The following is a 106,241-nucleotide window of genomic DNA, read 5'->3' as shown; positions in this document are numbered from 1 at the left end:
TAGCAAATTAATATGTAAGCCTTTTGAAAGAACATCCTGGAGCTTCTTCTTACTGAGAAGATTTCTAACATGTAAATGTTGCCAGGATTAGTATTACAGTATAGGTCATTTTGTTCTTTGTCATCATTTATGTTAAAATGTCATTGAAAATATGCTGATGTGAAGTGTGAATGTATTGTTTTAATTAAATTCTAAGTGAAACCGCTGCTGATTCCACGTGTGGATTTTCTGCTGCAGTTCAGTTTTAATAGCCAAACAAGCAAAAGTGGTGAAAGAAATTGATTAATTTTGGAAATGTGGAATATTCCTCTGTTACAGCTGTCCCATGTTGTAATACCTGTGTTCACAGTTGAACCTGTAGCTGGGATTTTATTATGGTCTGTAAGCGTAACCAACAGCAACAACAGACGGAGAGCTCATGGGGCTGGCAGGTCTTCCCATCAGTCGTGCCAGAACACTGATCACACCTGATGAGCAGGTGATATGAGACTGATTCATCATTTTCAGCCTGAGATGAATTGTTGCTTCCCAATGGCAAAAATGAAAGAAAGGAAAGGAAAAAAACAAAACACAACAATATTCATCTGTCACATTGTAATTCCCTGCAGTTTTAATCAAACGATACCCCAACTGGATCCATGGACTGAGCCCTCAGCCAGCATGCTGGGCTCAGGTCACAGGGCAATCTCTCTGTCAGATACTGATATATGAAGAATGCGCACAATCACGTTACATGAGCTGTCAGAGAAATGTGTTCATAACCTTTGCGACAAATGTTGTGTCCCACAATGCATTTTTTTCCTCCAATGACAGTAATAGCCATGACTTCAATAAACAAGATCTTGAACGTAGAAATCAACAGTTTGGACACAACATTAAACATTAGGATGAATCACCAAAAGCTGGTCCTGGTAAATACTGTATTTTAGCAACTGTCACATGTTTCACAGTGTTGTATTTTTAAGAGGATCTTAATGAGTTTTCCAAAGAAGCATGACCATTGAAAAGGGCTCCTCTCTGAGAAAAATAGCCAAACTACTGGGTTTTTACCAGGCTGCTCGAAAGGCTCTTTTTTATTTAAAAAAGAGAGAGAGAGAGAAAAAAAAGAAAGAAATTTAATTAAGAAAAAAAGCCAAAAAGTACAGTTTTGAACATATACGTTAGACGGTCACATGACACAAAACCCACACGTCACATGATGTTTCCTGAAAAGGGGTGTGGAAATGTAACTTGTCGCAACAGGTGAGCGCAACCAGGAAGTAAACAAACATGGAGACGTGAGGCCACAGTCGGACAGAAAACAATTGCATGTAATGATTGTAATTTCCCCGCTAATACGGGGCTTAATTCTAATTAAATAGGTGATAATATAGCGGAGAGTTATTGTTCCGTAATGAAAATAGATTAACCAGGCGCTGAACTTCACTGTAAAGATGTCAGCGCAACAGGTAAATATGTGAAGACAAACGGCGGTCAGATCCATTAAGCTGCTGCTGTAATGCGCCTCGGTTTGCACACGTGCTGTTGAATATACAAACGCGTCATTATCATGGTCGGGAGAGTTGCATGTTATTAAATCCGCAGGTGCAGGCCGCAGCGGACTGCGGCTGTCCCGTCAGATGCGAGGCTGCTTACACTTCCTGACATACACAACGTGGAAGTAGAGAGATGGATTAGTTATTTAGTTCTTGGAGGAGTTGCACACGGGCTGACATCTTGTAATGGGATTATTAAGACTGATGCACTTTGCAGTAAAAGCTTCACTTTTACTTCTTGGGGGTAAAAGCTGCTTCCTTGTCGCAGTGGATGCGCTTGCAGTTATGAGGCGCGATCACCTTTTTAGTGCACAAAACTCATTATTTTACAGAGTGATTCGTGATGCCAAATTCACTGCACTTTCACGGTCATACTGCACAGAAATGGAACCGTGTGTAAGTTCACACAGTACAGAAGCACTGCAGTGATAATGGGTGTAACTAACGCTGGGTTCATGTGTGCTTCTCAGTTCACCGCACAGGCTGCATATCCCTGGTTAATTGCAGGAAGCTACAAATCTGACATTATCTGGAGCTGCAAACGAGGCAAGATGCACTGATCCACTTTATTTCAGTTTCTATCCGATTCCAATAACCTGAATTCGAACACCAGTGTGTGTGTATATATATATGTAAATATATATCTATATATAGGTGAAGACATTTAATGAATTGGTATTTATTACTGAAATAATAATAAGTGATTGTGCAGAGCAGGTATTACAATTGAAGTGTAAACATTGTAAATGCAGCAACAAATTGGTCAGGAATTGTAGAAAACAAAGCAACTTGGATGCACGATGGATGCACACAGGTGGTATGAAGCAAGAATCAGAGCGCAAACAGACACGTAGACCTGAGAGGTGATCCGAATCGATCAGTGTCAACATCGGCCCTACTGCCACGATACTGATCAGCCATTTCAGTCTCGATATCCGATATCAGTATCAGATCGGTGCGTCCGTACTCAGAGCCTGACAATGATTAGAATCATTTCCCCACATTTCCGGACAGATTTCAACTGGTCTTAATTTTGATGTGTCGTTAAATAAAAAAGTTTCATCTGTGTTTCAATAATTATCAAGTTTCTTAATCAAAGAATCAATGCAGATGTGTGACACGTGCGATCAGAGAACCCGTGCCGCTGCACCGTGTGAGTGATCGTTCCTGTTGGATTTTTTATTTTCTGGCCGCTCTCCATGTCCTAATTATCACTACAAAGATAATGTTCCCACACTTGACTCCTACCATTACCTGTGATGTTACGCATAGCTCTGACTTTAAAGATATTGATCACAGTTCTGATACGAGTGATCGTTTATTGTCAAACCTGCATCAGTTTCCCTGCCTGGCCCGGCTGGCACACCCCTGCTGTTGAGCTTTTGGGTCGTCCTCCATGGCTGTTCAGCTGTCATAGCTCCTGCCCGTATTTCCCTTTTATCTGCGCCACACATCATGAATTGAGCTGTTAGGTTTATGGGCTCTTTAACTACCCCACTGTTAGATCTCATTGGATTCATTTGTCTTTTTAGGCCGGGTTGAGGCTTCACCCTGGGATTATTGCATCTGTGATCTTCGTCGCTGTGGCAGCGATCGTTGCAGCTGTATTGATCGTCCGAAAATACTGCTTCCCAGTCAAGTAAGCACACTTTATTAATGAGCCTTAATGAGATAATTTAATATTCTAAGTGCAGTAAAAACACAGCACCCCAGCCTGTCACATCCCTTTATTTCAGTGAGGCAACATACAGATATTCACTGCTGAAGCGGATGGAGGATCAGGGTTCAGCGGTGACAGAGGAAGATGGCGACAGGGGGCCATGCACAGTGGGAGAGGAGTCAGATGAGGTCAGTGCATCATGGCTTCCCTGATAGTACCTTTCACAGCCATCCGTCCTGCAGTACAAGCTGACACAGCTGTAACCTTCCTCATCACATCGCATGTCATTTGTAACTTCCATTTTCTTCCTCTTGACAGGATCTTCTGGAATAAATCTCAACCGGGATGCTGCTGGACTGACTGCAAAGCAGTTCACTGTGGATGAAGTGTGTGGTTTTAGGGCACAACAGATGATTATTTGCATTGTCGAGTAATGTTTAAAATATTTTTTGGATTATCGAGGAATCATTTGATCCACACAACATGCAAAAATGGTAAAAAATAAAAATGATAATAGTAAAAATAGCCCTCAAAATATCCACTGAAACTTAAGATGAGGAAAAAAACATAAATTCTCACATTTAAGAAGCTTGAACGATCAAATCTTTTACATTTTTGCTTGAACAAGAACCTAATCGATTAATCAGCTATCAAAATAGTTTCAGATTAATTTGCGGCCTAATCTATTAATCAGTGTGTTGCAGCTGAAGTGTGGTTTATGTTCCTGTATTTGCATTCATCAGCGGGCTCGAATTCTTATCAGAGTTATTCCTCGATGCTTAATGTGAAATATTGAGCCTTAATCTGTATTAACACTGACACTCACTTTTTAGCGAAGATGTGCATGAAATGTTTATTTATCATATCAACAAAACTAAATGTGATTTTTAAGCAGGGCTCGTGTATTAAAAATGCAGCAGTTTACGGAGCATTTCTGCTTTGTTTGTTCCACTATCATTAATTTGGAAAGCGTGATACGACAGATTTTATAATAACTTGTTAATTTCTCCACTGATGAAATATTCAGACCTATACCACTGATCAAATGACTTATAGTTATGTGAAAAGGAGGGTAGTGCTGCTGGGAATCAACACTTGCTGCACAAAATGCTCAGTCAGTTCATTTGAGTATAAAAATGTACGATAAATCCTGGCATGGTAAAACTCCCTGAATGCAGTTAAAAAAAAACCTGACAAATCAAAATGTAAACAGTCTGCTGTTATTGGCACTTTAATGCATATGAGATTAAGGAATGACGAGATTTAAAAAACCTGTGCAAACAAATAAAGTTGCCGCCAGATGATCATGGAACCACAACAAGATAATCACTTGCTTACACGTGGTTAAATATACCTCCAACCAATGTGAAAAAACACGTTATTGTAGCACTGGCAATGTAAGACATTGTTAATTGGGGGTTGCTGCCTTATGAAGAATGAATACATTTTTACTCCTTTGGTATCAGTATGTCAGAAAACTCGCCACATTATCCAGCTGTTATGAAAGAAGCAGTTTCTACGAAGCATCACATGGAGATTTGACATTTCAGATGATTTCAAATACCCTAATTGACTTGCAGCTAAAAATAGTCACACTAAGACTGCAGCTATCTAGCAGTTGGCCAGTTCCCTTTGAAATATATTTCCCTTTCCATGCTAACATCAACCCACTTAAAGTAAATTTGCTGTAGAGTTCAGAGTCCACTGGCTCGTTAATGGACTTCCAGGCTGTGTGATGTTGCATGATATCTTTTGACAGCTACATTTGCCACGAAGAAGAAAAAAAATAATACTCCACCTGCGAGGAAACATAATTATAGGAACGTCAATGTGAGGGGATGCCTGTGACCGCTTTCACTGTGCTTTCTCTATGAATTAATGTTTTTATGCTCAAAAAATGAACCAGTCGATCCAATCTGTTGTCGTTCGTCCCTCCTATGCGTTTAAAATTCAAGTATTATTGCAGATTTTTGGGCTTTGCTCTACATGCAGTTATTGATGATGTATGAACGATTTTAATGACTGCTGTGTATTCTGGTGTATATTTGAGAAATGCGTGTTTGGTATTAAATATATCCATCCTGTGTGTTGGCTGGCTGGTTTGCCTCCTGCATAATCCTCTCGTCTTATCTGAGGAGCTTCTTTGTTTTATTATAAAAGGAAATATTTTATTATTTGCATTACTCTTTTCCTGAAGACGCACATTTAAAACTACTCCGGCTCAAGTGGAAAGGCGTATTGTTTACCATGAAAAGGAACCAAACATTTTATGTGCTACAATGTGATCCAGCGTATTGATTCTCTGAAAGCATAATGTTCCCTCTGATCAGTAGAATATAGTACACATGTCCCCTCTGCTGGTTCTCTTTGGTACTGCAGCGTTTTAGGACTTTGCAGATGAGCTGCTCTAAACATAAATCCCTTCATATGCAACAACATATATGTACCATTACTCAAACAAACTCTGCAGTGTCCAGCGCTGCAGAGGAAAATAAACTAGAAGATCACTAAAAACATGCAGCCAGTGTCAAGCTTCGGGTAAAGACGAGGGAAAGATTCAGCTCAGACAGTAAAAAACAACAGCACTATGATTCACCTTTATTCACTGAGTGCATTTTGACGTTTCTTGGTGCGATTTTAGGTGTCAGACAGGAAAACATTTCATGGCATTTACTTTATCCAAGCAACATCTTATGTTAGTGCACAGACTGTAAATGTTAAACCTGCTTTCAACCTTTGGCCTTTAATTCTCACTGTTCATAATTTCTTATTGTCAGAGGCGGATTATTATCGAGCAGACAAAGCGTGCAGCTGTCATAGGGCCCCAGACCTGTGGGGGCCCAAAGGTCCTTATGTTCATTGTGTGGCAGTTAGTTGGCAGTGATTTGATTAATATAAATTGAAATGTAAAGCTGTTTAAGGTGCTTCCTGCATCTTAAGCCCCTGTCTCACAGGGGAGCCCTGTATCAAACTCTGCTTTTAATATTCTTATTGTTCCAGCTTGCTTTATGCTAAAGTGGCACGTATTCTGAAATAACATTCAGTAGCACTGAAGCTGTTGTTTTTTCCCTGTAATTTGGCACCCATCTTTGTACAACCTGTGCACAAACATGTGTTTTTTCAGCCTTCCACATCTATCCCAGTCTTTTGTCGTTCTGTCCCAACTTGTTTGAAACATGTTGCTGCATCAGATTCAGAATAAGCAGATATTTACAAAAATCAATGAAGCTGATGAGGTAAAACATAAAATATATTGCATTTGTGCTGTTTTTAATTGAGCATATGTCCAAAAGGATTAGCAAATGATCTCATTATGTTATTTTTTTTGGATCATGCTTGTAGACTGCTTTCTAACTTTGAATCACCATAACTGATTACGTCTGCTGAGTCGAGCTGACCAACTGAGATGAAAATTGGATGATGCGTTTTGGTTTTCCCTGAAGTGGCTGCTCATTTTTATGGATATTGTTTACTGTTGCCTTGTTACAGATTGTTGTGGGTCCTACTAGCACACTGTCAGTGTCCAAGGAGAGCTATGTAACTCTGTATGTGTGTGTGTGTGTGTGTGTGTGTGTGTGTGTGTGTGTGTGTGTGTGTGTGTGTGTGTGTGTGTGTGTGTGTGTGTGTGTGTGTGTGTGTGTGTGTGTAGGAGGATATTTATGAAGAAACAACTGACTCGTGGGTCTTCTGAATGCAGTTTGGGGGCACTATGGGAATATCAGTGAAGTTGATGAGGTACTACATTTAATGTATTGTCTTTGCCCTGTTTCTGTTGAGTACATGCCAAACAAAATGTTTGTTTTACACAAACGGAATCAGAGCTGTCTGTGTGCAAGCTTAATTGTCAATATGTGACCATGCATTAGGAGCTTTAACTCATTAATCAGCTCCTCAACTCTTTCTTGATGGATGAGTTATGTTTATGGCTTTATCATCTTTAATAACCGTCATAACATCAGCTCATTTCTGCCTGGAGGGACCCGTCCAGGCAGGTGAGCTCAGAGACTGTTCAGGGATCAGCAGGGCAGACGCTCTCTGACACGAGGGCTTGACCTGGTTTCCTTTGAAAGAACGCTTTTTAATACTTGTGACCTTTCCCTGTGTGGACACAGGGAAAGTAAGGGTAAAATGTTCTGTAAATTGATTCCTCATATGATGCTGTTGCACTTTTGGTTTCTTTTTCGTGGTTATTTATTTGCTGTCAGCGAGGGTTGGAATGAGATCATTTTTATTATTCTATAGTCTCTTTTTTTCTAAGACTTTGTTATTTGTCTGTAGCAATTTTTTGTATCTCAGCAGTTTTATGCAGATAAGTCCCCACATCAAATGGGATTTACTGAAATTTACATACAAATAGAAAACTCTGATAAATGACACAGTGCCTCTTTAAACATCTCTCTTTTTTCCATTTACTCATCCAGTTTTGCAATATGAAGGTCGTGGCCCTTTTTTCTCCTCCTTGTGTCATTCACTCTGCAGGTCTCAAATGCTTGTTTGCACACCAGTTAAGGACAGTCTTGTTTGCAAAGCACATTGTTCCCCTCAAACAAAAGACTATCTGTTTCTGGTTGACTCCCATAGTTGACACTGTGAGAGAGAGAAACTTGATGATCTAGTTCACATTGGGTGTGTGTATTTGTATATAATGCTACATCCTGTTTTGATAGGATATGAGGAGGAGATTGAGAGGCTGACACATTTTCTTTGCATATGCTAACACCTCTCCCTCAAGGAATGGTTGTAGGAATTATCAGGTAGTGTTCACAGTCGAGGTGACACCAAATCTCTGCTCTACCTACAAGATCTCTGATTGAGAGGAAACACTTGAGGTGCATTTCAAAGGTCTCGGCGCTTCGCTCTTGGAAAAGAAGCTCGCTGACTTGTGGCAGATATGAGATATCGAGGTGAGATTTTCACTTTGTTTAAAACACTGGTAGATTCGGTTGGATGTCTGAAAATCATTGTCTGTCTATTCTTTCTGGTTGACAGTCGTTTTGCACCTTCCTGCTGTAATCGTTGTTTTCCTAATAACATGGGCAATCTTCATCAATTCCTATGATGTCCAGGAGAAAGCGAGGAATATTCTTGGTGAGCTCATTTCCACTCCTCGCATCTTAAATCCGAAGCTACTTCTTTTCATTCAGAGTGATTTGCTGTGTGTCCACAACACTCTCTGCTCTCTTATTTCAGGGTTAAGTCTCCCTGATAAAATCACAACAAAATACGAAACAGGTAAATCATGGTAGAACACATCTTTCAGTCTTTACATGACCCTAATTGACTTTATGTATGACCATCATCTAGCTGCGACACTCTCTCTTGGTTCCTTCAGCCACAGCAGCACCTCAGCCAAAGTGCAGCCTCTCCAGAGTCTGTCCCCCCGACCGATTCGCTTTACACATCAGGAGTGGAGCAGCTAATGTTGTTGGACCAAAGATCTGTTTCGAGGGTAAAATGTACGTTTAATACGGAAGAACCTGAACGAACTGTGGATGAAAATAATGACTCTGCGGTGAAACTCAACTTTATTGGTATCTCAACAGAATTATGAGCCATGTGTTGAATAACGTGGCACCAGGACTGAACATCGTGGTGGTTAATGGTGAGTGAAATGCTCAGATCCTGTAAAGCAGCACTGTATACAGTAGGATTTGTGAACTGAACTGGTTTGGGTATACTTTATATTTAGGTACACATTCACCATTAACTAGCTGCTTATTTGCATGCATATTAGTAGCTGTTGGCTGCTAAATAGTTATTATAAAGCGCTTAGTAAAGTCTTATTCTGCGTGACCATATTCTACAATTGCGTTTTCCCTCAGCAACCTCCTAATTACTGATTACTGATCGTAAGTAAGGAAGTTGATCCACATGAATTGTGATCTTAATAGCCCAAACCTTCAGAATAAAGCATTAATAAGTGCATTATAATGGCTAATATGCATGCCAGTGAGCAGCTAGTTAATGGTGAGTATGTGTACATTAATAGACCGTGTTACCAATGATTTCAGCTGGTAATTCCCTTGCTTAAAAAGATGAACACTTTTAATTTGTTTGAGCTTCAGAGTTGATTTTTGAACTTGGAAACAGCAGTTGATAAAACTTGCCTAAAGGTCTGTTGATTACAGATAGTATAGCATATTATGGTATAATGTCAAAGTGTCTATAAGATGAGGAAAAAGAACATTTTAGCACCCGCAATGTGCAACAAACTGAATGAAGCTCATGTGATACGATCAAAAGCTCAAGAACAAATATCATATGGACCTTGAAGTTTTTTTTTTCTTCCTCTGGGCCAGTCATTAATGTGTTTTTTTCCCATCTCAGGTGAAAGTGGAGTTGTGGAAAAACATGACAGTCTTAACATGGCAAGTGGAAGTAAGAGCTGTATTTTATTTTTAATCCTTTCAATCCTGTTTTGAAACCAAAGTCCTGAAGCCTTAAAATGACGCGTTTTCTTTAAATGACACTAACAAAAGACCCAGATGACATCCTGGCATACCTGAAGGAGATCAAACCCGGAATGATTGTTTTGGTTGCCTCGTTTGATGATGTGACAGAAAAGTAAGTCTAAATCTCAGTGATTCAAAAGCTAAAACGATTTCCTGACTCGCAGTATGACCCCTTTCTTCTACTTGGCGGCAGGATGACAAACGAAATGAGGGAGGTATTTGCTGGAATGGGAAGCACTTTGATCAACTCTTTGAAATACAGAGACAGCTGGGTGTTTGCTGGAAGAGCGGGGACACAAAACAAAAGCCCCTATGAGATGGTTAGTTCACTTCAGTTTCTTCTCTGTCTGTCAGAAAAGACCAAATATTTCAAAATACATGCATGATAATTGATGGCAAAACAATTGTCTTCCTCCCTGTTCACCTCTCAGCAAGCTGTTAATGATGAAAAAACCAACATCTATGAAGAATGGCCGGATTTGGTGGAGGTTGCAGGCTGTTTCCCAAGGACCCAAACTGCTGACCATAAACCTTAACAGGTGGAGAGGATTTGGACCACACTGTAAAAATGCACCACTGCAAGTAAAAGTCCTGCTTTCAAAACCTTACTTAAGTTAAAGTATGTGCTCTAAGTATTATAAGAAAAATCTATTTAAAGTATCAAAAGAATTAGTATTTATAGTATTAGTAGAATCAGTATTTATGATGTTTTTACAGCTGCATAAGTGTGTGTTTCATTTTACTGCTGTAAATATTCAAGCTCATTTTCACTACTTTATATATAAACTGTTGGGTAGTTTCATCCACAGCGATGCCTTATGTTCTGTAAGCCTGTCATGTGTTTGTAGTGCTGCTTGACTGCGAGAACCACATATATCTAACAAGTGAGGGATATCCATAAGAATGATGCATTTTCAGCTAATCCAAGAGGGTTTAAAAATAGGTTGTTTAACTTAAGAAGTAGGAGAATTTTTCTCAAACCGTAAAGGAACACTTAATCTTCCAGTTTATCACAGAATGTGGAGATGCATGGTTTTCACTGGACATTAGGGCATGAAAAAAAAGTCATCTGTATGTAAGGGAGTAAAAAGTACAACGGTTACCTCTGAGATGTTCTGGAGGAGAAGTATCAAGTTGCACAAAATGGATTTACTCATGAAGTGTAAAAGTACTTCAAATTTGTCCTTGAGTACTTGAGTAAATGTACTGTAGCAGTATTCACAGCACAGTCGGTGTTGTGTTCTGTACACACTGTAAAGCTGTCTGAGGCGAGTTTGTCATCTGTGATTCTGGGCTTCTTTGTATGAATAAAATTGACAACCCTTCACTAGTGTATCTTAATATGGCAGCAGTTTTGTCCCAATGGGATAAATGTACAATATCTTTCAGATTCCTGGATGTAGAGACTAAATTTATTATTTATCTGTCGATGACAAACAGGCTCTGGGGTGTTTGTGATCTGCAGTGTCCTCTTCAATATCACGTCTCACTTTTTTCCTATCTTTTTAATGGAAGCACTTTTTCTTTCCTTCTCACATCACATCACATTATTTTTTTCATATTTGCTGCGTTTCCTGCTGTTGACAGAGAAAGTACTTCACATAAGTAAAAATACCAGTACCGCAGTACTCAGTATTACTGTTGGCGGAGCTCGTTCTTACTGCTTTTTATACAGTTTGCTAGTTTAGTTTCCAGGTTCCCAGCTTGGGGTTGGGTTAACATAAAGAAGTGAAAGCGCAGTGCATGTACTTTGTTACTTTCCACCACCGCTGCAGACAGAATATTCCTCCAGCACGTCTTTCTCCGGGGTTTGTCTTCCACTGGGCTGCTGCTTGCTTCCCCGGGAGCTTCATCATTGGTCCAAACACAGAGAAGCTTCCCCTCTCTGACATTCTTGGCTGCTGGAGTAGAGAGAGAGAGGATCCTCAAATTATTACTGAAAGTCTGTCCACTGCGAGCCCAGGAGGTGTCTGGACTCTGACAGTGAGGACATGGGAGTCACCCATGGAAAGAAGGTCAGTTTGTCAGTTTTATTCCTCCTTTACTTTCCATTACTGACGTCATGTTAAGATAATCCAGCAGACGGATCCATGTGGCACGAATGCTCTATTGGCATTCAGTGTGTGTTTGAGGAGATAAAGAGACTGAAAGCTGATGAAAACCCTCGTGCGACTGTATGCTCTCTTACTTGTGTGTCACAGCAAATGATATATACAGTGCTAATGTGTCATCTTTTTCACAATTAAAACTTTATAGCATTTCTGTGGGAGGTTCATCTGTTATTACTGTCTCCTAAAGACAAGCGAGTGCCTGGACCAAATGCAGTATCCAATATAAAAGAGCCTTGCCAGCACTGGAGAGTGGGCCTTGGAGAGTGTTTATCCCGTCATGTCCTATTAATTCTTCTCCACACAATACCCACTGTTGGAGATTTAGCCAAACAGCATGACTCCTCCATCATCAACCAAACAACAGCCAGCAACAGAGCTGTCATCGAAATGCTTCATTTAGGCTGCACTGTTCACTCATTCTGACCATTTACTGTCATCTTGGTTAAACTGTACTTTATCTGAACACTGGCTGCAGGTGTCTGAACACCAAGCCAAGGCTACTGCAGGCATTATGCAACACATCCCTAAATCGATAATGTAAAAATCCCAGATCAACATTCAAACTTCAGCAAATATTTCATCACTCTTTCCGGCTGTCCAGTCTGAATCCCACAGGGGGATAACTCTGGTCTCAACTATTAATTCTGCTCAAACTGCAGCAAACGAGTAACTCAGTGGGAATCAAACAGTGTTTTGTTTGATCCTGTCATTAATGAGGTGGCAGCCCTCCACCTCGCCAGTGAGGGCCCTCGCTTCACTGAGCACGTGGAACTAGAGCGCTTCATTTGTCTGTCAGCATCATAATACAGCTTTGTGCCGCTCTCGCTGTGTTGACCTGCCCAGCTCAGCCTGTTTGGAGTGTCATCATGTGTCATAGCACTTTGTTTTTAAGTTCACACACTTGTATTTTGATTTTTTTAAAAAAAAAAACACTCTATCCCAGGGATAAGATGGTAATAACTGTGAGTTATATTCTTGTTATGTGTGACATGTCATTGATTTTTTCTGTTGGCAGCGAGATCTGCAACATTGTCCAGGTCGAAATGAGACACACCTGAACGGGTCTGGTGAGAAATCTATTATTGTTCATGCTAATTTTGGAACCACCCTGCAGTTATTTGTCTTATTTTCAGCAGTAGCAAGGTGTACTACACACAGTATTACAGAAGATCTGATGGAGCAACTGTTCCAAATGAGTGTCTATATTTATTCTGTGAGCCAGAGCAGAGCTGATCAGTGAGCCATGCATAAAGTTTATTCTTACCAACTTTATCACGAAGAGGTGGGGGCGTGGTGTTTGCCGTTTTTGCTCTGTTTGTGTTAAGGGGAGAAACTCCAGAAGATATATGTGTGGATATGTGTGATAAAAAGCAGTTGGTCACTGTGGCACTTGCTGCAGAAGCATTTTTATTGATTCTAACTGTCATTAAAGAGGAGCGTTGAGCCACAAGTTGTTAAGTCAACAAAACGCTGTGGCTGTCAATAGACCATATGCCTGGTGGCATTTAAGGCTTTTAAAGAGAGGCTTTGTCACTCTGAAAGAAGTGGTATAATCATCCGTTCACGAAAGAAAAATGAATCATATACAAAGAAACACACCCTTGCTTGGGTGTGTTGGTTTGGTTGCTACACCCTTTGCTTGTCTGATATAGCCAGTTGCTACTGCTGCATGGCTGTTGCTCATGGTAGCAAACTTCTGACAAGGTGTTGTTTCAGCCTGTGTGTCAGCATTTACCATCATCCGTTACAGCTCGCTTCAGTAGTCTTGAGTCAAGACTGTTGGATAACCGGCTCGGATAGAAACAGCCTTTAATTCAACTGACCGATAAAGTGAATTCTCCAGAAGTCTTTTTGCTAGCATACTCATAAGATAACAGGCATATACTCAGCTTGGCAGTGAAATGACTTTGTTCAGTGCACGTTTCTGTATTTAAATCTAGTTTTCCAATCCTTTGGCTTGATCAATTCTAGCTGAAACAGGGCTCAGCATCACAATAGCACCTTCAATTACCTTTGTTTCTCTTTTCATAAGCCTGTCATTACCTCCAGTTAACATATTGACTCTTGCAAACACATTTCAGAGCAAAGTACAAATAAACATATGTAGAGCAATGCATGAAAGTAGATTTTTCATCAACGAGCTCCCCGACCTCAGGACACGACATCTTTCTTGAAATTAGACATTTTTTTCCACTGCGTACTTTGCAATGATGAAACAATTATGTTTTTTTTAGACAGAATTAAAGTAGCTAAAGTGACTTTGCTCAGCCCTGTGAAGCCTGAAACTAGCTCACTGCTGCTTGGAGGTTTAATTAAGGTCATTAGAGCTCCAGTGTTTGTCATAGTGCTTGATCTCCTGCTAACTGTGTCACTAAAAGCCGCTGTAGTGTGTGTTTATAATACTAAAACTTACTTGTGCAACATTGGCCACTACAGCTGGTACAATGAGTACTGGAAAAGTTGCACACACAAGTGATTTTGGCAGGGAAACATTTAGAGCGTGTTGGTATGTTTCTCTTTTTCAGCCTCAGTAATGCAGACACACCAAATTGAACAGCATGACCGATGCTCAGAGCTTCAGGCTCCTCCGTTACAGAGCGAGGAGGAGAGCAGTAATTTCATCAGACCCCAAAAACCTCTCAATCCTTTAACAGCCTCCAGGAGCCACCAGGAGCTCCACAAAGAACTGCAGATGACCCACAAGAGGTTGGACAGACACACGGACAGTCGTAAACACTCACACTTCAGTTTCACTGTTCGTATAAATCTCAAAGTCTTCCTGTATTTCTGTCAGGAGGGTGTCGCAAGAAGGAAAGAGCGAACTCCAGAGAGCCTTAGAAAAAAGGAAATGGGAACAAAGGATGAAGGCGAGCAGGGATCAGGAGGAGGCAACAAAGAACAGATCTCCATTTCATCAAGAGCTGTTGAAAAGACATCAGAGGCTGGAAAAGGTGTGCATCGGTCGGGCTCTGTTTTTCCACAACAAATCACACAAACCACCACAGGGCAGAAAGTATTACAGCAGGTAAAAATGGTCAGTATTGTCATATGGAGGGTTGACATTGGTAGGAGGAGGCTGCTCACATGTTTGTGGAGCATCAAGGTGTTCTGCAGTCAGCCACTGGAGGGCAGTGTAGACAATGCTTTAGACACTGCACAGGTCCAGTCTGGCCTCTGGCAGGAAAACCAAACAATCAATCACTCGGACTTTACTTGAACAACACTTTTCATACCTACAAAATGTAACACAAAGGTAGTTTTTAACTGTTCCATAGTAATAACCGTAGTAATAAAAGCAAGCCTCGCCACGGGTTTTTGTTCTGACTCTAGGCATAATTAAACCTCTAAACCTAGACATTTGTAAAGTGTCTTCTTGTGGCTTCGCATATGACCAGCACATTTTTCATTTTAGCATGTTTCCATTGCTCCCCAGTTGGAGAGAGACGAAGGACAACAGCGAGAGGGGCCAGAGTTCCTCCGAGTCAAAGAGAGACTGAGACGAACTGCAGTGATGGATGCAGCAGAAAAAGAAGTGTGACAGTTGTGATTTGTGACTCTGTAATTTTGCATGTTTTCTGTTGACAGTCAAGCAATAGATTGTTGGGGAAATCAACAGGGAATATAAACTCACTACTGGAGCTGACGTGCTTTTTTTCTGCTTAGTATTAAAGACAAATTAAGTCAGTCGAATGAGGTGAAATAAGACATTTGGCAGCAAATCGTCCTGGTGATTAACTGCCCGAATGGGTAGAGGAGCAGTTTTTCTGTTTGGATCAATGGAAATCAAAGTGTGCACAGACAGAATAATGATTGCGCTTGAATAACATCATTAAGTCTGTTTGGCTGAATTAGACTGCTGGGTGTCGTGTGTACAGTAGCTGTAACATATCATTACCACCGTAATATGTGAATGTCTATGCTACCACTGTGTAACATGTTTTTCTTTGTGTCTGCAGTTGGTCTTGCTGTTTCCATAATACTCAACAAAATGAAGATCCTGTCAGTATAATGAAGAGTGTCACTGTTTGACTGCACAGTTTTATAGTATACCGTATACTGGTATATTCAGGTCTGTGGTATCAAGAGGACACAAATGATATGACTGATGTCAACACTGAGAATTATTCTAATTCTGTTGTCTCTTTTGTGCACCCTTTAGTAATATTTACCTTAAAAAATATATTTAGCTATGTGTTCCCACAAATTAAACCTGCAGACAAAGTGAAAAAGTTCATGTCAACATTCGTTCGATTATGAAGGACGTGTGTTATCTGAGGAGAAGACTTCTTCTGGAAAACAATAGAACAAATAAATCTTATGAAATGATAATGATTCGTTTGCATGTGTACCAGAAAAATTAAGATAATATTTACCTTTAAGAATTCTGTAAATAGACTGATGCCAACAGCTATATCTCATAATATAATCCATAACAGTGACATATATGACATAACAGTTCAGTGTGGTAATGTTTGAGGCTGTAGTTTACAGTGGTGTTATTTGGGCTGCACTACCTTATGTTCATTGTTTCCATTGTATCTTTGAAATCACTGGTTTTGCATGTTACTCACTGGGTATGACAATAGAGGGAACAAGAAGCCTAGTTAATAAAGTAGTAAAGAGGTCAAATAAATCGAGTACACATGCTTAAAAATCAGCAAGCTGTCAGCGCACGTGTAAAAATAGAGCTATTGTATGACGACAGAACACACAATGCATAGACAAGGAAGTTTTATTTCATTTCCTGCAATCTTATCTCAGTGGGTACAAATCAATGTATTGTCTTACATCTTGTTCAATAACCCATGATGCATTGCATCCATACATTTGTAGCTCAAAACAGCTTTTACAAAAAAAGGATATACAATATATACTTATATTTATATATATATAATATACACGTGTTTCTTTATGCATTTAGATGTGTTTGTAATGGGTAAAATAAGCTTTAAAAAAACACAGCCAAGTGGAAACAAATCCCAGGAAAGGTTCAACATAAGATCATTACCAAACAAAGAATAGCCAGATTATCAAAGTCATCAACATTGGCTATCTTACAGTTAACATGAAGCCCTTCACACACAGTTTGCATATTTTCCACGATTACAGTCATGTAAATCCAGAGTGATGGCCTTATTTTACTGCACTATGGACCTGAAAGTATCAATGACAGAACGAGGAACCACTTTTATGCAGCCAATTTTTTTTATGAGTCAGTTAGCTATCTCTACAGCTAACGACTGTTAACATGGCATTATGTCATGGCATACCTTAAATTAATAATGGTATGGTATGATTAATATCAGAATTAAAGTGTTTTCAGCCTATTGTCGCAGAAAGAGTCTAATTTTTGCCAAAACATTGCCGGCCTTCATCTGAGTCGCAACAAATCTGAATCTACAGTAAAATATTCCCTCCTACTGTATGGCTTTAGCACTGCAGTTCATCTCCTCAGGGGGGCAAGAGTCGAGCTTGCACACTGAAGGCTGTTCCCTTGGCAGACAGGTGACGTTTCAAACCCAGTGAAATATATATATATATTTTTATTTATTTATTTATTTATTTTTTCCATGTTTTGCACCGTGGCTGGCACCTGTGTAAAATGAAGTATATTTTTTTCAGCCTGTGTCTGGGGATCAGATGGGGATAAACAGCTTCTACAATAAGCGACGGCAAGAAAACAGACCGGAAAAAAAAAAATGTTTGAGTTGAAACTGAACGTAGTACAGGAGAAATGTCACTCAGGTAGACTTGGCCTTCATAGTCAATGCAAATGATAAGTCCACTGTGCTGTGTTGTACTTTGTCAACATTACTTCTGGTGTTACTCACTTCACATTATATAGCTCAAAATTACAGTATTACATCATTTTTCAATACAACAGAGTAATAATAATCATGTGTGTTTATACTAATTGATCATCATTCATGTAAACATATTTAACCAGGTCATGCAAACAGTAGACCAAAACTTCTTCCACTAGAGGTGCACAGCACAGAGCAGGCGGAGCGCCCAGACTGAGATCCCTCCAACTCAGCGTGAGACCCAGAGACTGACAGCAGGCGGGTATTTCGACACTTGCTCGAAACAGAACAGGGCGGATGAGCGTGACGGAGGATTCTCAACATAATTTTCACCATCAAAATAACTCCTCCTAACATGACGGTCAGTAATTCAGGGACTTGCGGGGATCTCAGTTTGAGCCTCGGATAACAGAACAGCCATAAAACAAACAAAAAAAAAAGTGTCTCCTTTTGATATTCATACATTGTCGATGTTTTCCCCAACAGAAGCATGCAGACACTCCAGGTCAGAACCACTCTTCACAAACCCAGTCTGAGCCAGAATATAGAGTCCATAGCCCCCAGAATCACCTTCCAAAAAAAGGCTTTAAACAAAAGCAGTAAATACTTAGAAAAGGACAGAAACACTTCATATGAGAAATAAGACAGAGTGATCGAACTGAACAAATGGGCAGGTGGCATCGGCAGTGTGAAGACAAGCCATGAGATTAACTCTAGTCAACTAACTGGCTACTTGGTCAGTGACTGGACTGAGTCACATCGATGGGGAAAGAGTGTAAAGACATGCAGGAGTAGCTTTCGGTAGTCTCCCCCTCGAGAAAGCTTTTTCTTTGTGCCCTGTCTGGCCAGATTTTTGGAGAAAGCTGCCAGTAATGTAGCGCGTGTGAGCCAGATGGATGTAGACAGACAGTAACTGCGGTTAGAGGTAGATGTGAGAGATAATGTGAGAACAAAAAGAATGGAGAGGACTGCCTTTAGGCCGCTGGCTCATCTTTGATTGAGACTCAAGAGGCTTGGCTCTTTCCTGAAGCCAACATCCAGAACCACTTCCTGTAATGCACACACTGCCGGATGACCACTGTCTGCTACAGCTGCACAAAGGACAACTACGTGTTAGGTTGCTTGGGGGTTTATTTCAGGATGATCAGGCCCTTCCTTTAATCCACTGTGACTAGGAGCAGCCTTGCTTTCTGTTCTGCAACAAAGTTAAAAAAGTGTGGGGGTTTTTTTGTTTTTGTTTTTTTTTCGGACAAAGACTTACAGGATGTTTCTCCACACTGTGACAGTGACCTGCTCGCTGTGGATGTACTCTGGTGGACACTGCCTGATAACTACTCTGCATTCCTGGCCAGACTGGGCGGGCGGGCTCTGGGCGCTCCATGACAATGGGAGGTTGTGCTCAGACGCGACTGGCTGGCCTGCAGCAGTAGGTGCAGCTTCTCAGGCTGTCCCGATCCGTGCTGCCCTCAGTGCTTCCACGACGGCCGTCCTCGTAGTGGGACACTGGAGAGAAGAGCAAAACAGAAAACGTGTGAAGTTAAATGGGAAATTCTGGTATCAACTATTGACTATGGGTTATGACTTGCACACACCACCTCCTTTTCAGAGATACAGGAACTCTAACAGCAAGTCAAAGCTTTCCTAAAGCTTTCCTAATAAACACAGAAGTCATTCCAAACGCTTATTTAGTTTCGCCAAAAGTAAACGGCTCCCTGGATTCGATACTGTTTCTAACTGCATAGGGATCTACTACTGGGGTGACCAGCCGGCAAACCAAACAGCTGCCTTGTCATCTGCACACTCTGGTTTGTTTGCAAGTGCCAGGCTGTGAGTCAAAGTCAATTTAGCGCGTCTGCATACTAGAGAAGTAGTAGCAAACAAGAGAAGATTGAAGAGGGGAGAAGACTGTCATCTTCTAAAGAAATTCAAGAAAACTAAGTGCAAATGCTGGGCAGCAGACTACTACGAGGACGGTTAAGAGTGTCCTCACAGGTCTGATTGCCATTGCTTCACCACCTCAAAATCAACTGGAAAAAAAGCCTTGAAGTGGATCAAATGGTCAGCTGTCTGCATGCTAAGCAACAGTAATACATTTCTAAACATTAAAAGATCATTTGCAAGATGGCTAACCATGCTGCTAGCTTGGTTAGCCAGCTGGATGTCCTGAGTTAATCACCATGAAGTTCATCAAAAATAGCCAAACCTTGGTGCTAATTTATGTTTTTACATTCAGTAACCAGAGTTTGAAACGATTCATGTAAAACGTGTTTATTCGAAAGCTTTAGGAGGCGTGCACTGCTTGTCCTGATAGGCCTATACTCTTTTTTTGCTGGGAGTCCCATTTCCCAAATCTCTGACTTGGCAAAGTGTAAAGTTGGCAAGTTAAAACTGCCAGAATTATGAAAATAAGACCCAGGTTGGAAAATAACAACTTAACTGAGGATTCAGGAGCAACGTCGTGTCTCAGCTTAGCCTCTAATCACCTGTCAGTCCTACTTAGTGTATACCTAGTTGACCCATCTTTTCTTATTTGTCTCAGTTTTCTCTTCTCTTGCCATCATCCGCTCACTTCCCTCCTTTCATCCCTGCCATTTTTACATTCATACTCCTCCCATCTTCTCCTTCTCTGGGTGCCGTCTGAGGCTCAAACTTGGACGACATTGCCTGAGGCTGATGCACGCTCACTCAGTCTTCTCCTTTTCCGCCTTCTACACATTTGTCTGAGACAAGGCTAAGCCCGAGTCCATTCATGCCACATGGGATATATGGTGAGACAAGGAGAGTCCTCACTATTTGCAAGCTTTCATGTCGCAGGACAGCTCAAAACAACGGCACAAGAGGGTTACAATACTGTGATTTACAATGTAGCACTAGGTTTGTCAAATTTTTCATTTGACTTTACTGGCGGACATGAATGCTATGTACAAGTTTAGAAATCATAATTAAATTAACGGCATAAGTTCATCCCCTTTCACACATAAATCCATCCTCTATATCTATTACTACTATCATACATCACTGAATCCATACTGTGGCATAAGTGAAGTGAGACACAGGTCTGACAGAGAGCGTTCATTCGTTCACTGTGAACTGATGACTTACAGCTCTCCTCCTCCCCATTCCCCAAATCGTCTTCCTCTTCCTCCTCCTCCTCATCCTCCTCTGGTAGCAGATGTCCATGGCAGGGACTGGTGGGAGTAATCTGACTGGGTCCCTCGAGACTGGTGCCCAGCTGCAACTTCCGCATGTGGCGCACCACCGCTGTGGCATTAAATGCTTGCTACGTGGAGAGAGAGAGAGAGAGAGAGAGAGAGAGAGAGAGAGAGAGAGAGAGAGAGAGAGAGAGAGAGAGAGAGAGAGAGAGAAGATAAAGGGTGTGTGTCTGACAGCTACTGAGGGAGAAAAACAGCAAAGGCGAACCAAATGTACTCTGCCAGTCTTAATACTGTTGATTCAGCCAAGACACTGACCTTCCATTTACTTTTGGCAAAGTTCTTCTTGATCTGGGCGCTGACAGATTCGTGGATATTCTTGTCCAAAGCTGTGTCTCCACAGATCCTGCAAAGTCAACAGGAATTAGACAACAATTAGACAGGCAGTTGAGGAGCCTGAGGAGTGCATATTCATTAGTGTCATTGGTTGATTAGTACATGAAACAAAAATAATTGGCAGCAGTTTTGATAATTGATGAATTCCAATCATTTTTCAAGTAAAAATGCCAAATATAAGACGGTTCCAGCTTCTCAAACATGAAGATCTGATACATGTCTGTGTGATATGAATGTTTTTGAATGTGTCACCTTCGTCTCTGGGAAATTCAAATATGCATTTTTCATTACTTTCCGACATTAATCGTTTAATCACTTAAAAATTCATCAACAAATTAATAAATAGTGAAAACAGTTGGTAGCTGCAGCACTACAGTCGATTATTTTGAGGAGTTAATACATTTTTTATGCAAAGATGTAAAAAAAACATCTTTAAATTGCTTTTTTTGGTTGACTGACTGTCCACATCCCAAAAATGATTAATTTACCAAAATATGAAACAAGTAAAAGCTGCACATCCTCGCCTGGAGCGTCAGAACGTTTGGTGCTTTTTCTTGATAAATGTCTTAAAAAAATGATTATATGATCAAAGTTGTTGGTGGTTAAAAGAAGAGAAACAGTTTGCAAAGAGTGCTTTTCAGTTTGGGGATCCAAATAGTTTAGAACTGGTGAAGAAGTCGGAGGCACTCAAGAAGGTAGTGAACTAAAAAGCCTTTGATAACACGTGGCCATTAATTAAAATACAGGTTAGCACGTCTACATGTTTCAGCCATTAAGTTCTACGTCAGGGAAAGTTACTGTTGGATAATTTGAGTTCAAATGAAATGACATTGTTAAATTCTTCAGCTCCTTCAATCAACTCACTGACAAACAGTCAGAATACCATCAATAAATACTGACAGAGATGAGCATGAATGTATTTCTTCAGAGCAGTCTTTTGGTTTTCTTACCATGGATGCTGGAGCGCCTGCTCACACGTATATCTCTTCAGAGGCTCTTTCTCCATCAGGTGACAGATGAAGTCTTTGGCTGCAAACAGAAATGTAGCTCATGTTGTAACAGTTTGATCAGTTTTCACTGCTGCAGATACTTTTAGTAACAGGGAGTACCTGAATCTGAGATGTCATCCCAGTACGGAGAGTCAAATTCATACTCTGCTTTCAGAATCTGCTCAAATAACTTGGCATCGTTTTCATCGTAAAACGGAGGATATCCACATAACCTGAGGGATGTGGGAACACATTCAGTACTAGAAAACAGGCGCGTCACATACTCGTCAGTGATGAATGAGGTCGGACTTACAGAATATAAGAAATAACTCCTATGGACCAGCAGTCCACGGCTTTGCTGTACGGCTTCTGAGCGAGCACCTCAGGAGCTGCGGAACGCACCCATTGAGGAAAACCGGAAAACACACGACAGGGCAGTGAGAACGAATTCAAGTGATCTTGACCTTTCAGCGATAGCATGTGATCTGGCAGGTCGCGTTAAACAGGTAGAGAGCACTTCTGAAACACTTGTAGTTGCCTCAGTAGTGGATGAAAGAGCCTCTTGTAACGCAGTGAATGAAGAGGGGATATCAGCTGAAACAGTGCTCGCATGAAAGAGAGGGGGGAGATGAGGAGAAACTGGCTGACCAGAGAAATAAATGCCTCACCCACATATCCAGGGGTACCGCAGGCGGTGGACATGACGCTGCCCGCTCCCTCGATCTTTGACAGGCCGAAGTCACTGATCATAATCTTGGAGTCCTCGTCCATACTGTAATACAGCAAATTCTCCGGCTGCAGAGAACAAGACGAAAGATTGAATTTTGCAAATGAGGGAAAGGGCCGATATTTCTGCTGTCCCTGAGCAATAATACCTTCAAGTCTCTGTGGACGATCCCCATGTCGTGGAGGTATTTGACAGCATCCAAGATCTGGTGGATGAGCTGGCTGGCATCTCTCTCTGTGTAGAAACCTTTCTCCACAATCCTGTCGAACAACTCACCTCCAGATACCCTGAAAGGTGAAAATCGTGGAAAGAAAGGTTAAAGAGTCTTTTAAAGAGGCTTTGTGAAGACATGAATAATAGAAGGTTTGTATTGAGTTCAGCCTGCAGCTTTTATCGTTATTGTAATAAAAACATTAAAACCTCATGTTGTGCAGCCTAATACTGGTCAAAACACAGACCTTTGTTCTTTGAATGAATATTAATTCCTTTAAATCATTAAAAAAATACAAATTATACATAATACATCTAGAATATTTGGTTCAGTTCTAAGATAATAAAAGTCTTGATTATGCTCAATCTTTCAGTTGATACAGACCATATATGATGTACATATATGTGATATATATGAATATATGAGGCTAGAATGTGGAATAAGATGATTTTACATGTTTAAAGCTATTTGAGGGGAAAACTGTGTGTTAACTTAAAGCTAATGAATAAAATGACACTTAAAAAAAGTTCCCAGATCCTATGGTGACATTCTGAAATGTTTTATTTTGTTGCCCAAAACCTAAATTAATTCATTTTACATTTATGTTAAACAGAGAAAAACAGAAAATAAGCCCATCTGATATCCTGAACTAGAGGACGTTTGGCATTTTTGCTTCAGAAAGTGCTGATTAATTTTCTGTGAATCAGCAAACCGATGAAGCTGATCATTGTTTCACAGTAAAAACTACCTGCTAAATGCTTTCTGTCATTTAACTGTGTGAGATAAAGAGGAAGGAGAACTCACAGCTGCATGACCAGATATAGATGGGATGTACTTTCAAAGATGTCCTCCAGGGAAACGATGTTGGGGTGCTTGATTCTGAGGAAGATAAACGGACAGAAATCATCAGATAGGATGCAGCATGCATTTTCAGTTCAGCCACATTTCTCTAACACTTCCCGTCAATTGGTCACCAGATGGCATTCTTGCTGCATAATTGAAATTTAGGGCGATCTGCTGTCTCTTTGCATCAGGCAGCGCTACAGTAAACTGGCATCAAACCTGTGTGTTTGCCCTGAAAGACAAATTGGGAAAGCCGCTCAGATCAAACACATGATGCCGTACAAATGACAACGACATGCGTCTGCAGCTTCAAGCTTTAACGAGGAACAGCTGTGGAGAGTACAGGGTGTGACACAGTGACTATAACAAATGTTAGTCTCTCTCTCTCTCTCTCTCTCTCTCTCTCACACACACACACACACACAGACACACAGTGAACTGCATCATTTATTGTTATGAACCAGCAGACAGTCGAGCATCTCTCTTGGCTTTCAAGGAGAGTCGAGAGCTCGTCGCTGTAACACATCGGCAGCTGAGAGGAGCTAATGTGACTTTCAGCAGAAACAGAGACCCCCTCTGCGTTTTTTCAGCCTTTTTGAAACTTTCTCTCTCATTTATCCGATGGTGACTTGAAGTATTTGGCCAAACTCCACTCCTCCCATTTTTCCGTGTTTCCCTCCTATCATACCCTACCCCCTCTCTGCACGTCTCCACCCTCCATGTCTCTTTCTCTTTCTTCAGTACACGGCTGCGGGGAACTCCACACCATCTCCGCCTCTGTGTGCTGTTGCCCTGGCAACAGGGACACTAAAAATAGGTCTATCTTCTTTACTCCTGACATTTCCGGTGCACAATCCTACTGTTTCTACTGACACCATGCATTTAGTCACCCATTCAATTGACCCCTTGCATATAATCTGCATCTGCACATAGATTGCTGTAAGATGCTGCTCTGGCTAATTCCTGGCACCGGACACCAAACCGCCGCTGACACATCACGAGGAACTTGACCTCACCTGTGTAGTACCGCAATCTCATTTTCAATGTTGTTCTCTTTCCCTTCCAACGCTTTCTTGGGGATGCACTTGATGGCCACCAGCCTCTGAGTCCTCTTCTCCTCTGCTAGAACCACCTCGGAGAAAGCTCCCCTAAAACAGAAGCACGCAAATGTATGCACGCATTAGAGAAAGAAAGAGAAATGTGTGGGAGTGTGAGGTGAAGTGGACAAGATCGGAGAGCTGAAGTAGGATTCAGTCTTCTTACGCTATGGGCCATAATGGATGGAAGGTGGTGCACAAAAGATGGTACTAACGAGACAGTATTCAGAGTATTCAGAGCTTTTAATGCAGATCGTTTTTTAAATCAGTGCAAAAGTGCGTTTTTGGTTGATTCCCCCACTAAAATAAAGCCCAGTTATAAGATCTAGTTGTGGCCTCCTAAAAACTGTCTCTGGACTAACCACAACACCAGAGCCTTTTAGAAAGATCTCAAAATACCCCACATTCAGTCATGTGTGTGTGTGTGTGTGTGTGTGTGTGTGTGTGTGTGTGTGTGTGTGTGTGTGTGTGTGTGTGTGTGTGTGTGTGTGTGTGTTAGATGAATAATTCAAAACAGTGACATTGCCGAGAGGTTTTGGGGCTGAGCTCAGGAGGCGAGGTGAACAGTCACATACAGACATTTATAGTAATATCAGTTGCTTTTAGAAAAGAGAAACTATTTTTAATCCGTTCAATAATAGATACAGTAAATGTAGTGCGGCTGTTTCTGAGGGAGACTAGACTGCATTATGGATTATGGTGATGGTGAGAAAGAGAATAGTGTGTATTTACACAGTCTCCCCACAGGAGCGTGGGAGGGAGCTCAGGAGGCCTGAACGCACCAACATTGTTAGCAACCGCAGGGATCCTTTACATGCGTGTGAAACAGTACTGTCATGCAATACACAATGGAAGTTCACTGTTCATGCTTTAGCAAATACTCCCTCTGCTTTCCCGGCTGTCACACTGTGGAGCACACGAGGAGCCACTTAAGTCTGCAACCTTGAATAAAAGGGTGCAGACTTCACAGTGGTGATGCAGCAAAAGAAACCATGTAATACACTTTCTGTTTATTCTGCATCTAATGCTTATTCATAGTTAATTACAGAGCCAAAGAGTTATTGTGCAAGCTGACCTTCTCTCAGTAACCCGCCCTCCCAATGTTATCATGTCATAATAAATACTCAGTGTGGACCTGCAGTAATCCTTGAGATGGCTTTGCACCGTGGCCATCTTGTGCTCAACGAACCAGCGCGGCAGAAACGTTTGCATAGTGAAGCCGACGCACACGAGGAGGCGCGATCCTCACACACATCTCCGGTTTCATTTTCATTTTCAAAAGTCCTTAAAATAATCTCAAAGTGAAATCACATAAAGCTCAAATTCTCATCGACCCATAAAAGCATTTTAATGTGTTTAAGTCTGCAGCTTTTCCAGCCAGGCTTTCCTCAGAGGGTCCAGAGCGTTAAACTTCTATGAACGGTGAGTAATAATCTATTTAACCTTACTGGATGTTTAAAATAGAAGGGTCAAAGAGTCAAGACAGGGAGACAGATGGGGATGACTCTAAAAAGCTTTGTTTGTTAAAGGGCTGCAACTAATGATTATTTTAGCAATGCAGAATTTTTGTCTATTAAATATTAGAAAATAGTAAAAAATGCCTGTCATTGTTTCCCAGAACCCAAGGTGGGGGTCTTCAAAATGTCTCGTTTTGTCAGACCAACAATGTAAAATCCAAAGATATTCAGCTCACAATGACAGAAAACAGAGAAAAGCAGCAATTAATCACACTTGAGAAGATGGAAGTAGAGAATATTTGGCTTTTTTTTTTTAATTCAGTCACATTTGATTATCAAAATAGTTGCCAGTTGACTATTCAATTACTCACCTAATCATTTTCGCTCTAGCTGGTTAGCTTCATCAATCAATCTAAGACAAGGAAACACGGCCTCAACCAGTTATTATAAAAATAGTGCTGAGCAGCAACGTGGCGCAATGAGAGCAATGCAATCCTCAAAACTAAGGAACCAGAACATTGTTTTTTCTATGTAACAGATCCCACCCACACAGCGAAATAATAACGGTAGCAGCAGTGTCAGTAAAGTAACAGGATCTGTTATTTTCACCGCTCCTATTGTCAGATTTGTCAGCTGGCGAGATGAGTTTGACGCTGTTTCTCCCGAGACAAGAAACAATATTATTAGATTGAAAGATGCCATTTAGTGTAATTTATGATCTACTCATATTAAGTTAAATTCAAACTCTTTGTGACCTAATCCATGATTTATCTGCTGCTCCCAAAAAGAAAAAAAATGCTTGCACACACAGTTTTCTGCTGTCGCCGCGAGACACTTTGTAATTAACCATCCAGTTGCTAATTTCTACTTGGAGACATAGTAGGGGTGGGCTCTCAGGGGGTTTGGGAAGAGGAACAGTAGAGAGAAGAAGGGAGGGAGCTACTGTAGCTGTTTTTCTGAACCGATAGCGAATGTGTAAGTTTTAACATTAGACAGCTGTGAAATGAGATGGAAGAAAAATCTAGTTTATTGTCCAGCGTAATAAATTTCAGTTTGTTCACTCTCAGATTACGGAACAGTTTCTTTATTCCACCAGCAGCTAGCAACAGACCACTGAAATCTTGACACATCATTTTATCTATTTTATGCCAGTAAATAAGCCTGGCATGCACATTAACTTGTGGCTGACAAATTGAAATAATTAAGTTTCATATGAGTCATTAGTCTCTGGACTCATAGATGACGCTCGGCTGTTTTTGTGCACATGAAGAAGACCATCATAGCATATTTTTAGACATTTGTGCAGATAAACTACGCCTCAGATAGATAGATAGATAGATAGATAGATAGATAGATAGATAGATAGATAGATAGATAGATAGATAGATAGATAGATAGATAGATAGATAGATAGATAGATAGATAGATAGATAGATAGATGAAGCGTGACATTAAAGCTCATGTCTGGCGATCATGAATCTGTAGCAGAGTGATGGTGTCTGCCCCAAAGCCATCAACACAACATGAACACCACAGCATGGGTCACACATACGCAAACACACATGCACACACACACACACACACACACACACACACACACACACACACACACACACACACACACACACACACACACACACACACGAGTTCTTGAAGACACTGTAAGCCCAGCTGTCCATGAGGGAAAATATTGATTCACACATTCTCATATCACTGTCAGCGTCTCGCAGTGCTTTCCCTATGATAAGTGTGCCCTTACTGCCGTCTTCCATGTCCTTGCAGCTCCACCTGACAATTTACCATGATGAATTTTAATGACAGGCTGTTGGTTAACTAAGCAAAAAGACAGCTCCACTGTAAGGTGCAGATGCAACCTCTTTGAGCTGCAATATGTGAATATTATATTGCATTTCTGCCATGAAATTCCCCTAAAACCTATACATTGGTCTTTTAACTGCAAATCCTTTGTAAATGTAGGTATGCCTTAATTTCTTTAATTGCTTTAAGTAACCAACGAGTAAATATCCACATAATGAAAACTGACATTATAACTAGTCTTGAGCTTATGAAGAGAAGGTGAAACCAGGACTGGGACTGTAAAGCCCAGTGATTACTAGCAAGTTTCACCATGTTGCACCAGTCAAACATAAAAGATGTCTCAGCTGGTAAATCCTGTAGCAATGGTCATCAAGCAGCATCCGTGGCAGCGTCCAATCAGAGAGCATCGGACAGTGTAGGCAAGGAAGTCCACTACTGCATGGAGCCAGTGGCAAGACACATAATAATGTAGACTTGTATTCTTGGTAAAAGTGCACCATTACAATCTATTTGGTGTGCAAGGTGTACTAAATATCCACATCATAAGTTCAATTAGCTCGTCTAGTCCCTCCAAGCAGGCCTAACATTGTGTTTTTATTGTTGCAGCAGACAAACTGTTGTGTCAGCCATCAGCTTTGCTCCGGTTTGACAGTAACTAACTACACGATCGAGAGTGTGATATAATTAAAGCCCTCTGCGCTCAAAATGATGGATGTGTGATGGATGTTTGCTGCAATGGCAAACGTTTTTTCCTGTTGTTTTAAAGATGCACCATCAATCAGGCGAGTCAGACCTGTTGCAGCTATGAGCATCCAGCAGTCTATCGATCTCACCTGATGCAAGCGCTGCCTTCCGGCCCAACATGCCTCCAAGTCCCAAAAAAAGCTTTCTCTTTTTAGCCTAATCCATTTTGTGCGTGTGCTGGTTGGATGTTTGTGTGTGTTTGAGACAAAAAGAGACAAGCAGATATATGAGGACATGGGCCTGTAGTACAATCCCAAACAATCTCCACGCTGATTCTTCCATCACTATGATGGAACTTTCTTCACATGAACGAGGCTTGGGACTGAGCCATTCACTAACAATTGTACAACTGTATATTTTCCATCTACTCTGCTAAAGTCATGTTTATGTCAAACCTCTTAACTCCTCTGCTCTTCTTTATAAACAAAGCAACCAGTGCAAGTACTTTCAAACAGTGTTTAGTGCTGCATAGTCACAGTATTTATACTCCTACACATTATCCCCCTGGACTGCACAAGTAATTCTTAAACTGGCCTGCCGCATATCTAGTATCTTTGTCTCTTCTTCAAGGGCATATGACATTTAAAGTTCATGTTATTGTTATCCTTTGTTGTATCACATGCCAAATATGCCATGCCAATATATGGATTTCAGAGTCTTCTATAAATGGCATTTATATACAACTCATTAGCAACAGCAAATCCATTTTGAGGGAAACATAATGGCATCTGAATTACATTTTCTATAACCACAATAGGGAATCATTGTTAAATAAAATACTTTGCAAGTCACAAAGATGTTGATATTGAACATATGTTTAATGACCATGTAATGCACTATTCGCTCAAAGTGAGAACAGCATTATTCAACTTTTTATGGTTTCATCTAGGACTTGCTCATGGTCTGTTTCAATACAGGAAAAGTCAGCAGGCATCAGAATCTATCCCTAACCTTAACCAGAGTGCTTTGGTTGCCAAACCAAACAACAGACTGGAGGCAAAACTTGGATTCTGGTGTCACTGTCCTGCACTTTGTACGTCCTCCATCCACCCTGACCATCCCCCAGCGACTCCACCACATTATATAATGTGTTATTTTTCATTCGCTGAAATAAACGTTGATTCTGAACATAATCTGGGTCGTGATTATGTTCGTCAGCACAATGTTAATTATGCATGCAAATTATTCGTATATAAACATAAATTCTAGGAGACAGGGTTGATGTTTCAACAATGAATCATTATGAAAGGGGTGTTGTACTGCTGCTCCAACTGAGAATCAACACCAAATTCTGCAGCTCTTTGCAGGTTTCCATCATCATGCATGCATCGTGTTAATATTTTGTTACGTGAATGGTTGTGTGGTGGAGTGATGTAGAAAGGTAGTACTCCGCTGCGGATGCTTGGCACTGTTTACTGCTGTGTTGTTGTCTGAAATCATTCTGTTAACGGGCCCCATGCTCTTCATTTCTGTCAGATAAGCTGCCAGCTTGCAGGGCTGTCTCTGTCCACAGGACTCATAAACTCAACTTACTGTATACTTCAGTATCACTGCTCGTAAGCCTGTAAGTCTCGCCCCAACATCCTATTTCATACACACATCAAACTCAATCAAGCAGATCTCCAACTATGAGACATTTAATCAAACTGTAAAAGAAAAGACGTCCATGAAAGTCAGACTTGACACAGACGCTGCTTCTAGTAATTACACTGATTACAACAATATCCTATGACAACTACAGTGATGGGTGAGCTGCTCTACTCTCTCCCCCGCCATCTACAGTCTCTGGCAAAAACTATGTAAAGACGTCTTCCAGATCTCATTCAGCTCATCCTCTGTAAATGACATTATTATATGTTAATGAGTATAACAAAAGTCAAAACACATACGAACAAACAGTTGACAGACACGATAGCTGCCGAGTGGGTGGATTTTTTTCATCTGCCACCTTGAGGACAGCTTGTCCTGAAGTGGACTTCAAACAGAGGTAGAACTGTGAGGATTAGCAGGATCTGAATATAATATTTCAACATAAATCAATTAACTTCACACACCGAATTCCTGGATAAAGCTCCTCTGTAATCTTCTCTCCAAGCATAAGGAGCTTTCCGTCAACACATTAATTCTGCCCTCTGCCAGGTCCAGCTATAATGACAGGAGGGAAAGGATATTACAGCCCCCCGCCTTCCCATTTTTTTCTGAAATATGGGAACATGCTATCCTGGCGATTCACTCTTTCAATCCTTGTTACATAACCCTTAATATCATACTTGAAATTACAATCACTGTTTTAAGTTCCTTGCGAGTCTTAGTGGAATCATAACAGAAGCTATCAGCATTTAGCAGCAGTCATGAATTCTCAAATGTACAAACTGCCAGTCAAAGTGCGTTTCATACAGCACGCAGAGCTTTGAGACACAGTCTGGTGGAGACTTATTTGACGTCCTCCTACAGCACTCGACGCAACCAGACAGCCTTATCATCTTCCCACTGCTATTTCACTTTTTTGGATGTGAACCAGAGTTGCGCAGTCATTAAAATCTGATTCCGTGCAGCCTTTCTGGGGAAGCAGGTGTGATTCCAAGAAGAAGGAAAACAACCACACTCCATATGGCACGCTCGTGTCATCACAGGTGGACGTGAGCTAGGTCACTTGTACTTAGTTTGGGGGGGGGGGGGGAGAGGTGCCGCCCGACCATCTGGGCTCGATCCGGTCCCCCTGGAGAGTGCAGACACAGGTCTGTGTGAGTCCAGCCCTCACCATTACCAACTGCAAGGCAACCCTTACCCCACAGGTGGAAGATAAATTCAGCAGATTATTGCAAAATGAGGCATTAAATCAAAACGTAAACATAATCTGTTTGGGATTTCAGAGTATCCAGCAATAAGCAAACGCAATCAGGGTTAATGTAAAGGAAGCTGCCACCAGATTATTCAATATTCCTTTATTAGTCCCGTAAGGGGAAATTCCATCATATTACATCATATGCATTGGTAAGATGAGCTTGAACTTGACTTTTTCAGACAAATCAAGCTGCAGGAACAGGTTTATGTGATCTGCCATAAGCACAGGCGTGCTCTTGACTGCTTAAGAAATGGAGAGAAATAAATAAGCTGTTCTACTGTCTCTCACATCCCTGCGGACAGTCATCACATGAGCAGAGGAAGGTGCAGCTGATTCTGACACATTCAGAGAGAGACGGGTATTATTAAAAGATTACAGGTATCATCGGGTTTTGTCTTGTAATGTGTACGAACAAGTGGTGGGCAATAAAAGAAGCATTGAATTTAATTAGACTTTAGTTTCAGGGAAAGCAGAAGCTTTCACTGCTTTCATACAAAGAGAAAACTGCTTGTGCACTGTAAACGGCCTTGCATCCATTCAGGACTCTTCCCTCTCTCCTCACAACAAGAGAAGCCAGTCAGAGCTAACATGAAGGCCAAGCTGCCTTAATATCATTAGTCCTGTCATATCAGTCATGTGCATTCCACATTATGCACATATCTGTTATCTCTATGCTGGCCTGGCAGGATTGGCTGAGGGATTGTTGCTGTACAGTAAAGATAATTTGTGTGTAATGGTTAAAATAAAGTCCTCAGTGTGAATCTGCCATTAGCTGTCCAAGTCATATTGCTTGGACTCCATAAATCAGTGTTAAATTTGAAATGCACTAACTCACGTGCACAAATACTGACGTAAAGTCCACGGCAGGAAGAATAATGATGCTACTTTAGTAACAAACACACTCATATGCAACCATACACACATACCTGCACAGGCTTATTTACATGTGCAAATAAAACCCATGCATGTCAAACATGTAGACTGATTGCAGCTCTGGCTTTAACAGTGTCATTTTAAACTCATGGTCACCAACAGTCATGAAGACCAACTGCGAAAAATGTAAACTGTTTCCAAAATTAGATTCAGTTAAGTCTTTCATTATTTTATTTTCATATATTCTGCTGATTATCTTGCACTGACATTGAGCAGTCATACACATAAAACTTAACTGTAATCCATTTAACATGTTTTTGTGCTGCTCAGACGGAAGTCAGATGGGCCAGGGACATAATGTATCTTTGGATACTTTCAGGCGAGTGGGAAACAGTTGAGTCAGCGTCCAACGGTGGCCAACAACAACACAAGTTTGGGTCAAAATGGACATAAGTGTTAGGCACGTCCAAAATGTCAGTCAAGTTTCTTTGGAGACTCCAGGGTCAAGACTCAAACAGTGCAGCCCTGACAGCATGGACAGATGGAGGGAAAATGAGCGGTGGGTGACTTTTGACCCTTCTGTTTCTCCAACTCTCTGTACATTGTGTTACTTGCAAGTACCCATCAATCACAGCAGCCTACACAATGCAGCTTCATTTCATTTTGCCTCAAACTCTGGAAAGCTACTGCACTGCAAGATCTCAGTATTCAAAACAAGAAAAAAAAACAATAAAATAAACTAAATTATCTGTCAGCAGTACAGGAAAATTTCACTTACCACGATTTTTAAAACAAATGAAAAGAACTTATCTCAAAGACCCATAGTTATCTTAAAAGTAATGTGGCTGGACTAAAAATACATTCATGTCTGCACACAAACAAGTCTGACTTCATTAAAGCAGCTTTGTACTTGTCAGTGTTGATCAATCAGCTTTATAATTCTGGAAATTCTAGTTTCAAGCATTAAGTTACTCCAGAAATAATCACAGTAATAATCTCAGTAAGACAAGTGAAACTGTAGCTGCCCAGTAAGAATATAAATCTGGTCAGACAAAAAACACTAACATATATTACCTTTATTGAGCATATTTTTTGCCTGGCCCCATGCTTAATGCTTGAGAAGGTTTTTTTTTTGGGGGGGGGGGGGGGGTAATTTGATTTAAACACAATGTGATCCCTTTAAGAAAAGGAAAATCTCTGATACTAAAGACCAGTTTTGACAAAGGGCACACTCTAAGATAAGGCCTCTGGAGGAACCCTCATTTCATCCAAATCACCCAAAAACAAGCAAACGCAAAAGTTGCAGTATCCTGCAGGATACATGCTGAGGTGTTCAGGACCCTTGAGGGTCTGAGGCCATCGGTGCAGTTGCCCTTTTTGCCCCTTTGGTAATCCAGCCTCGCCCTGATAACAGCACAAAACTCTCAGTGCAACTCACGTTCCCAGCACTTCTTTGAAGTCATAATGTTCTTTGATGTCTGATGTCTTCTTTTTCCATCCATTTCCATCCTCTCCAAGAGGCATCCTACAACGCTGATCGGATTCGCCACACTACAGCTACAGGGCAGAAAGAACAGAGTAATAATAATAATAATAATAATAATAATAATAATAATAATAATAATAATAATAAAAAAACAGTGAATAGACTCAGAGTACATGCACCGTTAAGCTTTGCTGCACAGCATGTGGAATCAAACGGATGATCAGGACGACTGAGGTGAAGTGAACCAATGATACAATATATTGATGAGACCAGTGACTTTAAAAGAAAATAAGCTTTTAAGACAAAAAATCCATCACAGGCGACATGGTTTTTCACCGTGTTACGGTGAGTTTTTACTCTATTCCAAGCATCATTCCAGCAAACTGTGTGGAAATAATGGACAAGTCTTGAAATATTACACGACAATCAATAGGCATCCTCGCGCTGTTTGGTGTAGCTGATTATGAACTGAGTACTGAGACTGTGAGCGATATTCTGCCATCACTGTAACAGAATGTCCATTACAGTTTGTCTGACTGATGTGATTGCTGCATAAAGCCAATGAACAAACCACTGATTTTCCTGATTAAGTGTTGGGGTTACTGCAGCCCTTGCTTGCATTTTTAACACCACAAAGTTTGATTGGACTGAATGACAAGAAGGCGAGTTAGTGGCATGTTTCCTCTAATATGCATGAAGACTAATTAATAAGCTGAAGAAGTGCAATCAGAGTAAAAGACAGCACTGAAGCTGTAGGCCTGGCCTGCACTGCAGTGTCTTATATTTTAAATCTTTGCTCTTGTGTCATTCTTGATTTCACAAGGGAGAATAAATGAGACAGAAAACTTTTACAAGGCTGAAAGTGTTAATAGCAAATGAATAAGAACAAACACATCCACATAAATCAAGACAAAAATAAAGATGTGCCCGATGTGCCACAATAACTCCAGACTTCTTTGCTGACAACCGGCCAGACCACAATAAATAGCAACAAATAACAGCTTGAAAGTAGGACAAACAGTGCAGCAGAGACAATCGCAAGAAAGGGACCATCTAAGAAAACAAACGCATGGTTAATCGAGGCCGATACCAGCTGGGGGACCTGAGCTATATTTAACATCTGAGGCTATAAACAATTAGGTTGCTCTGAATTTTGTTAAGAAAAGATCCACAAATACAAGAGCTCTGGTCAAACTGTATTCCACCGAGAAACAATTGGCAACCTGCTCTGCATTAAGGCTGTAGGGCGTGAATGACAAGCGGGCGGATGAATGGGAATTTAAAAAACACAAATAAATAAACCGTTTTGCCGGTGCAATATGTCTGCAATACCGAATCCGAGTGTCGTGTTTGAGATCATGCATGTAGGCTGCAGAGAGAAAAGGCGATGTGGGTGTGCGAGCCGTGCTGCAGCGCTCAAGGGTACGGCAGTCAAAGGAAGGCAGCATCTTTGGGTGAAATCGGGAGGCTGCAGACATGCGACACGGAGGCGCACCGAAAGCTTTACAAGTTTTACTGCCGATGGAAAAACAAAAACCTGCACGGTTGATGAAGCGTTTCGGTGAACATGTAAGTGGGAAGAAAACACACACACACACACACATACCTAAATGGCGATCTGTGTTGCGCTGATGCGTTCTCCTTCCCTCTGGGAGCGATGTGGTTGCTGTGCTTGTGCGCAGCGCCGGGTCCGCTCAGACTTCTCCTGACGTCAAGAAAACCAGACGTCTGTGGACGTAGTGCAGCACAAAATCACTCACTGTTCTCTTAACAACGCGATCTGCGATTCACCTCATGATAGTCGAGCCGCCGTCTGTTCCATGCGAGCAGCTTGTCGGTGCATCTGCTTGTCATTTTCTGCGAGCTTCCCGCAGCGCACTTGGGAGCGCTCTCGCTGTGGAAGAGTATGCAGGCAATTTTAGATGCTTTTCAACGGAGGCATAACGTGTCACTGTGAATAATTTAGCATACAGCGCTGACGAGGCACACACATGTATAAAATAAAAGTTCAGAGTGAAAATATGCTGCAGAATGATGGAGGGCCAGTGCGCTTTTAAGTCGGTGAGCCTAATGTACACTTGCAGGGAACAGACGCCCTGATTTTCCTTAATCTTGAGGCAACGCCCTGCTTCTCTCTCACACATACCACCAACAATGTCACACTCAAGGGACCCTCCCTACAGTCCACCTGGACACCGGCTGTCAAGGGGCCCATCAGAGCTGTGGGGGCCCGGTCATCCTCTGTTGCAGAGTAGAGACAAATAAGAAAATACAGGAACACTTAGAACCAAACAGTGTACTCACTGTCTCTCTGATAGTCTCATCAAAAGTATAACAATCAGCTCAAGCCAAATTTCAATGCTGTGCTACTTGTTTCCACACTGTGTGTTCCTGCTTTGTGTACTCCCTCTTGTCAATCAGATGTTGTTAATGGAAGGGCTTTGATGGAGGAACTTCTTTTCACGTGAGTCCTGTATAACAACTAACTTGAACATACCACATGTTGAAGCTAAAGCTATTTCATCATGATGCAAACACAGATTATTTCTTCTTTCCCATCACTGAACCATCTAACCCCCATCTCACTCTCCAGTAATGGATTGAAGTGCACTTTTTCAAGACAAGCACAATAAAATTCACTGCCCTTTGCTGTGAAATAGGCAAACTAGTCTTCAGCAATAAGCCTACACCTCAACTAGGCGTCCACAGTGTTTGTCCAGTGATTCATTTGGATTACTTACTGGAGAGTGGGATAGGGGGTTCGTGTTACATGTGAATGAGCATGTTTTTATATGATGCTGGAGCTTAACTTGATTGAATACAAACAGGATCTACACTTCAGAGGTGATCTGTGTTAACATGTTCGGTGACTAATCTGCATACTCTAAGTAACACGGCTGTTTGATCATTAGTTTTGGATTATGCTCAAACCCATGAATTAGTTAGTTTGTTAGTTAGTACTCAACATTTAACTCATTTACCTCCCCTAGCTCCAGTCATCTGAAGTTTTTCTTTGTTCACTTTTGATAAATGATATATTAATATGACTATTACTGATCTGGTCAGGTGTTTTGTTTTACTGCATGTTTTTAGGCCAACATAGACCTTGTTTCATCCTAGGTCCTCACTCTATACACTGGTATACACAGGTTATCATTATTGTTGTGTAGCCAATTGTAAAATCTGACCCCAACAAATTTACACTGCTGTATAAAAATTAGGAGCACTCTTGTAGACTTGTGGGCCTATTAATATTACAAGAAATGATAATAGAAAGCTGTAATTATGTAGCACTTTTCAACACAGCTGCTTTACTTGGCTGAACAGGATTAAAACGAACTAAAATAAAACATTTATTAATATTGTTTGCTGTCTGTGTGGCTTGTCTAGCGCGTTCTATTGCCTGCGTTACTATTCCTATACTGGAGGGGGCAGCACCGCCTCAGGTGGCGCTTTCCTTATCTACACACAAACACAATACAACCTCAACTTCCGGGCAGGAGTTTTCAAACAGTACTAGCTAGCCAGCTAGCCTTTAAACATTTTTGCTCAGGGAATTACGGCAAACTTTGCTGAGTTTTGGGTAAGCTTCATCTTCAGATGTCAGTTTATTTCTGTGTTTATTTGATTGAGTTTGTGTGCGTTTCCTGATGACTTAGATATAAATAATTGGCTTGACTGTTTTGGTAGGGAAGCGGAAAGACAGCTAGGATAACATGCTAACAGCCGATCGTCTGTTTGCTTTGTTTCATACATCCAAACGGTGCTAAAGCTAACCCGTTGAGTTTGCTCTTGTTTTGTTGTGAATTGCGCGATGCGCCACCGATATCCACTGTAACTTAAGATAACTGCGTGTAAATTAAGCCCAAAGCCACCGCAAGTTTTTAGCCTCTTTTCTGTTTTTTTGCAGCTAGCGGGCTAGCCTGTTGTTAAACCAACCAGCGATGTCTGCGAGCTCCAAGAGGAGAAGAGCCACTTCACCCTCCAGCAGTGTGAGCGGAGGGGGTGATCTCGATGATACCTCCTCCTCCACTCCTGGAAGTGGCAGAAAAAGAAGAAGAATCTCTAATGTTCCTCCTGTTGACACGGTAACGTCAAATGTACCTGTTGTATTGGATGCTTTATTTGCGTCAGCACGTGTATGTTTCTGCCGTGTTTTTATGTGATGTGTGTGTATTACTAGACACTTCAACAGATATTATGAATTTGATTAACGTGAATTGTTCCTTCCAGATTGCTGTATGCCATGAGCTATTCAATGCTGTCAGGGACCACAAAGATGAACAAGGGAGGCAACTTTGTGAAGTTTTCCTAAGGGTACCAAAGAGAAGGTATTGTTACACAAAGACCAGAGTAAATATTAAAATTGGTAGTAATTTGTGGATGGACCTGTCCGAGATTCCTTTTGCAGTTAACGTGAATACCATACATTATAAAATGTACACATCTTATTGAGACTTGACGGTCTGAATGGTATGTGGGTCTTGCTGGGCATCTCATTCAGACATAAGGAGATAACAGTGATGTCTGATCTCTTGTTCTTTTTCAGGAATCAGCCTGACTACTATGAAGTGGTGTCCCAGCCAATTGATATGACAAAAATTCAGTATAAACTGAAATCAGAAGATTATACTGAAGTGGAGCAGCTTACTGCAGACTTCCAGCTCATGTTCAACAATGCCAAATCGTTCTACAAGGTAGGGAGGAAAAAGTACTGCTACAGTATCTCAGTGTGGTTTCCATGTTCCCATAATAATTCCATGTTCATTTTCATGTTCAACACTTCAGAGTGACAGTGAGGAGTATCAAGCTGCATGCAGGTTGTGGCAGGTGTATTTGCAAACAAGGACTGAGTTTGTGCAACCTGGGGATGGAGATGAGGATGAAGAAGATGCCGATGATATGATGGATAATCCAGGAATGTCAACTGAGGATGAGGTAAGATCTTTTCCTCATTAAATGTGCCATTGAGGTGCCTCCCCTGCTTGCATGACTGCCACCTATGAGAATCACATATGGGGGTAGCATTGTTAAAAATAAGGGTAGTGTCTTATTTAATGCAACACACAGGAGAATTAATTCATGCATGTTTATCTTTTAGACCTCAACTGGCAGTTTGAAGGAGGTGTTGGAGCAACTCTTGGAGGCCGTGGTGTCACACGCTGATCCCTCAGGGCGTCTGGTCAGTGAGCTGTTCCAGAAATTGCCTTCCAAAGTGGTAAGTCCTTGAACAGCTTTTTGGATTTCAAATAGTTATGGTCGTCAAAATTGTTGCACACGTGTGACGTTTCCTGGCCTGTCTGTCTTTCCTAGCATTACCCAGACTACTATGCCATTATAAAGGAGCCAATAGATCTGAGAACGATCGCTCAGAGAATACAGGTAGTGATGATATGCTTTATTGTGCATCCATTTCTTTAAAATTAACTGATTTCTGAACTTCATAATGTTTTATTATAACAAGCACAAATTCGCCTTACTTTCATAGATTGGATACTACAAAAGTGTCAATGCTATGGCTAAGGACATTGACCTGATGGCCAAAAATGCCAAAACATACAATGAACCAGGATCTCAGGTTTTCAAGGTAACTTACGTTTCTTACTTACTATTTATTTTTTGGTAAGATGCACCTTCCCAAATCTTAACAGTCGTTCTCTTGTTGTACAGGATGCAAACACCATAAAGAAAGTCTTCATCCAGCGGAAGACTGAACTTGAACATGCTGAACCCACTAAATCTAGTCTTCGCATCAGGTATTAAATGACATGTTGTTTAGTTTTTAGTGTGTTGTTTTTGTTTCAAATGCAATCAGCAAATTACTCCCTGTCAGAAAACCAGTCTACATGGTGTATATCTTGTGTCTTTTACTATTCAGAAATCGCAGGTCTGGCCAGGGGGATCGACTCTCTGGCGTCAGCGTAGCTCTTCAGTATGGCTCAGAGAGTGAGGATGACCCTGTGCTCTCTGGTAAGCATCAGCCCTTTAGGCAGAAGAGAAATTAACCTTGTTTTTGTGCTGATAAAAATAACTTTTTGCCATGTTATTGTTTTCAGGGTCTGTGTGCTATGACGAGGGAGAGTCAGAGGCTGAGAGTCAGAGTTCTAGCATGGAAATGAGCAACCCAATCTTCCAGCTGTATGAAGCCGTGAGGGGGGCCAGGAACAACCAGGGCCAGGTCTTCTCTGAGCCATTCCAGCACCTGCCCTCCCGCAGGGAATATCCAGACTATTATCAGCAGATCAAACAGCCCATCGCTCTGCAGCAGATCAGGTAAGGAGTGATCAATCGGTTGGATTAGATTAAATAGTTAGCGATAGGCTTCATTGGTTAACATTTTTAACTGCACCCTCTGGTGTGGTAGATTGACAGTTTCTAAGAGAAATTGAAGTCCTTGATAATCTGTTTATTTTCCAGAGCAAAGATGAAGAATGGCGAGTATGAAAGTGTGGAACAGATGGATGCCGACCTCACTCTGATGTTTGAGAATGCAAAGCGCTACAACATGCCTAACTCAAGCATTTACAAACGGGCCTTTAGGCTTCAGCAGATTATGCAGGTGAGGACCTCTGCTTGTTTTTGTTTTTTTTATGCCAGGTTATGCTGCAGGATGTCTTCACTCTAGTTAGGCCACAAATGAAAGAAACCAGCTGTAATTTGAAACCGATCATGAAGCATCTTGCAGAAATAACCCTGTGAGTGGAATTGTGAACTGAGGTATCCTCCAGTCAGTTGATCCATCTGTTTGAATAGGCAAAAAAGAGGGAACTTCTGAGGAGAGACGATGAGGATGGAGACAGCATTCTATCATCTGATGCAGGGAGCATCAAGAGGAAAAGGTACGTGTTTTTCTCATGACACTGTATATCCATTGCTCTTTCTCTTAAACATGAAGAATTTGTAGTTTGCTTGTTAACAACACAACAAAATACACGATTCCTGAAGCCTTGTTTGGTGTCCTGGTGTTGCCACCGGAACTCATTCATATTCTGCTTTGATTCTTTTCAAGCCACAAGAAAAATGTCAAAAAGAACCGAATGAAAGCCTTATACGCTGCAGTGACTGAGGCCAGGGAGGCAGGCACCAGCCGCCGTCTGTGTGATCTGTTCATGGTCAAACCATCCAAGAAGGACTACCCTGACTACTATAAAGTCATCCTGGAACCGATGGACCTAAAGACCATTGAGCACAACATCCGCAATGAACGCTATGCCACAGAGGAAGCTCTGATGGACGAAATGAAGTTGATGTTCCGTAACGCCCGGCATTACAATGAGGAGGGATCTCAGGTAGACAGAACATTAATTGTAAAATATGTGATGTTCGTCTTTGCTGTTACAGAATTCAAAACAGTCTTGGCTTGGGTTCTATTTTTCTGATGCGACCATTTTTTTGGGGGGGTGGCTTAACATAGGTGTATAATGATGCTGATATTCTGGAGAAGATCCTGAAGGACAAACGTAAGGAGTTGGGACCGCCGCCTGAAGAGGAAGATGTGGGATCTCCCAAACTGAAACCAAGTAAGTTTGACCTTAACTGTGTTTTATCCCATTTTAGTTTTAGAATTCTGTCTCAAAGGTACATTTATTTCTTCATCTAGGAAAGAGTGGTGTTTCTCCAAAGAAGTCTAAATACCTCACGCCTCTCCAGCAGAGGTTAAACGAGCTGTATGATGCTGTGCGAAACTTCACTGACCGTCGAGGTCGGCGCCTAAGCACAATCTTCCTCCGCCTACCGTCTCGTGCCGAGTTACCTGACTACTATGCCACTATCAAGAAACCCATCGACATGGAGCGCCTGCGAAGCCATATGGCGGCCAGCCGTTACCAAGACGTTGAAGCTCTGGTGGAAGACTTTGCTCTCATGTTCAACAACGCCTGCATGTACAATGAGCCAGAGTCTCTGATCTATCGAGACGCTCTGGTGCTGCACCGCGTGCTGCTGGAGACACGCAAGCAGCAGGAAGGAGGCGAGGACTCCGGACCTCCTGCCGTGGGACCTCTGGTGCGAGAGCTGATCAGGAACCTGTTTGTGTCCGTGCTGGGCCACCAGGATGAAGAGGGCCGATGCTACAGTGACTCACTGGCTGAGATTCCTGCTGTGGATCCGACCGACCCCGAGAAGCCACCGCTTAACTTTGATGTCATCAGGATGAACGTGGACCGTGGCCGTTACAGGAGACTGGACGTCTTCCAGGAGCACATGTTCGAAGTGCTGGAGAAGGCGAGGAGGCTAAACAGGTATATCAGCTGAAGCTATGAAGTGAAGTATTTGCATTGATCAGTGTAGTGACAAAAAAACATTGAAATGGCCTATTGACCTTTTACACTGGATGCATGATATTGACATTTTTTTGTATAAGATTAAAAAAAACGTTTTGACCCTTGAAACATTCTCTGTAAAGGCCTGACATGCTGTTTCCCAAATGATGACAATAATATTGGTATGTGAAATGGGGAAATGTTACCTTAATCCAGACATGTCCAAACTATTCCACAAAGGAATTTTTGTTTTCTTTCCAACCAAGCAGCAGCACACCAGACTTGACTCATTTCATCAGCTGATCTCAGTCTTCAGACAGCTAATTGGTCAGACTGCATTTTCTTGATTGGTTGGAGGAAAAACCTGCAGCCACACGGCCCTTTGTGGAACAGTTTGGACATGCCTGCCTTAATCCAGTTGTCTGCTGACTTTTACATTTAAACTAAAATCGTCTTTCATTGTTATCCTTGTACAATTTGAATCAGTAGGAAAGAAAATGTAATAATAACACAATGACATCTTTTTATCATGCACCATTTTCTGATACATAGACTTTGACAGAATTATGGTTCACGTACGTTTTGCAGTGTACGTTCTGTATAAAATGATTACAGCTAACTTCAAGAGCCCTTCAGAATTTAGACTTTTACTCTATTTGTACTGTTTTCAAACACAGTTTGGATTATATGATGTGTTGTTATGATGCCCAGTGGGTGGGTTGGGTCCAGATTTAGAAATCAGCATGTACATGTTTTACAAGCAGTCAGTGCAAAATTATGTAAAACATTTTATGCATAATATTTAAATTGTAGTAAACTGCCTTTCAGACCAACTGTAATATTCTCTATTATAAATTGCATTGCAGATGCATCCTGAAAGTGTTTACATAATGTCATTTTTCTTTTTGCATTTGCAGGACTGACTCTGAGATATTTGAGGATGCAGTGGAACTACAGCAGTTTTTCATTAAGATCAGGGACGAGCTATGCAAAAATGGAGAGATTCTGCTGTCCACTGCACTCAACTACACGTTAAAACACCTGCACAGCGACGTGGAGCAGGAAAAGAGGGAGAAGATTCCCAAAGAGATTGAGGAGGACAAGCAAAAGACGGAGGAGGAGCAGGAGAAAGGTGTGTGAACTTTTGGCAGGATACACAGGATATGCTCAAACATTGCTGTGGTGTTAATCTGACGTCATTATATATTTCTCACCTAAAGAAGGCGGGAAAGCTGAGAACCTGCCAGAAGAGGCCTGGCAGTCGGAGACAGAGCGAGTGTACAGTCAGGACTGCAGCTTTGAAAACAGCACCTACCACGTGGGGGACTTCGTCTATGTGGAGCCATCAGAGCCAAACCTGAAACCACACATTGTCTGTATCGAACGGCTGTGGGAGGATGAAGCAGGTGACATGATCATCGCTTTTTTGGCAAAAAAAAAAAAAAAAATCATTATCAATTGACCACAATTCACGTATGTGTGTACAATATCGAATATTAAACATGTGCTTGTCTTGTGCGGGAAGGTGAGAAGTGGCTCTATGGCTGCTGGTTCTACAGACCAAGTGAAACCTTCCACCTGGCAACACGCAAGTTTCTGGAAAAGGAGGTCTTCAAGAGTGACTACTATAATAAAGCGTCGATCAGTAAAGTTCTGGGGAAATGTGTAGTCATGTTTGTGAAGGTAAGACGACCCAGAGAAACTCAAAGACAGAGAAAATAGTTTTTGCACAAGGGTCTGTTCACCCAATTGTGGCTTTTCGCTGCAGGATTACTTCAAAATGCAACCCGAGGGCTACGGAGCCGAGGACGTGTACGTCTGTGAGTCCCGCTACACTGCCAGGAGCAAGTCGTTCAAGAAGATCAAGATATGGGCCATGCCCGCAAGTTCTGTGAAGCTGGTCCCTCGGGAGGTGCCGCTGCCTGTAGTCCGTGTTGCTTCCATGTTTGCCAAGCCTGACCAGGACAAACTTACGATTTCATATACGGATGGCAGTTTTGTGGACAAGGTGAGGAGACACTGTATTTTCTATGGTTCGAACTTGGCAGTACATCATTTGTGGTATACATGCAATCTGGCCTTGATAACAGCTTGCATTCTTGCTGGCATTCCTGTCCAGAGTACCTTCTTCCAGTCGTCAACAGTCTAATGTTTGTGCTCCCTGGCAAATCTGAGGCGTTTCTGGATGTTTGCAGGCCTCAATAATGTCTTCTTAGCAGCTATTCTTCCCTTTAAGCCTTGTTCCGTCTGCTTATGGTCGTTCTGGAGACTTTCTCAGACTCTGATCTAGAAGCATTCATCTCTGCCTGAAGATCAGCAGTGGTCTTCCTTCTGTCTCTAGTACTTAAAATCTTGAGGTGTGACATCTGCTTCAGTTAACTCTCGTTTTCTGCCTCTTCCTTGGCGCATTTTGTAAGTACCAGTCTCGGCAGTTGACTCCAAAGCACACTTGACCACACTGTGAGAACACTTTATGTCTTTCCCTGTTTGTCTCAGAGACCATCCAGCATCATGAAGTGCTTTAATACGGACTCTTTCATTTTCAGTGAGCTCTCCACGTTTTACCATTTTAAACAGGAATTAGGAATTTCAGACTGAATTCACCTTTTTAAACCCAAATTTGAGCCGGCTCACTGGGCTTCCCTGAGAAGTCAGAAATTAATCAAGCATAACATTCAACCACTGAAACTAATTTTTCTGTTCAGGAATGCAAGTAAATAACTATAATTTGTCATATTAATCAAGAAATAATAATGTGCTTTACTATTTTTTCATTTTTTTTGTAAATCGTTAAATTTGAAAATTCATGGATAACAATAATAATTATTATTTTAGCATTGAAAATATCATTTTGATTAAAGAGCTTCTACATATTGGTGTATTAACCATTACAGAAACATAAAAAAATTATTTTGGTAATTACCAATGCTGTTAATTTAGGGCAGCTGTGGCATAAACCTTACTTGCTTGGGTGGTGGTCTAATAAATTTGTTAATCACTGTATAGTTTTTTCTTTTCAACCCAGAGATGAAATAATTTATGTCCTTCACAAGACACAATTTGCTCTCAATAAGTCCCATAATTTCTCTGAACTGCTTATGATCCTGTGTGCCTTCTTTCCATTTTATTTTTATGAACACCCGGTCACTATAAGAACAAATAAAAGGACACACCAAATTATAGGTAGAGTTAATGGGGTGTTATCAGAGTTCAGTTCTGACCTCGCTTTAGCCTCATCCCAAAAGGCCTGCAGAATCAGGACACGAGCCCTCCGGTCAAATTCGGTGTAAAGGATAGAGCTTGAGTACAGGTCTAAATGAGAAAGTGCATTGGCCTCAACTACAGGGGATTCATTAGCAGCAGGCATGTCTTGACAAGGATTAGCTGGGTAATGGTGGTTCGCTCCAAGTATGAAAATTTGTTTGCCACAATATGAACAAACACCTGAGTCGTGTGTGTGTGTGTGTGTGTGTGTGTGTGTGTGTGTGTGTGTGTGTGTGTGTGTGTGTGTGTGTGTGTGTGTGTGTGTGTGTGTGTGTGTGTGTGTGTGTGTGTGTGTGTGTGTGTGTGTGTGTGTGTGTGTGTTCATTTAGGAGAGAGAGGATGTCCCTACGGAGATGAGCGGAGCTGAGCCCGGCTGTCACTACTATGAACAGTTGCGCTACAACAAGATGTGGTTTAAAGTGGGAGACTGTGTTTACATCCAGTCACATGGACTGTCAAAGCCCCGAGTTGCCAGGTGGGTGAAAGGTTATTGTGCTCTATAGTGGAAGAAGGCCTCCTCTTTAAATGGGGTCTCATGTGACATTGGTGCTGTACTGTTATTATTGACTGTTGGAAACGTGGCTGTCTTGACTGGGCTGCAGGATAGAGAAGCTGTGGGTGCAGAATGGAACTACTTTCTTCTTTGGACCCATCTTCATCCACCCTGAGGAAACGGAGCACGAACCCACAAAGATGTTCTACAAGAGGGAAGTGTTTCTGAGCCATCTGGAGGAGACCTTGCCCATGACCTGTGTCATAGGTACTGCTTTGATATCTCCCTAGAACGTGTGTTCACACAGTGAGCCAGTTCCTCCTTCATGTAATGCACTTAAAGGGATAGTTCTACCATTGTGGGAAATAAGCTCATTAGATTTCTGGCAGCTAGTTAGATGAGAAGATTCATACCACTCTCATATCTGTCTGTTATGTATGAAGCTACAGCCAGCCTCCACTTGGCTTAGCTTTGCATAAAGGCTGGAAAAAAAGAGTGGCAAAATGGCTTGCCTGTTTCTGTCCAGCTGGGACACAAGCCACCAACCAGCACCTCTAAAGCTCACTAATTAACATGTTATAGCTCATTTGTCTGCTCTGTACAAAAAACAAATTGTAGAAATGACAATTGAGCATTTAATGGATATGACTATTTCTTGGCTTTGACTTGGTGGAGTTGTCGCCGGAGTGGCACGCTACTCGGTGCCAAGAAATAGTCTGGCATGACCCCACACTCGTGCCATTTTTTAAAATTGACACTACAGTTACACATTCTTCATGTGAAGCCTCGTGCTGTCGTCGTGCTGAGTTACTCTTTAACAGTCAGTAAACAGGTTTTGTCCTTCCTGTCTGCTCTCCAGGAAAATGCATGGTGTCCTCTTTTAAGGACTACCTGTCATGCAGACCCACCGAAGTGTCAGAAGACGACGTCCTGCTGTGCGAGAGCCGCTACATTGAGACGGAGAAGCAGATGAAAAAATTCAAGGGTCTGAAACGCTTCTCGTACTCTTCCAAAGTGGTGGAGGATGAGATTTTCTATTTCAGGTTGGTCAGTCATGCAGAGCGCTGATTCGGATTCATGCGATTTCTTTCCCAGTCTGGATTTTTATTCGTCTTCTCTTGACTTAGGAAATTGATGGTGCCACAGAAGGAAGCATCGCCCTTTTTGGACAAGAAGATAGACGAGCTCGAAGTTAAGCTGGCAGATATGGAGGATGCAGATGATGATATGGAAGACATGGACGAAGAGGAGGAGGCTCCAGAGATGCCTTCTATGCCTCAGATGCAAACCCCACTTGCAAGTGATATGGACAACATGCCGTACATACCCTCTCAGGTAACAATACACCTCCAAAGACCTTAACCCAAGAAGCCCAGGTGTTGTGTCCAAAGGTGTCAAACCCCTCATACTAATATTAAAATTAACACAAAACCTCTTCGTTTTCTATCTTGTGTCTTTTTTTCAAGTCCACTCCTAAGGTGAAGGGCTTGTCAAAGAAAGAAGGGGCCAAGAGGAAGATGAACATGAGTGGCTATATCTTGTTCAGCAGTGAAATGCGAGCAGTGATCAAAGCTCGACACCCGGACTTCTCCTTCGGGGAGCTGAGTCGACTCGTGGGCACTGAGTGGAGGAACCTGGAAGGTCCCAAGAAAGCAGAGTACGAAGGTGAGAAGAGGCGACTCTTGCGCATGAAAGTTGTCTGACGTGAGCTGAAGTAAAGACAGAAGCGATTTGTTTGTTTCAGAACGTGCAGCCAAAATAGTGGAGCAACAAGAACGTGAGAGACCACCTCAGAAGCAAGCATCCCCTAGAGCAGGTACCCCTGTAGGGGCACTGATGGGAGTGGTGCCCTCGCCTAGCACTATGGGAATGATAAACCAGACCATGTCACCTGTGTCAGGTAACCCCTCTCAGGGGCAGCACGAGTGTTTGACAAGACAGCAGGGAAATGAGGCTGGACTGTTAAAAACCTTAATCCTCTAACGTATTCATCTCAAAACTACATTCTTAAAGCAATATTTTTCTTCTTTTGCTGCTGTTTCACTTTGTTTTACATGTATAGTTTTTATTATCACTAGCTTCATATCTGATACTGCATGACATTGCATGACTGACTTTTAACCGTGAATAACTTTTTTTAAAATTTCATTTAACTTTTATGTTTGTTTTTTGCCTGCTAACATTCTCAGATCCATTTGTGTTGTCTGCCCCTTTCGCACATTGAACCTTTAACATCGCCAGCAGCTGGCAGTAGTTTTCATTATCCGCACATTGGTCTCTAAAACAATGAAATTCAGTGTCAGGCCTCCCATCATCTTGAATGGCGGATGACGGATGAACTGATTAGGTTCAAAGGGCACCTTGCAAAACACGTTTTTGTCCATAACTTAAGAATTCATACACTAATTATGACAAAACCTCATACAAATAGGCTAAAATGATGAAGTGATGTCATTTTATATCCCAAAGGTCAGCTTCATTGTGACATCATAATGTTCTGTAAAAAACACTTTTTTCTGGCCATTATTAAATTTCATTAAACACCGTAACGCTCAGGAACAGAAGGAGAGACTGTGACCATATTTCACATTTGGTCAGATGCTGAATTGGTGACACTAATCTTGGGTAGTATCCACGTTTTTGTAGCTCCTGTGCAGCAACATCCACATCTGAAGCATTGTAGTTCACCACAAGCTCACTGGTTTTGCTGATATTGATCAGGTGCTTGTCGATGTGCCATGTGATGACACTCTGTATCAGCATGAAGACGGCATGTTTCTCACTGGAAATTATTCTCTGGAATCATACATGTCAATTTAGCAGTGACTTACATTTTGCCAAAAAATACACTTAAAACCTTTTATTAAATTCCTGCATATATCATGACTCTGGACAGACATGGATGTAAACTGCAACTGGATTGGTTGGCGGAGGCATACAACCACAAAGCGGTCATTCTTGACATCTGTGTCGTCATCTTACTTGTCCAGAGCCACCAAAAATTGCCAGAGCGCTTACGGCTTCGGGTACATGTGTGAAAGGGGCCACTGTGTGCAGTAGTAATGCATGTTATTTTAGAGTCGGCTGCATGTCACTTATGCATGGATATGTTGTCCTCTCCTCGCCCTCTTCCCCAAGGCATGATGGGAGCTTATGGCCCACCTTACATACCCATGCAGGGCCCCAATGAGGGCTTGTTGAGTGTGGCCCCAATGCCACCTCACCCTGCAGGGGGCCCCCACCTGCCTCCTCACCATCTCCAGCAAGGTATGCCCGGGTATCCTGGCATGCTTCATCAGGGTAAGGGCCACTGTCCTAGCCACACCTGCTCAGTCACATCCAGTCGTGCCTCTCTTGCTGGAGGGGTTTACCTGGTCCACAGGCTGCACAGCCTGACGTACTCACCGAGCAGTCAAAGCTCTCTGCTGTCCGTCAGTCTCTCTCAAAGTGTACTCACACGCCACACCTAAAATATACAGCATCCACACACACATTCACAGATGTAATGCATGTGAAAACAAAGCAAACAACTAACATTCAACTGATATTCAAAAACTAACATTTCCATAAGTCATTCTAAAACATTGTTGTAGACCTTAACATTAAATACACCAGCATAAGTTTTAGCACAGTTACAGAATGCACAAAAGCAAAATATTCTCATTTTACAGGTATGATGGCCACTGGAATGAATGGTATGGCAGGAAGTCCTGCACCAGGAAACTTTATGCAACAGGTGAGCCCTGTTCTAGAAAATACTCCCGAGTTCACATACTTTTTAACTTTATGTTAAATTCTGGTTAGAAATATTGACAATCATTTTGTTCTTTGCATAATTTATCATTACTGGTATTCTGCTTCAGTCATGCAGCCATGGTTTTCACTGAATTCAACAAGATGGGGAAAAAAGTAGAAAACAAACTCCTCATGGCCTGTTATTAGATACATACCATACATATTTATCATATATAACATGTTATTTTTAGAATTCAGTACCACACATATTGTCCAAATGCTAAAAAGTCTATTTTATCTATGTCGTTGTTCAATTTTAGCCTGGGATGTTCAGCCCAGGACCGCATGCTCCTCCACCATACCCAGGACAGGGACAGCCCTCACACCTGCAGCCCACCACTCCCATGTTTGTGGCCCCACCACCAAAGACCCAGAGGGTGCTCCACTCAGAGGCCTACTTGAAGTACATTGAGGGCTTGAATGCAGAGTCTAGCACCGTCAGCAAGTGGGACCAAACGCTCAAAGGTGGTGTTCCCTAACTCATCTTTTCATTTGGGGCATGTGTGTGTAGAAGCGTTGTTGTGGACACAATATTGGCAGTACAGAAACTTCATATTATAGCACAGATTTGCCCAATATGATCTGATTAGATTTGAGTGTGTTTCTCATCATTTTTCTTCATAAATTAACTTGCTCCTGTCTCAGTTATTCATCATATTAGAGCCTCTTTGAAAATGATGTAGTAATGTTTGCTGTTACTGGAAATGTGATTACTGTTGCATAAATCAAGCACAGCAAACAAGAGAAGCAGGTTTTTTCAAAGTATAAAGATAAATCTGGAAAGTGCTGTGTTCATTTTCTTATTAGCATTAAATGCAATTGGCATTGCACATTAATCAGCTCAAGTCCCTCCTTGTTTTTTTTGTGTTTTAACAAAGAGAGAAACACAAAAGTAAACTTTATTCACCAGTTAAGTACTTTAATCAAAAATCCTGTGTTTCCATTGCAGCTCAAAGGCGTGACGCTCACCTGACCAAAGAGCAGGAGAGCCGGCTGCCAGCTCACTGGCTGAAGAGCAAAGGAGCCCACACCACCATGGCAGATGCACTGTGGCGCCTGCGTGACCTGATGCTAAGAGACTCTCTGAACCTCTGTCAGGCACACAACCTGTAACCTGTTGGAAACTAACCACTATAACCAGCTCACTCACTGCTCTTATCCTCAAGCTATGGAGTTTAGGAAGGATTATAGGCCATAGAAGCAATATTTTATAGTCATTCATGATCATGAATTTTATATTTATTAGCAAAAATGATGAGCTTGATAGTTACACTGTGTGTGTGTGTGTTTTTTCATTTTTTTTACAGACTGGATTAATTGTGCTGCAAACCCAGTGTTTTTTGGACTTATTGATTCTACCAAAATAAAACTCACGATATCCTGTTTATACTGCATGTGTTTTTGACTTGTATTAGACCTCAGCAAGTGTTACTTTTGTGCTAGTGCCTGCCCAGTTGCAATTAGCGTTGTACTGGTGAGATACACGGGATCAATCTTCACAATCCGCTAAATCCCGCATTATTTTGGAAGTACTTCCTGTCTGATGACGTCACTTCCTGAAAAGACTCAAGATAGGGCCATTCTCTTTAGTGTTTGCCCTGTTTTCCCAATGTCCATCTCCTCAGCGCTGGTATTTTGATACAAAATTAACATAGACTGACTTTTGAAACTGGGCGTTATCAAAAACAAAAGTTAGTAAATAAACTTGTACTATGGAGTAATTAAAAACTGAACAAAAGGAACGACGAGGTGAGGTTTACTTTGTACATTGACTTATCGAGGGTTGAGGTTAGCTAGCTAGCAAATTCACCGGCTGTTCCCAGACTAGCTGGAAATTAATCGTAGACGTGTAATTGGCAAAGAAACTGGCGTCAGGTACTGCTGCTAATAAGCTGTGAGTGCATCTTCCCGAAGACATCATTGCTACCGCTCTTTAATTGTTCATGTTAATTTTCAAAGAGGTTGTCCCATTATGTCCATCGCTGCCATTGTAATTAGCTAGTTAGCTAACGTTAACGTGGTCCACTGGGAAAGCTCCTATAGCTACCCGGCGGCCTGATGTCATTTAGAGATAGTTAATGTCCTGCTGACAGTACTGTTCTCATTTTCACACATACGGTCACATCATCAAGAAAGACACAAGTCCGGTGATGCGAGAGACATTGTCGTGTATGCATATTTGCAAGCGGTTGAAGCTCCGTCTTCACCGCTGTTCCCTAGCTTTTGTTATGGTGTGACAAACGAGCAAATGTTTAAAGTGACATTTCATGAACAAGGTATTTAGCTTGTGGCCAATATTCAGCAGAATGAGGCACACGCTGAAATCAGTGAATGTGTATTTTAGCTGCGTTAAATCACAGCGAAGGCTTCATGGGCCCCACAACACCCAGACTGTGATGGACACCTCCCCACCGGTGCACCTTGAACGAGAACAAATAGCTTTTGGATCAGTCGCATCCCTAATTGACAACCAGGGTCGTGCAAAATGTTGGTGAGGAAACATTTTAAGACAAGCTAACAGTGGTGGTCAGCACGTCACATTCAGTGTCCATGTCGCCCATCTGGTTGCGTTGTTTGGTTGTCCTCTTTCTTGTTGGCTGTGACTGATAAATGATGTTGACATTAGGGTGTCGCCCGGTGTGTGGGGCCATACATAAATCACTGCCTATGGTGTGCATCTATAAGGGCCAAGTATACAGTATTTTGAGACTTTGGTAAATGTTAATGCTTAAGAGTTGGCTACCAGAGATGTCATCTTGTTCTGCACTTCTGTCAAGTGAATTGGACTTTTTTAAGATCCATTAATGTGTCAAACAGACAGTGAAACTGCTACACTCTTTTTCCATTTAATGTTTATTATCCTAATATTGTTAGCACTTGACAAATATCAAACTATTGTGTCCAACTGATATGGGCATATTTTCAGTTTGATTGTCACATGATTTATAGGTGCAAAGAGTATGTTTCCAGGTTGAAAGTTGAATATGAGGGTGAAGCTCAGTGGTTCACAATGTTGACTCACAGCAAGAAGGGGCCGGTTTCAAACCTGATCCAGGCACTGGGGACGTTATGTGTACATTTTTATGTTTCCCTCATCTCTGCAGGGGTTTTCACCCACAGTGCAAACACGTGCAGGTTGAGTGAATTGGATACTAAATTGTCCATAGATGTGAATGTGGTTGTCTCTGTCAGACCTGTGATAGGCTGCCTGTCTGGGCAGTACTCTTTGTCCTGCCCACTTGGTGCTGAAGGCTCCAGTAACAGTTACATTTTTTTAGATGAATTGAAAATTGTATCATTTTCTTAATATGTAGAAACTGGCACATCTTCATTACTGATCATATATTCTCACTTTTCCAGGCAGAGCTTGCATTCAGACCTCCTCAGTAAATAGTTCCTCCCACGTTGGCATTCACCATTGCTGCACTACAAAGTTCTTATCTTGACCTCAGCCTACGACTGACTAAGCTAGACCAACGAGGATGTCCCAGCTCCAGTTTCAGTGTCCGGCTAGCCCTATGCCTGCTGCCTCTGCCCCACTGCAGCTGGGGCAGCCACAACCTGGCTACAGCATCCCTTGTGCCTCAGGCACCCTACCCTCGGAGAGCGCCAGCCAGCCAATCAGGAGCTCTGCTCTCCCCGCGGGCTCAGCCACTCCCTACACTACCACCACAGGTTTGTTTTATTTATTTGTTGCAGTTATTTATTTATTTTTCATGTGAAGTAAAGTACTACCTTGTGTTTAGCCACTAATGCTTGTGGTTTTAAATATCACATATCTGTTTTAAATGTATTCATCAAGATCATTTCAATTGTTGTAAGGCCATCCTTTGGGGGGGTTCTTGGGACGTAGAAATTGTATCATGGTGACCATGGTCCCTTCCGGTGGCCACACTTAATTGTTTTGAGCACAATTATCACACTAACCTCTGCACTGACTGGAACTGCTTCTCTTTGGCAAAGCAAGTTTCATGTCCTGAAATCTCTCACTAAATGCCTGAAGGAGTTTTGGAGTTCACCTCCAGCAGCATGTGCAGATGTCAAAGCAGGCTTTTGTACTTGCAGAGTAGGGAAGTGCAAAATGTTACCCTTTTCCTGTTGCATTTGCCACAGCTTTAACTTCATTTCAGATGATTTCACATTTAAAAGTAGGGAGCTGAGAAGCTGGCTGAGCTTGAGGTACATGGTAATGTCCACCATGAAGGCCAACTCACACAGACAGCTGCTGAGGTTCCCCAGCTCTGCTCTATGACTTTCTCAGACTCTCTGTGTATTTTCTGTTTGGAACAGGCTCTTCATTTTGTGTTCATAATCATGTCTATTTGCTCAATCATTAAAACGATTTTGATCAAAAATGTGTTTTGTTCCAGTATCTAACATGGCAAACCCTAAAGAGAAGACCCCCATGTGTTTGGTGAATGAGTTAGCCCGTTTCAATAAGATCCAACCTGAGTATAAGCTGCTTTGTGAGCAAGGACCAGCTCACTCCAAGGTACGTTCAGAGGGATTATATCTCAGCTGTTGTCTTCTTTTGCCCTAAAGTCTGCTGGTGACGGAGACCGCTGAATTTCCTTTGTTTCCTGCCTCTGCTAGATTTTCTCAGTTAGACTCACACTGGGAGATCAGCACTGGGAAGCAGAGGGGACCAGCATCAAGAAAGCCCAGCATTCCGCTGCAGCGTCTGCCCTCGCTGAGACGACACTTCCCAAGCCCACCGTGAGGACGCCCCGCAACACAGGCAAGAACCCAGGTGGGCTCCTCCCACTGGCTCTGTGGCAGTCTCCTTTTAAAGCTCGTTAAAGCTTTGCAGAGGAGAGTCGCTCATATATGGTTTTATCTTTGTTTGTGTTGGCCTTACAGCAGATGGTTTGACACACACTATGGAGTTAAATGCACTATGTATGAAGCTTGGTAAAAAGCCTATGTATAAACCCATCGACACGTACCCAGGGATGAGACCGCCAAACTTCAACTACAATGTCCGGGCTCCAGGTCCTTACCAGCGCTCTATGCAACAGTGAGTTTCCTTCAGATGGAAATTAGAAAAGAGGAAGTTCTTCCAGTTTGTCTTATTTTTGAATCATTTCTTGCATCATAGGTCCATTGACTCTTTTTTTGTCTTCAGGTACTACTATCCATTTCCTCCAGTGGGACCAATGCTATACCACATGGAGCTTTCCATCGGAGGCCAGCAGTTTTTTGGTAAGGGACGCACACGGCAGTTAGCAAAACACGACGCTGCTGCCAAGGCCCTGAAAGTGCTGCACAAGGAGCCAATATTGCAACAGTTGCCAGTGGTGAGAAAAGAAGTGCACATTTAATGTGAAATAGTGCTCGAAAGCCTTGGTGCAGTAGTAGTCACAGTTTTTGATTTTCTTTCTGTAATATGCTCTCTGCTCTTCACAGATGAATGGAGAGCCCGAGGAGGAGAACCTCAACAAATCAGAAATCAGTCAAGTGTTTGAAATTGCACTTAAACGTAACTTACCTGTCAACTTTGAGGTGACTTTCATTCATTTTACTTACATTTCTTTTGATGTTAATCAGTTAAGATGTGTCTACAATACCCCAGAGTCTTAACAGGTCTAATTACAGAGCGCGAATGCTCCTCTGCATCATGATTTGTCCCTGCTGTTTTCCAGGTTTTAAAGGAAGAAGGCCCTCCCCACATGAAGAGTTTTGTAGTGTGTGTTACAGTCGGGGAGTTCACTGGAGAGGGCGAGGGAAAGAGTAAGAAGATTGCCAAGAAGCTGGCAGCAGCAGCGGTGCTGGGGGAGCTGAAGAGGCTGCCCCATATACCCAGCGTGGAAAAGACGCTGCCACGCATCAAGAAGAAAACCAAATCCATCATCAAGGTAATGTAACCAGCAAGTGGAAAAAGAACAATCAGTACAGACCTTGAGTGTCTTCGTAAAGTGATAACTAGCCTGTCACACCAACAGCTACAAACCAGCCCAGAATACGGTCAGGGAATGAATCCCATCAGCCGCCTGGCTCAGATCCAGCAGGCCAAGAAGGAGAAAGAACCAGAGTACAGCATGGTGACAGAGAGGGGTCTACCTCGACGCAGGGAGTTTGTCATGCAGGTGATTTGACAGCAACTGAAGCATGCCGGCAGCACAGCATGACATCCGTGTCCCTTTTCCTCTGCCTTTGCTTGTTAATTGCTCGCCCAGCGAGCTCTTTGATCAGTGTTTGTTGCATGCTTTCTGGTACAGGTGATGGTGTGCGGTCAGTCTGCAGAGGGAATGGGACCTAGTAAGAAGGTGGCCAAGAGGAACGCAGCAGAGAAAATGCTGGAGCTCTTGGGTTATAAAGTGCCTCAGCCTCAGCCCCCTAAACCGGCACTCAAAACGGATGAAAAGGTTCTGCTACACCCTCATCAAGCAAGTCTTGTAAACATGGCACACAAAGTTTTGATGTTCCATCAATTACATCTACTGTCTTTTGTAATATTTAGACCCCAATGAAAAAGCCTGGTGATGGCCGCAAAGTGACCTTCTTTGAACCCGGCTCTGTAGAGGATGCGGCATTGGGTAAGTGTCAGTAGATCTACTAGATTCAGATGTTTGGCAATGCTCATATTGTATCGTTTATTTTCTTATTTCTGCTATGCTCACATACTCTTTATAAATGTGCTTTTCCTTTGAAGGTTCCAAGGAGGAGGACTTCCGCCTGCCTTACCTGAGCCACCAGCAGCTACCTGCAGGTATCCTGCCCATGGTCCCTGAGGTGGCTCAAGCAGTTGGAGCCTGCCAAGGACCCCAGGCCAAGGACTACAGTCGAGCTATCCCCAACCCAGGCAAGGCCACAATCACTGCCATGATTGCCAATGAGCTGCTTTACGCAGGGACATCCCTGACTGCTGAGACTATCCTAAAGAACAAAAATAACATGAACCAACTGCCCCACGGACCCCTCACCAGGCCTTCAGAACAGCTCAGCTATCTTGCATCCGTGCAGGGCCTGCAGGTAACCGACGGCATGTTCTGCTTTGATGAACTCAATAAGGCCAGTAGTGTACATGCAATTGATTTAAACCAAGAAGTGTAGGTATTCATTAAAATATTTTTTTTTCGTTTGCAGGTGGAATATAAAGATTTCCCCAAAAACAATAAGAATGAGTTTGTGTCACTGATTAACTGCTCCTCCCAGCCACCGCTCATCAGTCATGGGATTGGAAAAGATGTAGAATCCTGTCATGATATGGTGAGCCTTTTTTCTCCTTAATCTGCAAAGTTTATCCCTGCAGGTTCATTCTCTTTAACAGTGTTATGTCTAGAATGCACCTGTCAAGTCCTGCAAAGAGAGGAATCACATTGTGTGTGAGCCACATTAGCTGTGAGAGGAGAGACTATATACCAGCCAAAAACCACAAAATATAAATGTGGGAGTAATTGGATGCCTCAGAAAGACCCAGGCAGTCGCTGATGAAGGATAACTAACAGGAACAAAATGCTGAAAACAAGCGCGTCAAACATATAAGCTTCTACAGTGTCAGTCCTTGCATGCGAAGTTGGAACACGTTTGTCTTGGTGACAAGATGTTACATGAACAGTAAAAATACCTGTGCGTGTATTGTTCATATATGTACATGTGTCATATGCTGCAATTTGTGCAAGAAGGGATTGCTCGTGAATGGATTATAAAGGCCTGTTTTGTCCACAGTCAGTATCTCTGCCTTTGCACAGAACAAATCAATATCACAGGCTGTCAAATTTTGGGAAGTCTTCAAAGGTCACTGTATTTCCTCCTTATGAGCTGCTGCGGTACCAACCAAACAAGCTTTCCACGAGCACGCTCTCTTCAAAGAATAGCCATTTTTCTGACTTTATTTCAAGAACATACCATGAGGGGGACTAATAAAGATCTTAGGGTGACCATGAACACCACACAGCTGTACTTTTTACAGGCTTGTGCTCAGTTGAGCTGCAGTAAGCTGTACTGTTCATCACCTCCACAGGCTGCACTGAATATATTGAAATTGCTCTCCGAGTTGGACCAGCAGCCAAATGAAAGGACAGGAAATGGACCAGTCTCTAGGTAAACACTGACAGACACCGTCTCTTTGCTTGTGTGTAGCTTTGTTTACAATAAGCCTTTCATTCCATTGGTAATTAAAACGAGTAATCAGTCTTAATAGTAATGCCTTATTTAAACTCCTCAATTATAAAGTTTCTTTTGTTGTTTGTCTCGTACTGGCGCTCTGGACACGTTCACGAAGTGATGCATGTTTGGGAGATAATTCGTTTTTGGAACGTAAACAGAGCGCTCAAGGAGAATTCTCTGATAAAACTGTGTTTTAATAAGAGGGCATGTCAGAAAAGGTTAATTAAATTGAACACATTCAGACTGAACGAACACGAGCGCACATAAACGCAGGAATATCTGGAGGCTGATTAACAGTGACCCTACGTGTGACTTGTCTTCCACAGGTGTGGCAAGCAGGAAATCGAAGGTGACTTGCACCTCAAACAGACTAACTCAAGCACATTGGCACAGACCCTGGATGGCACTGTTTAGACGATCAGGTTTGGTTGTCTGTAAAAGCACTAGAGAAAACTCTGACACTGTGTTCTTAGTCTGCTTTAGAAGCCTACGGGAAGCTTGAGGCGCTGTAGGCTCTAAACCATCACTGTTCATACTCATTGTTCCAAAATGTTCACAGTTAAACAAGATTGATAGGAAAAAAAACAGCTTCTTCCCCTTGATGTTGTTTAATTGTTCACATTATTTATTTTTGTTGCGTTGTAGAAGAAGTAGCTGCATCCTAGTCAATGAGTTGAGGGTTTACGTGGTGAAAAAACAAATGAAGTGATTTAACTGTGAACCGTGTTTTGTTTTGCTTGTTTCCTCTCTGTGAGACCTTCTAACTCTTGTTTTTAAGTCTTCTGCGTTTTATCCCCCGCTGAGGTAGTTCATTAAACTAGATCTTCTAAAGGTGTGGACCTCATCTTTGTCTAGGGTGCAGCTGGTGAACCTCTGTTGATTTTCCTAGAGTGCTTTATATCAACAACCAGTGTTATCAACATTACCATGTCGGGCTGGGAAGAAGTTCTGACTAAATGTAGCGTGTGATGTAATGTGACGTTGTGTGTGCTGTGTGCGGCCGGGACGGCTCCCTGTCGCCTCAGTTTCCCCAATAATCCTGTATGTCGACCTCCCTTCTCTCTCCGCTCCCCATGGTAATTAAACTGAATGTGCTGACATGCACAAAACAAAGATTTCTGCGATCTTGTCTTTTTCTTTACCTGCCGGTGGTGGAACGTATAGCAGAAAAGGTTTAGGTTATAACTCAGTGTTATCATTTATCAACTCTCAGCGGTGTCGTACGGTCATGATATGGTTATATTGTGTCACTGTGTTTCCACATGAATGATTCCAGCAACTTAAATAAAACTAAAAAGATTAAGCTGTAATCTCATTGCAGACTGAAAACACTCCTTAACTGGCTACTTTGTAAGAAATACAACAGAGCAGCTGTTGCTCTACAGTGCTGCATTTGTCTTTATAATAAGGAATTCAGTCTGTACAGTAACACAGGATTATATGCATGTGTCGTTTCCTTTGAGTGCCTCATGCAGAGGTAGGCGGTTTGAATCCACCCCTCACTCCTGGAGTGGCGGACCCTGCCTTTAACTCTGAAATATAGTATCCTAAATGGGGGTTGATTTTATGAAAATGTTATCACTGATCAGTGATTTGCTTTTGATACAAAGTTCAAATTGAGAAAAAATGAAATAATTTTGACCTTTTATGAGTGTGACTGGAGACATTTTAAACAGTACATCCTGACATTATGCTGTAGGAAATGCTTTGTCATCAGTCGGACTTGCTTCCGAGTGCACACTTCCTAGTCCATTGTAGGAATCAGTGAAAATGAAATGCTTGTAGACATTTGTATGCTGTTCTAATTCAGAACCAGGTTCTTTAAAAGGTATGAGAACAATGATGTGCTTTTTGAACATATGAGCATGTACACATTTTGTCGTAGACAAGTTCTGTTTTTCAATCGATTTCTTTTATGTAAACACAATACAGAACAATATTCTGGGACATTTACAGATATCAAAGACATTCCCCTTTTGGCCGGTCCAGGATCCAATCACTGTTAAGTTTGTTGTCATTTTAAAGGTTTATGGTGAAAGCATTCAAAGGGACTTAAGACCTCATCTGAACATTACCGAAGTGTTTTTATGGGTTCTGATGACCACCTGGCTGAGTCGTCATCTAGTCCGTGTTTCTCAATGATCAGTTTCAAAGTCTTAAGCCCCCTCCGTTTGGCCTCCAAATGTTATTGAATCCTGACTGTAGCTGGGCTGTTTGGCCCACTGCTGTCCACGCAAGCAGAAGGATTTTTTTATTTCTTAATATTATCATTATATATATATTCTGCATTCATCTGATATATGATAAACCCTTTGAATGACATTTACATTTTTTTTGTTTTTTTTTTAAGGTTTCTGACCCAACAGTGTCTTAACTGTACTTAGGTATGATTATGCAACCTTAATGGAGCCATTAGACGCTTGTTTCTTCATGGTGTCAATGAAAGGGTACATGCACTTGTCGGACCCCATGAAACGATATGTGACCACATTGGATTCCCATGGCAGCAGTCTGAAAGAGAGCATGTGCAGCAGAGCTTACAGGCCGCTGTTATGCAGAAATACAGTATCAGAGAAGTATATTGTAACACTTAATAATACCACATTTTATTGTTTGAGTCAGGCATGAACAATGGAGAAACAATTGGGCATTGTAGAGAAAAGGAGAAATAAATTACTTTGTAAATACTGGGTACCAAAGGATTACAATACTTTGATATCTTCTGCAGAACCCATAAAAGGCTGTATTATAAGGCGCTACCAAAAGTTTGTGTTGCAAAGTTGTGGCTTTCTACTTACGCTCTGGACAGGAAAGGCAGGTAGGTGAGGCGGGGGATGCACACCAACGGTTGGTCTACCAGGATGGCGTTCATGGCCTGCTCGACGCAGTACTGGGGCTCCAGAGGGGGCAGGAGCAGTTCCATTTCCTCCCTGTCATGGCACCAAAGCACGAACCGACTGTCACTTAAGAGTTAGCATGCAGCGTTTTGACAGCAAACCCGCACGTCCGAACATAAACAACATGACGCGCAACAGAGGCAAGCCGGGAAGGACAGGAGATGAAGGAACACAAAGAACAGCTGTTCTCAAATTTACGAGTAACAACACCTCGATGGATATTTGATGGGTCCATATATTTCCAAATTTTGCCACATATTCCTCGCTCTGTCTGAATCTCTCTGTTCAGAAGACAAGAATGTGGGTGTTTGGTTGACATACCGTATCTTGCAGCCTTCAAACATGCCTGTGTCCACGATATAGGGGCACACAAGAGTAGTTTTCACTCCTTCAAACTCCTCAGCCAGCAGCTCGTGGGCCAGGGACTCATGGAAGCCCACTGCAGCAAACTTACTGGCACAGTAATCCTGTCCCGAACAAAAACCAAAACTCGTTTACTGTGTAAGTGTTGGATATTTACAGAACGACTGTCAGACCTGCTCAGACTTCTGTTTCTGTCTTATGCTTTTGAATTTGTTACATCATTTGCTGACTCAAGCTGTGTGAAACACTGTGACAATAAAGCTGTCATATCTTAGCGCTGCAGTGATGTTTCTCCCTCCCTGGTTCACCTCGACACAAGCGGTGCTGAAGAGGCCGAGGACGCTGGCGATGGTCACAATGTGTCCATGGTTCTGGGCTTTCATCTGAGGGAGGAAGGCCTTCACTGTCTGAGACACACACACACGCAGCAGGTTATTATAAGCCAACAAGCGGTGTTCATATGACTTGTAGTGACTTAAGTGTTGCTCAATGTGAGGGAAGCTTATGTTGCATGAGCAGCTTCTCATTAAGAGGATTTATGTGGGAATCCTACAGTCCATAGTGTGAAGGGGATAAAGCTATTAACGCAATACAATTTACACATCATGTGTCACACCGTGCGCAATAACCTGCTCTGTATTAACAGCCGATGAAAAGATTATACATTGTGAAATTCAAACGCTTTATTTCTACGTCTGTGCATCAGCCGGCACTGAAGTCTGTGAAGTTCCTGCTCGAAAGAAGCCTTATAGGAGAAACACAAGTACATGACAACCAAGACATGACTTCATTACACACATTTCGTCTTGTCTTCTCTTGACAGTTTTGTTATTGTGCTACCTTTTTCACTTTGACAACTCATTTACATTTTAAAAATCTAATGTCTTTTTTGGATATAATATCTGCATCAAGTTACAGCTATTAATCAGGATGTAAACATGATTTGCCCCCTTAATATAAAAGCAATTATTATTCTGAATGAGCAGATTAATGAGGCACTTAGAGGTTTTATCCTAAATACCTGTACTGAGTCACTAATCCCATGCAGATACAGTACATGTGTCTGTGATACACTCACATCTATACTGTAATCTATACCTGCCCTCCAGGTAACAGGATATTTAGTACTGTTAATAAATGAAGGGTGGCTGGACTTCCTGTCTGATCTTAAGGATGTTCCACCTTCATCACTTCAGCTGTGATTCTTCACCACATTTCATTTTGACTCTGGAGTTCTCACCCAGAAGAGCGCGTGGCAGTTGACTTTCATGGTCCTCTCCATCAGCTCATCAGGACAGTCTAATATGCGCTCCCCAGCCACCACTCCAGCATTGTTCACCAGCATTGTGATGTCCCGGCCCAGCTCTTTTCGCACAAGGTCTGCAGTGCGATACACATCCTCCCTGTTGGTCACATCCACCGTGTAGGTGTACGCCTTACCCCCCAACTCACGCACCAGCTTGGCTGTCTGCTCATTGGAGCTGCTGTTGACGTCCCACAGCACCACTTCGGCCCCATGCTTGGTGAATTCCTGAGCAAAGAGACGACCCAGGCCGCCGCCTGATCCGGTGATCAGCACCAGCTCGCCGTCGATGGGCTTGGTGCGTGGGCGCAGGACAATCCGCACAGAGTTACGCAGGATGAAGTAAATCACATCCAGAAGCATCATCTGGAGGTCCATTAGAAAAATCATGTTGATCGACTTTTTACTGCTGATGGTGCTGATTGTAAGAGCAGAGGGAGCCCACAGTGGATTATTCACACCTGTTACCTGTGCAAGTGTGTTTCCTATTGCCTATCTAAGTGTTAGATTGTGTGGGAGCAAAGGATGCAGACAGCCAAGCTGGTGTTTTCCTCCCTCAATGACCCTCAGCCTCCATCCACGGTTTATTTAAACACTCTCCTCCCGGATTAGAGGGAAAAACCTTGAGCTCCTAATAAAAACACTTTTGTTGCAAGCTGTGAATGTATGCATTTTCACCATTACTCAGGAAAATAACGTGCTGGAGGGCATTACGGAGAGTTTCTGAGTCTTTGCAGGACATTATTCAAAGTTCACAGCTTGCACATACTGTACACGTGAAATTCTTGCATATGCACAGACACCACCTCTCGATATTATTCTTACACATAAATATATGAAATACTTGCACCTTTATGTAAATGCATATGCAACATCTTTGCATTATATGTGGCTGTAAATGTCTCAGTTTATCTCAAAGGCTTCTCAGCAGGAACAGAAGGGGAGACGATGAATAGTACTGTTGGTGCTTACACTGAATTGAAAAGATTAATCACCATCATGACTGACTTTCAATGGCACAAATTGGTGATTTTTCATCATTAGTTTCTCTAAGTTCAAGCTCCCATAATTATCTTCTGCAGTGTAAAATGATGACACCAGTGGCTCATATGCAGGTGTTGCACTGTGATACAGAGATCGCAAGCAAATACATCACTAATTATGGCATCTCAATGCAGCGAAATGTGAAACAAGGAGGATTCAGTACATTAATCAGAAGCAGAGTGAATTCCAGCCTCAGCGTACGTACTAGAATAATGAACCGGACTAATCCAATTACTTCAAACTTTTTTTTTTAAGTTTGAAGTAATTTTTAAGTCATACAGAAGTAAGGAACTGACAACGAAGAGCAGCTGATGAAGTACAAATACTCTAAACCTTATACTTCCATCAGTGGTGGAAAGTAATTAAGTACATTTACTCAAGTTCTGTACTTAAGTACAAATTTAAAGTGCTAGTATGTGATTTGATCACGTGTGGCTTTCTCCTTCTACTCCACCACATTTCAGAGGCAGATGTTGGACCTTTTTCTTCACTATATTTGTTTGATAGCTTTAGTTTTTAGGTACTTTACAAATACACATGAGTACAAGTAAGACTAAACAATAAGTCAATTAATCAATCAACAGAAAAAGAATAACATTATTTTGGTCACCATTTAGTTATTTTTCATGCATTCTTGTTTCTGAAACTTGAAGATTTGCCGTTTTCCTTTTGATCATTTTGATTATTTTTATTCATTTTTAATAATTTTGAAGTTCTGGCTATTTGTTGGACACATTGTGAAGGTGTCACTTTGGATTCTGGGTAATTGTGATGGCATTTCTCACTATTTTCACATTTTTTACAAACCAAACAATCACTTAATGGAGAAAATAATCATCAGATTAATCCATAACAGAAATAATCATTAGTTGCAATCCTATGCAGCATAGTTAAACTTGGTATAAATGCATGAAAAATAATTATCTAATGATAAATGACAACATACATCAGTCACAGTTTTGTTTTTTGTTTTTTTACTTCTAATACTTTTAAGTACATTTTCCTGATTATACATACTTATATTTAAGTAACGTTGTCAGTCAAGGACTTTTACTAAAATAAAGGATCTGAAAACGTCTTCCTGACTCCCAGGTATGTGCATGAGGACAGTGGCTCAGATTTAAACACTGCTGGCTGAAAGCTGTCGCTCAGCAGTGAGCTAAAGTTTAAAGTTTTGGTCCAGTGTTCGCGGACGGGACATCATTCAAGGCCAAGCTTCGATCCCAGCACCACCTGTAGAGCAGTCAGAATCATATTAAACGAGAACATAAGGAGATTATGTGCATCTGAACTGTAAATCTCTGCATTGTTACTTATGTCCCGGAGGGCAGCTTGTTTCTGTATCACGTTCTTGTTTTAGGCGAACACTGCCACCCTTGTTTACTCCCTCTTTAGGAATGTGGGCCATATTTAGAGAATTATACCAGTGAATTTGCATATTTTAACCCATTTATTATAAAACCCTGTTCACCATTTTTCAAAGCATTTTATAGACTTTTCCTGTCTTTAAGGCAGCCAGTGGTTATTGCTTTCTGTGCAGAGAGACAGTCAACCTGCAGAGATGAGCTGTCCGAGACCGGTTTGATAGAGACAATCCATCACTATGACAATCTGCTTTATATTATTGCTGCATCTTAGTTGTAAGTGCAGTCGAATTTGTTTCCAGAAGATCATGTCAGTGTACATGCAGTATACTCTATATTAAAATTAGATACTATGTTACCTGGTGAAATGTTGCATCTCACAACAATATGCCGTGCAGATAAATATTTCTTTTTCTAAAATACAAATATATTTTCAGAAATGGGTCAAGGCGGTAAGAAGGAGGTTAGTTTAAATACTGCCAAGAATTTTGCCCTACTGTGAGCTGTTGAGCAACACTTTGAAACAGCAGCAAAGAGCAGATCAGAATGAGTGCCTTGAAACTAGTGCTAGCACCACCTGTGCATTAAAGTGTTGTGGATCCAGTGTGGAGCTGTGCCTGATCATTTGCCAGCCAGTTTCCCTGCTGGATATGCCTTAAAAAAAGGTACTTTTTGAGTGTAGTGTGGTGAGAAGCCATTCAACCCCAGGCCATTTCTGTCTTTTGTGGGTTTATTGAAAACACAAGATTGCAACCTGCTGTTGCTTCCAAATGGACTTTCTTTCACTTTTTGACTGCAAAAAAAACTCAGTTTTGTTGTTAGAATAAAAAGATCTGATAAGATGAGATAGAACAGGACAGAGGGTGTGAATGGTGTCTATATGGAGTGTTTATATCCAGTCAGTGGTGACCGTCTGTTAACTGGAGCGCACACATAGGGAAAAAGAACCCAAACTCACATGATAGTCTTCTTTCTGTCTCTATATGTCACAATTCTTGCATGTTTGTCATGCTTCGAGCATTATAATCAGCCTTTCAGCTCTACCCTCTTTCTGTTCCTAGCTTCTACCTCCACGCACACAGCAGAAGGCGACTGGGAATCTTAGTTTGAGTGGAGCCCTGCACTGTCCGCACTGTTGTTCTTTTTGCATGAATAACCTCGGCCATAGGAGCTTCATTAATCCACTCTTTTCACATGTTGAGGCACACATGGGCCTGGGAAGCTGGCCCCGTCACCAACAGATCAAGAGAGGGGGGAGTGAAGGAATTTAGGCAAACAGACATTTTTTTTTTTGTGTTTTCTTTCTTTTTTCTGTGCGCATTACTGATGGCTTCTACAGAAAATATACACAATGCAAATGATGCGGCTCAGCGGGGGTCTACATTTTATTAGACCCCCGCTACGTTTTATTCTGTTGTGCTGTCTTTATCTTTTCACATCACTTTTCTTGCTCCATTAATGCACAGAACATTTAAAGGAACTGCAGGGTGGTAATACTAATACATATGGTGCAAGGCAGACAAACTGAATCTGAATACAGTGGGAGGAGATGTTCTTTTCACTGTCCTTTCATGATGCTCGGAAAAGATCAGGGAGGCAATGTAACTGGGGAAGTGACAAACTAACTGTTTATTATGAGATATATATATATATGTATATATCACTTTGGTCTTATAATTGTCTAATTGATGTCACGTTAAATTCAGTTCTCGGGGTTTCTCGTGCAGCACAGCACTTTTCCTGCACTGGTGAACTGTTCCTTTAAGAGATGCAGAGTTGACACATGAATAACTTCCAACTCACCGATCAGCTTCACCTCCTGATGGTCGCAGTTCTGACCTAACTGACCACACATGATGGGAGTTTATTGTAAAGACTTGAAGAGGACAGCACTCCTCTGGTGAGTCAGACAGGCCGGGGATCACTGTTCAGTACGTCGTTGCACTAAATTAACCAAACTTGTTGAAGTGCATGTTGGCTCCTTCGTGATGACAGTCTGGAGGAGCTGCAGCTCTGTGGCTTTGGTTTGTCTCGGAGTGTCTTTATTCCTGGTGGATCCCTGTCAGTCGGGCTGTCGGGAAATGGATCTGTGCTGCCCCGGCCGGGATCCGTCATGCATCAGCAGGGGGTGGAGGTCGGACCGGTCCTATGGCACCTGCTACTGCGACCAGGCCTGCGTGTCCACCCTGGACTGCTGCCACGATTATGAGACAGCCTGTCCAGGTGGGTTTATGCTGCTGTCAAGAAAACTTCTGTTAAATCTCCAGTGCGTTTCACTGTTCAACATGTTCATAAATAACCAAAAATAGAACTAATAGAAATGCTTCAACAAAGGATTTTGCATTAAAAGCCAAATGTTTATGCCATGGGAGGCTGGTAAATGATCATAGTGAGATCATATTAACAGGATTTAAGATGATCTCCCTATAAAATCCTATAATGGTTTGATTTCCATTAATACATAGCTGTATTGTTTCTACCTCAACTAACCCCTCAACAAACTCAGTGACAAAGCATGCATGTGTGCCAAACATCCACTTTCCTGTCCCCACTATAACGTCCTGATTTCCTGAAATCAGTGCGGCCTCTGGAGTTGTAGACACATGAAAACTATTAAGGGATTTATATGATGCTGGTTTCCTCGTGTTCTGCCTCGTTCTCCTCAGCGGTGTCCTGTGTGGTGAGCGAGTGGGCCCAGTGGTCAGGCTGTGCCGAGTCCTGCAGGGCCACGTTCCGCAGGCGCAGCAGGACCATCCTGCAGGAGCCGCTCAATGCTGGCAAACTCTGTCCCCATCTGGAGGAGCAAGCCGGCTGTGCAGAGTACTGGTCTCAGCAAGGGCACTGTCCGAACTCACTTGGTGAGTGAAACTAAACTGGATCTTTCCAAAGGCCTGAAGACAGTTCACCCATTGAGACATACAGTATGTGTATATTAGCAGAATTTGTGATGCTGACAGTTATTAAATGAAAAACATTACTGGCTTCGAGAGTCACTTTGATAAACAGAGTTATTAGATCAGGTTACATCTGAAGTACACAGCTGGGACAGATCACAATTTCTTAGCAATGTTAAAAAATAAAACAAGTCTAAGTTGTTAACTGACCTGTAAAAGACACATTTGTGAAGATCAGTTAATACAAAATCCACCAGTGGTGGAGGAAGTGCTCAAATCCTTCACTTCATCAAAAGTGACAATCCCACAGTGTAAAAATACTCTGTCACGTCAAAGTCCTGCATTCGACATTCTACTTGAGTAAAATTACATAGCAGCAAAATGTCCTTAAAATATCAAAAGTAAGTTTGATACTCATGCAAAATGGCCTTTTCAGAGTGTTGAATGATGGAACATTCAAAGTCTTGGACATAATAATTTGTACAGTCAAGTTATTATCATGTGCAACAAGATAAAGAATCATATTTTCATGACTTTAAATTTTCAGTTTATAACTTTACATCTTGAGTAGGTCTAATCAGCAGCATACTGTAACTGCACCTGTATGTGGGGCCTTTAATGTATAACTATGCATCATATTTGTTACAGGACAGATGTTACACATCTGACTCATCAGTAACTACATGGAATGTAACACTGAAACTCAATGAAACAGAGTGTATGCAGAACAAGGATTTTTTTTCCATTATTACTGCCTTATCATTCTACACACACACACACACACACACACACACACACACACACACACACACACACATATATATATATATAATTAATATGGGTCATGATACTCACTGCCTTTGCTGCAGCACACTAGAGTATTTTTTTCTTTTTTATAGAACAGTTGTGACTGTATGTTTCACAGTTAGTGATGGAGATCCTGATGCATAGGGTGTTTGGACATACTGTAGTAGCAGTTAGATGACATATCTGATAAAGCCTATGAGTGAAGCTATTTCTCTCCACTTTCCAGGCTGTCATGTTTCCTTTCTTCAACATGGAAAATACGTAAAATACAATGTCATTTCAGACGTGCATGCGCCCATATAAATTTTTCTTAGCTTCCTCAATTTGAAAATGACACACCAGAAAAACCCACGTTCACGAACATTTTTCCAGCACATGCTCATTTTAAATGCATGAGGCCCCAGTGCTGCAACATACAGTCACATGTAATGTTCTTATCACAAATGTTCCCTCTGCAGTTCCAGCGCTTATTATCACTGGTGGCTATGGCAACGCCAGGAAGAAAAGAGACATCCCTGACAGCAACGACATTATAGGGTAACACGTCTCCAGAAAAATGGGAAATGACACTCTTTTTGCCTTTGATATCTCCTCGTGCATTGTCAGCATGTTTTCAGCCTGAGCTTTGTTTGTGTGTGTGTTTGTGTAAAACAGGTATTGTGTCCAGTTTCAGTTGACCTCTCTGACAAAAGGGTGCCAGCAGAGCACGGGCCCACACACCCAGTGGATGCAGTACCTGAGGGAGGGGCACCGCGTGTGTGTCGAGTGCCAGCCGCCTGCTCTCGCTGCTGGACAGACACACTGCACCGGAGACGGAGAGCAAAACCAACAGGACAGGCAAGAATGGAGAATATTGTCACATCACAACTCACTTTTTTTAACCAAGAGAAAGAAAAGTTTGTCAGTTAACATTATTCGAATTTGGAAAGCCTCACAAATTTAAGCCTGTGTTGTTCAGAAAATGTTAATAAGAGATAGATAAGGTATTTGTTTTGAAAGACCAGCCAAAGGCTTATTCAACCATGAAATTAGCTTGGAGTTAATTTTGCTCACATGTAAAGAAACTCATTGTTGAGCATAACTGCACTAATGAAGGTGACCTTTCCGCCTCACCCTATGGCAGTCAAATACTCTGTAATTACCAGCTAAAAACAGTAAATTACAAAGTAATTACAATTTTTTAAAACGCACCACTTGTCCTTCAAGATTAATAACATGTAATGATATTTGCCCGGAAAGAATATCACAAAATATCACAGACGGCTTTAAATGGTGTGAATATTGTTCTGTTTACTAATGCACATACAATATATTTGTTTGTTTGGTGCAGATACACAGGAAATATGATCATAATGTAGAAATCCAGTTTAAAAAAATCTTTGCACCCTTTGGGACAAACACCCCTTATAGTTGAGATTTAGATGAGAAGATCTGGAGTTTTCTTGCAAACAAATAAAAAAAAGTTATGTTTACATTGAGTCTTATTCATCAAAGGTGTTATGTGTATCCCTGAGGTCTCTCAAACATGACGAATGCATTTCCTTCCTCATTAAACTCCTGCAAAGCTGAATTTTCTTGAAGGTTTGAAACTTGCAGTGTTTACCTCCGTGTTTGTCACTGAGCAGTCCTCTCGTTTTCTGCCTGTGCTGGTGCATTGCTGCATATCTTTGAGCATTATGGCTACCTGTAGATCATTGGAATAGTAAAACACCTTCGGATTTCGTGTCACCGGTGTGCACATGTGCTACATGCATGTGTATGACACCATTGCACTGCTATAGGTTAAAAATGCCACAGGGAACCTTTAATTCCAAGACACGTTCATCCTAAATGTAAGCCTTTTCATATGCAAAGGAGCTTTGTTTGTGAGTGGGCTTATATTTAAGTGAAAAGAAGTATGTGTGCAGATAAATGTACTTATCTCTGCAGCAAAGAAAGATTGTCACACTGCATAGACTGAAGATCCTGGCCCCGGTTTGTGTTCATGACGCAATACCTAGGTCTGTATGTTGAGATGTGTAGTGGTGGAGAGAGTGCCGATGTGTGGATAAGCTCTAATGGAACAGCCTGCGTCACATTTCCAGGGTTTGTTTTTCATCTGGTCTGCACCCTTTGTCTCAGATTTGATCAGTAACAATGAGGATTACCACTAGATGGCAACATTGATCATCACTTGGATTTAAAAGAGAAATTTTGTGACCACTAACTCCTTCCTCCATCCCTCCTTTCCCTCCTCCTGCAGAAGACAGTCTCTCCAGTGGCAGGCGGTGGGAAACCCTCGATGCAGGGGTGTGTGGAGGCGTGTTGGGAGGCTGGAGGCCTGCTCCTGCCCAACAGCTCACAGCTTCCTCTTCATCTAACATCCTCCTTCCTTCTGTTCGCCTGCCTCCTGTACATATTTACTCAGACACGTGCATAAAGAACAATCTGCCAGGATGTCTACAAGCAAACCAGATTTATTACAAACAAGAGACGCTAAACCTGCTCTATTAAAGAGTGCTGGTCAATGCTCAGTTGTGCCCTTTTAGTTCAAATGAAACCAAATTCTATCTTTTCCAGATTGGCGCAACTGTGTGTAAACATTTTATTAATGTGGCTGAATTTGTGGCAATGAGAATTCCTGTATCTTAGTCAGAATATAAGAAATGTGCTGTCCTCACTGCACAACACAAACCTTAATAATACATGTTCCTGTTTTAGTCTGCATCAAAAACTGCAATAACATTTCACAAATGAAAGTCAGTGAATCCTAATCAAAATGTAAAGTGATCTGATTTATTTCATTTTGACTCATCCACGGGAAATTTTGCTTTTCTTAAGAAATAGAAATATCTTGGGACATAGAGACACTTTTTTTGTTGTTTTTTTTTTACATGACAAGTACTGGCTCTGTGTGAATCACAACCAGTCACAACGCCAAAGTTACGACATGCACTGAACAGTAGAACATTTATACAGAAACAACAGCATAGAAAGTCAACAGGTAAAAATTTGCTTGTTTTCTTTTTTTTTTTTTTTTTTTTTTTTACAAAACAGACAGTCTCGGGACCTACAAACAACATTGTATAAGAGCTGGCTAAGGTCGTTCAAATATCGTTTTTTTCAATTCCCTGGAAACAGTGTACTTTACAAAGACTGATGGCTTAGGCAAGGTTGGGGTCAATTCCACTGAGAGCTTAAAACGTAGAAAAAATATAGTTTATGTTTTAAATTTGTACCAGGTCGTAATTCGTCTCATGCTGTAATACTGGTTACTATTATTGTGTCATGTGTAATGTGTATCTTACTCCAACAAGGCATCCTGAATCGACCCCAACCCTGTAATACAGTGTTAGATTCAGAGTATGTGGAATTGGGCTACTTGCTAAAGCAGTGGTTCTCACTGGGTTTTGGAAACTACCACATGTCCTTGAAAAGGGTCCTATGGGATTCTAACAAAAATGAAAACGACTTGAACCTCTTTACAGATAAATTTAGCAGCTAGCACGACAACCGAATTCTATTTTAGGTTTCAAATAAATGCGGTTACTGTACAGTGGGGAGTCTTGTTATGGAAAAGTTTGAGAAAACTGTGCTCTTCATCTTAATTTGTGTCACTGAATGAGAAATAAAACAAGTCACTTGAGTGTGTTGTCTTCATAAAGCTTGGTGGTTTAGTCCTTTGATTCATATCAGAGTTTCTCAGAGTTGAAATGAAAATCTCTTTCATACTATCAGATTTCATTAATTTGAATGGCTCCCTTGGAGATGGAGGGGAGTAAAGTGCCCAAATAAAAATAAAAACAAGGATGACTTGAAAAATAAATGTTTTTTTTGTACTATTGTGGTATCATGTCACAGTATCACAGTCTAGGTATCAAATCAACACCATGCTTGATGTTTCTTTGCCTTGTCTAAAAACTTAGTATCATTACTGGAATCAGGATTTCAATAGCTGTGTTTGTGTGTGCGTGTGCACATTGGTGTGCATTTGTGTAATATTTGCCCATAATAAATCTCAGTCCTCTGCAGTAGTGCTTGCTGCCTACTCATGGAATATTGATTGTCATCATTGTTGAGAGATATTTCAATGAAAAATAGTCCCTGACAACCGTAACATAGGAAACCTAAATGATGGGACTTCATGAGAGGTCTTGTGAGCTGCATGCCCGTCATCTTAGTGTTGACAAATGAAACTTAATGATCCTTTTTTATTTATTTTTCTAAGTGATGTAATGCATTCAAAAGTCTGAGTGAAATGTGTTTCTTCACAACGTCAGAAAACATTCAGAAATCTCTGCGGACATTTAGATGTAACAGAGTAAAAGATGTTGAAATGTGTGGCACACATTGGCCTTGACTGTTCTCAAGATAAAGATAAATATGGAGTGAAAAGTCAATCGTGAACTACCATCTAACTGGTGGTCCCTGAACCAAACGTTTGTCTTTTTATTGTCTAAACAGAAGAAAATAAAATTTAAAGGACCAAGCTTGTATGTTGGTCGTGTTTTAATTTTCTAACTGAATCTGTGCCACTTCCACCTCATAACTTGATAGAAAGAAGAGTTTATTGGGCAAAGGATGAATTAATGTATGATTATAAGCAAAAGACCAGCCATTCAAAAAATAATCCAATCTGAATATCACCAGAGGCTTCCTGGAAAATGTTCAGTACCTGCGGCCGACAATGCCATAAGACATTTTCTCATTTTAAAATGAAATAATTTCATTTGGGAGCAATCTCTTTGCAGGTGATGCCCAAGTTTATGTTCGTGAGTGCGATCATTTCTAATATTACTTTATATGCAACATAGGACAATGATTAGAATACAAAAACAGTGTGATACATACACGCATGAAATGAATTTGTCTCCAGCTCAGACCAGCCACCCTTGCCTAATCATATGATATCTGCTAAATAAAGATTCATAAAATGCTCCTCTCATCCCTCTTTTCACTGCCTAAATGAAGCTGCACTTCAAACATTAAACGTGCGCTAAAGTAATCTTAATTTCTCATATGATTAGATTTCTCTTGGTATTACAATCTGTGTTACGGCTGCATGTAAGAATAAGAACTGCAGGTAGAAAAAAAACAAAACAAAAGCAGGATTCCCCCGACATGCATACATTCATATCGGAAACAGTTCATTCTTTTCCATTAAGCGGCAGCCACACTGCTCTAATGCCCTGGCTTTACAGCAGTCATACACACACATACACACACGGTTCCCTCTGCCTCTCACAGTCATTGCTATTCCTTTCACACCTCTGCTCCTCTCACTATGGGAGAGCAATATGAAATGGTTCAACTCTGTGATTAAAACAGGAAATGAAATCAGGGTTTGTGATTAAACTCAAGCACAACAGTAAAAATCTTATGTAGATCACCTTCTGCTGACTTTTGAGCCAAATTTTAACCAACACCTACATTTATGATAACCTTCTTTATTTGCATCCTTTACCAATATATTTGTGTCAGGAGGCTTTTACAGTTTGGTCTGAATTTGTTGGCAGTGAGGTTCTTCTTCACTCAGCTCATTAACGCTGGAGAAAGTTGCGAGGACATAAGACATACCTGCTCTTGAAATTCTTAAAGGCATTAGAAAAATGATCTCCTTTCACATTTTAAATTGGGCTTGAGGGGGTGGACAGTGAACAGCAGATTATTAACTCTTTACACTAAACCTGCTCATGTTACCATGATCTATATGGATGTATTACTTTACCGTCTCTATCATGCTTCTCTCAGGAGATGGAGCACTTGTGTCCCTCTATTTCTGTGTATATGTCTTTGTAACAAGTTGTTTTAACAGTGACACTTATCTGTTAGGTAAGACTGTTTCCCTCCACTGTACAGTAGTATAAACACATAATAGAGAATGCATTGTGGGGAATTGTAGTATTTATGGGATGCTACAGAGATTTTAGACATAAACATAACAATGCACAAGGTCCTTACATCATAATGTTGCTTTTACACAGTACTCATAAATATGCACAGAAAGGAGTAGCTCCGCTAACATGTGACTACTGTGCATACCTGCCACTTTATGGGTACATGAGTGTATTCCTGTATATGCTTTGAACACACGTTACATGCATCAAGACCTTCCCGCCCCAATTAACAAACCATCGCTGAGCTGCTGCCAGCTTTTGAGGACAGCTGCTGTCACCATGGAAACTAAGTATATCTATCGACCCTGAAGATTGTCTTCCATACCTGCATGTATCCTCAGTGGGTGTGTGTGCTCATGCATGGGTTTTTTTCAGGTCGGGCATTTAAAACTAACTTGTGGTAAAGTTAACCTGACTGTGTATATTCAGTGCTGTTACAGTGTATGTTGATGATTTAAGGTAGAAAGTAGAGATGGAAAACCTTCCTGCTTTCAGTATCAAATACATGCATAATCCACTGTCTGAGAGTGTGATCTCTTTGGCTGTTTTCATGCTGGCCAAAGGAAGGCCAATGCATGCTGAACACCTGTGACGGAAATCCAAACTTTGTGTCAGTAATCATATTCTGTAAACATAAAAACCGGGTAACACTTCATCTAAAAGGGCGTGCATGAGACTGACAAGACCACTGTTAATGGCAGCAGTCATAAACATTCATAGATCCTTCATATTCATGACAGACTGATATGATAGTTTCATGGCAGTATCACGACAGTCTTATAGGCATGGATTTTGGGTGGGACACAGGGAACCCCCCCCCCAATTAGAACACATACATTAAGTGCTTAGATGCATTAGTGCCTCCGGTAAAGTGGGTAGTAGCAGTTTGCAACCTTAAAAGCAATGGTTGTAATCTGCCATAAAACGGAAACACAAAGGAGCAGCCATGCACCGTTCATCAGCATGGAGGAGCCGGAGGGGAAAGGAGGAGGAGGTCCAATACTAGGACCTTTTTTCTCAAATTGTCTCAGAACCAAGTTGAGAGTTGTGATGGCAGTGAATGAGCTACTAGCTAATGTTTTTGAGTTTACATCAAGAAGTGCTGTTCGCTAACTCATCTTAAGGTGATGTTTCAGTAAGAGTGATTTCAAAAAATCATTCCGAAACACAGATATGTGGGGTAGATTTTGAATGTGTTGTTTGAATATGAGCAGAAATCTTGCTCATACAAGCTATCAAAGTCCAGGAGCCTGTACAGTTATTAAAATAGGTTAATGTAGTGTTGATGGGAAAAGGTCACATGCATATTTAAAGAGCTTACTTCCCCAAACAAAAGACACAAAAGAGGATGGAAGAGTAAAACATGCCTGCGTGTGTTGACTCAGCAGGAATAACATTATATGAGAAAACTTGATCTACAGCAGACTAAATATGTGAAAGCACTACAGATGCCTGAGAGCCTTACTGCATTATACTCCATTATATTTCCAATTGCCACCTATGCCTGATTTTTGTGTTTTCCTTTAAACAAATTTCCACCTTTAATTGATGCAGAAAAGGCACAACTTGGTGGAGAACAGCTCCCCAGAATGTGGGAAATAGTTTGATGCTCAGAATGTCCTGAGGGAGGATCTTCAGACTGCCCATACCCCCTCCCTACCCACCCCTTGCTGAAATGAAATCTACACCCTTGGTCTCATGCACACCCCTTCAAATGAAGTGTTACCAACTATTTTCATATATTTAATTTCTAAAAGCGTCTCACATTTTTGTATGTTGATTGACTGGGCGCATGCATGCTTCATAAATGTGTGCTTTCTGCAGCAAACATATCATTTCTGTGTTAGCTCGTATCAAAAATTCTTGGTCCACTAACATCCCTTAGAAATGATACTGAGGTGCTAAGACAGTATTCACTGGTTAAGATCTGAAGGTTTCATCCATTCTCACCATGACATGATAACATAGGGGATACCAAAATGCTGTTCAATAAAGAGTGTTTGTTATAACTTATTATGGGCTGAAGCCTCCGATAACTGCAGCCTTTGTGCCTAGAACCTTATTGAACCTTATACAGGATTACTCTTCACATATTATGACACAGCAGACTAGCAAATCACATATTTCTATAAGGAACTCTCTCTTATCTATATAAAAATAAATCAGGTAAAGACAATCTCAAAAGTGTGTATACATGAATTACCATTAGATCACCCATCAACATTCACACTCACTCACACACATGCACATACACACTTATATGCAGACATGCACACCCCCAAATGCAATGACTAAGGCCAGTTTTGGGAATGGAGGGCACAAGTAAGTAGCTTATAGGCTTCTAGGTCCTCCCCTGTATCTCCAAGACTACAAAATGAACTGGGACTCAGTAATGGGACAGTGGGCAGCTGGGATATTTTTTTTCCCCTGGAGAATATAGAGATACCCTCCCTGCCACTAAAACCAGCAGTCGGTTGGATTACACCAGTTATGACCACTCTCTTAATGACTCTGGTTCCACAGGAATCTCTGAAGAGACCAGTTGGCTACCTGGGAGTGCTCTTTTGTGTTGTGGGTGTATATTACCGCTAATAGGAATGAGCTGAAGGAGGGGCAGTGATATTCTCCAATTTAGAAGCGTTTTTCTCCCAGAGTATTCACCACACATGTTCACCCTGAGCTTAATGCTCAGTGGCATGCTCAGGTAATTTGTAATTTGAAATGTTCTGGTGAGACCCTTTGTCTCTCTCTCTTTCCTTTGTCTCTGGCTTATAGAGTGTTTTTAGTCTCTCCGATATCTCCATCACAAAACACTCTCCCAGCTTCCCATTTAAGTCTGTTCCTCTTGTACCTCAAAGGCTTGTATCCAAAGTATTTTGACGTCCCCTCTCAACCTTTGGTCTACGTGACATCTCAGGTCCTACATGATTTTCATGAGCTACCCCACGAATCCCTTCAACAGGGAACAGACAGTTTTGGCCCAGCATTTTTTGGGCTGCTTCTAAATGGTTGGTGCCTTTCTGGTAATTGATGTTGATGCTGCGTTTCGGGCTTGAACCAGCCAAAAGACGCTCTGAGGGACTGGCGTCAGAGATGTCGCGGAGGTGCTCATCATCATCTGTATCTGCGTCGATGTATTTGCTGATGGAGGAGTCGTGGAAGGTGAAGACAGTTGGGACCAGGGCAGTGCTGTCTGGGGACTTCGGTGGGGTTCTGCTGCTGGCAGTGGTGTAGACAGAAACTTCAGGGCTTAACAGAGAGTGGTCTGATAGGACTGAGCTGTCTGAGAGTGGGGACGGGCCTGACTCCCCTTCACTGCGACAGCTTCCTTTGGGGATAAGGCCTTTTGAGGAGTTGCCAGAAAAGAAGAATTTCCGTGCATTATCTGAGTATGAGGGCTTTGTGACAGACACAGGGGTCAACATGGGCTCATGCTCCCCAGTGGTATGACCTGTTTTTGCACTGCCGTACAGGGACAAAGCTGTAGCCGGACTATGGGAGAACCGGTTACTTTCCTGAAGACCAAGGTCCATTGCTGGACTATGGGGGAAGCGTGGATTCTCCTGGAAGTCTGTAGCACAACTGATATAGCTGTCGATACTGGACAAGCTTTTCATGTCTCCCACCCCTTCTCTGGTTCCTAACACGGGTGGCCCATGATCTTGGATGGCCCCTAACTCTATTTCATCCCTCTGTTTACCAACTCTGGAGCCCCTGTCTTTAGCATTGAGGTTTGGCTGGGATTGCGTCTTGGCCATCTGATTGTACATCTCCTCCAGCTTCTGAACATTTAGCCTCTGGGGACTGCTGGCACGAGCTTTGCTGGGAGAGCCTAACTCCTGGGCATTGAAGGAACGGTTTGAGCTTGTCTCTGATGCAGCCCTCTTCGGGGTCCATTTCCAACGGCTTGGAGAGAGGTGGTTGTCGTGAGGCCTCTCACTTTTCTCTACCACTACATCCATCAGCTCTGCACTACGAGCAAATGCCTCTTTCAAGTTCATGGAGACAATGCTACCATTTCTCTTTGCCCTCTCTAGGGCCTCCCTTCGTTTAAGTGCCTTCTCCTGCCTCTTCTGCTCCTTGTAGAATTCAGAGAAGTTATTTACAATAATGGGAATAGGTAGGGCAATCACCAGTACTCCAGCTATGCAACATAAACCCCCCACTATCTTTCCCAGAAGAGTTTTTGGGTAGATATCTCCATAGCCTACTGTGGTCATAGTAATAGTAGCCCACCAGAAAGAAGCTGGAATGCTTTTAAACTTTGTATCCTCCTCATCCTTCTCAGCGAAGAACACCAGACTGGAGAAGATCATGATACCCATGGCCAGGAAAAGGATGAGCAGGCCCAACTCATTGTAACTCCTCCTAAGAGTGAAGCCCAGAGACTGAAGTCCTGTGGAGTGTCGAGCCAGCTTCAGAATACGCAGGATACGCATGATACGAAAAATCTGAACCACACGACGGACGTTCTGAAATTGCAGCACACTCTTGTTGGATTCTGTCAGGAAGATGGTGACGTAGTATGGTAAGATGGCCAACAGGTCAATGATATTCAGGGGACCCTTAAAGAACTTCCACTTGTTGGGGGAGGACAGAAAGCGAAGGAGGTACTCCATGGTAAACCAGGCAATACATACAGCTTCCACATGTGCCAGTTGTGGATTGTCTGAGGACTGGCCAAACTCATCTGTGTCCTGCAGCTCTGGAAGGGTGTTCAGAGACAAGGCAATGGTGGATAGCACGATGAAGAGGATGGAGATGATGGCCAGGATCTGAAAGACAAATTTATAAAAATAATATCAGTAAGCACTGCAGGATCATGGATCATGGAATTGCATATATCATTTCTTACAGTTATCTTTCGTCTTTATTACAGGCTATGCAAAATAAAATAAATGCACATCCAGTGTATTCAAGGGTTTTGATTACAATATGAAAGTGCTGACTGTAAGTGAATTCCAATAACATTACAGTCTAAAAACCTTCAATAAATGCCGGAAGTGTGTGATTGGCTGAGAGCTAATGTAATGGATTGACTTTGACCACTTATTTATTTATGACTCACTTATCAGGCTTATCCACATGAGTGAGTTTGCTCGAGTGGAAAACAGTATTTAGTGACCAATAAACAAAAGCGTCACTGAATACAGTATATCTGACTTTTTGAAAAACCTCTGTTTTTCAAATATAAAAGCTAAGGAATATTTTCATATAAATTTTAAAAATGTCAGCGTGCTACAAGCTGCAAACTGGACTCATTATCTCAGTCATGGTTTACCATGTTAGCATGTTAACATTTGCTACTTAGCAATACACACAAAATACAGCTGATGGTGGAAACAACATTTGTAAGTATTTAGTCATAAAAGAAATACTGACAAAGTGAATTTTCAACACTACTATAGATGAACTCAGGGGATCATCAAAGTCATTAGGATTAAACTTTTTGGGGGACTGGATATGGTTGTACGAAATTTCAGGGCAATCCATTAAGTAGTTATTGAGATAGCTATTTGGACCAAAGTGGTGGACCAACTGACAAACCGTCATTGCCATTCACAGAGGCATGCCGCTAGCATTGCTGCAGAAAACTTTTCGAGCATTATTGCACCTATAGTTGATTTGCTCTGGTCCAAATCAGCTGATGAGTTGTTGAATTTTGTGCATTTTCCCCTTATGTCTTTTTTTTTTGTCACACACAGAAAAATCCAACAGAGCCAAAATGCAAAACTACAAGCCACATGAGAACGTACCCTTCACTCACACTGTCCTGAAGAACGTCCACTGGCCAAATGCAAATTTGCACTAATCCAGATCCGACCATAATTTATTCTCCTACAAGTTGTTAGCAACTGCTTAATTTGCTTATCCACATCCCACCGTGGCTACAGGAGCTGTTTTGCTCGAGCTTGCAGAGTACGCCAAGTAGTTGGATCAGATCACAGTCGGATCACATCCCCACCACAAACTACCTGCTCCAGAGAGCATTTGGGATTGGACTGGAGACCACTTCCTCTAAAGAGTCTCTGTGCCATTACTGTGTTCACACCAGCCCAAATGAATTGCACCAAGGAGAAAAATGATCCAATTACAATACAGTTCAATCTAACTGTACTAAAAAGCACAGGTGTGAAAATGCTCTTATATTTAGAATGAGCAAAGTAACTTGCATAAAAACCTCCAGAGTGAGTATGGTCAAACAGAAGCTAGATGGTAAATGAAAACAGGATATGAACACAGAAAGAGACTTGAATGTGCTCCTGACCACTGAAATCTGCATGAAGTTACTCAGATAATCAGACAAGCCACAGCGCTGACCATACTCAGTATCCACAGTATCAGTGACTTGGTGAATGCAAGATAAAACAGCAAGGCGAAAAGACTTCAGGGCTCTGTAGAAGAATCTTTGTGCTATTTCACACAGGTTTTGCCCTCTAATGGTCTCTCTAGAGGGAAGAGGCCTATCATTGTCTGTCACTTGCACCCCCAGCTGAGACACCGCCTTGACATAAAAAGGAACATGCAATAGTCACATAGGAGCAGCGTGTCCCTAGAATCCACTGCAGTAGATGATGCCTGATTCACATTACATGGTACAGAGAACTGGTAAGTCTGTCAGAAAACAGCATTCTGACACAGGCACACTACCCCACTGACACTGCACCAATCATTCTAACAAGCAAGTACGTGGTGATAGACTACACCTCTTCTAGCACCGTATGACAGCTCTCTTCTCAACCAGCATTCATAGTGTAAACAAAAAAGCACTGTCTTTGCTTTGAAGTATATTATTCTTGTAGCTTGAGCTTGTTTGATCTGAATAAGTGACTACACCTCCATACCACAGCGAGGAATGCCAGAGGAAATGTTGCACTGCTATCCAGCCTGCGATATCCCTTCAGTCTCATGTGCAGCTCAGATAAAAGATCCTAGTAACAGTAAACAGAATGATTTCATGTTTATATGGTATATTTTGTGATTAAGCACTGCTGCTGTCAAAGTTGAGACTCTTTAAATCCATAAATTCACTGGTGTCACATCACAGACATACGAACTCCGCATCATCCACTCACCTGGTAAGACATTTTACTGCAACAGTTTTCATTTGAGCTAATCTTCAATTCTACAGAAGACAAAAAAGACATCTGGGGATTGTCCAATGGGAGCAAATAAGAAAGTATGAGCAGTATACTGTTTGGCTAAATGACCCTTTGAATTTTTGTTTCTACCAGCAATGGGAGATTGGTTCAGCTTGGCTATAAAAATATGCAAATTCAAAATGTATGCAGTTTTGTTTTTAAAGGTTTATTTTATGACTCATATAAAAATAATCCATGTTGGACATTGACTACTGCTGTGTGCATTCCACTGATAATACTTTATAGAGAGACTCCAGAATCAGCTTTCCTTAAAAAAAAAAGGGGGGGATGAAGGCCTCAAATTCAACAGCTCTCTCTTGATCTCACTGCTGGGGTATAAGAGCAATGCTCCTGCCTGACCTGAGTGATGATGATTCATAGACGGAGCATAATCCAGCAGTATAAATTGTGTATATTTATCATAAACTGCCATATGCTGCATATTCTCGTTTACAACCATTTTGATGCTTCTACACAAGTATGGCGCTTAAAGCATTATATATTCCTATTACTGACTAGAAAACTTCAGATTTTGTGGCTCACAAATGTGCCTCAAACTGTGCCTCCATGGTTCATGCTGATTTCACCTTTGTGGGAGGCTGCAAAATGGACTATAGAGCTGTTCCTTTAGTGGACCAAGAACAGAATTACTTCATGAACTAGTCTGTTTTATTAACCCTGAATGTGTCCAAGAAATTCTGACACAGGACCAAACAGCACAACTTAGATGGTGAGTAGGAGGTTGTAGCTGGAACACAGAGCTTATTTTGGCAAGAACCCACACGAATGAGGTTGGGATGTTACATGTTGAAATAAATCAGAGAATAGTTAAATATTTTCTCTCAAAATGAGTGCAGCTGAGAACACAAGGCAGTGTGTGAATACATATTGAGTACGGAGAGTCTGAGATTAATTATTTTCATTGTCATTTAATTTGAATCGCAAAACAATAAAAAATAAAAATTCTGTCCTCGCGCCTGCTGTTAAGCTTTGTCCAAATGTCATCCATGAAAAGGATCCAGTGGTTAAACACACAGCCACTTGTGTAAACAAACAGACAAAAGGCCAGGTTTAGCGCATGGTGCAGGGTTTCCCTATATATTGTCCAGAGGAAATTAAAGCGCCACCGCAGAAATAGGGCAAAAGTAATGGCTGTTAGGAGGTGATTGACAGTGTGGGGCTTGACAACGGCCTAATAATTCAGAGTCCACTCCCAGGAGTAAAAGTGATGGCTAAAGAGGCAACCTTATCTACGGCCAATCAGAGCAGGAGGACACTGTTGCCATAGCGTCATGGCAGGCATGAATAATGACCCTGTCTGTATATTTTCCTCCCTCTGTGCTCCTCTCCTTCTGCCCTGGAGAGGATCTATTTGAATCAAACACTTAAGGAGCAGAGAGGTGCCAGGAGCGGAGAACGAAGGTGGAGCTGACAGGAGCGCAGCGCGGTCAGGACTGGAAAACTAGGATGTCGTTAAAGAGAAAATTATTTCTACAAAGCGTAAATAATGTGGTGCGTTGCTTGAGAAAGGTTGCATCTATCTTTGTAAAAACAACCTCTTAAAGTTCACTCATTGAGTACTCAACAGAGCAGAATTTTAATGAGTCAGAAAAAGGATTGAGGCATTCTGCTAAGAAATCCAAACACGTGAAGCCATGGGAGGTTGTGACTACAGCAAGCAGGACAAAAAAGGGCAGAGGTAATAGGATTGGGAAGCTATATAAAGGTCACTAATGAAGGTGCTGTGTAACATTATGGTTATGAGGTCAAGCTCGGGGAGGAAACCCTGCACATTTCCCACTGGCCTATGCCCCTTTTGCCTCTACCCATTGTTCTCTCTCTCACGCTGCCTTGCTTGTCTTTAACTGTTTCTCCTGGGTTTATTAATGTCACGGGGCGCTAATTTCATCAAACTATTGCACTGGAAAAGATGAGATAAACCTTTCAGTGTACATAAAGGAGACTGCAAACAAACACATGTCTAGGAAAAGGTTGAATGGAGCTCCAGACGTGATTGCAATGGCATCGGCACAATTACGGACTATTTATAGACTCTCGGCGGACCCAGGTGCACACTTAATAAAACAGATGTTAATAGTGGCCACACCTTAAATTATGTCCTTTCTGTCATGCAAGTACAGAATGATGAATATTCAACAAAAAATGAGAGTGACTCCCAGCGAATGCTCCTTGGTGGCCTAATAAAAAGGAAGAAAAGGGAGGGAGATATTTATATCTAGAGGAGAGAAAAAGACAACATGTGTGCAAGAGATGGAGAGAGCGCGGGAGCAGATTGACAGGAAATCCCACTGTGACTCTAAACAAAGCCAGATCACACTGGCTTGTGTCTCTCATGGCGCGTTGTCATGTGGCTCGGCAGACACAATAGCCCGCACAGGCCCCCATCTTCTAGGACAAGGTGACACCAGCCCTCATTAGCCTGTTTGAAAAGATATCCTGGACACAATTGGTGTGAATGACGCCCTCAAACACCACCAAAATACATATACAGCCCTGTGACATCAGTTACAGGGATATAAATACTCTCATATATGGATATATATATAGGATAAAGCCTTCAGACATTGCACTGACACGATTGGCTCATACACTACACATACACCAAAACAATTTCAGCTCTCCAGAGGCACATACCCGCTTAGGGAGAAAAAAAAACCTCATTCATTTACAATTATTTCTTGGCATCTGACTGTAGATGTACTTGCGGTTTGTTGTGCCACCAGCTCTGGTTCAGCTGCGATGGCCTGGTTTTATGTTGGCTGAGTCCCAGCAGCTGTGATTAATTTTCTTTGTGCTACATTGGTTTTGTCAGGGTCAGGTCCATTCATCTGTCTACCCAACATTCGTCGAACAAGGATGGATCCTTGAACTCTGCGCTGTTTATGTAGGCTTTAAAAAAATGAACAATATCATACATTAGATGTTAACCGTTAAATTTCTGATGTTTATGTGAACATAGAACAGAAGGAAATGAATGGTCGCTGAAACATCAGCTAATAAAAACCACTGAACCCTGTTGGGCCACCTTAAAGCAGTATTAATAGATTCTTTTGGCCACATGGGAGTTGCAAAAACACTTGCAAATATACACTGGCCCATCTTCACCACAGATTGGTTTGGTAGTTGCATATTAGCCTTCATTTGGAGCTGCGTTTGTAGCCACACCACCAATATAGGTCCAATATGCACTCTATCCCCCCCCCCCCCCCCCAACTCCTAAGGGTGTGCAGGTGAGATGCTGATGTGGTGGAGGGCAGCAAGGTGTTGTGATGATAAAATGGTCTGTAGCCGATGGGAACTGTGGAGCTGGATGATATTTTTCTGTGGGTTCATCACTAGAAGTGACCCCTTTCACGTCACATGTAGTCATTTGATTGACTGTTAGTATAAAAATATTGATTAGTGCAGCTTTAAAGCAAGACTATGCAGGCTAACAGAAGAGACACAACTCATACTTATACAGCAATATCTGTCTAAAATTTGCTTAACTAACAGCCACCATTAGCTGCTGTACACCAGAGGTAAGACTGTGGCAGTCAAACCCCAGAGTGTCTTGAAATTAACAATTTATCAATTAAGAGTTGAACTTTTCATTTGTTTAGCAAAAGATTGTGCCATTTCTTTTTTTCAAAAGTTATATGGCTTTATGGGTTTCTGCACTCTTGATGCTGAGTTAGTCAGCTTGGTTTGAGGTCGTACTTGATTCAGTTGTTGATTTGGTTCAGCCACCCCTGGTTAGGTGCAGCTCAGGTTAGTGTCCTCACACTACATTAAGTTTGGTGGTATCCCAAGTGACAGTTAAGGAACTCCCCAACTCCCAGCGCTCCAGCTGGCACTTTTCTCATTAGCAGTAACAGGAGCAACAGACACACTGCTGTGCTTTAGCAGTGGAAGCATTTCCCTGTGAGTCCCAACACACTTGTCTGTTAAGTCCGCCAGCACTCGCCCAGGGAAACACATTAGACCTACCTAATAACGGCAGGTAATACTTTTAAACTTCCACTTAACACTTAAGTCGGCACAGACTGAAAGGTTTTGGTGAAGGTGTATTTATCTTCAGGTGAGTAAATCCCAGTCTTCCTTGATCGCTAAGATCCCCTGACTAGCTGACTTGCTTTCCCATCATCCCCTGAGCCGCATCCGAGGCCACAGGGATACCAAGCAGTGCTCTCCCAGCCTCGACTGCCAGCCACTGTCACCATGACAACCCCCTTGAAGCTCGACAGGAGGCGGCTACGTGGACCTGCTTGTGAAAAGCAAGTCTGACAGTCCCCCTCCCTCCCTCTCTCCTTGCTTCTATCCCTGATTTGTACCTTATTTAAAGCCAGCTCACCCAGCTTTGAACCATCTGTACCGCTCCAGTCTGTGTTCTATCTCTAGGTTTTTCTCGTTTGTGTCAGATTGCTGTTTGCATTGTGCTCTTAAAACTGACTGAATACTCAGTTACCGAAGCTCCCTCCTTCAGGCATGGACGTTTGAATAACGTGCCACACTTTTGCAGTTATGTCGTCTTAATGGATTTACAGGCATCACATAACCACACTGCTGATCTTCATCTCCATCAAGATGCTGTCGGAGGTCGACGGTACGACAGTAATAACGTGAGCATTAAATAATGTGGACTAATTCACGCCCCTGATTCTGAATGTGGACGGGCTCTGCCTCTCTGCCTGTGAGAGAGATGGGGTTTCCATGGAGACGGGAGGAGACTGTGTCTTCCACATTTCCCCCAGCATGATAGCTTGAAACACACGCACGCACACACATTTGCAGTGCTTTAGCTGTAGTCTCTCCGCCCTACATCACGTCTACTTGTAACGGCAGTGCCTCATTTATCTCAGCCTCCCACATCTTGCCAAAATGAATAAGTTGTATCTTGTGACTTGTTAAGGGAGCGACTGCCAGTCATTTCTACGCGTATGCACAGGCCAGATTCAAACTAGTGACCTATGATTGCGACCATGCCTCTCTAATGTTAAGGTTACTGCCTAACCTCCATTAATGCGTCTTATTGATGGGCAGAGACTCATGCAGGCTTGGTCTCTATAAATATTAAATAATGGTGAAGAGTCTTTTTTCTTAAATAATCTGTGCATGTATTGCAAAAGACTCAGAGTCACATTATTGTGTGAGATTTATGTGTATTTCAGACCAGTGAGCTATGTTAAATTCAATTTAGTTGCACTCCTTGAACTTGCTCCAGCTCTTAGAAGACTGGCAATACGTCTGTTGATAACTTAATTTTCATTAGATTTGATGTACAGCTTCTGCATGTTATTATTTCTTATTTATTTTCTTGTTACCTTATTTAGCCCCTTAAAACACTGTGCACTTTGAGGTCATAGAAAAGTCTGAAACAAGCCATTTGGGGGCAAACTTTTCCCAAACTCTTGCAGCACTTGCATGCACAAAGTGCACCACAAGCCCATTCAACTACTAATGCAGGTAGGAAATCTATGCCTGGACCATCCATCTCCTGAATGAATCCCACCTCATCTCCTCTCCCTCTCAATTATTCATGCATTTCAGATGAAGAAGAGAATCCAGACTCAGCATCTATATTTAAACTCTGGCTGGTCCATGGTGGCTGTATAAATAGAAACAGTATAGGGTCTGGCACACCAAAGGAGGATTTTGACTTGGAGAACTCAGCATTTATAAGGATTGGAAGGAGATGAAAGACAGTTTCGTTAATATTGTCAAGGCATTTCCAGATTGAGGAAATACAGAGTAGTTATTGAGGTAAGGGTAAAACATTGTGCCATTACAATGCTGTTGCCATTGAGTCAAGTCTTTCACATTGTCCAGGGATATAAGTCTGATAATGAATGTAAATGATGCAGTTCGTGCAGTCTTACAATCCCTGATCGTTTATTCATTACCGAAATCAGAGAACGTCACAGAATACTCTCCAGACAGCAGCACGGGGGGAAATGTAAACATGAGAGAAGCATTGATTTGAAACACAAAGACAGACGCAGACAGAGAAAGACACACAACCCCTCAACACATGCACAAACACACACAAACACACACACAGTCAATCAACAGTGATGCTTGAATAGACGGCAGCTGCAAGTCTCGGCATCGCAGAAATGACAGTTGCCATGGTGACAGTGAACTTTTAAACATTTTAGTGATGGCAGTGAAAGAGACATAAAAGAGAGGCAAGAGCACATAAACGCTCAAAAACAAAGGTAAGACTTGAACGGCCTAGACTGAGCGATGTGAATGTCACATATTCTACTCACAGAGCAAGAGCAGTACACAAAGCACGATTACTCTTAATCCTGAACTCAAACACATGCTTACTGCAGATAGTCTGCCTACGAACAGCGTAACATTGCACTGAGTCCATATTTCACAGTTTGTGAGAGCTCAGATCAGTGGCCATTCAGTGTCGGTGCTGTTAATCCCTTTGAGAGTTATACTCAGATTAACATGCAAATCCTTGAAGTTTTGGTAATTGGACAGCTAAGCGTATACTTTTTGTGCTTAAAACAGCCTGCGTTGTGTTGGTCATGAACTGATTCAAGAGCCAAAATATGTGTCAGGTCAAAGAGAACACAGGGATGAGCACAATATACGTTTAATGAATTCAATTACTGCAGCCTGTACGGGAGGATCTGTGCTGTACTAATGTAAATAAATGTGCAAGAAGATAATTAACCAATCACTAAGCCCCACCCCCGCTTAGTTACTCTTGCTATGCCTCAAGCTTTCCTGTCCATTCACACGTAGCACATGCATAGTTTAAACCACGAACAGATTTACCGCTTTTGTAGCATTTTGCAACATTTGTAGTAATTTTCATTGCCACAATCGTCCATTCCTGTGATTTCAGACAGGATTAGACAAAAGCAGTTCTTTCTAGCCAGGAAACATTGATCACTGTGGGCTGCTGTCAACAGCTGATTTGATCAGATGATAACTAGCTAATCAAGCTAATTTAGCTCTGTGAGTTGGTGGTAAGCATTGTCTCTGACTGACTATTTAAGGTTCCCAGGGGACTCGTTTTACAAGGAGAGTCTTGTAAAATGGAATTTGTGAAGACCCTTGATGGCAAAATGATAATGTGCAGGGGCTTAGAAGATGGTCAGTTTGAATTTAGGATGAAGGATTATTAAAACCCAATAACCAATAAATAAATAAGTAAAAAATACAGTATTTGTGATGATATGTATGTGCATATGATGTGTGCAGGTGAGAGTGCGTGCCTGCATTTGGGTTTGCGTGTCAAAACCTGCATGTAGTCCCAGGCCGGCTGAAAGTGCTCATCAAGGCGAAAGGCTTCTCACACCAGCAGTCAAGTGCTCTCTCCCTACTCTTACAATCGGCCATTGGCTTGATGAAGGCTTCTCCTTCACCTTGGTGGATTCTATTTCTGCCTCTGGCCTTCACACTTCCCTCAAAGTCATTCATTCACCTCTCCACACAACCTGCACAGTGGAATGAAGTCCTCCAATAGGAGAGCTGCAATGGCGACAGCAAGTGGAGCAGCTTCTGGACTTGAAGGCACTGATTTAAAGACCCTGTCGTGCTGTGCACAAAAAGAGATGTTGAGGATTAGATGTGGTGTGCAGGGGGTTGCATGTCACACTAACGCTGAGATGGCCTCTCTGCAGGGCTACGACCAGCTGATGCCTCAGGGCCCCTCTGCTGTGTTGTGTGTGTAAAAAATGGTGAGAAAAGAGATGAACAAATATAAAATGTCATGATATACAATTCTATGTTCATACAGGCTGGCAGCAAAAACACCAATAATATACTGAGACAATAATTTTTAATAGAGCCAGGTCTGTGAGCCAGCTCAGGCAGGCAACTTGAGTCGTGCTGATATACTCAAACTCTACTTAATGCAACACAGTACAGTACATCCACTGCACCCTCTGACAGGCGGTCTACTGTACAACTTACCTGTAAATTCCCCGTCCTCCGTTCTGCTCTTATGCAGCCAAACTCTACTTCAACAATGATGCAAGCGCTTGCTACTGCAGCTATTGCTCATAAAACCTTTCATAACCTCCGTCTCCACCTGTACGGTCTGATTCCAAGGGGCTCTGGAGGAGAGTTTATTACTGACACCCCCCAACATCTGCTGTGCTGAGCTTGATTTAGGCTCATGGGAACAGAGGCCTGAGCTTGGACACCACATATCAACTCACAATACACACTGTATTCACATAAAATAAATCCATTCCACGCGGGTTAACTGACCAAAGTGGTTATTTTCCACTTCATTGGATGGAGAAAGTTTTGAGCCACTGTGCTGTTCCTGGATGTCTGTATGAACTTATCGTTCATCGAACAGGTGATTTTCCCGTTATTCATTGTAGTGTCTCATACTTACAGACATGGCAGATATTTATAGGCTGTGGTGGAAATGATAAATGTTAAACCAATTAAATGTACATTTAGTCTTAGATTTCAGTTTGTTTCTTTGGAAACTTGAAACTGGCTTTTTCTTCTTTTACGTTTCAAACTCGTTTAGTTTTTCTTTCAGGCTCTCGATTCTTTGAAATGGGCCCACTGAGCAAAAACCACAGGACTGTCTAAAAGCACACTTTCCAGGTAGAGCAGCTTGTTACTCATACCCTGTAGCATTCTGCTAATTCATGATTTGTCTCACAATCATTGAGCAATGGAAGAAAACCATTGCTGCCATGCTAACTCTCCAAACTTGTGAAATCTAAAACAAGCTCGTCAGTTTGGATTTTTTTTTCCCCTGGTCTTCAAACTCTTCGCTGTTGCTCAAACGCCAGTGTTTATGTAGTCTATCGCATCATATCCTCACGTGTGATTCAGCAGTTGTGACAGTCATTGATGAGCACCGTCCTTGAGGGGTTAATGCTGATTCAGAGTTTCAGTTTTAATCACTCACCCACTAACTTAGAGAGCAGAGTGAGGCTGCATTTCACTGGACAGTGTGACCTCTATATCACTCCAACCGTAAGACTGAAACTACAATGTCTTCAATAAAATATACTAAAGACTAGACTGCCAAGGTCCCCCTTCGTCATAGAGGAAATAACTTGAAATATATACGGCTCCGTGTTGAGGACACGCAATCTTCTTATGATACATTTTGTAGTGCAGAGACAGAGTGCTAAGACATGACAAAGCATTATGTAAACCCACTTGGCTATGTTCAAACTTTACTTGTCTTTTCTTTCTCAACATGCTAAATATTTTAGGATTATTTTAACTATACATGTGTTTTCTCCTGCGAACAGGAAGGCATTTGTGTCCTCGACTGGCTTGTGACTATCAAGACAACATGTGATGAGAATTAATTTAGAAGATCTGGCCCTTTGATGCTGAACTTTTCTTTTCTGCCCTCATAGCAGAAACAAAATACTAACCAGATGCTTTTGTTCTTTTAGCTTCTGGGAATGGGGATGATCGTCCAGCACATGGGCCTCGTTCTTTCAAGTTTAATCTGGTCCGAAGGCAACCGCAAACTGAAATGGCTGATACGCCCCATGAAAATGATTTTCACAGACTTTACCCAGGTCATCCAGGTTCAACTAATTCTAGGTTGTTTAGAATTGCACAATATAGTCAAGAGGTAGTCATTCTCATAGAGGCAGCATTGCATCTGTGTGTAATGCGAAGGTCCAAACAGCATAACCCAAATTTGATCTTAATAATCAAATTAGGATTTGTTCATAATTAGAATAATACAAATATTAAAGTAATTATTGTTGCTGTCAGGTCCTACACACACGACTGTGACACATACTGATTCCCTAAACTACGAGGAACAGGAATTTGAACAATACTGTGACGTCAGACGCTGACAACCCAGAATCTGAAGTGTTCTTCCCACAGGCTAAAGAAGAGTGAATATACGACTCTTATTATCTGCTCAATCCTTTTTCCCCCTCAGTCATAAACCTACCTCTTCATTTTCTGTTTCTCTGGCTCAGTCGCAGCCTGCATCTTTCACAGCAATTTTCTTGTTCATCTGCTTCATTTTCACAGTCTTTCTCTATCTCTGTTTTGTTTCCTCCCTTACAGTCTTTGCTCCTCAGGCTTCCTCCTCTTGGGGACAGTGAAGTCTTTCGCTCAGTGCTCACGTAACAACAGCTCAACTCCAGATTGAATGAACAAAGGAACTGCGTAGCTTTGCAGTGGCAATGCACAATTCTTGACCATTTTCTTATCGTCCACTACGCAGTCTCACAGCCAATTCACTGGAATGAAGCGACAACACCACTCTAAAGATCTGAAGTACTTTTTTTTTTTACTTTTGTCCAAGCTTTCTTTTCAACAGATCCGTGCAATCACTTTGCATGAACTTCGGGTTGCTTGTTGCTCTGACGACCATAGTTATGTAATGTATAACTCACTTATGAATTTCAGTCACCAAACAGACAGAACATGTCCACAGAAATAAATTCTGCAATAGTAAATAGAGCAAGACGAACAAATTGCCTTTACTAAACCTATTCTACAGCAGTGAAAAGCTGTGCCCCCAGTGCACGCCTGAAAAGCTGAGATGACACTACAAATCCTGAACTACCCACTACAAAATGCATGACATGACTTGTAAAATACGCACAAACACGACTCAACCACTAGAGACTCATACCTCTGCACGTTAACAGTGAATGAGCATTAAATTATGCACCTAAATGCTAAAACAGCAACCAAATAGTCCCAAACTCCTTCCAAAACCTTTATCTGACCAATTCCACTAATAAATATCAATCAAATGAACAGTGAACAGATGATCATTGCCTTGATCATCTCATTGTGGCTCGGTCTTTCTATCCTTGGTCATATGGGCTGCACTTCTTCACGTAATATCCCCCTAACACATCAAATGATAGTTGGTGCCAGTGTGGTTATGTAATCTCCTCTGAATCAGCGTGAAACATGCCATGAACATTCAGTCTCCTCAGAGGAAGCAACATAGATTTTGAAGACCCCCATGACCTTTTCTCTACTGCCACAATCCGCCCAAATATCCAACTTTCAAATGAGTGTGTCTCTTGACTTGAAGCAGAGTGTTTGTGATGCTCAATGATGCTGCCAACAGAAAGGAACGCACTGATACTGAGGATCCCATCACCTTTCCCTTACTGTTACCATCAGGCCAAACTTCTGCTACCGTTGTGTAATCTACCCAGCAGACTGTTGACTGTGACAGTTACAGCTAAGTGGGGGGATTATCAGGCCTTAGTGGACATCTGCACTCTACTTAGTATTTTCTCTAAGTGCCTACTCCAACAGCATAAAGTATATAAAAAGGTGATTTTGTGTTTTCATATGTTGTTCTTGCTGCAGGTATCAGACCAAAATCAACAAGCTTTTAAGAGAAACACAGTTGACTAGTGCGCACTGCTGGTGCTGTCGAGATCTGGGTTAATGCAAGTGTATGAACATAAAACTGCACTGTATAAATAGTGTGAAAGCTGGACGTAGCAATTGTTTTATTTTAAAAATGGATTAAATGACTAATTCGCTTATGGTGATGGACTGGCAGAGACTCTGCAGTTCTCCTCAGCTCTGAGGATTTTTAGAGTCTGTTAGCATTGTTATGTTTTTCCTGAGCAGTGAATATTATAGTGAATATTGGACTTAACATTATTCAGGTGTCCAGAGATATGACTCCAACTGAATGCTAATGTTCCTCTATATCTGCTTGATGTAAAGACTGCTTGCTCGCAGGTACGCCATATCAACTTCATAAGGTGATAACACTTTAATCTTATGTTTAGAGCCTTTTCCGCTGCCCCCATGTGGCCCAAAAATTGGCTAGAGCAGGTTTAAGTGTCTTGGATCAAGATGTGCAATCCAACAAATATGTCCTTGTTAGTTTCGCCAAAGTCATTTGGATGCCACTCTGAGCATTGTCAAAAACTAACAATCTTCACCGTATGTGAGGAAAAGCATCTTCTGGATGCCTTTTATGTGGCATATAAACAGAGTTTTGGTGCTCCAAAGCGTTTGGCTGTGACTTGCAAATGAATTTGTAATGAGGATGCAGGATAGGGAACGGAGCCATCTCCCTGCATTATAAGATCTCAATCATAATTGCTCAGCAGATTCACAAATCCTCAATGTGCCACCATCCATCTGGCCAAAAGTTAGGTCACTTTCTGGCTGACAACTTTCCTGGAGACATTTGGAAAATAAATAAATAAATAAATAGCTGAGTTTCATAGATCAAAACATATAAAAATACAAATTAGCCTTGTCAATTCCAGCTGGTAAAATCAACCGCAAGGAGTTAGAGTTTTGTGAAAAAGGTTCACTGAGCCTGAAAACAGCAGCTCAGCTTCCTACACTTCAGCCTTCTACCCTATGAGTATACAGGTTTGCAGGCTTTGTTAGCTACTACAGTGTCACAGTTGTTAGGTGATACATTTTTGACACCTACAGTCATAAAGTAGCACCATTAATTACATTCATCTAAAGACTTTTTTTTACTCTGAATGTCACTCTTAATCTCCTGAGGTTTTCAATCTGTATGTGTGTCCCCTTGTATTACTCACATTGTGGGGACTCACCTTACTTGTGGGGACAAAATGCAGGTCCCCATAATGTAAATCATTAAATTTTTGGGTGAAGACTTGGGTTAAGAGTAGGGCAAGTGATGGTTATGGTTATGGTTAGGGTAAGTCTCCAGGAAATGAATGTAAGTCTATGTAATGACAATGTAAGTGATGAAATATAGGTGTGTGTGTGTGTGTGTGTGTGTGTGTGTGTGTGTGTGTGTGTGTGTGTGTGTGTGTGTGTGTGTGTGTGTGTGTGTTGTGTGTGTGTGTGTGTGTGTGTGTGTGTGTGTGTGTGTGTGTGTGTGTGTGTAAAAGGATGGTTAGACAAAGAGGAAGTGAGGGCAGTGAGATATTTTTAAACAAGACAATTTAGCGTCATCATAAGAATCCATTATAAACTGGTGGGATAGTGTTTCAGTACATTAGAAACTGTGTACTATGCAAATATAGGTGTGTGTGTGTGTGTGTGTGTGTGTGTGTGTGTGTGTGTGTGTGTGTGTGTGTGTGTGTGTGTCACACTCACTCACTCACTCACTCACTCACTCACTCACTCACTCACTCACTCACTCAATCACTTTGCCTCACTGCTCCCTGTCAATAAATCTATACGTTTAGCTAACTGTAGCTAATCCTAAAATATGGACCAAATAAGGTTTAAGATTTTGAGTGTATTTCAACTTTAACCTTAGTAGCTGCAGCAGAATTTTCATAGCTGCATTTGAATCTGACTTCAGGGCAAGTTAGAAGAGGCATAACCGCGGCTGTTATGACGAGGAGACATTGTGACAGGCAGCGAGAGCAACCCGCATGAAAGCAATCGTTGAGGCACTCAATCTCTGAGTGCACATGATCCCAGCTTATATCTCAGCACTTTACCTACCCAGACAACGTGGACACAGAACCTGGCGAAGTCTGATATGTTGTTTTCCCCTAATCCCCTATCAAGCACAAATTTGTGACTTGGTCACTCTGAAGCTTCCTACCACAGAGTTACATGAGATACTTGATACTCACTACATTACTGCCCTCCCCTCTCTGTGTGGTTTGTAGCACACAGGGCTTTAAGACGGACGTGTAAAAAGCTGCAGCCTGTTTGTATAGACACTGTGGGTACCACCTCGGTTGCTTATATAGACTTAAGGTAATGATCAGGATCACCATCAGCACATTAAAATAAAGCACTGATGGTTAATGGTGATTATATGGGAGATGAGACTGCTGCCATTTAAGCAGAGTGTAGTAGAACTGAGGGATCAACTGTGCATGATGAGCAGTGGATACAGAACGGCGTGAGGCACACACAGAGCTTTTGTGTTCATGGTTACTGGTTGACATATAAACCCACTAGCGTGAAGCATTTGGTGAACATCAGGTGTGTCCTGGAGTGGCTTTGACAATGAATATTGAGGGGAGACAGTTGCCTTTCTTTTACTTTTTGGAGGTGCCCAAGCACAAAGTCCTCCAACTTAAATGTTGGATGATAACAACAAATATGAGAAAGGGGTTGAATTATTCATCAGTGTGCCCTGCAGCTGTTATGAGGGTTTCATTTGCAGATTATGAACGCAGCCTTCTTCATACTCTGTATATGAATACTGAATGTTTGTATTTTTGTCTTACATCATCATGGCCATGTTCATATAGACATACAAGATAATGTTGTGCATGGCAGTTTGTGTATGACATATGTTTTATATAAAGTAGCTATTTATGTCATACACAAGATGTATTGTATTATATAATTTATCTTAACAACACTTTTTACGTAGTGTTGATTGCCACTTGTACCATGACTTTGACACTGAAGCTGGAGCTGGCAATGTTGGACAAAACCAGCAAGAGTCGACAATGCTTTTGAAGGTATTCAACCAAAGAATCCCATCCCCTCCCTTACAGTGATGAGAACCGGTTCTTTAATAAATACACAAGTAACTCTGCTGAAAGCCACAATCATAAACAGCAGCCAGCACAAACTTTCAGCCAGCTAACTGGCCCTGCAGTTAGCACTCATTGCTGCAGGTGTGTGCTTGGTGTTATCAGGTTAGCTGCTGAATGAGGGTCTGTGTTGTTTGTACACTCCATGAGCATTTCTCTGGGACAAACATAGAAAATGTGTTAAATTTGTACACAAAACATCTCTTCATTGAATAAGCAGATTGAAGAAGGAGCTCTAACTGATACAAGCATAACTGCATTACAGTCCTCCAGGGGGTAAAACTGAGGGTAAAAAACATGACTGGACAGCATTCATCCACGTAAAATTTTACTTCTTTGCTTTACCAGACAGCCCGTCTTGCTGTTCATCCAATTTGGGCATTTGATGGCATTTAGGGAGGCAACAAGAATTAGGCAGCTGGAGTTGTTGAATTGCACAGTAACAAATAACTGTCATCATCATGGCTTTGTATCAATTGACAGAGGGAAACCATGTAACCTGAAAACAACAGCGTGCCAAGAATGGACCCTTGGGGAACACCACAAGCCAGTAATGTACAGAGGAACAGGAATCTGTTGTCACAACAAAGACGGTTCTGTTATAGAAGGTATGACAGCAATCTTCAAAAGTGTCATCTCAGTGTTACGGTAAGATGTAAAATCTGATTGCAGAACAATTAAGGGCTAGATATCCACAAGGAATCTGATCTTTGCGAAATAATTTATGGGATTTGTGCAAAAGAAAGTGACTTCCATAACATCCTTCAAAATGATCGAAAAAAAAAATCGTTGATCTTTCATTAGTTATTCATTGCAGAAATGCAGACTGTGGATGATCAAGCCCCTGAACAACACAATGTTCTTGTCTCATTTTGTAAGACTTCCTATACATCATCATCCATTTGACTGTGTGTGACTTTCCAGCTACAGAAATAGTGATCGATTCTATTCTGGTCGCTTCATGTCTTGGATTCTGCTGCAGACTGATTTATGATTAGGAGTATAGCCAAACCACATTTATATGTCATCTTAAATGTGACACAAGAGGAGCATAATTGGAATTTGTTGCCTGCCATCTGATGCACAATACCCACTGACAGAGCAGGGATTGGTAATTCTCCATTTTGGGACGTATGTAGGATAAAAATGACAGCAACATTCATGTTCGGCTTTGGTTCCTTATATAAATCAGTTGAAGCCAAACTCATGGATTCCATTTCTACGCTAAGCATAAAGCAGAATCTTAAAAATATTTGTGAAAAGTACCTCAAATGTGATTATCTACAGTTGGGCTTGGTGTATCTGAGTCCTACAGTAATAGATGTCTGGGAAATATCTTGAACAAGGCTACTCAAAATGAGTGAAAATTTCCAAATGAATTTCACTCCACATTGTAAATCTGTTGTATCCTAATTACTAATCCTGAGATTATCATCACTACTTTTAAAGTTAATGTTTTGCTTGTAAGTGACAGTATAAAGATCAGTGATAATCTCAGCATCCTAATCCTAACGTCTACTAGCTCTGGTATTGTTTGTGTTTATTAAAGACAGAAACAGCCCAAATATAAGACGACATTACATAAATGTTACTGCAGCTGAAATAGACCTTTTCTTGGTACTGCTTTGCCAGCGGTCAGACGCAATCTTATTTTATGGCGCCTCAAATCTGATTTTGAGCGAGAGACAGACAATGCTGTGGCTTACAAAGAATGTAAACACAGAAAGGGAAGCTTCAAATTGGGCCCGGAGTCTCCTGGAGAATAATTAATGTGACATTTCCCTGACATTTAGTCGGCGGTATAGTGGAGGAGCCTGAAGAAGGGGAGGAAGGAAGCAGAGATATGAGCCAGTGTAGGAAAAGAGAGACAGGAAGGACGACAGGGCAGAAAGAACACAGGCAGAAATATTGTCTTTTCCCCTGAACATCTTGACAAATACTGCTCAACATTAAAATACAGAAACTAAGCAGAATTGCATGAAAAGAGAAACACAAATAGACCTACTCTAATGTTCAGTACCCACTCCTTCAGTGATGGTAAAATTATATTTTTGTTGCTTGGTAACCATTTGTTTTATGCTCACCATCTGTTTATGGGCTGTTACACATGCACTTCCATCTCTGACCCAGGATAGGAAAAAACAGCTGATGAGCTAACACTGGGACAGTCTGTGGTCGAATCTGGACCGCTTGACAATCCCACAGTTTGTTCCAGCCTATTAAACAGTGACTTTGACAATACATCAGGCCCTATCAATGCTTTTAGTAGTTGGGTCTGTGGTTTCACATTGCCCTTTTAAGCTAATTAGGAACTGATAAACTCTTCATCTTGCTGTGTCAAGGTCGCTCTTTTTTCTGGCATGCCATCCTCCGCTATAAGCTTATAATGATGCCAAACAAAAAGATGATGAACACTTTTTTCGATGGTAAGCACTGCACCCACTCATCAGTTGGTGGTTATTGAGAGCTACAGATTGGAAGGAAACAATATGCATAAGCTCTTTCCTCTGTCATTATTCAAAGCAAAGAGCACCCATCTTGGTTAAGCAATTCAGAAGTGTTCCCCAGTGATACAATGAAAATTGCAAATACCACGGTGCGGTAATGGAGACAGCAACGTGTGTTCAGCTCGGAGTGGTCATCTCCTTTTTGTAGGCTACAGCACTTCCTTAGCTCTAACACAATAAACATTGATCCTGCATCTCTTTGGTTCCCATGAAGAAGATATTCCACTGACAGACTCACAGCACTCATCTCGGTCTGTTTGTGGGGTAGCGCTGACAGTTCTCACCGCAAAGCATCAGCCGACACAAAGTGCTAATAGTTTCATTTCCATTTCCTAAACGCTCCACAAACAAGGCCTTCTGCTCCCTTAAAACAGTGCTGGAAAGAGACAGCATCCTCTTTGATCCCTCCAATCCAATCTAGGAGAGTGTGATCAAAGGCTGCTCATGTTTAGCACTGCTGCGGTCTCCCAGGTTGCAGTTGCAGGTGCGGCTCTCTGAAAAGCCTTCTGAGGGCCAACTTTGGCGTTTTGAGCTGACTAAAGGTGAGCACACCTCACAGAAATCAGCACCCTCAGGCATCCCCTTCAGATAAGGATCATTTGCAGTAGAATGAGGAACTTGATATCTAATTATGACTGCAGGGATGCAACACACAGATGTTAGAAATAAAATGCAGAGTTACATGCTCATTCAACCAAACTGCATAATATTAACACACAACCACATGGGTTATAAATTGCAGCAGCTGCATTGCCGTCACCTTTATTTTAACCTTAAATTCTACGTTAATAAATGTCTTAGACGGCTGCTTTCTTAACTGACTGAGCTAAACTCCAAAGTTATCGACTGATCTTGTGTCACACGTCACAACCTAATCTTCTACTGATCAAAAAGTGCTCCTCCCTAGCACTGACTAATCCCAATGACTCAAAACAATCCTAAATCCCTTTTGACTTGACGTTTGTCTGCACAAAGATATAATTCAATACCCCTGCCTCCTGCAGAACATCTCAAATTCAACTGGCAGAAGATGATGCAGGGTGTGGTTGTCACAAACACACAACAGAATGCAAAAGGACAGTCAAAAGAAATTACTTCAACAGTCAAATATGTATTTTCATGCTGTTAGCGAGGGCAGCTAAGTGATGTTCAAATGATTTATTGATGCATGACCAGCGCGTAAGGTCAGACAAAGTGTAAGTATGCATGTGTGTGCATCTGAATGTTTTGCATTTGTACATCCGTGTGTTTGAAAGTGTGTGTGTGTGTGTGTGTGTGTGTGTGTGTGTGTGTGTGTGTGTGTGTGTGTGTGTGTGTGTGTGTGTGTGTGTGTGTGTGTGTGTGTGTGTGTGTGTGTGTATGATGGTTCTCCAGTAAATAACAGATATTTTCAAATGATTTAGCCATGGACTTTTTGGCAAGTTTGGTAATGACAGCATTACAGGAGACACAGACAATGAACCTTGTGTCATGTTTGAAAGATGGCTAATAATGATGCATTCAGGGAGTTGCTTTCACTGTTACCAAACACATGTGACTGTTAAGACATGCTTTTTCTACTTCTTGAACAACCATAATGGCAGATAATGGCTCACACATCCCACGCTGATAAATCCACTGACTTTTTCTTTAATTCATACTCTTTACTTTGTGTTCCAACCTCAGAACAACCAAAACATACAATAAATAAATACCAAACCACAGCAACATGGAGGCGTCCTGACTGACCCATTTTGTGCAAACATAAACTTTTAAAACTTGTTAGCAGGTCTGAAAAGTCCATGTTGCAAAACTTTTGTTTTCCTCTTTTGTTTTCCTCTCTAAGTAATTATCTATGTTCAGTGGTCCATGTTACTCACACAGACACACTGAGCAGTGCATAATCACATAAAGGTTGTGGTCTTGTGCACAAGCATTTTTATGGTAGACCTTTTAATAAGGATTTAATGGTCTGCAAACTACAGCAGTCCAGCATCATGTTAATTAATTTGAAAATGAACTCACAAATATGCAAAAGCCCATCTTTTCCTTCAGGAGAGGGACTATTTTCATGCATCTATATGTCAAAGTGTGATGCACTATAAAACAAGACTAAGCGTCTACGGCCATGATAACATCTCTGGGAGGATGTTTTCAGCCACAGAGTGCAGTGACAGTGCTAACATGCTAATGTCAGCAGGTATAATGTTAACCATACTCATCACTTAATTTAGAGGGTTAGCATGCTAACATTTGCTAATTTGCCCTGAACACAAAGTACAGCTGAGGGTGATGAGAATGTCATTAGTTTGCAGGCAACCAAAGCATTGGACAAAGTTCAATTTTGATTTGAGCATGATGGAGGTTAAGGGATTAGTGGGATCATGAATGTGTGCACTAAATTTCTATCTCACTCTAAGATATAAATGTCTACCTCAAGGTGGCGCTAGTGTAAATGTCAGGGGCAGCAGGCTTCATCCTTTAGGACCATGAACATACCAAATTTCACGGCAATCCATGTAACAGTTGTTGAGATATTTCCAACCAATGACACGCTCATCTCTTCCACCCATCATCCAATGACAATTACCTTTGCTGCAACAGATGAGCTGGGCTTTTCCAGGAGGTCCCAAAGCTTCTTACGTTTTTCAGCACAGCAAGTGTTGTCAAATTCTTCTCCCTCTCTGTCTTTCAAATTGTTGGCCTCTCTTTTGAGCTCCTCGTTCATTTGCTCCTTTTTCTGGTGATACCTCGCCTGGCAACATGACTCCAGGTAGATCTCGTCAATGCCCCAGTAGTCGAGTTCTTGACTGAACGACAGGGCGCACATTTCTTCCATCATGTGAAGCTTGCCCGTGCGGTAGAAGTTCAGAATTGACGTGAATGCTCCCGGATGCCGATCAAAAAAGTACTCGTTCTCCTCAAGGTTGTAGTCATCGCACACTTCCATCAGAGATTCATGGGTGTTGCAATCTCTTAATTTTCCCAAACGCGTTCGTGGTAGCCTGTCTAACGTTCGCCACAAGACTTCATGTGGGAGACCCCCAACATTCAGCCTGACTCTGCGGAAACATGACTTGCTGCGAATGATGTCCACCGGTTCAGGTGGCAGCGATGATGTTGAGCGGGAGCCAGCTTTATTTAACTCTGTCAGGGATTTCTCCATGATGACTTTAGGTTCAACGAAGGTGGCAAACATCTGGGCCTATGGGCGACAGTTGGTCCTGTTCTCTTTCATTATCATATCTAAAGGATTCAAGAAACAAAACAAATCATTAGCATTCTAGGATTAGCCCCACATGTCAAGGCATACTCATCAATCATCAGACTCTGAACTGATATGATAATAAAAGCTGAAGGCCTGGATCCCGGGAATAGTTTAGAGCAGTGGTTCCTCACCTGGGGGTCAGAAGTCAAGGTATATAAGATAAATCTGATCGGTCACAAAGTGGTTGAAGGAAAAATCAGTCTTTGGTTGAACTGTTCATGTCCACACAGAGGCCATAATCTGCAGATCAACAGCCAAAAAGATTAGAAACCACTGGTTACAAGCAGCGTTTGGTCCAGCCTGGTTTGTCATGATCATCCCTGATAGATAGATCAATTGGTCCACAGTCAAAATCAGCAGTATAATCTATGAACGCTGGCTCAAGGCTAGTTAAATGAAGGATAAATTAAGTATCAATTACAACCATCGAGTATCAATTCTTTGTATTAATTATTTTCTACATTATTTCCTTAATCAACAGACAATTAGATGGGAGCTCTTGACAAAATCAGTAGTTTAAAAGGCTCCCAGGCGGCAAAATAAAGGCCAGCTAGAATGTATTGTTAGTACTATTTATGGCTGTCTCAACATCTGATACATCCTCCCTGATTTTTTTCAAGATTATTTCCTGAATCAACATTCAGACTAACACCTATTAGGCATTAACAAGAAAGAATGAAAAAAAGTTCCTACCAAGAAGTCTAAAAACCACTGAAAAACAGCCAGGAACAGACAGGTCCTGAGGACCAGGATTGAAGCATCACTGCTTTCAAAGGGCAGATAAATAAGAAACATATAAACTGTGTTATTATCTTTGGATATTTCACTGCTAGTGTCACATAATTTAGCAGTATTTTTATTTTTTGAATTCTGTTTTAAATTCCTCTTTGAATCAACAATAGATCCAGTCTCAGTTGGGGCAATGAGAGATGAGTCACACACGCAGTATCAGGAGTTAGACTTAATATCATTGTATTATTATCATCTAAACCAGGTGCCGAGTGAAACCTCACTGAGTATTATTTTCCACAACTTTTCCCTAAACATCGAAAACAACTTTAAATGCTACTCATTGAAAACCAGAATGGAAGAGCAGGGTCCTGAGGACCAGACCTGAACCTCACTGGTATGAAGGACTCCTGGGTAGAGAAATGTAGGGCAGATGAATCGAATCATTAACTCTGGATTTTCACTCATCCGTCGCTGTTATCACATCATCTATTGTATCATCCTCTTTGAATTCTTTTTAAACGATGGCCTGAATCAACAATAAACATTAACGTCCTCAGATGTGGGTTCTCGAGATGACTCACTCCTAATGACAGTTTGCAGAATCATACATTTCTCTTTAGGGTTAACAGGAAAAATACTTGGGAATCATGACTCATAGCTATAGATTGTCTGGCTTTGTCATCAACTGGAAAGACACTTTGTCGAATACAACAACTTCCCACCAAATCTCTAAAACGAAGCTTTATTCTGGCGACTGGCACGATACTATTACCATTAATGAAATACTTGACAAAATCTGTGTACTTACAAGAACATGCACCTTATTGATACGGAGGTCATTTTACCTTAGACTACTATTACTCACTAGTTACTACTGTTTATATCTCTGTATATTCACTAATACAGTTTATGCCCGCATACATCACAGTGTATATATACATACATTTATATTCATTTCATGTACAGTTAATTTACAGTTAATTCATTTTATCATTACTTATTGCAGTATTCTCATTTTTTAGTTGCATGGTTTTCATTTCATACATATAGTTTAAGCAGTGTTGGAGTCACTGTCATTTCTGTGCATATGACAGTAAAAAAGTCAAAGATCTCCTCCACATGTGTATTAAGGCACACATAAAAACTGATATGTTTGTTTTTGGGTGGGAGGGGGGGTCCTTAAAATGCTGCCTACTCCCTCTCTCCCATTACAAACTCCAGAATATATGAAAATGCAAATGTTTTTCGCTTCACAAGTTTAAGTGGTGGACACAAAATGTCTCCTACATCCCTGTAAAGTCCACCCTCAGTGTATCTGTGCACTGGAGGCTTCTGGTCTCCTCATCACACTTGGATTATTAGAGCAGCATTGGTTTCCAGACGATTTGTGATGTCACAAATCATGCTTGTAAAACCAGATTTTCAGGTAGCGCAGAGAAAAATCTACACTTTCAGCCCTCTGGTGTCAAACCCTGCACATCACTCAGTGAAGCTCAGACATTCAACTGTAGGAACCGCAGGGGGACTTTAAAATACTTCTCTTGGACATATTGCGTGGCTGCACGCAGCTCAGAGACAGGCATAAAAGGCTTTTAATCTACTGATGTGATTTATTTGTTTGGTTGATCATTGCTCCTGCTCGTGTGCCGCCCATGCAGAGCTGTGGGTGGGGACGCAGGACACCACAGTGATGATGAGTGTGCTACAAAGTGAGCGCTGTCCACTCTAATGGTGCTGAAACACCAGGAAGCGCTGTGCACTCCCCGAAACACGGCGAGGATCCTCCAGCAAGACGTTACACAGCACACAGCCTGGCTCTTCTCCTGACGGGGAGTCCGACATCTATTTCTTTATTTATTTCCATTTTTTTTTTTTTTAATCCATTTATGACTGTGAACTGTGACACAAGCTGTTACATTTAACACGCTGCTCATTTGGTCTGAGAGCCCAGCGACACCTCAGGCCCTGCAGATGTGATCATTGATCACTGTCGCACAAAGTTTCGGATACTTCACAAACACAATTAGGCCTAAGCGTGATGTCAACATGCATCACAAAGCACACAGCATAAAAACACAAAGACACAATGCAGAATTGAGGATTGTTGTGGACATGCGGTAACAGGCTGCAGGGAAGCAGTGAAAAGAAATGTTAATTTGAAGGAGCCTCCCTCCTGTTTTACTCAAGGCTTCATTAAAAACATTCAACGCACCACTAAAACAAACAGTATTTCCTCTTGTGTACACACTGTACTGTCCTGCGCAGCTACATATGCCAATGAGAAGAAGCTCAACGCTGGTTTATCAGCTGCAACTGCAATGTTGTGAATGCAAACCCTCCATCGTCAAGCATTTCTATGTTTCTCAGAGGCTGCCTGCTCCATGATGCTGCAGTTTAAATGCACAGTGGTCCTGCATGCCTCTGATTCTCTGTTACAATTGATAGCTTTCATGTGATTCAAAGTGTAAAGATGGAAATAAGCTTAAGGAAAATACCGTAGAGAGTTGTTGTCATCCCGCACTGAATCAAACCAGCACGTACCGCTCAGTCAACAATCAATCCGCTGGTACGAACGGAGATGAAGCAGGAGCATTTAAAAAAATAATAAAATAGAAGCCTCGTTATTGGTTTACTATTGCCAGGGTCTAACCCAATCCATTTCCCCCTCCTCTGCCTCCGACATGGCAGAGAGATCCTCAGCACGATCTACTGCCTCCCCGCCGGCTTCCTGCTCCGCATGTCGCACCTCTGTTCCGCCCGGAGATCAACAAGTACGCCGAGAGCCCATTCGGACAGACTACCTGTGTTTCCCAGTCAGCTGTGTGAGGAGGCGCCGCATCTCTCTGAAGGTGGATCCGTGGCAGCTCAGCGCTCCCTTTCCACATCCCATTAACTCCTTCAGCACCGCGCCTGGACGCCTGGCTCTGCCGCTGGAGCGGGACTTGTGAGCGCTGTTGTTGTCAGTTCAACGCTGCTTCATCTGGCGGGTGGAGGTGGGTTTGCCCTCCACTTATCTCCACATGCAGTGGGAGAAGTAGTCTGTTCCCCCGCACACAATACATTCATGTAAATTGTACTCACAAGTGCGTTATTAGCAGCAACGTATACCTGAAGTACCTGTGGTGAGAGTATTCATCCTGCTGGAAAAATGGCCCCTCAGTGATTTATTATCATATATTACATTGTTAGACCGGTGATGCATCAATGCATAAGGAGCATCTGGAGGAGGCGTGGAATGATTAATAGGGTAGGAAAGGGGAGGAAAACCAGGTCTGCATCACTCTTCATGTTTTCGGACTGTGGACTAAATCTTTTGTTTTTTTTGTGTAATTTTGCCTCTTTGGGAACAGTTGATTAAATGATCTGGAAGCGTAGAAGAGAAATGCGTTGCACTCTCTGAGCTCCTGCTCCTCTTAATGTAAAATCTTGATTTGAAAAGTAACTAGTAACTATCGCTATCTGTTAAGTAAATGTTGTGGAG

At 41.7% G+C, this 106,241-nt stretch overlaps 8 protein-coding genes across 19 annotated transcripts; 5 read left to right on the top strand and 3 right to left on the bottom strand.

The window, feature by feature from the left end:
* Positions 1-7,923: 7,923 nt before the first annotated feature.
* On the top strand, positions 7,924-10,233 carry LOC139329042 (protein FAM3D). Its single transcript, XM_070959164.1, has 9 exons — positions 7,924-8,099; positions 8,185-8,283; positions 8,386-8,427; positions 8,528-8,651; positions 8,739-8,797; positions 9,523-9,573; positions 9,675-9,759; positions 9,841-9,967; positions 10,079-10,233. The coding sequence occupies exons 1-9, from the start codon at positions 8,087-8,089 to the stop codon at positions 10,181-10,183; spliced, it is 705 nt and encodes a 234-aa protein (XP_070815265.1). The 5' UTR covers positions 7,924-8,086; the 3' UTR covers positions 10,184-10,233.
* Positions 10,234-11,522: 1,289 nt separating this feature from the next.
* Positions 11,523-15,711, top strand: LOC139329091 (actin-associated protein FAM107A). The gene is made up of 5 exons (XM_070959230.1): positions 11,523-11,662; positions 12,774-12,825; positions 14,284-14,464; positions 14,553-14,709; positions 15,192-15,711. Exons 1-5 carry the CDS (start codon positions 11,639-11,641, stop codon positions 15,294-15,296), a joined length of 519 nt encoding a protein of 172 aa, XP_070815331.1. The 5' UTR covers positions 11,523-11,638; the 3' UTR covers positions 15,297-15,711.
* Positions 15,712-16,474: 763 nt separating this feature from the next.
* Positions 16,475-36,314, bottom strand: camk1a (calcium/calmodulin-dependent protein kinase Ia). The gene is made up of 12 exons (XM_070959637.1): positions 35,807-36,314; positions 34,153-34,271; positions 24,897-25,028; positions 23,842-23,916; positions 22,975-23,113; positions 22,768-22,894; positions 22,413-22,488; positions 22,220-22,332; positions 22,061-22,139; positions 21,033-21,120; positions 20,665-20,842; positions 16,475-19,065 (listed from the first exon to the last, which is right to left on the bottom strand). The coding sequence occupies exons 2-12, from the start codon at positions 34,236-34,238 to the stop codon at positions 18,962-18,964; spliced, it is 1,197 nt and encodes a 398-aa protein (XP_070815738.1). The 5' UTR covers positions 34,239-34,271; positions 35,807-36,314; the 3' UTR covers positions 16,475-18,961.
* A 1,362-nt stretch (positions 36,315-37,676) lies between these two features.
* pbrm1l (polybromo 1, like) lies at positions 37,677-51,401 on the top strand. Of its 6 annotated transcripts, none has more exons than XM_070959633.1 (30): positions 37,682-37,783; positions 38,111-38,288; positions 38,434-38,531; positions 38,750-38,897; positions 38,989-39,138; positions 39,302-39,418; positions 39,514-39,582; positions 39,689-39,787; positions 39,871-39,956; positions 40,079-40,170; positions 40,257-40,473; positions 40,618-40,759; positions 40,954-41,039; positions 41,210-41,489; positions 41,615-41,720; positions 41,801-42,440; positions 43,379-43,593; positions 43,682-43,867; positions 43,987-44,144; positions 44,230-44,469; positions 46,055-46,200; positions 46,328-46,485; positions 47,078-47,261; positions 47,346-47,553; positions 47,685-47,883; positions 47,963-48,034; positions 49,357-49,518; positions 49,890-49,954; positions 50,274-50,478; positions 50,963-51,398. In XM_070959633.1, the coding sequence occupies exons 2-30, from the start codon at positions 38,145-38,147 to the stop codon at positions 51,124-51,126; spliced, it is 4,836 nt and encodes a 1,611-aa protein (XP_070815734.1). In that variant the 5' UTR covers positions 37,682-37,783; positions 38,111-38,144; the 3' UTR covers positions 51,127-51,398. The 6 variants fall into 6 exon arrangements, with proteins under 6 accessions (XP_070815736.1, XP_070815734.1, XP_070815732.1 ...); XM_070959631.1 differs by having other exon boundaries at positions 47,963-48,118; XM_070959632.1 differs by having other exon boundaries at positions 37,684-37,783; positions 43,685-43,867; positions 47,963-48,118.
* A 171-nt stretch (positions 51,402-51,572) lies between these two features.
* On the top strand, positions 51,573-59,235 carry stau1 (staufen double-stranded RNA binding protein 1). Of its 6 annotated transcripts, none has more exons than XM_070958733.1 (15): positions 51,573-51,762; positions 53,374-53,688; positions 54,384-54,505; positions 54,607-54,751; positions 54,874-55,030; positions 55,139-55,310; positions 55,420-55,515; positions 55,656-55,868; positions 55,956-56,099; positions 56,232-56,378; positions 56,474-56,549; positions 56,666-56,985; positions 57,100-57,222; positions 57,977-58,056; positions 58,449-59,235. In XM_070958733.1, exons 2-15 carry the CDS (start codon positions 53,496-53,498, stop codon positions 58,534-58,536), a joined length of 2,076 nt encoding a protein of 691 aa, XP_070814834.1. In that variant the 5' UTR covers positions 51,573-51,762; positions 53,374-53,495; the 3' UTR covers positions 58,537-59,235. The 6 variants fall into 6 exon arrangements, with proteins under 6 accessions (XP_070814834.1, XP_070814831.1, XP_070814835.1 ...); XM_070958730.1 differs by having other exon boundaries at positions 51,582-51,762; positions 54,607-54,763; XM_070958734.1 differs by having other exon boundaries at positions 51,593-51,762; positions 53,378-53,688.
* A 1,277-nt stretch (positions 59,236-60,512) lies between these two features.
* On the bottom strand, positions 60,513-63,075 carry rdh20 (retinol dehydrogenase 20). The gene is made up of 5 exons (XM_070959304.1): positions 62,623-63,075; positions 61,691-61,789; positions 61,341-61,486; positions 60,921-61,052; positions 60,513-60,633 (listed from the first exon to the last, which is right to left on the bottom strand). Exons 1-5 carry the CDS (start codon positions 63,073-63,075, stop codon positions 60,513-60,515), a joined length of 951 nt encoding a protein of 316 aa, XP_070815405.1.
* A 4,006-nt stretch (positions 63,076-67,081) lies between these two features.
* On the top strand, positions 67,082-73,229 carry LOC139328762 (somatomedin-B and thrombospondin type-1 domain-containing protein). Its single transcript, XM_070958760.1, has 5 exons — positions 67,082-67,316; positions 67,760-67,951; positions 69,253-69,331; positions 69,449-69,631; positions 71,037-73,229. Exons 1-5 carry the CDS (start codon positions 67,082-67,084, stop codon positions 71,152-71,154), a joined length of 807 nt encoding a protein of 268 aa, XP_070814861.1. The 3' UTR covers positions 71,155-73,229.
* Positions 71,548-105,724, bottom strand: kcnb1 (potassium voltage-gated channel, Shab-related subfamily, member 1). Of its 2 annotated transcripts, XM_070958759.1 has the most exons (4): positions 105,256-105,724; positions 102,722-102,791; positions 101,351-102,006; positions 71,548-79,445 (listed from the first exon to the last, which is right to left on the bottom strand). In XM_070958759.1, the coding sequence occupies exons 3-4, from the start codon at positions 101,957-101,959 to the stop codon at positions 77,523-77,525; spliced, it is 2,532 nt and encodes an 843-aa protein (XP_070814860.1). In that variant the 5' UTR covers positions 101,960-102,006; positions 102,722-102,791; positions 105,256-105,724; the 3' UTR covers positions 71,548-77,522. The 2 variants fall into 2 exon arrangements, with proteins under 2 accessions (XP_070814860.1, XP_070814859.1); XM_070958758.1 differs by lacking the exon at positions 102,722-102,791.
* Positions 105,725-106,241: the final 517 nt, after the last annotated feature.

The sequence above is a fragment of the Chaetodon trifascialis genome, chromosome 3 (assembly GCF_039877785.1).
Source record: "Chaetodon trifascialis isolate fChaTrf1 chromosome 3, fChaTrf1.hap1, whole genome shotgun sequence".
NCBI classification, from domain to species: Eukaryota; Metazoa; Chordata; class Actinopteri; order Chaetodontiformes; family Chaetodontidae; genus Chaetodon; species Chaetodon trifascialis.
This window is presented reverse-complemented; position numbering and strand designations above follow the sequence as displayed.

Excerpts from the sequence above, each read along its gene's own strand:
- camk1a (XM_070959637.1), bottom strand. The coding sequence starts at position 34,238 with ATGCCTCTTGGAGAGGATGGAAATGGATGGAAAAAGAAGACATCAGAC. Across the intron at positions 22,333-22,412 it reads GGAGTTATTTCTTATATTCT|GTTATGTGGATATCCTCCGT; the intron begins GTAAGTCCGACC and ends CACATCCCTCAG. Across the intron at positions 19,066-20,664 it reads GAATGGGGAGGAGGAGAGCT|TGTCCCACTACGAGGACGGC; the intron begins GTAAGTCATCAG and ends TCTTCTCTCCAG.
- kcnb1 (XM_070958759.1), bottom strand. The coding sequence starts at position 101,959 with ATGTTTGCCACCTTCGTTGAACCTAAAGTCATCATGGAGAAATCCCTG. Across the intron at positions 79,446-101,350 it reads GCTCATCTGTTGCAGCAAAG|ATCCTGGCCATCATCTCCAT; the intron begins GTAATTGTCATT and ends TTTGTCTTTCAG.
- pbrm1l (XM_070959631.1), top strand. The coding sequence starts at position 38,145 with ATGTCTGCGAGCTCCAAGAGGAGAAGAGCCACTTCACCCTCCAGCAGT. Across the intron at positions 43,594-43,681 it reads GGAGGAGGAGCAGGAGAAAG|AAGGCGGGAAAGCTGAGAAC; the intron begins GTGTGTGAACTT and ends TCTCACCTAAAG. Across the intron at positions 46,201-46,327 it reads TCAAAGCCCCGAGTTGCCAG|GATAGAGAAGCTGTGGGTGC; the intron begins GTGGGTGAAAGG and ends ACTGGGCTGCAG.
- LOC139328762 (XM_070958760.1), top strand. The coding sequence starts at position 67,082 with ATGACAGTCTGGAGGAGCTGCAGCTCTGTGGCTTTGGTTTGTCTCGGA. Across the intron at positions 67,952-69,252 it reads GCACTGTCCGAACTCACTTG|TTCCAGCGCTTATTATCACT; the intron begins GTGAGTGAAACT and ends TTCCCTCTGCAG. Across the intron at positions 69,332-69,448 it reads GACAGCAACGACATTATAGG|GTATTGTGTCCAGTTTCAGT; the intron begins GTAACACGTCTC and ends TGTGTAAAACAG.
- rdh20 (XM_070959304.1), bottom strand. The coding sequence starts at position 63,075 with ATGATTTTTCTAATGGACCTCCAGATGATGCTTCTGGATGTGATTTAC. Across the intron at positions 61,790-62,622 it reads ACTGCCACGCGCTCTTCTGG|ACAGTGAAGGCCTTCCTCCC; the intron begins GTGAGAACTCCA and ends TGTGTGTCTCAG. Across the intron at positions 61,487-61,690 it reads TCAGCACCGCTTGTGTCGAG|GATTACTGTGCCAGTAAGTT; the intron begins GTGAACCAGGGA and ends TGTTCGGGACAG.
- LOC139329091 (XM_070959230.1), top strand. The coding sequence starts at position 11,639 with ATGGGAGTCACCCATGGAAAGAAG. Across the intron at positions 11,663-12,773 it reads GAGTCACCCATGGAAAGAAG|CGAGATCTGCAACATTGTCC; the intron begins GTCAGTTTGTCA and ends TTCTGTTGGCAG. Across the intron at positions 12,826-14,283 it reads GACACACCTGAACGGGTCTG|CCTCAGTAATGCAGACACAC; the intron begins GTGAGAAATCTA and ends TCTCTTTTTCAG.
- stau1 (XM_070958730.1), top strand. The coding sequence starts at position 53,496 with ATGTCCCAGCTCCAGTTTCAGTGTCCGGCTAGCCCTATGCCTGCTGCC. Across the intron at positions 54,764-54,873 it reads CAACACAGGCAAGAACCCAG|CAGATGGTTTGACACACACT; the intron begins GTGGGCTCCTCC and ends TTGGCCTTACAG. Across the intron at positions 55,869-55,955 it reads AAACCAAATCCATCATCAAG|CTACAAACCAGCCCAGAATA; the intron begins GTAATGTAACCA and ends TCACACCAACAG.
- LOC139329042 (XM_070959164.1), top strand. Across the intron at positions 8,428-8,527 it reads CACAACAAAATACGAAACAG|CCACAGCAGCACCTCAGCCA; the intron begins GTAAATCATGGT and ends TGGTTCCTTCAG. Across the intron at positions 9,574-9,674 it reads TCTTAACATGGCAAGTGGAA|ACCCAGATGACATCCTGGCA; the intron begins GTAAGAGCTGTA and ends CACTAACAAAAG.